The 144,179-nt window shown below is 38.1% G+C and overlaps 1 protein-coding gene and 1 non-coding gene across 3 annotated transcripts; one reads left to right on the top strand and one right to left on the bottom strand.

Annotated features, from left to right (window-relative positions):
- The first annotated feature begins 7,117 nt into the window (after positions 1-7,117).
- Positions 7,118-70,220, top strand: LOC120098584 (cytochrome P450 2C7-like). Of its 2 annotated transcripts, XM_087609388.1 has the most exons (9): positions 7,118-7,482; positions 23,308-23,470; positions 23,636-23,785; positions 32,584-32,744; positions 34,563-34,739; positions 47,936-48,077; positions 65,408-65,595; positions 68,639-68,780; positions 69,798-70,220. In XM_087609388.1, the coding sequence occupies exons 1-9, from the start codon at positions 7,246-7,248 to the stop codon at positions 69,977-69,979; spliced, it is 1,542 nt and encodes a 513-aa protein (XP_087465514.1). In that variant the 5' UTR covers positions 7,118-7,245; the 3' UTR covers positions 69,980-70,220. The 2 variants fall into 2 exon arrangements, with proteins under 2 accessions (XP_087465514.1, XP_087465516.1); XM_087609390.1 differs by lacking the exons at positions 65,408-65,595; positions 68,639-68,780; positions 69,798-70,220 and adding an exon at positions 52,193-52,616 and having other exon boundaries at positions 7,155-7,482.
- Positions 70,221-85,337: 15,117 nt separating this feature from the next.
- On the bottom strand, positions 85,338-85,444 carry LOC120100152 (U6 spliceosomal RNA). Its single transcript, XR_015656586.1, has one exon. It is a non-coding gene; the product is annotated as a U6 spliceosomal RNA (small nuclear RNA).
- Between the last annotated feature and the right edge of the window lie 58,735 nt (positions 85,445-144,179).

Raw genomic sequence — 144,179 nt, forward strand, 5'->3', positions numbered from 1 at the left:
CTCCTCTCATTGGTGCTCAACAAGGTCATCCTCTGATACATATGCAGCTGAAGCCATGGGTCTGTTGGTGTGTAGATTTTGAGTTGTAGTTGAATCCCTTGGAGCTGTTGTTGGTTGGTATTATTGTTCTTATAGTGTTGCAAGCCCTGTCAGCTTCTTCTACTTTTTTTTTTAATCTCTTAAGTTTTTTTTTAATTGAAATGAGAAGACCATGTTATTTGTCCTATCTTACATATTACTCTGATAATCTTTTAGTTTTGACTTTCATTACCATGAATCAAGAGGGCAGGGACAGTGTAAACAATCAGAAGACACAGAGCGTACACCAGCCCAGGAATGCTCATGTATGCCTTTCCAGTCCACTCATCTGCTGTGGGCGATAGGTTTCCCCATTCTATTTTTTTATTATTTTTTTCATTATCTTTATTAACTTGAGTATTTCTTATTTACATTTCGATTGTTATTCCCCTTTCCGTTTTCCAGGTCAACGTCCCCCTAACCCCTCCGCCTCCCCTTTTATATGGGCTTCCCCTCCCCATCCTTCCCCCATTACCACCCTCCCCCCAACAATCATGTTCACTGGGGGTTCAGTCTTGGCAGGATTACCACATGAGCGTGAATGATATTTTCTTTCTTTTTTTTCCCAATTTTTTTCTTTTTTTCTTTTTTCTTTTTTATTTACTTGAGTATTTCTTATTTACATTTTGAATGTTATTCCCTTTCCCGGTTTCCCAGCAAACATCCCCCAAATCCCTCCCCCTCCCCTTTTTTATGGGTGTTCCCTTCCCCACCCTCCCCCCATTTCCGCCCTTCCCCCAACAATCACTTTCACTAGGGGTTCAGTCTTAGCAGGACCAAGGGCATCCCCTTAAACTGGTGATCTTACTAGGATATTCATTGCTACCTATGAGGTCAGAGTCCAGGGTCAGTCCATGTATAGTCTTTAGGTAGTGGCTTAGTCCCTTGCAGCTCTGGTTGCTTGGCATTGTTGTTCATAAGGGGTCTGGAGCCCCTTCAAGCTCTTCCAGTTCTTTCTCTGATTCCTTCAATGGGGGTCCTACTCTCAGTTCAGTGGTTTGCTGCTGGCAATCGTCTCTGAATTTGCTGTATTCTGGCTGTGTCTCACAGGAGAGATCTACATCCGGCTCCTGTCGGCCTGCACTTCTTTGCTTCATCCATCTTGTCTAATTGGGTGGCTGTATGTGTATGGGCCACATGTGGGGCAGGCTCTGAATGGGTGTTCCTTCTGTCTCTGTTTTAATCTTTGCTTCTCTATTCCCTGCCAAGGGTATTCTTGTTCCTCCTTTTAAAGAAGGAGTGAAGCATTCACATTTTGATCATCTGTCCTGAGTTTCATGTGTTCTATGCATCTAGGGTAATTCAAGCATTTGGGCTAATAGCCACTTATCACTGAGTGCATACCATGTGTGTTTTTCTGTGATTGGGTTACCTCACTCAGGATGATATTTTACAGTTCCAACCATTTGCCTATGAATTTCATAAAATCATTGTTTTTGATAGCTGAGTAATATTCCATTGTGCAGACGTACCACATTTTCTGTATCCATTCCTCTGTTGAAGGGCATCTGGGTTCTTTCCAGTTTCTGGCTATTATAAATAAGGCTGCTATGAACATAGTGGACCACATGTCTTTTTTATATGTTGGGGCACCTTGTGGGTATATGTCCAAGAGAGGTATAGCTGGATCCTCAGGTAGTTTAATGTCCAATTTTCTGAGGAACCTCCAGACTGATTTCCAGAATGGTTGTACCAGTCTGCAATCCCACCAACAATGGAGGAGTGTTCCTCTTTTTCCACATCCTCGCCAGCATTTGTTGTCACCTGAGTTTTTGATCTTAGCCATTCTCACTGGTGTGAGGTGAAATCTCAGGGTTGTTTTGATTTGCATTTCCCTTATGACTCAAGATGTTGAACATTTCTTTAGATGTTTCTCAGCCATTCGGCATTCCTCAGCTGTGAATTCTTTGTTTAGTTCTGAACCCTATTTTTTAATAGGGTTATTTGACTCCCTGCGGTCTAACTTCTTGAGTTCTTTGTATATTTTGGGTATAAGGCCTCTATCTGTTGTAGGATTGGTAAAGATCTTTTCCCAATCTGTTGGTTGCCGTTTTGTCCTAACCACAGTGTCCTTTGCCTTACAGAAGCTTTGCAGTTTTATGAGATCCCATTCATCAATTCTTGATCTTAGAGCATACGCCATTGGTGTTTTGTTCAGGAAATTTTTTCCAGTGCCCATGTGTTCGAGATGCTGCCCTAGTTTTTCTTCTATTAGTTTGAGTGTATCTGGTTTGATGTGGAGGTCCTTGATCCACTTGAACTTAAGCTTTGTACAGGGTGATAAGCATGGATCGATCTGGATTCTTCTACATGTTGACCTCCAGTTGAACCAGCACCATTTTCTGAAAATGCCATCTTTTTTCCATTTGATGGTTTTGGCAACTTTGTCTAAAATCAAGTGACCATAGGTGTGTGGGTTCATTTCTGGGTCTTCAATTCTATTCCACTTGTCTGTCTGTCTTTGTACCAATACCATGCAGTTTTTTATCACTATTGCTCTGTAATACTGCTTGAGTTCAAGGATACTGATTCCCCCACAAATCCTTTTATTGTTGAAGATAGTTTTAGCTATTCTGGGTTGTTTATTTTTCCAGATGAATTTGCAAATTGTTCTGTCTAACTCTCTGAAGAATTGGATTGGTATTGGAATGTTATTGGATTGGATTTGATAGGGATTGCATTGAATCTGTAGATCGCTTTATAAGACTTGCTTTGGCTGTGGTGTCTGTTCACAACTGTGAAACCTTAACTAAGGCATTGTTGTTAATATCATTATTGTTAATTATCATTTTTATCATCATCATCATCACCACCACCATCATCATCATCATTATTATTCATTCACTTCTGTAATTTTGCACTTCATCCACTCTTGCAGATTTCTTCCCCCATCATCTCTCCCCTGTCATTCTGAGAGTGTATCTTCAACCTATTTCCCCCTTCCTCACATATCAAATTTCTACAGGATTAGGAACATCCTCTCGAACTAAGGCAAGACAAGGCAATTCTCTGCTACATTTGTGGAAGGGGGGGCTTAAACTTTTCAGGACATGCTTTTAGGTTGGTGGCATAGACTTTGGGAGCCCCCAGGTGTCCAAGTTAGGTGACAGTGTTGGTCTTCCTATGGGGTCACTATACCCTTCAGTTCCTTTAATCCTTCCCCTACTCTTTAGTAAGAAGTTCTCTGACCTCAGTCCAATGCTTGGCTGTGAGTAACTGCATCTGTTTCAGTCAGTTCCTGGAAAAGCCTTTCAAAGGACAAACATGCTCAGCTCCTGTCTACAAGCATAATATAACACTGGTAACAGTGTCAACATTTGGTGTCCTGCCTATGGGATGGAGTCTTTTATTCATGAACAATTAAGTCCTAAAATCAATCTGGAAAACTCTTGCCTCAGTTATTTGTTGAACATGATCAAGAGACCTGTTGACTATTTTGAAGTGACATTTAACTGTAATCCAAATACCACCTGCCTGGGTCATCACAAGGTACATTGTGACATCAATTACCCAATATTTTGATTTCCAAATTCCAGTTCTCAAAAGTGCATGGCCCTGTGCTCACTCTGTACTTTTGGATGAAGTCCAATGTGGTGTTGCATGTAGATGAAGCAGTAAACGAAGACTTGATTGATCATGGGGAGTAATTTGCTGTAAGAAGAAGCATCCCACTAGCTGAAAAATTAATAAAGGCCTTGGTAAGTAAGTGTGCATGTTCATATGTTGGCTGTGTAGCAATCATAGTGAGAAACAAGATAGAAAGAAAAGCCAGACTTGATCCTATGGCTTATCCACTGCCTCTCTATGGTTATGTCTTCTCAGATGCCCTTTCTCTTTCTGGGATCACATTGTTGTTTCTGTTATTATTTGTTAGGAAAGTTTTTAGCCATGTAAGCAAGGGAAAGAGGCAAGACCTTCACACTCATGACCCTTCAGAATTTAAGAATGGGGAAAGGGAACATTGAGGACCATGTTCAAGAGTAAGCACAGTCCTCAGACACAAAACCTGCCTTCAGAGAGCTGGTATGACAGGAACACTCTGCCTCCTAAACCAACAGCCCAGAGGTAGGACCTTACTTTCTCTCAACTGACTCCCATAAAGAGACCCACCATTAGTGGAAGGATTCAGAAGCCACCAGGTAGCCTGGAACAGGACACTTCTAGTCTCCATCTATGCCCAGAGCTGGGGCTGTTCCACATCTCTCTGAACCAAAAGCTGCCAGCAGAGAGCAGGTCTCCCAGGAGCACTCTTATTTCAAAGATCACAGGCTCATGGGCTCATAGGCTCACAGGGTCACAGGCTTACAGTCCCACAGACCCAAATTAGAGACACGCTCCACTCAGAGACTGTAAGACCAACTAACATCGGAAACAACTAGATTGTGAGAGGCAAGAGCAAGAACCTAAGCACAAGAAACCAAGACTACTTGGCATAATCAGAACCCAGGTCTCCCAACACAGTAAATACTGGATATCCCAACATACCTGAAAAGTAAGATTTGGCTTTAAAATCACATCTCATGATGCTGTTAGAGGACTTTAAAGAAGGACATAAACAACTACCTTAAAGAATTACAGGAAAACCCAACCAAAAGGGTGAAGGAATTGAACAAAGCCATCTAGGATCTAAAAATAGGAATAGAAACAATAAAGAATTTACAAAGCAGGATAACACTGGATATAGAAAACATAGGAAAGAGATCATGAGTCATAGCTGCATTCATCACCAATAGGATACAAGAGATTGAAGAGAGAATCTCAGGGACAAAAGATACCATAGAAAACATTGACATAATAGTCAAAGAAAATTCAAAAGCAAAAATCTCCTAACCCAAAACTTTCAGGAAATCCAGGCCATGGGGACCCACATGAAGACCAAGATGCACATATGTTGCATATGTACAGGTGTACAGGTATGTTCAGTCCATACTTGCTCTTGGTTGGTAGTTCAATCTCTGGGAATCTCCAGGGGTCCAAGTTAGTTGATTCTGTTGGAGTGCCTATCTTCTTGTGGTCTCTCAATCCTTCCCCAACTCTTTCACTAGACTCTCTGTGCTTTATTTAATGTTTGGATTTGTGTATCTGTATCTGTTTCCATTGGCGTCTGGGTAGAGCCTCTCAGATGACTGTTATGCTAGGCTCTGGTCTCCAAGCATAATCTATTATGTCTAGTATCCTTAATAGTGTCCAGGATTGGATTTTGCTCATGGGATGGATCTCGATTTGGTTGGCTCTTCCTCCATCTTTGCTCCTTCTTTGTCTCTGCACATCTTGTAGGCAGACTACACTTTAGGTAGAAAGTTTTGTGGGTGAGTTGGTGTCTTTATTTATCCACTTTGAGTCCTGCCTGGCTCCAGGCCATGGTCACTTCAGATGCCACATCCCGCACTGCTAGAAGTCTCAGGTAGAGTCACTCCCATAGATTCCCTGGGGCCTCCCCTTTGAGATATTTATTAACAAAGAGTGTAGTCTATGACATGGAAGGACATTTTAGAAGAGAAATATTATTAGGATTCCTAATGTGGAGGAAACAACTGGCAAAAAAAGTGTTTCTAATTTCCAAGTCATTACATAAGGACTTGATATTAATAATAGGTATTATGAATTCTATTCAATTTTGTAATCAATATGCACTAATATTTTTTTCAAAATGACATAGAAATGCTTCAAAATATGTGTTGATGGGTGAAGATACATGCCAATAAATGAAATGATATGAAGAAAAGCGTCAAGAAAAAGTTTACACAAAATCTTTAATCTTAGATAGAGTTGCAATGATTGCTGATACGCCATGCATCACTAACAGCTCCTTCCTCAAAAATCAAGCAAAATATAGTCTACTTGAGCTCAGAGCCTCATCTCTCTCTAAGTATTCTGTAATTCTTATATTTGATAAAGGAAAAGTTGATCCAAAGGCCCAAAATGTCTTATAAGTAAGTGAAATTGTACCAGAATCAATATCTCTCCAGGCATAAAAAGATATCTGATTGTATGCATACATATAATCTATTTTTTGGGGGGGGATTTTAGAGTTATATAATATGATAACAACAAACTTCTTCTTTCTCTGCTGTAAATGATGAGAATAACCCTGACATTGGGCCACTGAAGTTCTGAACATTATAAAATAAATAAAGCTTTTTGACTCTAAGGTTAAAGAATATAATTATTAACTAGAGTCATGTTTATTTTTTGTGATAGTGGTTATCATCAATATATTTACATAATGAATAGTCAAGTAATTATGGACATAATAGTTCAGAATTGAGCTGTTGTTTATGTAGAAATGTCCTCCTTAGCCTCAGACATTTGAACACTAGGTACCCTGTTGGTACTGCTGTTTGGGAAGACTTAGCTGGTATCAGTTATTGTTATTTTCTCTGTACAGAATCATGCTTAACCAGTTTCATATGTGCAGTAGTGGAAAATGGAGAATCATGAAACTTTTCTTCAAGAATCTATAATAAAGTCAGGGTAATAAGCATGCTCGTTAGATATTCACAGTGGATTTTAAATTCTTCCAACTATGATCTGTGAGATACTGACAGTTCTTTTTGTTTCACCACCCTTAGAAAAAGAATAATGGTCTTTTATAATTGAGTAAAGATGTGTGACTGACATGTATGTTTTCTGTTCTTTGTTTTGTATTGGACAAGAGTAAAATAAGGAGCTATAAAGCATATGTTATTGAACAAAATCTGTTGGAATGTTTAGTATAGAAAATAAACATTTTAAGTATGCATGATCTTTGTGGTATGTAAATATATTTCTGGTTATTAGGGCAATGTAGCAGAAGAGCTGTCAGTTAGAGACCTGCCTATGTTATATAGTATGATTTTGTTAAAAATAAACATATTTCATTGAGTATATAAATATCATAAGTAATATATGACTTAAGTCATATATGGAGGAGTTTTCTTGAATCTTAAAATTAATATATTAATTCTGAAGAATTACCACACATTAGAAAATATTTGTTTACTTTTATTATCAGTAATTGGGCACCAATCCTTAGTATTAGCCAGAAATTCAAATGGGCACTGTATAAAGGTCAAAGTAAATGATATCTTATATTTATCTCTATCAAAGGGACAAAGATCACTTGATAGAGAGCAAGTGGGATTAAAGATTCCCTAATGGACTAATCAATGATGCTCAAAGAGGTGCATGTTGTTTCAGCATGTTATAAAATCTCTGTGCTGCCTGATCACAACTGCATCAGTAAGGAGGGTCTCCATGGATCTGGTCACTTTCCTGGTACTTACTCTCTCCTCTCTCATTCTCCTTTCACTCTGGAGACAGAGCTCTAGGAGAAGGAAGCTCCCTCCTGGCCCCACTCCTCTCCCAATTATTGGTAATTTCCTCCAGATAGATGTCAAGAACATCAGCCAATCCTTAACCAAGGTAAGTATTGTCTGTGATCCTGTAATAACTTGATAAGGAAGATAAATTAGAACTTCTTTTAAATGAAAATATAGTACTGAAGACAGTAATGTTATAAACAATCATAAAGTCATACCTCTCACCAAGTATTGTGTAGCTTATGCCTTTTATAACTGGCACTTGTCAGGAATTGAATAATGAGCAAGGTTTCATGTTGAAGAAAGTTAGGTCATGGCATTAATTTATTAATTATTTTAGTAACTCAAATCCTGACTGTAGCTTCTTCTTAGCTCTTCCTAATATTTGGTTGTGAGTTTCCATCTATTTCCAACTGCTGATTGTTGAAGCCTATCAGATGACAGTTATGCTAGTCTCATGTCTGTAAGTATAGCAGAATATCATTAATAGGGTCAAGGATAGGCTTTTTCTTAAGGAATGTCTCTCAAGTTGGGCCAGGCATTGTTTGGTAATTTCTTCAAATTTTGCTCCAGCTTTATCCATACACAACTTGTAGACATGAAAAATTGTGACTTGAAGGTTTTGTGGCTGGGATGGTGTCCCTGCCTGTCCACTAAAGTTTTGCCTGGTCTTAGCAGATGGCTATTTTAGCGTCTATATCCCCTACTGAAACAGTTATGGCTACAGTCACCCTCATAGATTACTGGAGTTTCTATTTTACTAGGTTCCTAGCTTGTTCAAGAAGGATTTTCTTTTCTTTTCTTTCCCTTCCTTCCTTCCTTCCTTCCTCCTTCATTCCTTCCTTCCTCCCTCCCTCCCTCCCTCCCCCTCTCTCTCTCTTTCTCTCTTTCTTTCTTTCTTTCTTTCTTTCTTTCTTTCTTTCTTTCTTTCTTTCTTTCTTTCTTCCTTTCTGTCTGTCTTTCAATACACACCACAGGGGATCAATGAGTTTGAGGCCCTTTCCATGTTCTCTCAGATAAATCATCTAAACTGACCCACGAGCCCAAGGCAAGAGAAGCAGTCATTAGAAGTCTGCCAACCAAAGATTAAAACAGGGGCAGAAGGAACACCCATTCAGAGCCCGCCCCACATGTGGCCCATACATATAGAGCCACCCAATTATACAAGATGGATGAAGCAAAGAAGTACAGGCCGACAGGAACCGGATGTAGACCTCTCCTGAGAGCAACAGCCAGAATACAGCAAATACATAGGTGAATGCCAGCAGCAAACCACTGAACTGAGAACGGTACCCCCATTGAAGGAATCAGAGAAAGGACTGGAAGAGCTTGAAGGGGCTCGCAACCTTACATGAACAACAATGCCAACCAACCAGAGCTTCCAGGGACTAAGCCACTACCCAAAGACTATACATGGACTGACCCTGGGCTCCAACCTCATAGGTAGCAATGAATAGCCTAGTAAGAGCACCAGTGGAAGGGGAAGCCCTTGGTCCTGCCAGACTGAACCCCCAGTGAACGTGATTGTTGGAAGGAGGGCAGTAATGGGGGGAGAATATGGAGGGGAACACCCATATAGAAAGGGACGGGGAGGAGTTAGGGGGATGGTGGCCCAGAACCGGGAAATGGAATAACAATAAAATGTAAATAAAAAATACCCAAATTAATAAAGATGGAAAATAAAAGAATACTTAAAAAAATATAAATGTTACCCCCTTTCCAGGTTTACTGTCCGTCAGCCCCCTAACCCCTCCTCCCTTTCTGTAAGAGTGTTCCCCTTCCCATCCATCTCCCCCTAACCTCTGTAAACAATCCCCTGAAGTGGGATTCCAACCTTGGCAGGACCAAGGGCTTGCCCTTCCATTGGTACCCCAACAAGGCTATTCACAGCTACATGTGTAGTTGGAGCCCAAGGTCAGTCCATGTATTGACTTTGGGTGGTGGTTTAATTCCTGGAAGTGCTGGTTGGCTGTCATTGTTATTCTTTTGGGGTCGCAAGCCCCTTCAGCTCTTTCAATTCTTTCTCTAATTCCTCCAACAGGGGTCCCATTCTCAGTTCAGTGGTTTGCAGCTAGCATTCGCCCCTGTATTTGACATGTTCCGTTGTGTCTCTTGGGAGAGATCTATATCTGGTTCCTGTCATCATTCACTTCTTTGCTTCATGCATCTTATCTGTTTTGCTGGATATATGTGTGTATATATATATATATATATATATATATATATATATATATATATATGTATGTATATGGGCCCCATGTGGTACCGGCTCTGAATGGCCATTCCTTCAGTCTCTGCTCTAAATTTTGCCTCCATATCCCCTCCTATGGATATTTTTTATTTTCCCTTTTAAGAAGGAATGAAGCATCCACATTTTGTTCATCTTTCCTGAGTTTCATGTGATTCATGCATTGCATCTTGGGTAATTCGAGCATTTGGGCTAATATACACTTATCAATGAGTGAATACCATGTGTGTTTTTTGTGATTGGGATACTTCACTCAAAATGATATTTTCTAGTTCCTTTCATTTGCCTATGAATTTCATGAAGTCATTGTTTCCATAGCTCAGTAGTACTCTATAGTGAAGATGTAATACATTTTCTGTATCCATTCCTTGATTGAAGGGCATCTGGGTTCTCTCCAGCTTCTGGCTATTATAAATAAGGCTGCTATGAACATAGTGGAGCATGTGCCTTTGTTGTATGACAGAGCATCTTTTCTTTTGAATATATGCCCAGGAGAGGTATAGCTGGGTCCTCAGGTAGTGCAATGTCCAATTTTCTAAGGATCCTCCAGACTGATTTCCAGAGAGGTTGTACTAGTTAGAAATCCCACCAACAATGGAGAAGTGTTCCTCTTTCTCCACATCCTCATCAGCATCTGCTGGTGGCTGAGTTTTAGATTTTACCTTTCTGACTGATTTGAGGTGGAATCTCAGGGTTGTTTTGATTTGCATTTCCCTGATGACTAAGGATGTTTAACATTTCTTTAGGAGCTTAGCAGCCATTTCATATTCTTTAACTGTGAATTCTTTGTTTAGCGCTGTACCCCATTTCTTTTTTTTTTTATTAACTTGAGTATTTCTTGTATACATTTCGAGTGTTATTCCCTTTCCCGGTTTCCGGGCAAACATCCCCCTCCCCCCTCCCCTTCCTTATGGGTGTTCCCCTCCCAACACTCCCCCCATTGCCGCCCTCCCCCCATAGACTAGTTCACTGGGGGTTCAGTCTTAGCAGGACCCAGGGCTTCCCCTTCCACTGGTGCTCTTACTAGGATATTCATTGCTACCTATGGGGTCAGAGTCCAGGGTCAGTCCATGTATAGTCTTTAGGTAGTGGCTTAGTCCCTGGAATATCTGGTTGCTTGGCATTGTTGTACTTTTGGGGTCTCGAGCCCCTTCAAGCTCTTCCAGTTCTTTCTCTCATTCCTTCAATAGGGGACCTATTCTCAGTTCAGTGGTTTGCTGCTGGCATTCGCCTCTGTATGTGCTGTATTCTGGCTGTGTCTCTCAGGAGAGATCTACATCCGGCTCCTGTCAGTCTGCACTTCTTTGCTTCATCCATCTTGTCTAATTGGGTGGCTGTATATGTATGGGCCACATGTGGGGCAGGCTCTGAATGGGTGTTCCTTCAGTCTCTGTTTTAATCTTTGCCTCTCCCTTCCCTGCCAAGGGTATTCTTATTCCTCATTTAAAGAAGGAGTGAAGCATTCACATTTTGATCATCCGTCTTGAGTTTCGTTTGTTCTAGGGATCTAGGGCAATTCAAGCATTTGGGCTAATAGCCACTTATCAATGAGTGCATACCATGTATGTCTTTCTGTGATTGGGTTAGCTCACTCAGGATGATATTTTCCAGTTCCAACCATTTGCCTACGAATTTCATAAACTCGTTGTTTTTGATAGCTGAGTAATATTCCATTGTGTAGATGTACCACATTTTCTGTATCCATTCCTCTGTTGAAGGGCATCTGGGTTCTTTCCATTTTCTGGCTATTATAAATAAGGCTGCGATGAACATACTGGAGCACGTGTCTCTTTTATATGTTGAGGCATCTTTTGGGTATATGCCCAAGAGAGGTATAGCTGGATCCTCAGGCAGTTCAATGTCCAATTTTTTGAGGAACCTCCAGACTGATTTCCAGAATGGTTTTACCAGTCTGCAATCCCACCAACAATGGAGGAGTGTTCTTCTTTCTCCACATCCTCGCCAGCATCTGCTGTCACCTGAGTTTTTGATCTTAGCAATTCTCACTGGTGTGAGGTGAAATCTCAGGGTTGTTTTGATTTGCATTTCCCTTATGACTAAAGATGTTGAACATTTCTTTAGGTGTTTCTCAGCCATTCGGCATTCCTCAGCTGTGAATTCTTTGTTTAGCTCTGAACCCCATTTTTTAATAGGGTTATTTGTTTCCCTGCGGTCTAACTTCTTGAGTTCTTTGTATATTTTGGATATAAGGCCTCTATCTGTTGTAGGATTGGTAAAGATCTTTTCCCAATCTGTTGGTTGCCGTTTTGTCCTAACCACAGTGTCCTTTGCCTTACAGAAGCTTTGCAGTTTTATGAGTTCCCATTTGTCGATTCTTGATCTTAGAGCATAAGCCATTGGTGTTTTGTTCAGGAAATTTTTTCCAGTGCCCATGTGTTCCAGATGCTTCCCTAGCTTTTCTTCTATTAGTTTGAGTGTGTCTGGTTTGATGTGGAAGTCCTTGATCCACTTAGACTTAAGCTTTGTACAGGGTGATAAGCATGGATCGATCTGCATTCTTCTACATGTTGACCTCCAGTAAAACCAGCACCATTTGCTGAAAATGCTATCTTTTTTCCATTGGATGGTTTTGGCTCCTTTGTCAAAAATCAAGTGACCATAGGTGTGTGGGTTCATTTCTGTGTCTTCAATTCTATTCCATTGGTCTATCTGTCTGTCTCTGTACCAATACCATGCAGTTTTTATCAATATTGCTCTGTAATACTGCTTGAGTTCAGGGATAGTGATTCCCCCTGAAGTCCTTTTATTGTTGAGGATAGCTTTAGCTATCCTGGGTTTTTTGTTATTCCAGATGAATTTGCAAATTGTTCTGTCTAACTCTTTGAAGAATTGGATTGGTATTTTGATGGGGATTGCATTGAATCTGTAGATTGCTTTTGGTAAAATGGCCATTTTTACTATATTAATCCTGCCAATCCATGAGCATGGGAGAACTTTCCATCTTCTGAGGTCTTCTTCAATTTCTTTCCTCAGTGTCTTGAAGTTCTTATTGTACAGATCTTTTACTTGCTTGGTTAAAGTCACACCGAGGTACTTTATATTATTTGGGTCTATTATGAAGGGTGTCGTTTCCCTAATTTCTTTCTCGGCTTGTTTCTCTTTCGTATAGAGGAAGGCAACTGATTTATTTGAGTTAATTTTATACCCAGCCACTTTGCTGAAGTTGTTTATCAGCTTTAGTAGTTCTCTGGTGGAACTTTTGGGATCACTTAAATATACTATCATGCCATCTGCAAATAGTGATATTTTGACCTCTTCTTTTCCGATCTGTATCCCCTTGATCTCCTTTTGTTGTCTGATTGCTCTGGCTAGAACTTCAAGAACTATATTGAATAAGTAGGGAGAGAGTGGGCAGCCTTGTCAAGTCCCTGATTTTAGTGGCATTGCTTCAAGTTTCTCTCCATTTAGTTTAATGTTAGCAACTGGTTTGCTGTATATGGCTTTTACTATGTTCAGGTATGGGCCTTGAATTCCTATTCTTTCCAGGACTTTTATCATGAAGGGCTGTTTAATTTTGTCAAATGCTTTCTCAGCATCTAATGAAATGATCATGTTTTTCTGTTCTTTCAGTTTGTTTATATAATGGATCAACTTGATGGTTTTCCGTATATTAAACCATCCCTGCATGCCTGGGATGAAGCCTACTTGATCATGGTGGATGATTGTTTTGATGTGCTCTTGAATTCGGTTTGCCAGAATTTTATTGAGTATTTTTGCGTCGATATTCATAAGGGAAATTGGTCTGAAGTTCTCTTTCTTTGTTGTGTCTTTGTGTGGTTTAGGTATAAGAGTAATTGTGGCTTCGTAGAAGGAATTCAGTAGGGCTCCATCTGTTTCAATTTTGTGGAATAGTTTGGATAATATTGGTATGAGGTCTTCTATGAAGGTTTGATAGAATTCTGCACTAAACCCGTCTGGACCTGGGCTCTTTTTGGTTGGGAGACCTTTAATGACTGCTTCTATTTCCTTAGGAGTTATGGGGTTGTTTAACTGGTTTATCTGTTCCTGATTTAACTTCGATACTTGGTATCTGTCTAGGAAATTGTCCATTTCCTGAAGATTTTCAAATTTTGTTGAATATAGGTTTTTATAGTAAGATCTGATGATTTTTTGAATTTCCTCTGAATCTGTAGTTATGTCTCCCTTTTCATTTCTGATTTTGTTAATTTGGACGCACTCTCTGTGTCCTCTCGTTAGTCTGGCTAAGGGTTTATCTATCTTGTTGATTTTCTCAAAGAACCAACTTTTGGTTCTGTTGATTCTTTCTATGGTCCTTTTTGTTTCTACTTGGTTGATTTCAGCTCTGAGTTTGATTATTTCCTGCCTTCTACTCCTCCTGGGTGTATTTGCTTCTTTTTGTTCTAGAGCTTTTAGGTGTGCTGTCAAGCTGCTGACATATGCTCTTTCCTGTTTCTTTCTGCAGGCACTCAGCGCTATGAGTTTTCCTCTTAGCACAGCTTTCATTGTGTCCCATAAGTTTGAGTATGTTGTATCTTCCTTTTCATTAAATTCTAAAAAGTTTTTAATATCTTTCTTTATTTCTTCCTTGACCATGTTATCATTGAGTAGAGCGTTGTTCAATTTCCACGTATATGTGGGCATTCTTCCCTTATTGTTATTGAAGACCAGTTTTAGGCCGTGGTGGCCGATAGCACGCATGGGATTATTTCTATCTTTCTGTACCTGTTGAGGCCCGTTTTTTGACCAATTATATGGTCAATTTTGGAGAAAGTACCATGAGGAGCTGAGAAGAAGGTATATCCTTTTGCTTTAGGATAGAATGTTCTATAAATATCCGTTAAGTCCATTTGGCTCATGACTTCTCTTAGTCTGTCGACATCACTGTTTAATTTCTGTTTCCATGATCTGTCCATTGATGAGAGTGGGGTGTTGAAATCTCCCATTTTTATTGTGTGAGGTGCAATGTGTGTTTTGAGCTTTAGTAAGGTTTCTTTTACGTATGTAGGTGCCCTTGTATTTGGGGCATAGATATTTAGGATTGAGAGTTCATCTTGGTGGATTTTTCCTTTGATGAATATGAAGTGTCCTTCCTTATCTTTTTTGATCACTTTTAGTTGGAAATTGATTTTATTTGATATTAGAATGGCTACTCCAGCTTGCTTCTTCTGACCATTTGCTTGGAAAGTTGTTTTCCAGTCTTTCACTCTGAGGTAGTGTCTGTCTTTGTCTCTGAGGTGTGTTTCCTGTAGGCAGCAGAATGCAGGGTCCTCGTTGCGTATCCAGTTTGTTAATCTATGTCTTTTTATTGGGGAGTTGAGGCCATTGATATTGAGAGATATTAAGGAATAGTGATTATTGTTTCCCTTTATATTCATATTTGGATGTGAGGTTATGTTTGTGTGCTTTCATTCTCTTTGTTTTGTTGCCAAGACGATTAGTTTCTTGCTTCTTCTAGGATATAGCTTGCCTCCTTATGTTGGGCTTTACCATTTATTATCCTATGTAGTGCTGGATTTGTGGAAAGATATTGTGTAAATTTGGTTTTGTCATGGAATATCTTGGTTTCTCCATCAATGTTAATTGAGAGTTTTGCTGGATACAGTAACCTGGGCTGGCATTTGTGTTATTTTAGGGTCTGTATGACATCAGTCCAGGATCTTCTGGCCTTCATAGTTTCTGGCGAGGAGTCTGGTGTGATTCTGATAGGTCTCCCTTTATATGTTACTTGACCTTTTTCCCTTACTGCTTTTAATATTCTTTCTTTATTTTGTGCGTTTGGTGTTTTGACAATTATGTGACGGGAGGTGTTTCTTTTCTGGTCCAATCTATTTGGAGTTCTGTAGGCTTCTTGTATGTCTATGGGTATCTCTTTTTTTAGGTTAGGGAAGTTTTCTTCTATGATTTTGTTGAAGATATTTACTGGTCCTTTGAGCTGGGAGTCTTCACTCTCTTCTATACCTATTATCCTTAGGTTTGATCTTCTCATTGAGTCCGGGATTTCCTGTATGTTTTGGACCAGTAGCTTTTTCCGCTTTACATTATCTTTGACAGTTGAGTCAATGATTTCTATGGAATCTTCTGCTCCTGAGATTCTCTCTTCCATCTCTTGTATTCTGTTGGTGAAGCTTGTATCTACAGCTCCTTGTCTCTTCTTTTGGTTTTCTATATCCAGGGTTGTTTCCATGTGTTCTTTCTTGATTGCTTCTATTTCCATTTTTAATTCCTTCAACTGTTTGATTGTGTTTTCCTGGAATTCTTTCAGGGATTTTTGTGTCTCCTCTCTATGGGCTTCTACTTGTTTATTTATGTTTTCCTGGAATTCTTTCAGGGATTTTTGCGATTCTTTCTGGCATTTTTGCGATTCCTCTCTGTAGGCTTCTACTTGTTCTCTAAGGGAGTTCTTCATGTCTTTCTTGAAGTCCTCCAGCATCATGATCAAATATGATTTTGAACCTAGGTCTTGCTTTTCTGGTGTGTTTGGATATTCCGTGTTTGCTTTGGTGGGAGAATTGGGCTCCGATGATGCCATGTAGTCTTGGTTTCTGTTGCTTGTGTTCCTGCGCTTGCCTCTTGCCATCAGATTATCTCTAGTGTTACTTTGTTCTGCTATTTCTGACAGTGGCTAGACTGTCCTATAAGCCTGTGTGTCAGGAGTGCTGTAGACCTGTTTTCCTCTCTTTCAGTCAGTTATGGGGACAGAGTTTTCTGCTTTCGGGCGTGTAGTTTTTCCTCTTTACAGGTCTTCAGCTGTTCCTGTGGGCCTGTGTCTTGAGTTCACCAGGCAGCTTTCTTGCAGCAGAAAATTTGGTCTTACCTGTGGTCCTGAGGCTCAAGTTCGCTCGTGGGGTGCTGCCCAGGGGCTCTCTGCAGCGGCAACAACCAGGAAGACCTGTGCCGCCCCTTCCGGGAGCTTCAGTGCACCAGGGTTCCAGATGGTCTTTGGCTTTTTCCTCTGGCGTCCGAGATGTGTGTGCAGGGAGCAGTCTCTTCTGGTTTCCCAGGCTTGTCTGCCTCTCTGAAGGTTTAGCTCTCCCTCCCACGGGATTTGGGTGCAGAGAACTGTTTATCCAGTCTGTTTCTTTCAGGTTCTGGTGGTGTCTCAGGCAGGGGTCCTGCCGCTCCTGGGCCCTCCCCCACGGGAGCCCAGAGGCCTTATACAGTTTCCTCTTGGGACAGGGATGTGGGCAGGGGTGAGCAGTGTTGGTGGTCTCTTCTGCTCTGCAGCCTCAGGAGTGCCCACCTGACCAGGCGGTTGGGTCTCTCTCTCACGGGGTCTGGGAGCAGAGAGCTGCTGCGGGCCGGGATCCGCGGGTGTGGGACTTCCGGTAAACACAGAACTTGCCTGGTCCTAGAGAAATTCTGCTTCCGTGTGTCCCAAGCTCATTGGCAGCTTTCTTGCAGCAGAAAATTTGGTCTTACCTATGGTCCCGAGGCTCAAGTTCGCTCGTGGGGTGCTGCCCAGGGGCTCTCTGCAGCGGCAGCAACCAGGAAGCCCTGTGCCGCCCCTTCCGGGAGCTTCAGTGCACCAGGGTTCCAGATGGTCTTTGGCTTTTTCCTCTGGCGTCCGAGATGTGTGTGCAGGGAGCAGTCTCTTCTGGTTTCCCAGGCTTGTCTGCCTCTCTGAAGGTTTGTACCCCATTTCTTAATGGTGTTATTTGGCTCTCTGGATTCTAACATCTTGAGTTTTTGTATATTTTGGATATTAGCCTTCCATCGGATGTACAAGTGTTAAAGATATTTTCCAAATCTGTTGGTTACCGTTTGTTCTAATGACAGTGTTCTTTGCCTTACGGAAGCTTTGCAGTTTTTTGAGTTTCCATTTGTCAATTCTTGATATTAGATTATAAGCCATTGGTGCTCTGTTCAGGAAAGTTTCCCCAGTGCCCATGTGTTCAAGACTCTTCCCTACTTTTTCTATTACTTTGAATGTATCTGGTCAGATGGGGAGAGAGTACTCTCCTCTTGTTTCTCAGAGTATATAGCTCCCCCCACTGCAAGTGATTTGGGTATAGGGAACGGTTTGACTGGTTCAGTTCAGATCTGGGCACAGATCTGGATCTTGGGGCTCCTGCAGCTGACTGCTGCTATATATATTTTTTTAACTTTTTGAAACTTAATTTTTATTTTAAATCTTTTTTTTATTAACTTGAGTATTTCTTATATACAATTCGAGTGTTATTCCCTTTCCCGGTTTCCGGGCAAACATCCCCCTCCCCCCTCCCCTTTCTTATTGGTGTTCCCCTCCCCATCCTCCCCCCATTGCCGCCCTCCCCTCAACAACCTAGTTCACTGGGGGTTCAGTCTTAGCAGGACCCAGGGCTTCCCCTTCCACTGGTGCTCTTACTAGGATATTCCTTGCTACCTATGAGGTCAGAGTACAGGGTCAGTCCATGTATAGTCTTTAGGTAGTGGCTTAGTCCCTGGAATATCTGGTTGCTTGGCAAGGTTGTTCATAAGGGGTCTCAAGCCCCATTCAAGCTCTTCCAGTTCTTTCTCTGATTGCTTCAACGGGGGTCCTATTCTCAGTTCAGTGGTTTGCTGCTGGCATTCGCCTTTGTGATTGCTGTATTCTGGCTGTGTCTCTCAGGAGCGATATACATCTGGCTCCTATCGGCCTGCACTTCTTTGCTTCATCCATCTTGTCTAATTGGATGGCTGTATATGTATGGGCCACATGTGGGGCAGGCTCTAAATGGGTGTTCCTTCTGTGTCTGTTTTAATCTTTGCCTCTCTATTCCCTGCCAAGGGTATTCTTGTTCCTCCTTTTAAAGAAGGAGTGAAGCATTCACATTTTGATCATCTGTCCTGAGTTTCATTTGTTCTAGGCATCTAGGGTAATTCAAGCATTTGGGCTAATAGTCGCTTATCAATGAGTGCATACCATGTGTGTTTTTCTGTGATTGGGTTACCTCACTCAGGATGATATTTTCCAGTTCCAAACATTTGCCTACGAATTTCATAAAGTCATTGTTTTTGATAGCTGAGTAATATTCCATTGTGTAGATGTACCACATTTTCTGTATCCATTCCTTTGTTGAAGGGCATCTGGGTTCTTTCCAGCTTCTGGCTATTATAAATAAGGTTGTGATGAACATAGTGGAGCACGTGTCTTTTTTATATGTTGGGGCATCTTTTGGGTATATGCCAAAGAGAGGTATAGCTGGATCCTCAGGCAGTTCAATGTCCAATTTTCTGAGAAACCTCCAGTCTGATCTCCAGAATGGTCGTAACAGTCTGCAATCCCACCAACAATGGAGGAGTGTTCCTCTTTCTCCACATCCTCGCCAGCATCTGCTGTCACCTGAGTTTTTGAACTTAGCCATTCTCACTGGTGTGAGGTGAAATCTCAGGGTTGTTTTGATTTGCATTTCCCTTATGACTAAAGATGTTGAACATTTCTTTAGATGTTTCTCAGCCATTGGGCATTCCTCAGCTGTGAATTCTTTGTTTAGCTCTGGACCCCATTTTTTAATAGGGTTATTTGTCTCCCTGCGGTCTAACTTCTTGAGTTCTTCTTATATTTTGGATATAAGCCCTCTATCTGTTGTAGGATTGGTAAAGATCTTTTCCCAATCTGTTGGTTGCCGTTTTGTCCTAACCACAGTGTCCTTTGCCTTACAGAAGCTTTGCAGTTTTATGAGATCCCATTTGTCGATTCTTGATCTTAGAGCATAAGCCATTGGTGTTTTGTTCAGGAAATTTTTTCCAGTGCCCATGTGTTCGAGATGCTGCCCTAGTTTTTCTTCTATTAGTTTGATTGTATCTGGTTTGATTTGGAGGTCCTTGATCCACTTGGACTTAAGCTTTGTACAGGGTGATAAGCATGGATCAATCTGCATTCTTCTACATGTTGACCTCTAGTTAAACCAGCACCATTTGCTGAAAATGCTATCTATTTTCCATTGGATGGTTTTGGCTCCTTTGTCAAAAATCAAGTGCCCATAGGTGTGTGGGTTCATTTCTGGGTCTTCCATTCTGTTCCATTGGTCTATCTTTCTGTCTCTGTACCAATACCATGCAGTTTTTATCACTATTGCTCTGTAATACTGCTTGAGTTCAGGGATAGTGATTCCCCCTGAAGTCCTTTTATTGTTGAGGAGAGTTTTAGCTATCCTGGGGTTTTTGCTATTCCAGATGAATTTGCAAATTGTTCTGTCTAACTCTTTGAAGAATTGGATTGGTATTTTGGTGGGGATTGCATTGAATCTGTAGATCGCTTTTGGTAAAATGGCCATTTTTACTATATTAATCCTGCCAATCCATGAGCATGGGACATCTTTCCATCTTCTGAGGCCTCTTCAATTTCTTTCTTCAGAGTCTTGAAGTTCTTATTGTACAGATCTTTTATTTGCTTGGTTAAAGTCACACCGAGGTACTTTATATTATTTGGGTCTATTATGAAGGGTGTCGTTTCCCTAATATCTTTCTTGGCTTGTTTCTCTTTTGTGTAGAGGAAGGCTACTGATTTATTTGAGTTAATTTTATACCCAGCCACTTTGCTGAAGTTGTTTATCAGCTTTAGTAGTTCTCTGGTGGAACTTTTGGGATCACTTAAATATACTATTATATCATCTGCAAATAGTGATATTTTGACTTCTACTTTTCTGATCTGTATCCCCTTGACCTCCTTTTGTTGTCTGATTTCTCTTCAGATCATATAAATCTTTTGCCGTGCTCCTATATTTCTATGCTCAGAGTCACTACGCAGTTTCCTCTTGTGACTGTGATGTAGGCAAATGTGGGCAGAAGTTGCAGTCTGTACTGCCCTGCAGTCTCAGGATTGCCTGCACTTCTGAGTGTTCTGTTCTCTCTCCCATGGGTTTGTGAGCAGGGAGCTGTGGGCTGGGATCAGATATGTTCTGGCCACAGTCAGAAACCAGAAGTGCCCATTCCCAGAGTACTTCTATCTTTGTGTGTCCTGAGTCCACCAGGCAGGTCACTTGGAGCAAAACAGTTGGCCTTACCTCTGCTCTCAGGCATATAGTTGCTTCTGACAGCTGGCTTTCAGCTCTTGGTGAGGGCAGCAACTGGAAGGGTCCTGCCTCTATTGCTCCTAGTTCCCTGTTCCCAGGGCAGAGATGGCACTAGGTATTTTCCTCTTTAGACCAGAAGGTGGGTAGAGAGTAGTCTCCTCTCGTTTCTCAGGAGTGTCCACACTTCTGAGGGTCTAATTCTCCACCCCCACGGGATTTGGATGCTGGGAGCTGTTTGACCTGTTCAGTTCAGATCTGGGCACAGATCTCCACCTTGCTCCTGCAGATGACTGCTCCTATATTCCTGTGTCCAGAGGCACTATGTGGTTTCCTTTTGGGCCAGGGATGAGGACAAGGCTAGGCAGAAGTGGCAGTCTGTTCTGCCCTGCAGTCTCAGGATTGCCCGCACCTCTTGGTGTTCAGCTCTCTCTCCCATGGGATTTGGGAGCATGGAGCTGTGGGCCAGGATCAGAAAAGTTACAGCCACAGTAAGAAACTGCATTTTTATTGATAAAATAACCAATGATTATGAATTGCTGTTATTCTCATGATAATGGTGTGTGTGTGTGTGTGTGTGTGTGTGTGTGTGTGCATACACCTTCTTTTGATTTTATTTGTAAGGAATTATTTATTTCTTGTGTTTTCATGGGTATAGTCAATATCCTTGAGTTAAAGTTTTCCTTCCAGTATCTTCTATAGGGCTAGATTGTTGAAAGATATTCTTTTAAATTTGGTTTTGTCATGGAATATCCTACTTTCTCCATCTATGGTGAATTTGAATTTTGCAGTGTATAGTAGTTTAGGTTGGTTTTGATGGTTTCACAGATTCTACAAGACATTTGTCTGGGATCATTTCATTTTTAGAGTCTCTATTAAGAATTCAGTATAATTCTGTTAGGTCTCCCTTTGCATGTTACTTGGTATTTCTTCCTTGGATCTTTAAATATTCTTTGTTTGTTCTTTAGGTTTTATGTTTTCATTAATATACAGTGGAAATATTTTCTTTTCTGGCTCAATCTAGTTGGAATTTTGTAAGCTTTGCATATGTTCATAGTCAGTTTTTTCTTTAGCTTGGGGGAAATTTTCTTCTATGATTTGATTGAAAATACTTTCTGGGCATGTAGCTGGCAATCTTCTTTTACTACTATCATTCTTTGGTTTGGTCTTTCATACTGTCCCAGATTTTATTAATGTTTTGTGTCAGAAACTTTTTATATTTATCATATTCTTTACAGATGAATTGATTTATTCTATCATACCTTTTTATGCTTGTGATTATTTCTTTGATATCTTTTAATTTGTAGCTTCTGTTCTTTTACCTAATTGTTTTATCTCCAGGATTTTTATATTTGTGTATTTTTTGTTTGTGTTTGTTGCTGTTTGGTATTTATTTGTTTGCTTACTTATTTACTTATTTATTGCTTTATTTCCATTTTGAGAACTTAAACAGTTTTATTCATTTCCTCGTAAAGTCCTCTATCATCTTTATTGGATTTAAGGTCATTTTTTCATGTTTTAACTATGTTAGCATATATGCGGCTTGCTAGAGTAGAATATCTAGGCTCTGGTGGTGCCATTTTGCCCAAGTTTTTCTTGATTTTGTTCTTAAGCTGCCTTTTACCAAAGTGACTGTCCCAGTTACTGGCAGGCCTCCAGGAATGCAGGCAGAGTTTTGAGCTGCACAATGGAACACAAGAGACCATGTGCAGCTTAGGACCCTTTGGTATGATTTAGAGGGTATTGGTTTGCAGGGACCTTGGAGGTGAGCATTTTTACCTGGTTTCCCCCACTGCATGCAGTCTCAGAGAATGGAGATACAGGGACAAAATGGAACACAGGGGGTAACGTTCAGGTTGCTTTTGCTTGGTGGCCCATGGAGGCAAGCAGTCTGGGGCTGGTTCTTACCAAATTATCCTTGAGCATGTAGGTCTCCAGAAAAGTTGGAAGAGCTCAGGGGACAGGGCATAGATCGTTGGTGATGGGCATATGAGAAATGGAAGGCACACTTTGTGAGGGAGGGGTCCAAATGCTTATCCCTGGTGCTTTCAGGCCTCCAGGAATGCAACTGAGCTATAAGTTGTAAATGGCGCTCCAGCTCAAAACATTTTTTAAATAAAAAATAAAAATCCACTCAAACTAGAAAATTTATGAATATTTGTTTTCTTTTTAAAAAACAGCTTTTCCGATTAGTTTTGTTTGGGAGTCAATAGTGAGTAACATTTTATTCAATAAGTCAGGTATACTTTTAGACATATATCTTTATTGAGGTTATCTACTTGACACTGGACTCTAGAGAACTAATACCTAATTTATCTAAATACCAATGGACATGGAGTAACACAAGAAATGCAAAAATATCATTCTGCATATTTACAGATATTCATATCCATTTTTGGTTCATGCATGCCTAAATCTGGTGTTAAGAATACTGCCATATAAGGGACCAGTTTTTCAGGAAATACTGTATACCTGTGGTGTTCACACCTGCTTCTGCAGTGTTCATTCTCTGTGTTTGTGGTAGCAGTAAGCCAAATCTGGACTCATCAATAGAATCATTGGTGTTGTCTTAAAAATTTACACTTCAAACATTAATTGGGCCTAATTTTGCTGATTTATGTCTGCATCATTAAAATGCAAAGACAATGTTAGTGTGAATGAGGTTTACACTATGTAGATTAAGATAACATATGTTTGCTAGTATTTGCATTTTCTTTCCTATTTCCAGTTTTCAAAAACCTATGGCCCTGTGTTCACTCTGTATTTGGGCTCACAGCCCACTGTCATATTGCATGGATATGAAGCAATAAAGGAAGCTCTGATTGATAACGGGGAGAAGTTTTCTGGTAGAGGAAGCTATCCAATGATTGAAAATGTTACTAAAGGTTTTGGTAAGTAAGTGTACATATTTATGTGTGTGTTGTACCATGTTTATATTAAGATATAAGTTTGAACGAAAGAGGTGGACTTCCTTCTTAAGCACAGTAGGACACCTCTATGGCTTCCATTTTCATCTGTTCCTAGCATCTATTTCCAGTATCTTCTCATTTCTTTAGGCATTGTTTTTAGCAATGGAAACAGATGGAAAGAGATGAGACGATTCACAATCATGACCTTTCGGAATTTGGGAATAGGAAAAAGGAACATTGAGGACCGTGTTCAAGAGGAAGCACAGTGCCTAGTGGAAGAACTGAGGAAAACAAAAGGTAAATACAAATTTATACATTTACATCTTAGTTAGGGTATGCATGGCTAAGTTATGTTGATAATGTTCTATCTAAAACAATTTCATTGTTTTTAATCAGAAATAACAATATATGCTTCATGTAATTTTATGCTGAGTTGTGGAACTATGTAGTCTTATTAGAATAGATGTGGTTTCCCCATTTTGTATCATTTCATCAAAGAATAAATGCTACTGATAAAGGTGGCAGAAGATATTTGCTTACATTTTCTTGAACTACAGATAAATTACACTGTATTAACTACAGATTCATTCCAACATCAAACTAAATGGAGGGAAACTTGAAGAAATCCCACTAAAATTAGGGACTATCCAAGGTTGCCCACTCACTCTACATTTTCAATATAGTAGTTGGAGTCCTAGCAAGAACAATTAGACAATTAAAAGAGGTTAAAGGGATACAAATTGGAAAAGAAGATGTCAAAGTATCATTATGTGCAGATGATATGATAATACAAATTAAGTGACCCCAAAACTTCCATGAGAGGAATGCTAAACTGATAAACAATTTCAGCAAAGGAGTTACGTATAAAATTAACTCAAACAAATCAGTAATCTTCCTCTACTCAAAGGATAAACAAGCTGAGAAAGAAATTAAGGAAAAGACACCCTTTACAATATTCACAAATAATATAAAATACCTTGGTGTGACTCTAATCAAGGAAGTGAAACATCTGTATAACAAGAGCTTCAAGTCTCTAAAGAAAAAAGTTGAAGTTCTCAGAAAATGAAAACATATCTCATGCCCATGGATTGGCAGGGTTAATATAATGAAAATGGCCATTTTTCTGAAAGCAATCTACAGATTCCATTCAATCTCCAGCAAAATTCAAAGTCAATTCTTCATCCACCAAACCCAGTCACTACTGCTGATACCAAGAAGTGCTTGCTGACAGGAGTCTGATAGAGGTCTCCTGAGAGGCTCTGCTATATCCTTACTAATACAGATGATGATGCTTGCAGCTAACCACTGGACTGAGCACAGGGATTCCAATGGAGGAGTTAGAGTAAACACTGAAGAAGTTGAAGTGGTTTGCAACCTGATAGGAAGAACAACAATATCAACTAACACTAACTAGACCTCTCAGAGCTTCAGGGACTAAACCACCAACCAAAGTGTTGGGAGACATTTAATGACTGCTTCGATTTCTTAGGGGTTACAGAACTATTTGGATTGTTTATCTGACCCTGATTAAACTTTGGTACCTGGTATCTGTCTATAGAATTGTCCATTTCATCCAGATTTTCCAGTTTTGTTGAGTATAGTCTTTGGTAGTAGGACCTGGTAATTTTTTGAATTTCCTCAGTTTCTGTTATGTCTCCCTTTCCATTTCTGATTTTGTTAATTTGTATACACTGTCTGTTCCCTCTGGTTAGCCTGGCTAAGTATTTATCTATCTTGTTGATTTTCTCAAAGAACTAACTTGTGGTTTTGTTGATTCTTTGTATAATTATTTTTGTTTCAACATGGTTGATTTCAGCACTGAGTTTGATATTTTCTACATTCAACTTCTCCTGGGTGTATTTGCTTATTTTTTCTAGAGTTTTCAGGTATGCTATCAGGCTTGTTGGATACATTATATATGATTTTACAACCAAACAGCTCTGCCAAGGGTCATGCAGGAGAAATGACAAATGGCTTTAGAATTTATGTAATTCAGTCCATGGGTTACCATAGCACTATGGGAGGGCCTTTTTGTGTCACAGCCCTGAGACCTATGTGTCCCGTGGACATTATGCTGTTATGGAGTTCTGCTCTGTTTGTTGCACTCTTAGTTTAAGAGTTATATGAAAACTTTAAGCAGGCTTCCATTCCCTCACTGGGAAGTCTTGGTGGCATTCACAATATTAGTGCCTGATTTATTTTTGGCATTACTACTGGAACACTACCTTAGAGAAGAACTTAGAGATTTAGATTGTGAACAATGACTACCACCCTTAGAAAACTTTGGGAAAAATAAGTCAGTTAAGCTTGGTTGAGATAATTTTTATTACTGTTTCCTATGTAAAAAATCTTAGGGAACAGTGTGAAGTTCAGAAAGGTACACTTTTAGTTAAGCTAGGGACCTTTTATGGTCAGGGAACAAGAACAGTGTCATTATTCTCTGATGTCATTACATCTCATTGAGGATGGACTGGTGATAACTGATTTCATATATCATATTTTGCATTCAGCTTTCCGATATGATTTATTAACTATTGTTGATGAGTAGATGTACATTTTGAGGATTTAAGACAGCTATGACTGTGAGTAAGAGAGCTGAACACCCAAAGTGCAGACCATCCTGAGACCTCAAAGCAGACTGCCACTTCTACCCACTTTTGCCAATATTGCTTTTTCAAGAGGAAACTTGATAGTGCCTCTGGACACAGGAATATAGGAACAATCAGCTGCATATACCTGCCATTCTGGTCTTTGCCCAGAACTGAACTGAACTGGACAAACAGTTCCCTGAACCCAATCCCTCAGGGGAGAGAGTTGGACCTACAGAAGTGCAGACACTTCTGAGAAATCAGAGGAGACTACTCTCTGCCCACATACCCCACCCAAGAGGGAATCACGTAGTGCCAGCTGTGCCTGCTGGATGCAGGGAACTAGGAGCAGTCAGGCACAGGACCCTTCTGATTCTTGCCTTCGTCGAGAACTGAAAGACAGTAACCAGGAGCACCTACACACCTGAGAGCAGAGGTAAGACCTATTTTTCTGCTCCAAGTGACCTGCCTGGTAGACTCGAGACACACAGAGGCAGAATTCCAAATCCAAACAACCCTGAGATTCCACCTCACACCAGTCAGTCTAAGATGAAAAACTCAGGTGATAGCAGACGCTGGCAAGAATGTGGAGAAAGAGGAATACTCCTCCATTTTTGGTGGGACTGCAATCTGGTTCAACCACTCTTGAAATTAGTCTGGAGGTTTCTCAGAAAATTGGACATGGCACTTCCTGAGGAGCCAGCTATACTTCTGCTGGGCATGTACCCAAAAGATGCTCCAACATACAACAAAGACACATGCTCCACTATGTTTACAGCAGCCTTATTTCTAACAGAAGCTGGAAAGAACCCAGATGCCCTTCAAAGGAATGTATTAAGAAATTGTGGTACATCTACACAATGGACTATTACTCAGTAATCAAAATCAATGACTTCATGAAGTTCATAGGCAGATGGAATGAACTAGAAAATATCATCCTGAGTGAGGTACCCCAATCACAGAAAAACACGTATGGTATGCACTCAGTGATAAGTGGATATTAGCCAAAAATCTCGAATTACCCACGATGCAATCCACAGACCACAGGAAGCTCAAGAAGAAGGATGACCAAAATGCAGATGCTATCACTCCTTCTTAAGAGGGGTAGCAAAAATGTCCATAGGAGGGGATATGAAGGCAAAGTTCACAGCAGTGACTGAAAAATGGCCATTCAGTGCCTGCCCCATATGTGACCCATATGTATACAGCCGCCAAAGCTAGATAAGATTGATGACGTTATGAAGAGCATGTTGAAAGTGATTGCATATACATCTCTCCTGAGATACACAACCAGAGTATTTCAATTACAGAGGTGAAGGCTAGCAACAAACCACTGAACTGAGAATGGTGCCCCCTTTGGGGGAATTAGACTAAGGGTTGAAAGAGCTGAAGGGTCTTCAAACCCATAAGTACAGCAATGCCAACCAACCAGCAATTCCAGGGATTAAACGACCATCCATATACTGATCCAGGGCTCTGACTGAATAAGTAGCAAAGAATAGCTTTGTTGTGGCACCAGTGGAAGGGGAAGCCCTTGGTCCTGCCAAGGGTAGACTCCCGGTTCAGGGGAATGTTGGGGGGGTTATAAGGGGTGGTTGATTGGGGAAACATCCTTATGGTGGAGAGAGAATGGGAGGGTGATTATGGACAGGAAACCGGGAAAGGGAATAACATTTGAAATGTAAATGAAGAAACATGTCTAATAAAAAAGATAGATATGACTGATTTTTATATAAAAGTTTAGATTTGTGATTATGATTTTACAGGATTACTTTTAAAGATAAATAGTATTGTAATACTTCTTTCTTTATAACAGCAAATTGCTGCCTTCCAGTAAGAGAAAAAACCATGAGAAACTCTCTTGCTTGCTTACATTTTGTTAAACTATAGATGTTGCTTGTTTATGAATGCATATGATTTTTTAAGATTAATTTGATCTTTACATGTGCTATGTAATATTATATTTCCTAAAGTTAGGAGAAAACATACTGTTTCTTCATAATCATTCACCAGAAGAAAACTAACATGTAATCACATTATAATTATATACTGCTTGAAAGATTTTGCTGGGATATATGAGCTGTAGAAGAAAGAATAAACTAAGATAGGGTGTGGCTAGAACATTGTTTCTCTCATACATCAACTATGTGTATGTGAATGGTTTGGCATGGACATTGCCTCTCACAGCCATCAGCTGTAAGTGTGTGTGTGTAGAGTTTGTGCAAATGGGACTTGGAACATTGTTCCTTCCATCCACCAGTTGTGTGTATGTATGTATGTATGTATGTATGTATGTATGTATGTATGTATGTGTGTGTGTCTATGTATGTATGTATATATGTATGTATGTAATACTTGGACTTTGCATGCTGGAGCTTTTTTCTAACCATTCAATAGGTGAATATTTATTTGTCTGTCTGATCATCTGTATGCGTGTGTGTATGTTTGTATGTATATACGCAAGCATATTTGTGTGTATGAAGTTGGACTCTGCTTTTTGATTTGTCCATTCTATCTGTGAGTGTGTGTGTGTGTGTGTGTGTGTGTGTGTGTGTGTGTATGAACTTTCTCTTTCATCCTCTTTCTCTCTGACCCCAAGGAGTTAAAAGAGTTCATAGGGTTTTTTTTTTGTTTGGCTGTTTTTTTTGGGGGGGGAGGACTGGCAATATAGAGTGCCAGACCCAGCCAATTAAGCTCCCTTCCTTCAGCAAATATGTCTGCTGAGCAACTTCTCTAATCTGCCTTTAGCAGCAGCCCCTGTAGGTATCTCGATCAACCCTTGTCAGTGACTTTAAGCACTGACCTCCAATGGTTCAGTTTACCCACCATGTGGATGACAAAGCCAGTCACTAGCAATTAACAACTTATGAAACCAATAAGTGGGCTTATCATTACAGAGGTTAATTTTCCTCACCCCATCAGTCATATATAGCTCTCTGTCTAAGGGTAGCGTCTGAGCTTTTTATCTTCCCACATTAACACTCCTAATGATTCAGTCATTTTTCTAATTATTTTTGCAGCCATTTCCAGGACAAGTTTTCACAATAGATTTCATGCTATTCTTGTTCTTACAATGTTTCTGCCTCCTCTTCTGCATGTTCCCTGATCTACAAATGCAGAAGTTGAGACTTAGATGTGTTGGTTGAAGTTGATATCCCTACAATCTGTTGATATCTGCATTGTATCCAATTGTGCCTTTCTGTGATGGTCCCACATATGCTCTAAGAAGAGATATCTTTTATAAGGTGTGGCAGCTATACTTTTAGAGGAATTTGACACTTCCTCTTCCAGAAGCTAATAATTGCAAATAATTCCTTCACTATGTACAGCACATCATGCCCAGCTACCGTTTTAGGATGTGTTATGACTTTGGCTTGCACAGGTCTTGCTCATCCTATTATATTTGCTGTGACTTCATATGTGCAGCTGTCCTGCTGTGCCCAGAAGACATTTTTTCCTTGTGGTTATCCACCACCTTTCTGTTCCCTATTTCTCAATGTTCCCTGAATCTTTCAAGGAAGGAGGATAATACATAAGTTATATTTAGGACTGAACATTTTGAAGTCTCTTATTCTTTGCTCTGTGTTCTCTTGTTGTCTCTGTGTTGGTCATCATCTACTATAAACAGAAGCTTCTCTGACAGTGGTTAAGAAATGTCATGTATGTGTGGCATTCTTCTAGAGTACAATTGACATATTATAGACAGCCATACTTTTAAAGAAAGTCAAATAATTCTGTCTTAAGAACCAAGAAGTGCCAGTAATTCTTGACTATTGGTGGAACTTTGGAGCCTTCTCCCCTCTCCATCCTTTATGATCTAGTCGTATTCATTCCAGAGATTCAGGGACATTTTAATTAATAAAAATCAAGAAATATAATCAATTTAATTATTTCTTCTTTTATATACTCAGAATTCTGACGTATGTTCTAATAAAATACATATGACATCCCAGATCTTTTTTTTTTTTAAAGATTTATTTATTATATTTATATTACACTGTAGCTGTTCAGACACACCAGAAGAGGGCATCAGATCTTATTACAGATGGTTATAAGCCACCATGTGGTTGCTGGGATTTGAACTCAGGACCTTCGGAAGAGCAGTCAGTGCTCTTAACCACTGAGCCATCTCTCCAGCCCGACATCCCAGATCTTTAAAAATGCACAGAGAAGCTGTGGAAATATTTTCAAACTAAATCATTTTTTAAATTAAATGTCAACTATTTCAACTAACTCTGCTGCCTGCCATTTCTACACAAGTTAACTCTTTGTGAGTGTTTGTCTGAAAAAAGATTTTTCTTTTCCTACTACAGTGGATGGTACTACTCAACAAGTTTCTGAAGGAAAAATTTGATTAGCCATTTGATTTCTAATGATTTTTAAGTTAGTCTTCCAAATAAAGAGAAAGGAAAGAACGAAAAATCAAATTTAACCTGTGGGTAGCATGTATACACTCTTGAAAATTCCCAAATGTTTATCTTCCACTCCTTTTTGGTAAATTAAAACATTACTTGACAATATAGAATATAATTATGTTTTAAAAGTCCAGTATACTAACAGCAATTGTAAGGATTTTATTTTATTTAAATGTTCATTAATTTATTCAGAAAAGTGGTAATTTAATGATCCCTATGTGAAGTCTTCAGACTTAAATTAAGGATCACCTGGAAAATAAAGACTACTGATCATTTGATCAAAAAAATTCTCTATAGAAAGGACATCAGAAGAAACTTCCCTGAGAGACGGCTTATCACCTAGGAGAGTATGTTTCTCCAGAGGAGCAGCAATGGGTTCCCAGCAACTATATAAGGTAGCTCCATGACATATGACATGCTCTCCAGATCTCCCTAAGTATAAACACACACACACACACACACACACACACAACACAACACACACACAGACACACACACACAACACAACACAATGCTTCTGTGATGTATTCACAGAACTAAAAAAAGAATTTTCTTATGAATTTTGAACCTGTAAGATTATTGACATCAATGTGATGCATAATTTTAAGCATTATATTTACACAGAAATTTGATGATGATGATTTTTGAAAATGTTTACAAAAGTATAAATCTCGTTTTCCCCCAGACATTTTGTGTAGAGTGTGATTGAACATGCTTGTTATTTAGTTCTCTTGTAAAAAAGATCAATACTAATAGTATATATAGTGAGGGTTTCATAAAGACCCTTATTGTAGTGTACCATGTGCTTTGAACATGCTCACATACCATCACCTTTCTGGAAATTCTATTTCAGTTTTTCCTATTCCTTCCTTCTCCAGAATTGTTACTTAAATATTTGTGTTTATTTTTAGTTTCTTTATATAAATGCTTACCTACAAATATAGGAGTGCACCACTAGCATGCTTGGTGGTCACAGAAGTAAGGAAAGTGTGTCTGGTGATCCCCCTAACTATGCAGTTTTGAAACCAATTCTCCATTCTTTCCAATGTCTTTCTGAGGGTTCTCGGGTATCTATATGCGATCCTTTCTGTTTATCTCTCAGAATCATGTCTACAGCTGAGATAAAGACCTAGTACTGACACTTCTCTTTTCCATAACTTGGGTACCATTAGCTAAAAATGTCTACCTATGGACTGTCTTATCTTCTAGCACCTTGTGTTGTTGAGTTCCTTTGTGAAATTTCTTAATCTTTGCCCTAAGCACCCTGAAACTTTGGCCTATGGTACAAAATTGTGAATGCAAGACATGGCACTCAGCAAAATATATTGCTTTCAGGTGACAAAATGAATATAGAAGTCTCTATCAATTCTTTCATGTTTTTTCCCCTCCTAGAATATGTACGGTAAAATTTTATATTTAATTTAGTCATATCAACAAATCCACAGAGAACTGGCTGTTCTTGGAGTTGCACCATCTTCTTGTATAGCAAGGAGCAGTTCTCATCATGGTTTTTCCTCTCATACGGAAACCACCTGTAGTGTGGTCCTCTCCTCCTTTTTTGGATCAATAGTTGCTTTTTTGATTTATTGATTGTGGATACACAACTTCCAGGTATACACTTTTCTATTTCCTTCTGAGTATCAAATAGCCTATAGGCAGTGAAGTAAGATAAAATTCTGCTCTGAATCTCTGAATACATGAAAATTTTATTATAACGTTTTTGTTTCCTTTCAGTACAGAAGAGAGTTAAAACTGTTGAATTGGTATAATAGATGTTCCTTAAGAGTTTTAAACCTGTAAGATCATATACCTCAATATGATGCAAAATTGTAAGCACTATATCAGCACAGAAATTTGATGATATTGGAAAATATTTACAAACCTATAAATTTTGCTTCTCCCCAGAAAAATCACCTCAGGTTTAAGATCAAAGAGATATGTGAATTTTATATATAATAAATTCTTAGCTACTAGGAAAATTGTAGGCAAGATATGATTTAAAACTCCTAAAGAATATTTACCTTTTAACAGAAACAACGTGTCTTATTTGTCTATTTTAATGGTATTTTTCTAATTTTTTCTAAATCTTCAGGCTCACCCTGTGACCCCTCCTTGATCCTGAACTGTGCTCCATGCAATGTCATCTGCTCCATTACTTTCCAGAGTCATTTTGATTATAAAGATAAGGAAATGCTTACGTTCATGGAAAAAGTGAATGAGAATCTCAAGATTATGAGCTCCCCATGGATGCAGGTGATGTCAATATTTTTTTACCTTGTGAGAACACAAATGATACTTTACTGGCACAGATCTAATTCAATATTTCCCAAAAAGTGATGTGATAAGACACCTTGGTTCTGACCAATGTATTATGTAAAGAATATTCATTGATCTTCCCATGAATGGACAGAGAACTGTTGGTATAAAGCACAACATTTAATACACTTAAAGTGTGCCCAATAAATCACAGGACATTATTCAATGCAACATTCTTGTTGTCTTTAAACTACTAAGCAATGCTCATCATATTTCTGGACAGAAATACCTTAGTTTAGAATCAATATTCTCGTAAGGAGAAAGAATATCAGTGGCAATGAAATCTGCCTTGAAAGCATGTTTATTTTCAATGCTTTGATTTTTGAGCCACAATCCTAGTGATGAGGTGACAGGTAGAAATAGAATATGAATAGTTCAATGCTGTGTAGACCACAAATGTCCTTACATGGTTGTCATAGCTCGAATTAGCATCTCCTGAATTCTGCATAATAACTTTGTGGTCATAGAGAATCTTGTAAGTGGTATGATGTACATTTGCATTCAAGGCTCTTAGGAACCCCAACCACTTCTGAATATTCACTCTTTGCTGAGACTGGTTTTAGGAAGTTAAATATACCTTTTGTTCTGTAAATCAAGTCACTTAACACTTCCCTTCTGCTACCATCTGAATACTATAAATGGCAATAATTAACATATCATATTTCAAACTCAATAATGTGGAAACTTATGATCTTTGATCAATTGGTCAGGAATTTTTCACCCAATTCTTTCTATACTCAGAGGGCATTACATTATTCCGTGCCTGAAATGAAATACATTTCTTTATGTTAGACAACATTTTTATTCATGTCTGCATTCATAAACCCATGCTGGACATTGTATATATTTTAGATATGTGCATTTCTTCAAATCTATCCATTGAAAAGGATTCTTTGGCAAATGTATAATGAATATCATTTTGTATCTGTGTAGTAAATTAGCACAGAGGGTGCTTTTCTTTATCTTAGCTAGTTCCCCAACAATGACACAGATAGATCAAGACAGTTTCCAAGTTAAAACATAATATCTAGCATTAAAATTATATTCTAATTCTCTAATCAAATATGTCTGTCTACCAGCAAAATCCCCAACCATTTGAATTTTTGGATTGGTTTGACTATCTGGAATCCAAATGTATATTGCTTTTTATGTCTGTCTAGATCCCTTCCTCATGCTGAATCCTCTCTTCCTTTCTCTTCCTTATCCCCTGGCTGGTAAAAGTCCTGCCCTATACTTTCTATTGCCTAGTTATTTCCAGCTTTTATGGACAAGTCAGAGAATAAATGATGAACCTTGTTTACACAAACCTCATACAAGAGTTGCTTAACATAAGCAGTATAATGCTGTCTCAGATTGAAACAAGAGAGTAGGATAGGGTCATCAGCATTTGAGTGATAGAAGGATACATTTTACAGAGTACACAATATATTATGCCTATAGTCAGGGACTGAATAGATGCATCAGTGCTTAAGGTTGTGTGTTACCTTCCAAAGGATCTGAGTCCAATCTTCAGTACTCATGCCAGGTGGTTCACAACCACTAGTTTCAGAGGCTCTAATACATCTGGCCTTCAAAGGCACCCATCCATATATCATACACTTGCATGTGTATGTATAGACACACACAGATACACAAGCACAAACAATGACACACAGGTACACAAATACATACACATATTCACACACATACACGCACACATAAATAAAATTAAAGCAACACATATTAACAAAATAAATTATTGGTCTGGTTTTATAGGTCTGCAATAGTTTTCCTTCACTCGTTGACTATTTTCCTGGAACTCATCACAAAATAGCAAAAAATATTAATTATATGAAAAGCTATTTGTTGAAGAAAATAGAAGAACACCAGGAATCATTGGATGTTACAAACCCTCGTGATTTTGTTGATTATTACCTGATTAAACAAAAACAGGTAAAATGTTAATATAAGATTATTTTATTTTTCAAACATTTTCTGGTTTGTTGAACATTGAAACGTTTGTCAGAGATGTTTGACGTCAGTATACTTTGAAAAAGATTTCTGTATATGTTATATGTTAGAATGTAGCATGCAGATACTTGTGATATTAAGGGAATTTGTTAATCAGAGCACATTAACTCCACTGTAGTTGTGGAGAAAACAAGCCAAAGGGCAGATAAGATTAGAAAAATGTAAAAAAAAGTGTGGATGCTACAGTCCTACTCAGTAGGGGAAGAGAATAATCTCTGGGAAGTAGAGGGAGACAGGTATCTGGGAGGGAGAGAGGAGGGTGAGGGGAAAGTGAGGGCAGTTCAGATAAGGGAGGAGATTGGGAAGAAGTACAAAGAATCAAAATTTGAAGGTAAATGTGTAGAAATGGGGGAGGGGGAACTGGGGAGTAGCCACTTGAAAGTCCCAGATGCCAGGGACACAAGAGGTTTCCAGGACCCTACAGGTAGGACATTAGGCAAAATACCCAACAAAGGGGAGATAGAACCTATAGAGACCATATCCAGTGGATAAGTATGGCCCCAGGTTGAGGGATGGGACCACCCACCCACCTCAAAAATATTAATCCAGAATTCCTCCTGTCAAAAGGAAATGAAGGGACAAAGGGTGGAGCAGAAACTGAAGGAAAGGCCATCCAGAGACTGCCCTACCTAGGGATCCATCCCATCGGCTGACACCAAACCCAGACACTATTGCTGATGCCAAGAAGTGTTTCCTGAGAGAAGCCTGTTATAGCTGTCCCCTGAGAGGCTCTACAAGAACCAGACAAATACAGATGCAGATGTATACAGTCAAATATTAGACTACACATAGGGACCCAAATGGAGAAGTTAGGGCAAGGACTATAGGAGCTGAAGGGGTTTGCAACCTTATAAGAACAACAAGAATATCAACCAAACAACCCCACTAAGAGTTCCCAAGGACTAAAACACCAACCAAAGAGTATACAGGGGGTACCTATGACTCCAGATATGTAGCAGAAGATTGATTGATTTATCTGGCATCACTGGGAGGGTAACCTCTTGGCCCTCTAGAGTCCTGATGATTCTTGGTGATGGAATGCTAGGGTGCTGAGGCAGGAGTAGGTGGGCAGGTGGAGGAGGACCCTTATGGAAGAAGGGAGGTGGGAGGAGTGGATATGTGGCTTATGGAGGGGAAACAGAGAAGGGGGATAACATTTGCAATGTAGATAGGTAGAATAACAATAAAATGAAAAAAATTCTAATCAAGTAAAAAGCAACCAACTGTCATGGAAGTATGCATATTGGCACCATAAATGCACATATTGTGTGGCTAGATTTCCTGCATGTCTAGCGGATTAAACTTTATCTAGCTATATTGTTTATTTTATAATGATAGGTATAGAAGCTAATTTCTGAACGACTGAATGGTATATGAAAAGGCATGTTGTGGGAAGAGTTAGTGTATCAAAGAGCAAGACTTTGAGTATAACCTCAAGTTAATATTCACCAGAAGTGATTGAAGAGTGGTATCTGTTGCTTATCCTGGTAGCATGGACTGTGTTCGCACCATACAGTTTGTGCAAAAGACATTTCTCAACTGAATTTTCTTCAGACTCTGTATAAATGTGTTGACAATAGATTTTTGGGGTTGTTTGTGCACATCGATTCTGCTCCACTGATCTTAACTTTCTTTTGCTAGTCCACCACCATGATTTCTTCACTCCTGTAATTGTATAGCAGTACTTACTATCCAAGTGTTTAATGTCTTTGATTTTGCTGTAATTTGATTTCTCTTGAATGACTATTTTGTCACATCTGTGTCCTTTAAATTTGTATTCTTGTAAGATTATAATTCAGAAAGTCAGATCAGGATGTTTAATTGGTACCTCAGGGCAATAACCCTGTTTCTTTTATTTTATGGTGGTATTTTATGTGCCTACAAAACACTGCAAGTGCCAGTTTCTGCTGTTTGGAGAGCATCTTATCACTATGTAACCACTTATGAAAACCCCTGATGTCCTGTGATGTCTTGTAGATTTTATTTTATTTCTTATTTTGTTATTTTGCGTTTAGGTTCTTCTAAGTGTCTCTTGGCAGTAACTTCTGTGGCACAGTTCAGATTCCCCTGGGACAACTCTCAGCAGCAGTCTTCTCTTCTACTCTCTGATCCTACTCTTTTGTCTCTTGGTCTATTCTCCTGTTTAGTCTGCAATCTTCTATTTTTTATTTTTATTTTACTGGGTTTTTAATTTACATTTCAAATGTTATTCCTTTTCCTGGTTTCAGAGATATAAGCCCCCAATAGTATTCCCCTGCCCTTCTTCTATGAGAGTGCTCCCCTCCCCATCCACTCCCTCCCTTCATGCAAGCCCCCACCACCCCATGATATTTCCCTACACCGGGGGTCAAGGGCTTGGCAGGATCAAGGGCTTCTCCTTCCACTGGTGCCCAACAAGGGCATTCTCTGCTAAATATGCAGCTGGAGCCATGGGTCAATCCGAATATGTTCTTTGGGTAGTGGTTTAGTCCCTGGAAATTCTAGTTGGTTAGCAGTGTTGTTCTTCTGGGGTTGCAAGTCCCTTCACCTCTTTCAATCCTTTCTCTAATTCTTCCAACGGGGGACCTATTCTCAGTTCAAAGGTTTACTGCTAGAATTTGCCTCTGTATTTGCCATGCACTTACTGTATCTCTCTGGAGACATCTATATCCAGTTCCTGTCAGCATGCACTTCTTAGCTTCATCAATCTTTTCTAGTTTTGGTGGCTGTATATATATGGGCCACCAAACTTTGATTCCATATCCCCTCCTATGAATATTTTTGTTCCTCCTTTTAAGGAGTGAAATATCCCTACTTTGGTAACCGTTCTTCTTGAGCTTCATATGGCCTGTGGATTGTATCTTGGATAATTTGAGCTTTTGGGCTAATATCCACTTACATAATGTGCATTTTTTTTGGTTGCGTTACCTCACTCAGGATGATATTTTCAAGTTTAATCCATTGGCGGGTGAATTACTTGAAGTCATTGTTTTTGATAGCTGAACAGTACTCCATTGTGTAGATGTACCACGTTTTCTGTATCTATTCTTCTGTTTAACAGCATCTGGGTTCTTTCCAGCTTCTGGCTATTATAAATAAGGCTGCTATGAACATAATGGAACATGTGTTTGTGAATTGGTTTGGAATTTTGATGAGAATTGCATTGAATCTGTAGATTGCTTTTGTCAAAAGGGCCATTTTTACTATACTAATTCTGCAAATCCATGAGCATGGGAGGTCCTTCCATCTTCTGAGATCTTCTTCAATTTCTTTCTTCAGAGACTTGAAGATCTTCTCATACAGATCTTTCATTTCCTCGGTTGGAGTCCCTCTGAGGTATTATGGTATTTGGGACTATTGTGAAGGGTGTCAATTCCCTAATTTCTTTCTCAGCCTGTTTATTCTTTGAGTAGAAGAAGGGTCCTGATTTGTTTGATTTAATGTTATACCTACCCACTTTGTTTTTCAGGATTAGTAGTTCTCTGGTGGAACTTTTGAGGTAGCTTAAGTATACTACCATATCATCTGCAAATAGTGATATTTTGACTTCTTTCTTTCCTATTTTTCATCCCTTTGACCCCATTTCGTTGATGTTCCTTGAATTCCTGAACTTCCCAGGTCTTTTATCATGAAGGGGTGTTGAATTTTGACAAATGCTTTCTCAGCATCTAATGAGATGATCATGTGATTTTTATCTTTGAGTTTGTTTATGTGGGGGATTACGTTGATGCATTTCCATATATTGAACTATCCCTGCATCCCTTAGATGAAGCCTACTAGATTGTGATGAATGATAGTTTTGATGTTTTCTTGGATTCGTTTTGCAAGAATTTTATTGAGTATTTTTGTGTCAATATTCATAAGGAAAATTGTCTGAAGTTCTCTTTCTTTGTTGGGTCTTTGTGTGATTTAGGCATAAATATAACTGTGCCTTCATAGAAAGAATTTGATAGTGTTCAGTCTGTTTCTATTTTCTGTAATAGTTTTGACAGTATTGGTATTAGGTCTTCTACGAGGTCTAATAGATGTGTGCACTGAACCCATCTGGTTCTGGTCCCTTTTTGGTTGGGAGACTTTTGATAATTGCTTTTATTTCTTTAGGAGTTATGGGGGTTATTTAGGTAGTTTATCTGTTCCTAATTTAACTTTGGTAGCTGGTATCTGTCTAGAAAATTGTCCATTTCAGTCAAATTTTCCAGTTTTGTTGAATATAGGCTTTTGTAGTAGGATCTGATGGTTTTTTGGATTTCCTCCAATTCTGTTGTTTTTGTCTCCCTTTACATTTCTGATTTTGTTAATTTTGATATGCTATCTTTGCCTTCTGGTTAGTCTGGCTAAGGGTTTATCTATCTTGTTGATTTTCTCAAAGAATCAGCTCCTGGTTTTCTTGATTCTTTGTATAGTCCTTGTTTTCTGTTTGATTTCAGCCCTGAATTTGAGTATTTCCTGTCTTCCTGGGTGTATTTGCTTCTTTTTGTCGTAGAATTTTTGGTGTGCTTTCATTGTGTCTCATAAGTTTGGGTATGTTGTGCCTTCATTTTTATTAAATTCTAAGAAGTCTTTAATTTCTTTCTTTATCTCTTCCTTGACCATGTTATCATTGACTGGAGAGTTGTTCAACTGCCACGTACATGTGGGCTTTCTCTTGTCTTGTTGTTATTGAAGACCAGCCTTAGTCCATGGTGATCTCATAGGATGCATGGGATTATTTCTACCTTCTTGTATTTGTTAAAGACTGTTTTGTGGCCAATTATATGGTCAATTTTGGAGAAGGTACCATGATATGCTGAGAAAGTGGTATATCCGTTTTTTTTTTTTTTTTTTAGGATGAAATGTTCTATAAATATCTGTTAATTCCATTTGGTTAATAACTTCTGTTAGTTTCTCTGTGTCACTGTTTAATTCTGTTTCCATGATTCCTCCATTGATGAGAGTGGTGTGTTGAAATCTTCTAGTATTATTGTGTGAAGCATAATGTGTGATTTCTTTTATGGATGTAGGTAATCTTGAATTTGGAGCATAAATATATAGGATTGAGAGTTCATCTTGGTGGATTTTTCCATTGAGGAATCTGAAGTGTCCTTCCTTAACTTTTTTGATATCTCTTGTTTGAAAGTTGATTTTATTTGATATTAGAATGGCTATTCCAGCCTATTTCTTCAAACAATTTTTATTGGAATTTTACCTCTTACTCTGAGGTATTGTCTGTCTTTGACTCTGAGATGTATTTCTTTTATGTAGCAAAATGCTGTGTCTTGTCTGTTAGTCTATATCTTTTTGTTGGGGAATTGAGTCCATTGATGTTACAAGATATTAAGGAATAGTGATTGTTGCTTCCTGTTATTTTGTTGTTAGAGGAAAAATTATTTTTGTGTGTCTCTCTTATTTCAGTTTCATTGCAAGATTAATTTCTTATATTTTCTAGGGTGCAGTTTTCCTCCTTGTATTGGGGTTTTATGTCTATTATCTTTTTGTAGGGCTGGATGTATAGAAAGATATTGTGTAAATCTATTTTTGTCATGGAATGCTTTTGTTTTTCCACCTACATTAATTGAGAGTTTTGCTGGATATATTAGCCTAGCATGGCATCTTTGTTTTCTTATGGTCTGTATGACATCTGCCTAGGATTTTCTTGCTTTCATAGCCTCTGGCGAGAAGTCTGAAATAATTCTTATAGGTTTGCCTCTATATGTTACTTGACCTTTTTCCCCTACTCCTTTTAATATTATTTCTTTGCTTTGTGCATTTTGTGTTTAAATATTATGTGATGGGAGAAATTTCTCTTTTGTTTCAATCTATTTGGAGTTCTGTAGGCTTCTGGTATTTTTATTGGCATCTCATTCTTTAGGTTAGGGATGTTTTCTTCTATAATTTTGATGAAGATATTTACTGTCCCTTTAATTTGGGAGTCTTCACTCTCTTCTATACCTATTATTCTTAGGTTTGATGCTTTCATTGTGTCCTGGATTTCCTGGATGTTTTGGGATAGGAACATTTTGCATTTTACATTATCTTTGATTTTCTTGCCAATGTTTTCTATAGTATTTTCTGCCCCTGAGATTCTCTCCTTTCTCTCTTGTATTCTATTGGTGATGCTTGCACCTATGACTCCTGATCTCTTCCCTAGATTTTCTATCTCCAGTGATGTCTCCCTTTGTGCTTTTTTATTGTTCTTATTTCCATTTTTTTAACCCTGGATGGTTTGTTCAATTCCTTCACCCGTTTGGTTGTGCTTTCCTGAAATTCTTTAAGGTATTTTTGTGTTTCCTCTTTAATTCCTTCTACTTATTATTCGTCTTGCCCTGCATTTCTTTAAGGGCATTCTTTATGTCCTTCTTAAAGTTCTTTATTATCATCATAAAATTTAGTTTTAAATCTAAGTCTTGCTTTTCTGGTATGGTTGGATATCCACAACTTGCTTTGTTTGGAGTACTGTGCTCTGAAGATGCCTGGTAGTCTTAGATTCTGTTGCTTAATCTCCTTTGCTTGCCTCTCACCATCATTTTGTCCCTGGTGTTAGCTTGACTTGCTGTCTCTGACAGTGGCTTGACCTCCCTGTTGGCCTGTGTGTCAGCACTCCTGTAGACCTGTTTTCTTTCATCCTGATCTGGGAACATAGAGCTCTGCTCTCCATTGTATAAGTGCTCCTCATGACTGGCTTTCTACTCTCCATGCAGGCAGAATCCAAAAAGGTCCTGCCTCTGACTGCTCCCAGGTTCCTGTGCCCAGTGGGCACAGATGGCACTAGGCAATTTCCTCTTGGGTCAGAAATGTGGGCAGAAAGTAGTTGTTTCCTCTGATTTCTCAGGAGTGTCCACACTTCTGAGGACCCTGCTCTCTTACCTAGGGAATTTGGGTGCAGTGAACTGTGTGAACTGTTAAGTTCAGTTCCTGGCACAGGCAGAAACCTCTGTTCCTGCTGCTGACTGTGCCTATATTCTTGTATCTAGAAGTACCATGCAGTTTCCTCTGAGTCCAGGTATGTGAACAGAAGTGTGCAGAAGTGGAGGTCTGTTCTGAGGTCTCAGGATTATCTGTGCTTCTGGGGTTTCAGTTGTGGCATCGGTTCAGTTCAGTTCTGGGAACAGTCAGAAACTAGAAGTGCACTGTTCCAGAGTACCTCTGCCTTTGTGTGTCCTGAGTTTACCAGGCAGGTTGCTTGGAGCAAAAAGATGGTCTTACCTCTACTCTTCGGTGTTTAGGCAATCTTGGGAACAGGCAGAAACCTGAAGGGTCCTGCCCCTGACTGCTTCTAGGTCCCTTTGCCCGGAGGTCACTGATGGCACTAGGTGATTTCCTCTTGGGTCAGGAATGTGGGCAGAAAGTGGTTGTCTCCTCTGAGTTCTCAGGAGTGTCTACACTCTGAGGGCCCACTTTCGCCCCCACAGGATTTGGGTTCAGGGATCTGTGGGACATGTTCAGTTTTCTAGTGTCCAATATTACTAGTCAACTTTCAGCCTCTGTTATGCTTTTGTAACCTCTCCCATTCCCAGAATTCCAAGAGGCAACTGACACTAAAGGTCATAGTATGAAGCAGTTCTAGAGAATAATAATTCGAAAAGAGTTAGTTGACTAGCCATATGTCATCCATTAAAGGGATAACTTTGCAAAATAAAGCACCTTCTATTTCCTGTCATTTGTTTTAGCTACTGATTATGCAGTTTTGACGCTGCTTTTCCATTTTTCCCAATGTCCTTTCCAGGGTTCTTAGGTGTTTGATGTGGTCTTTCTGTTGACCTTTCAGTATCCTATCCACAACTGAGATAAAAACCTAGCAGTGATGCTTTTCTTTTCTGTAACATGGATTCTGCTTCCTGAACCTTTTATATGTAGAGACTATCTGATATTCTATAATCTTCTATTCTGGAGTTCCTTGCTGCAGTGTTTTAGTCTGTGCCCACACCTTTGTGAACTTTTGGGTTGTCTCAACTTGGTAATTCAAGATGTAGTATTCAGAAGAGTCTTTTTAAAGTCCAGTTCACAGTCCTATTGTTGCTCAGCATTGTGGATGGCTCTGTACTGCAGGAGATCAAAACCCTGCTCATAGGTCTTTCAGAAATATATGGTAAATGTTTCTCATTCAGGCTTTTCCTACTTGCAGAAGAAAGCAGTGACTTGATAGGCTCTGTTCTTTCCTCTTTTGGGATCAGTGGTCAAGGTTTCCAGAATATCTCCCATGCTTAACTCTGAGATTTATTAGTTTTTTAGTATTCATAGTTTCTTTTTGAAAAAATATAAACAAGTCCATGTCCTTAAGACAAAACATTCTCTGATGTTAACACATTCTTATAGTCCACAGGATGATTTAATTCCAGTTTTTTCTATAACCCCATGTATTTCAGCTGCTGTCCTTTTTTGTATGGCGTATAAACTTTAATTTTCTTGTTCTGCGAGATGAAACATGTCCACCTGCCAGTTTTCATTTGTTTTGGTACTCTTAAAGTTGATTCCAGCAGGAAGTGGAGTTGGGTTATACAAAGGGCCAGTAGAACATTTTATTGTAATTACCTCAGTTTGTTTCCAGGAGATAGAAAAGTTTTTCTTTAAACATTTACTGTTAACTTGAGATTAAATGTGATATTTTGGGGTTACCAATATATTTCCTACTAACAATTGATCAGCGTTTTCATTTCTTTTGTCAAAGTATTTTGCAAGCTTGTATATATGAGATAGAAGATGGTTAATATGATGTATAGTTTCCATTTATGATTGCTTATTGCATTTGCTTAAATAACAAGGATAATTCTGAATTATCTATTAAAATTCATCTGTTTCTATATTTAAAATAACTCGACATATTTAGAATTAGTAATTATATTCAGAGTTTCAGGAAAATCTAATAATTCAATGATAATTACATAACACTCTGATTTTTGAAGGGAATTATATGGGCCTTCTATCAGTTTCTGACTTATAACTAGGCATTCCCAAATTTTTACATCAGAATAGATTATAGGTGGTTAAAGAATTGATGTTCCTTTTCCAAAACACAGAATTCAATTAGTGCTTTTTATAAGCTAAAGATGCTTGCTTTTAAGATATTGTTGTTAATTTCCCCCAAATAGTTTCTATAAGCTCTTTGACAATTTTTAGTGATTACACAAAACATAGAATATTTTTACTTTGTGTACCAAGAAAATCTTTTCTAAAATACTTTCTTATATAATTGAAAACTCAGTCCTTGTTGTGTTCTGTTTGGATAAACTGCAAAGTATATGGTTGTTTTGGATGTTATTTTTCTGTAGTTTCCCAAGGAGTATGTTCCATTTCACCCTTAATTTTAGGGACTGTATTTGGTATCGAGAGAATATTAATATGAGTTCCCCAGCGCTGTACTGAAAGTCATCACTATAAGTCCAGGACTTTGTCAGTCATATAAGGTTTTAACTTTCCTATTTAACCTTCTAGTCCCACACGTGTAAGGTATCACAAGTTTGTTTTATGTGAGGTGACTTTCCAATACCTAGATATTTTTTTGAAGTGGCCATTATGAAACCAAAGGTTTGTGTGAAATAATAGTTACATTGGCTTCTGTATGCAATACATCTTCTATTTCAATATCATTCACTTGTGACTTTATTATTGGACTCTGGTGATTAATAACTGCAAGAATTCATGTTTTCCTGTAATTCCAAACTCTTCTGATCTTTCAACTGGAACAGCTTTATCATTAACATAGAAAAATAATAACAGCTGAGCAATGTCATCATATATGTTAATTGCATATTTTCTTTATTTTTTTTAAACTCCAGAATTTATCCCCCTCCCAGTCCATCCTCAGATTGTTTCACATACCAAATGTCCTCCCCTCCACTCCACAAGGATGTCTTCATTCCCCCACCCCAACATCCTGCTCCTCCCTGGGGCCTCCAATCCTTGAGCGTTAGGTGCATCTTTCCTGACTGAATATGGTCCTGGCAGTCCTCCACTTTACATGTGTTGGGGGCCTCATATCAACTGGTGTATGCTGCCTGGTTGGTGGGCTAGTGTCTGAGAGATCTTGGGGTGTCTAGGATAGTACACTTTCGAACCAATAGCATTTGTATTCTTTTTTTTTTCTGTTCATCCTTGGGCATTTTCTATGGTTTTAGTGGTGTAATAACTTTTCCACATTCTTAATTCCAATTATTGAATTTTAGGTTCTCTACCAACACCTTGATTCTGATTAGATATGATTATGTTTGCCACTGGGATCAATCTTTGTAAAAAGAAAACAAAAAACAGTGAAATCTTATCCTAAGCCTTATATAAATTTTGTAAAAAAGTTAGAAATGTTTTTTATCTGGATTCTCAAATTTGTTCCAAGTTCTTAAAACTTCTAAATAACATAGTTCTGTGATTGCATCTTCAAATTATACCTGTTCTTGTATATTAGCATAATAACCTTCAGTAATATACTGATCCCTCACTACATTATTAATTTCCTTAGTTCTATTGAGTTGTGCCACATTTTTGGCTTCATCTCTTAACCATGACAACCACTGCAATTCAGGGCCAGCATCTAGTACAGCTGTTACCAATCCCATCAGTCTTGGGGTATTCTATTTTGAGTAGCCCAATTATTTAGAGTTTGTTTCACATGGTATGAGTCCACACCATTAGACATCATTGCCTCTTTTGATTTATCTATCTATCTATCTATCTATCTATCTATCTATCTATCTATCTACCTCTATCCATTTATTTTAATAATCCATATTTTATTCCTCTCCCAATCTACCCCATAGAATTCCACATCCCATATCTCCTACCCACCCACCCTTCACTCCCCCTTGCTATGTTTCCACAAGGATGTCCCTACTTCACCCACCCCACCAGACCTTTAAACATCCTGGGGCCTCCAGTCTCTTGAGGGTTTGCCTGCAAAAACTCAGGATTTCCTCATTCTTTTTTTTTTCTTTTTTTCAGAGCTGGGGACCGAACCCAGGGCCTTGCGTTTACTAAGGATTTCCTCATTCTTAATAGCTGAGTAGTACTTCATTGTGTAAATGAACCACATTTTCTGTATTCATTGTTCTGTCATGAGACATCTGGATTGTTGCCAGTTTCTGGCTATCACAAATAAGGCCACTAAAACAGAGTGGAACATGTGTCCCTATGTCATAGTGGTGCATATTTGGGGTATATTCCAAAGTGGGGTATTTCTGAGTCTTTAGGTCTATTTCCAATTTTTTGAGGAAACACCAAATTGATTTCCAGAGTTGTACCAGTTTGCAATTCCACTAGCAATGGAAGAGTGTTCCTCTTTTTCCACATCCTTGCCAACATGTGTTGTCACCTGAGGTTTTGATCTTAGCCATTCTGACTGGTGTGAGGTGGAATCTCAGGGTTGTTTTGATTTGCATTTCTCTGACCATTAAGGACTTTGAACATTTCTTTAGGTGCTTCTCAGTCATTCGAGATTCCTCTATTTTATATTATCCATTGATGACAGTTGGGTGTTGAAATCACTTACTATTATCATGTGAGGTGCTATGTGTGCTTTGAGCTTAGGTAAGGTTTCTTTTATGAATGTAGGTGCCCTTCCATTTGGAACATAGATATTTAGGATTGAGAGTTCATCTTGGTGGATTTTTTCTTTGATGAATATGAAGTTTCCTTCTTATCTTCTTGAATGACTTTTGGCTGAAAGTCAATTTTATTTGATATTAGAATGAAACTCCTGCTTGTTTCTTTGGGCCATTTGATTGAAAAGGTGTTTTCTAGCCATTTACTCTGAGGTAGTGTCTGTCTTTGTCTCTGAGATGTGTTTCTTGCATGCAGCAACATCCTGGGTCCTACTTACTTGTCCAGTCTGTTAGTCTATGTCTTTTTATTAGGGAATTGAGTCCGTTGATGTTGAGAGATATTAAGGAATAGGGATTGTCACTTCCTGTTATTTTCATTGTTAGAGGTGGAATTATGTTTGTTTATTTTTCTTTTGGTTTCATTGCAAGTAAATTATATACTTGCTTTCTATACAGTGTAATTTCTCTCCTTGTGTTGGAGTTTTCCATACATTATCCTTTGTAGACCTGGATTTGTAGAAAGATATTGCACAAATTTGGTTTTGTCATGGAATATCTTAATTTCTGCATTTATGTTACTTGAGAGTTTTGCTGGATACAGTAACTTGGGCTGGCATTTGTGTTCTCTTAGGGTCTGTGTTATATCTGTCCAGAATCTTCTGGATTTCATAGTCTCTGGTGAAAAGTCTGGTATAATTTTTGTAGTTCCGCCTTTATATGTCACTTTGACAATTTTTACTGCTTTTAATATTCTCTCTTTGTTTTGTGCATTTGGTGTTTTAACTATTATGTGATTAGAAGAAATTCTCTTCTGGTCTAATCTATTTGGAGTTGTGTAGGCTTCTTGTATATTTATGGGCATATCTTTCTTTAGGTTAGGAAAATTTTCCTCTATTATTTTGTTGAATATATTTACTGGCCCTTTGAGTTGGGAGTCTTCACTTTCTTCTATACCTACTATCCTTAGGTTTGCTCTTTGCATTGTGTCCTGGATTTCCTGTATGTTTTGGCCTAGGACCTTTTTGTGTTTTACATTATCTTTGACAGTTGTGTCGATATTTTCTATGGTACTTTCTGCCCCTGAAATTCTCTCTTCTATCTCTTGTATTCTGTTGGTGATGCTTGTATCTATGACTCCTTGTATCTTCCTTAGGTATTATAAATACAGAGTTGCCTCCCTTTGTGCTTTCTTTATTGTTTCTATTTCCATTTTCAATTTGTTTACCTGTTTATTTGTGTTTTCCTGTAACTCTCTATCTATTTATACATATATATATATATATATATCATAATCGAAAGGATATGTTTATTTCTCCTCTACTCTATATTCTAGGGTCTTTGTTACCATCACCATAAAACTTTAAAAACTATATAAGGTTTAGTATAAAGTAACCTTGTAAATGAATAAATATATCATGTGAAAAATTATACCCAAAATCTATTCAACTCGGTGAATTTCTATACAGTTGGAATAGCCATTGAACTATGTACTTTCTCTTGAATTTTAAAACTTCAATATCAACTATTCAACTGTACAAATTGTACAAACATTCAAATGTACAACTGTAGATTCACTGTAATAAGTTGTGTTGGTAAGTAATTTACTAGATTTCCGCATCAAATTATTTATAGGCAAACAACATCGAACAATCAGAATATTCACATGAAAATCTGACATGCAGTATCATGGATCTCATTGGTGCAGGGACAGCGACAATGAGCACAACATTGAGATATGCTCTCCTGCTTCTGATGAAGTACCCACATGTCACAGGTATGTCACAGGTAAGGGCACAGGTGGTGAACAAAAGTGGTTCCGTAAGATACTGGAAAGATGATACCAGGATTCAGCATGTTGTTTTAGTTAGAGCTGTCTCAGTTCTTCACTTTTTGCGCTACTGACTATGATGAATAGCATGACTGAGATGAATGGATTCTGGCTGTAGGAAAAGCAATCAACTGCTGGTCGGTATCTGGGTTCCCTGGGTAGAATATATTGCCTGACGGAAACATATCTTTCTTTTTTATTTTATTTTATTATTTTTACACTTTGGATTTTATTCCCCTCCCAGTACAATCTCTAACTATTCCATATCACAGACTTCATCCCCATACCCCTCATCCCTAATCTCTAGGAGAATGTCTGCCCCTGACACCTCACCCCATCAGACCTCTAAACTCTTTGGAGCCTCCAGTCTCTTTAGAGTTAAGTACATCTTCCCTGACTGAAGCCAGAGTATTCTTCTGTATGTATGTTGAGGGGCTCATATCAGCTGCTGTATCTGCCTAGTTGGTGATCCAGTGTCTGAGAGATCTTGAGGTTCTAGGTTAAATTGAGACTGTTGTTCCTCCTACAGGATTTCCCTCCCCCTCAGATACCTCCAGATTTCTCTAATTCAAGCAAAGGGGTCAGCAGTGTCTATTTCTCAGTTGGGTGCAAATATCTACATTTGACTCATTCAGCTGCTTGGCCTTTCGGAGGGCAGCCACAATGGTCCAATTTTTTGTCAGAGTTCTATACTTTAGTAATGGTATCAGGTCTTGGGGCCTCCACTTGAGATGGGTCCCACTTTGGGACTGTCATTGGCCCTTCTTTTCCTCAGGTTTTTCTCCATTTCCATCCTTACAGTTCTATCAGACAGGAAGACTAATGGTTTGGGTTTTTGACTGTGAGATAGCAACCTCATCCCTCACTTGATGCCCTGCCTTTCTGCTGGAGGTGGGCTCTACAAGTTCCCTCTCCACACTGTAGGGCATTTCATCTAGTTCTCCCAATTTGAGTCCTGAGAGTTTCTCACCTCCCAGGTCTCTGATACATTCTATAGGGTACACCCAACCTCCAACATCCCGAGGTTGCCTGTTTCCATTCTTTCTGCTGGCCCTAAGGGCTTCAATTCCCCACCCAATACCAGATCATGTTACCTTCTCCAGCCATCCCATTCCCTTTGTCTCCCAGTACCCTCCTACCCTTCCCCCTTATGGTTGCTTTCTTCAACCTATCAAGTAGTACAGAGGTGTTGTTACTTGGGACTTTTAGTTTGTTGACCTTTATGACTTCTGGGGACTGTATCATGGGTAGTTGGTACTTTTTTGGCTAATATCCACTTATTAGTAAGTACATAACATTCATGTCCTTTTGTAACTAGAAGATACATATTCTTTCATTCTTAAAATTCTTTAAATTTTCTTTAAAAACTCTGTAAGTCAGCTAAAATCTTATGGTCTCATGTCCTTATTTTGATGAATTTAATTTTAGCATAGAAAAAAGAGAACTTACTTCACTGAAGCATAACCTGAAAGTCAAGAACTTATTATGATTGAGATAATGTACCCACTGACAAGAAATCAAAATATTTAGATTATCTAGTGACGTGTTTCTATTCATGCAGAATATTTAGATAATCACACCACACTGTTAGTCCACTTACTTAACCTTCTGTTGAACAATGGTGTTTTTCACCTCTACCAATGATGTTTTCTTTTACAGTGTACTTTAAATCAGATCGAGTGCTTCACCATAAATGAAACACACCTTCACTTCTTTGCCTAACATTTCCTACTTTAAAAAGTACAAATTTAATATTTTTAATGTATGAGAAGATAACAATAAGGCTTCTCAAATTTACTAAAACAAAATATGATGTTTAAGAAAAAAAGAACAAGATTATATTGAAATTTAAATGTTATAAGGACACACATGCATTAATCAAAACATGTTAAGGATGTATATCTACAAACCAGAAAAGACTAGTACTGTTCAACAGTCATAAAAGTTTAAATAGAAAACAAGGTTATACAGACCATGCTCATCTTGCTAAAAATGCCTTCCTACTCGAATCATCAGAGGACTTACCTTCCAGATTCACTGAATTCTTAAATAAGGGTATAGGGTTGTCTAAGAGGTCTTTTTCCTGAGACATCAGTTGTTAACAGGGAATGAGCAATGAATAGGTATGAAAGGGGAGACAGGCAATATTTGATTCCTGAATTCTCCTTCTATCTGTGCCTCTTCCCTGATTTGTTCCATGAATGTAAGCTTTAGGCTCAATCCTCTAGACACAGAGTGTTAATACTGTTCCATATTTTACTATCCTAGTAGAAAAGACTTTCCAAGTATTCATCAGAATGGATTAAAAACATCCACCAAAGACACAGGTTCATAGTTTCATGAGTCTTCTCTTTATGTGGACTCATGAATAGAAGGGTGAAACCCTTCAGGGAGATCCCTGAGTCAAATGTAAACTATTCTCTTAGAGACTACATCAGAATTTTCAAGAGAAATGGATTTCTGGTAAGTTTATAAATTAAAATCCAAATGAGACCTCTGTTTGCTTCCCCCATTTTTCAGGTCTACTTGAATCTGTGAGATTGTTTTTTATTCTATGATCTACAGCAAAGTCACAGGAATTCATGGAGTCCAGGAGTCTGAATAACTAATCAAAGAGAATGAGGGTTTCAATGAGGTTCCTGGGTCCCAGGTTTGCTAAGTCCCAAAGTCAGTATTTATATTATTGGTGCTGCAGGTGTGAATGAAAAAGGAGATGAAAGGAAACATTCTGTAGCCTAAAGCTCCCATTACTCGAGTATAATTACCAGCATCTTAAAAAAAATCTATCTCAATATTAAGTATAATTCTTTATCAAGGAATGCAAATTTACAAATAAAAATGTATCCAATTATCAAAATGTGCTAATGAAAGGTAATCACAATTTATTTTCATGACAATGAAAAGTCTTTATTATCATGAATAATATTTTGTGATTAAAATTAATCTAACAATGAATATTGGTTTAACAAAGAATTATAATTTAATCTGCTTTTTTTTCTGTTAATTGAAAATTATTTTTTCTCACCTACTATATCATAATTATGGTTTCTCCTCCTTCTTCTCAACCCTATTTTTCCTCACCTTCCACAACCTGCAGATCTACTTCCTTTCTGCCTCTAATTAGAATACAATCAGGCAGCTAAGAGCCAGGACAGTTTCACAGCCCTCACACACAAACTTGCCCTCAGACAACTGGTCCATCAGTAGCACTATCCCTTCTAAATCCTTAGCCGACAGGTGAGACTCTACTACCTTCCGCATTGTCTATCCAAGGAGAGATCCAACAGAATGCACAGTGCTGAGGAGCCACAGTGCAGTCTGGGAATGGACCCTTCTAGTCTCCATCTGTGCCAGAGCTGGGTTTTTCCCCACAGCATTATGGACAATAAAACTGTACACAGAGAGCTGGTCTGCAAGGAGCACTCTCCCTACTAAACCCACAGCCCACAGGAGATATCACACTTTCTCCCCACTGACTATCTAAGGAAACATATACTGGGAGCACATGGGCACAGGAGATGTAGCACAGCCTAGGACAGGACCCTTCCAGTCTCCATCTAAGCCCAGAGCAGGGGTTGCCCCATAGCTCTCTGACCCAAAACATGCCCACAGACAGCTGGTCTTTCAGGAACTCTCTCACTCCAAAGATCACAGGCTCAAAGGCTCACAGATCCACAGGACAGAGAAGCTCCAGTCAAGGACCGCAAGACCAACTAACATAAGAGATAACCAGATAGCGAGAGGCAAGCACAGGAATCTTAGCAACAGAAATTTCTAAAGCTCAAAACATTTATTACACTGCACACGATAATAGTAGGAGACTTCAACATACCACTTTCATCAATGGACAGATCATGGAAACAGAAAATAAATGTAGACACAGTGAAAATAACAGAAACTTGGAACCAAATGGATCTATAGAACATTTCATCCTAAAACAAAAGAATATACATTCTTCTCAATACTTCATCATACCTTCTCTGAAATTGACTATATATTTGGTCACAAAACAGGCCTTAATAGATACAAGGATATTGACATAATCCCATGCATTCTATCAGGTCACCATGGACTGAGGCTGGTCTTTAATAACAACAAAAACATGAGAAAGCCCACATACACGTGGAAGCTGAATATTGCTCTTCTCAATGACAACATGGTCAAGGAAGAAATAAAGAAATTAAAGTTTTTTTAGAATGTAATGAAAATGAAGACACAACATACCCAAACTTATGGGAAACAGTGAAAGCTGTTCTAAGAGGAAAACACATAGCTCTGAGTGCCTGCAAAAAGAAACAGGAGAGAGCATACATCAGCAGCTGGACAACATACCTAAAAGCTCTAGAATAAAAAGAAGCAAATACATCCAAGAAGAGTACAAGGCAAGAAATAATCAAAACCATACAAAGAAAGAGAACTTCAGACCAATTTCCCTCATATATCGATACAAAAATACTCAATAAAATTTTCACAAACTGAATCCAAGAATACATCAAACTGATCATTCACCATGATCATGTAGAAGTCATCCCAGGGATGCAATGATGATTTAGTAGATGGAAATCCATCAACATAATCCACTAGTAAAGAAACTTAAAGGAAAGCTGACATGATATCCACAGATGCTGAGAAAGCTTTTGAAAATACTCAATACACAGGAAAACACACTTGGTATGCACTCATTGATAAGTGGATATTAGCCAAAAGGCCCGAATTACCCATGATGCAATCTACAGACCACAGAAAGTTCAAGAAGAAGGATGATCAAAGTGCAGATATTCACACTCCTTCTTAAAAGGGGAAAAATATTCATAGGAGAGGATATGGAATTATAGTTTAGAGCAGTGACTCAAGGAATGGCCAATCAGAGTCTGACACACATGTGGCCCTTATATATACAGCCACCGAAACTAGATAAGATTGATGAAGCTAAAAAATGCATGCTGAAAGGGACTGTATATAGTTCTCTCCTGAGAGACATATCCAGAGCATGTCCAATACAGAGGTCAATGCTAGCTGCAGACCACCGAACTGAGAATAGGACCCCCTTGGTGGGGGGATTAGAGGAAGTATTAAAACAGTTGAAGGAGTTTGCAACCCCATAAAAACAACAATGCCAACCAGCTAGAGGTTACGTGAACTAAACCACTACCAAAAGACTACACATGGACTGACCCAGGGCTCCAACTGTATATGTAGCAGAGGATAGCCTTGTTGGGGCCCAGTGGAAGGGAAAGCCCTTGTGCAGGGGAATACCCATATGGGGGAGAGGTAGAGGAGGGAATGGGGGCTTATGGACAGTAAACCCGGAAAGGGACTAACATTTGAAATGTAAGTAAAGAAATATATAATAAAAAATTCAAAAAAAGAAAAGTAAAGAAATATATAATAAAAAATTTTAAAAAAAGGAAAAATAGTAGCTTATTTGAATTTCCGGGTTTGGATTATATAGTGATACTTTTATTTTTTTATTTTCTTTCCATTTTTGATGTATTTATTCTTTGACCATCTCACACATACATATAATGAATTCCCATTGTTCTCTCCTCCATTATCCTTTGTCACATCACCACTCACCCCACTGAAAACCCTTCTACCCAGAACGCTCCCCAAAAAGCCACTACTTTAATGTCTTCTTTGTCTATTCAACCCACACATTTCTTTCTCTTTTTTTTAAACATTTTTTTGATATTCCTTTATGTACATTTCAAATGTTATTCCCTTTCCTGGTTTCCAGTCCATAAGCCACCTATCCCCTACCCTCCCCTTCTTCTATCAGTGTGCTCCCTTCCATATCCAGCCCCCCCCCCTTTTCCTCCCTCTAGATATCCCCTTACACTGGGGGTCCAACCTTGGCAAGATCAAGGGATTCTCTTTCCACTGGTGGCCAAAAAGGCCAAGCTCTGCTACATATGCAGCTGGAGCCATAGGTCAGTCCATGTAGTCTTTGGGAGTGGTTTAGTCCCTGGAAACTCGTGTTGGTTTGCATTGTTGTTCTTTTTTTTTTTATTAACTTGAGTATTTCTTATTTACATTTCGAGTGTTATTCCCTTTCCCGGTTTCTAGGCCAACATCCCCCAACCCCTCCCCTTCCCCTTCTTTATGGGTGTTCTCCTCCCCATCCTCCCCACATTGCAGCCCTCCCCCCAACAATCACGTTCACTGGGGGGTTCAGTTTTAGCAGGACCCAGGGCTTCCCCTTCCACTGGTGATCTTAGTAGGATATTCATTGCTACCTAGGAGGTCAGAGTCCAGTGTCAGTACATGTATAGTCTTTAGGTAGTGGCTTAGTCCCTGGAAGCTCTAGTTACTTGGCATTGTTGTTCATATGGGGTCTCGAGCCCCTTCAAGCTCTTCCAGTTCTTTCTCTGTTTCCTTCAATGCGGGTCCTGTTTTCAGTTCAGTGGTTTGCTGCTAGCATTCGCCTCTGTATTTGCTGTATTCTGGCTGGGTCTCTCAGGAGAGATCTACATCCAGCTGCTGTCTGCCTGCACTTCTTTGCTTCATCCATCTTGTCTAATTGGTTGGCTCTATATGTATGGGCCACATTTGGGGCAGGCTCTGAATGGGTGTTCCTTCTGTGTCTGTTTTAATCTTTGCCTCTCTATTCCCTGCCAAGGGTATTCTTGTTCCTCTTTTAAAGAAGGAGTGAAGCATTCACATTTTGATCATCCGTCTTGAGTTTTATGTGTTCTAGGCATCTAGGGTAATTCAAGCATTTGGGCTAATAGCCACTTATCAATGAATACATACCATGTGTGTTTTTCTGTGATTGGGTTACCTCACTCAGGATGATATTTTCCAGTTCCAACCATTTGCCTACGAATTTCATAAACTCGTTGTTTTTGATAGCTGAGTAATATTCCATTGTGTAGATGTACCACATTTTCTGTATCCATTCCTCTGCTGAAGGGCATCTGGGTTCTTTCCAGCTTCTGACTATTATAAATAAGGCTGCTATGAACATAGTGGAGCATGTTTCTTTGTTATATGTTGGGGCATCTTTTGGGTATATGCCCAGGAGAGGCATAGCTGGGTCCTCAGGTAGTTCAATGTCCAATTTTCTGAGGAACCTCCAGACTGGTTTCCAGAATGGTTGTACCGGTCTGCAATCCTACCAACAATGGGGGAGTGTTCCTCTTTCTGCACATCCTCGCCAGGATTTGCTGTCACCTGAGTTTTTGTGCTTAGCCATTCTCACTGGTGTGAGGGGAAATCTCAGTGTTGTTTTGATTTGCATTTTCCTTATGACTAAAGATGTTGAACATATCTTTACGTTTTTCTCAGCCATTCAGCATTCCTCAGCTGTGAATTCTTGTTTAGCTCTGAACCCCATTTTTTAATAAGGGTATTTTTCTCCCTGCGTTCTAACTTCTTGAGTTCTTTGTATATTTTGGATATAAGACCTCTATCTCTTGTAGGATTGCTAAAGATTTTTACGCAATCTGTAGGTTGCTGTTTTGTTCTAACCACAGTGTCCTTTGCCTTACAGAAGCTTTACAGTTTCATGAGATCCCATTTGTCGATTCTTTATCTTAGAGCATAAGCCATTGGTGTTTTGTTCAGGAATTTTTTTTCCAGTGCCCATGTGTTTGAGATGCTGCCCTAGTTTTTCTTCTATTAGTTTGAGTGTATCTGGTTTGATGTGGATGTCCTTCATCCACTTGGACTCAGGCTTTGTACAGGGTGAAAAGCATGGATCGATCTGCATTCTTCTACATGTTGACCTCCAGTTGAACCAGCACCATTTGCTGAAAATGCTATCGTTTTACCATTTGATGGTTTTGGCTCCTTTGTCAAAAATCAAGTGACCATAGGTGTGTGGGATCATTTCTGGGTCTTCAATTCTGTTCCATTGGTCTATCTGTCTGTCTCCGTACCAATACCATGCAGTTTTTTATCACTATTTCTCTGTAATACTGCTTGAGTTCAGCGATAGTGATTCCCCCTGAAGTCTTTTATTGTTGAGGATAGTTTTAGCTATCCTGGGTTTTTTTGTTATTCCAGATGAATTTGCAAATTTTTCTGTCTAACTCTTGGAAGAAATGGATTGGTATTTTGATGGGGATTGCATTGAATCTGTAGATCGCTTTTGGTAAAATGGCCATTTTTACTAAATTAATCCTGCCAATCCATGAGCATGGGAGATCTTTCCATCTTCTGAGTCTTCCTCAATTTCTTTCTTCAGAGTCTTGAAGTTCTTATTGTACAGATCTTTTACTTGCTTGGTTAATGTCACACCAAGGTACTTTATATTATTTGGGTATATTATGAAGGGTGTCATTTCCCTAATTTCTTTCTCGGCTTGTTTCTCTTTTGTGTAGAAGAAAGCTACTGATTTATTTGGGTTAATTTTATACCCAGCCACTTTGCTGAAGTTGTTTATCAGCTTTAGTAGTTCTCTGGTAGAACTTTTGGGATCACTTAAATATACTATCATATCATCTGCAAATAGTGATATTTTGACCTCTTCTTTTCCGATCTGTATCCCCTTGATCTACTTTTGTTGTCTGATTGCTCTGGCTAGAACTTCAAGAACTATATTGATTAAGTAGGGAGAGAATGGGCAGCCTTGTCTAGTCCCTGATTTTAGTGGGATTGCTTCAAGTTTCTCTCCATTTAGTTTAACGTTAGCAACTGGTTTGCTGAATATGGCTTTTACTGTTTAGGTATGGGCCTTTAATTCCTATTCTTTCCAGGACTTTTATCATGAAGGGGTGTTGAATTTTGTCAAATGCTTTCTCAGCATCTAATGAAATGATCATGTGGTTTTGTTCTTTCAGTTTGTTTATATAATGGATCACGTTGATGGTTTTCCCTATATTAAACCATCCCTGCATGCCTAGGATGAAGCCTACTTGATCATGGTGGATGATTGTTTTAATGTTCTCTTGGATTCAGTTTCCAGAATTTTTTTTTATTTATAATACATTTTATTTATTTATTTTTTTATTAACTTGAGTATTTCTTATATACATTTCGAGTGTTATTCCCTTTCCCGGTTTCCGGGCAAACATCCCCCTCCCCCCTCCCCTTCCTTATGGGTGTTCCCCTCCCAACCCTCCCCCCATTGCCGCCCTCCCCCCATAGACTAGTTCACTGGGGATTCACTCTTAGCAGGACCCAGGGTTTCCCCTTCCACTGGTGCTCTTACTAGGATATTCATTGCTACCTATGGAGTCAGAGTCCAGGGTCAGTCCATGTATAGTCTTTAGGTAGTGGCTTAGTCCCTGGAAGCTCTGGTTGCTTGGCATTGTTGTACTTTTGGGGTCTCGAGCCCCTTCAAGCTCTTCCAGTTCTTTCTCTGATTCCTTCAATAGGGGACCTATTCTCAGTTCAGTGGTTTGCTGCTGGCATTCGCCTCTATATTTGCTGTATTCTGGCTGTGTCTCTCAGGAGCGATCTACATCCGGCTCCTGTCGGTCTGCACTTCTTTGCTTCATCCATCTTGTCTAATTGGGTGGCTGTATATGTATGGGCCACATGTGGGGCAGGCTCTGAATGGGTGTTCCTTCAGTCTCTGTTTTAATCTTTGCCTCTCCCTTCCCTGCCAAGGGTATTCTTTTTCCTCATTTAAAGAAGGAGTGAAGCATTCACATTTTGATCATCCGTCTTGAGTTTCGTTTGTTCTAGGGATCTAGGGTAATTCAAGCATTTGGGCTAATAGCCATTTATCAATGAGTGCATACCATGTATGTCTTTCTGTGATTGGGTTAGCTCACTCAGGATGATATTTTCCAGTTCCAACCATTTGCCTACGAATTTCATAAACTCGTTGTTTTTGATAGCTGAGTAATATTCCATTGTGTAGATGTACCACATTTTCTGTATCCATTCCTCTGTTGAAGGGCATCTGGGTTCTTTCCATTTTCTGGCTATTATAAATAAGGCTGCGATGAACATAGTGGAGCACGTGTCTCTTTTATATGTTGAGGCATCTTTTGGGTATATGCCCAAGAGAGGTATAGCTGGATCCTCAGGCAGTTCAATGTCCAATTTTCTGAGGAACCTCCAGACTGATTTCCAGAATGGTTTTACCAGTCTGCAATCCCACCAACAATGGAGGAGTGTTCCTCTTTCTCCACATCCTCGCCAGCATCTGCTGTCACCTGAGTTTTTGATCTTAGGCAATCGCACTGGTGTGAGGTGAAATCTCAGGGTTGTTTTGATTTGCATTTCCCTTATGACTAAAGATGTTGAACATTTCTTTAGGTGTTTCTCAGCCATTCGGCATTCCTCAGCTGTGAATTCTTTGTTTAGCTCTGAACCCCATTTTTTAATAGGGTTATTTGATTCCCTGCGGTCTAACTTCTTGAGTTCTTTGTATATTTTGGATATAAGGCCTCTATCTGTTGTAGGATTGGTAAAGATCTTTTCCCAATCTGTTGGTTGCCGTTTTGTCCTAACCACAGTGTCCTTTGCCTTACAGAAGCTTTGCAGTTTTATGAGATCCCATTTGTTGATTCTTGATCTTAGAGCATAAGCCATTGGTGTTTTGTTCAGGAAATTTTTTCCAGTGCCCATGTGTTCCAGATGCTTCCCTAGTTTTTCTTCTATTAGTTTGAGTGTGTCTGGTTTGATGTGGAGGTCCTTGATCCACTTGGACTTAAGCTTTGTACAGGGTGATAAGCATGGATCGATCTGCATTCTTCTACATGTTGCCCTCCAGTTGAACCAGCACCATTTTCTGAAAATGCTATCTTTTTTCCATTGGATGGTTTTGGCTCCTTTGTCAAAAATCAAGTGACCATAGGTGTGTGGGTTCATTTCTGGGTCTTCAATTCTATTCCATTGGTCTATCTGTCTGTCTCTGTACCAATACCATGCAGTTTTTATCACTATTGCTCTGTAATACTGCTTGAGTTCAGGGATAGTGATTCCCCCTGAAGTCCTTTTATTGTTGAGGATAGCTTTAGCTATCCTGGGTTTTTTGTTATTCCAGATGAATTTGCAAATTGTTCTGTCTAACTCTTTGAAGAATTGGATTGGTATTTTGATGGGGATTGCATTGAATCTGTAGATTGCTTTTGGTAAAATGGCCATTTTTACTATATTAATCCTGCCAATCCATGAGCATGGGAGATCTTTCCATCTTCTGAGGTCTTCTTCAATTTCTTTCCTCAGTGTCTTGAAGTTCTTATTGTACAGATCTTTTACTTGCTTGGTTAAAGTCACACCGAGGTACTTTATATTATTTGGGTCTATTATGAAGGGTGTCGTTTCCCTAATTTCTTTCTCGGCTTGTTTCTCTTTTGTATAGAGGAAGGCAACTGATTTATTTGAGTTAATTTTATACCCAGCCACTTTGCTGAAGTTGTTTATCAGCTTTAGTAGTTCTCTGGTGGAACTTTTGGGATCACTTAAATATACTATCATGTCATCTGCAAATAGTGATATTTTGACCTCTTCTTTTCCGATCTGTATCCCTTTGATCTCCTTTTGTTGTCTGATTGCTCTGGCTAGAACTTCAAGAACTATATTGAATAAGTAGGGAGAGAGTGGGCAGCCTTGTCTAGTCCCTGATTTTAGTGGGATTGCTTCAAGTTTCTCTCCATTTAGTTTAATGTTAGCAACTGGTTTGCTGTATATGGCTTTTACTATGTTTAGGTATGGGCCTTGAATTCCTATTCTTTCCAGGACTTTTATCATGAAGGGGTGGTGAATTTTGTCAAATGCTTTCTCAGCATCTAATGAAATGATCATGTGGTTCTGTTCTTTCAGTTTCTTTATATAATGGATCACGTTGATGGTTTTCCGTATATTAAACCATCCCTGCATGCCTGGGATGAAGCCTACTTGATCATGGTGGATGATTGTTTTGATGTTCTCTTGGATTCAGTTTCCAGAATTTTATTGAGTATTTTTATGTCGATATCATAAGGGAATTTTGTCTGAAGTTCTCTTTCTTTGTTGAGTCTTTGTGTGGTTTAGGTATAAGAGTAATTGTGGCTTCATAGAAGGAATTCGGTAGTGCTCCATGTGTTTCAATTTTGTGGAATAGTTTGGATAATATTGGTATGAGGTCTTCTATGAAGGTCTGATAGAATTCTGCATGAAACCCGTCTGGACCTGGACTCTTTTTGATTGGGAGACCTTTAATGACTGCTTCTATTTCCTTAGGAGTTATGGAGTTGTTTAACTGGTTTATCTGTTCCTGATTTAACTTCAGTACCTGGAATCTGTCTAGGAAATTGTCCATTTCCCCCAGATTTTCAAGTTTTGTTGAATATAGGCTTTTATAGTAAGATCTGATGATTTTTTGAATTTCCTCTGAATCTGTAGTTATGTATCCCTTTTCTTTTCTGATTTTGTTAATTTGGACACACTCTCTGTGTCCTCTCGTTAGTCTGGCTAAGGGTTTATCTATCTCGTTGATTTTCTCAAAGAACCAACTTTTGGTTCTGTTGATTCTTTCTATGGTCCTTTTTGTTTCCACTTGGTTGATTTTGGCTCTGTGTTTGATTATTTCCTGCCTTCTATTCCTCCTGGGTGTATTTGTTTCTTTTTGTTCTAGAGCTTTAGGTGTGCTGTCAAGCTGATGACATATGTTCTTTCCTGTTTCTTTCTGCAGGCACTCAGCGCTATGAGTTTTCCTCTTAGCACAGCTTTCATTGTGTCCCATAAGTTTGGGTATGTTGTACCTTCATATTCATTAAATTCTTATGGGGCTGCAAGCCACTTCAGTTTTTTCAATCCTTTCTCTAATTTCTCCAACGGGGGTTCTGTTTTCAGTTCAGTAGTTTGCTGCTAGCATTTGACATGCCCTTGATGTGTCTCTCAGGAGAAATCTATATCTGGTTCCCGTCAACATGCACTTCTTAGCTTCATCAATCTCATCTAGTTTTGGTGGCTGTATATATATGGGCCACATGTGGGGCAGGCTCTGAATGTCCATTCCTTCAGTCTCTGCTCTAAACTTTGATTCTGTACCCCCTACTATGAATATTTTTGTTCCCCTTTTTAAGAAGGAGTGAACGAACTATCTTCATTTTGGTCATCCCTCTTCTTGAGCTTCATGTGGTCCCTGGACTGCATCTTTAGTAATTCGAGCTTCTTGGCGAATATCCACTTATCAATAACTGCATACCATTTGTTTTTTCTGTGATTGAGTAACTTCATTCATGATGATATTTTCTAGTTCGTTCTATTTTCCTATGAATTTCATGAAGTCATTTTTTTTTACAGCTGAGTAGTAGGCCATTGTGTAGATGTACCATATTTTTTGAAACCAGTCCTCCAGTGAAAGGCATCTGGGTTCTTTCCAGCTTCTGGCTATTATAAATAAGGCTGCCATGAACATAGTGGAGCATACATCTTTGTTGTATGCTGGATCATCATTTGGGTATATGCCCAAGAGAAGTATAGGTGGGTCCTCAGGTAATGCAATGTCTAATTTTCTGAGGGCCTTCCAGTCTGATATCCAAAGTGTTCTTCCTCACTTTTTCTTCTATAAATTTCAGTGTATCTTGTTTGACATGGAGTTCCTTGATCCACTCAAACTTAAGTTTTGTAATCCCACCAACAATGGAGGAGTGTTCCTCTTTCTCCACATCCTCGCCAGAATCTGCTGTCACCTGAGTTTTTATCATAGCCATTCTGACTGGTATGAGGTGGAATCTTAGGTTGTTTTGATTTGCATTTCCCTGATGATTAAGGATGTTTTGCATTTCTTTAGGTACTTCTCAGGCACTTGCTATTCCTCAGGAGAGAATGTTTTGTTTAGCTCTGTGCCCCATTTTTCCTGGGGTTATTTGGCTGTCAGGATTCTATCTTCTTGAATTCTTTGTATATTTTAGATATTAGCCCTCTACTGAATATAGGATTGGTAAAGGTAATTTCCCAATTTGTTGTTTGCTGTTTTGTCCTTATGACAGTGTGTTTTTCCTTACAGAAGCTTTGCAGTATTATGAGGTCGCATTGTCAATTCTTCACCGTAGAGCATGGTGGTTTTTTTTCCAGGAAATTTTCCCCAGTGCCCATGTATTCAAAACTCTTCCTCACTTTTTCTTCTATAAATTTCAGTGTATCTTGTTTGACATGGAGGTCCTTGATCCACTTGAACTTAAGTTTTGTAAGGGCCATAAGAATGGATTGATTTGCATTCTTCTACATGCTGACCTCCAGTTCAGCCAGCACCATTTGCTGAAAAAAATCTTTTCTTCAATTCTATTCCGCAGATCTACCTGCCTGTTTCTATACTAATACCATACAGGTTTTATCACTATTGCTCTGTAATACTGCTTGCAGTCAGAGGTGGTGATTCTCCCAGAAGTTCTTTTATTGTTGAGCATAGTTTTCACTATCCTGGGTTTTTGTTATTCCAAATGAATTTGCAAATTGCTATTTCTATCTCTGTGAAGAATTGGGTTTGAATTTTGATGGGGATTGCATTGACTCTTTTGGTAAAATGGCTATTTTTACTCTATTAATTCTGCAAATCCATGAGCATGGGAGATCTTTCCATCTTCTGAGATATTCAATTTCTTTCTTCACAGACTTGAAGTTCTTGTCATACAAATCTTTCCCTTACTTGCTTAAAGTCACACCGAGGTATTTTATATTATTTGCAACTCTTGTGAACTTTGTCATTTCCTTAATTTCTTTCTCAGCCTGTTTATCCTTTGAGTAGAAGAAGGCTACTGATTTTTTTGAGTTAAATTTATACCCAACCACTTTGCTGAAGTCGTTTTTCAGGCTTAGTAGTTCTCTGTTGGAACTTTTGAGTTCTCTTAAGTTTACTATCATATCATCTGCAAATAGTTATATTTTTACTTCTTCCTTTCCAATATGTATCCCTTTGACCTCCTTTCATTGTCTGATTGCTCTGGCTAGGACTTCGAATGTTGAATAAGTAGGGAGAGTGTGCAGTCTTGTCTCGTTCCTGGTTTTAATGGGATTGTTTCATGTTTCTCTCCATTTTGTCTGATGTTATGTACTGGTTTGCTTTATACTGGTTTTACTATATTTAGGTATGGGCCTTGAAAATCTGGTCTTTACAGGACTTGCATCATGAAGGGGTGTTGAATTTTGTCAAATGTTTCATAGCATCTAATGAAAAGATCATGTGGTTTTTATCTTTGAGTTTCCTTATAGAGTGGATTAAGTTGGTGCATTTCTGTACATCATATCATCCCTGCATCCCTAGGATGAAGCCTACTTGATCCTGATGGATGATCATTTTGATGTGTTCTTGGATTCGGTTTGAAGAATTTTCTTGAGTATTCTTGTCTCAACATTCATAACAGAAATTGGTCTGTAGTTCTTTTTCTTTGTTGGGTGATTTTGTGGTTTAGGTATAAACATAATTGTGGCTTCATAGAAGGAATTTTGTAGTGCTCTGTTTTTCTATTTTAGGGAGTAGTTTGGATAGTATTGGTATGAATGGAGGAATGTTCCTATTTCTCTACCAGCATCCGCCCTGAGTTTTTTTTAATGGATAATTTTTATTTGCATTTCAAATGTTATCCCCTTCCCCAGTTTCCTGGCCAGAAACCCCCTATTCCATCCTTTTCTCCCTTCTTCTATGAAGATGTTCTCCCACCCATCAACCAACCCCTTCCCATCTCCCCATTCTGATATTCCCCTACACTGGAGGGTCGAGCCTTGGCAGGACCAAGGGCTTTTCCTCCCAGTGGTGCCCAACAAGGCCATCCTCTGCTAATTATGCAGCTGGAATCATGCATCTGTCCATGTGTACTCTTTGGATGGTTGTTTAATCCCTGGGAACTCTGGTTGGTTGGCATTGTTGTTCTTATGGGGCTGCAAACCTCTTCAGCTCCTTCAATCCTTTCTCCAACTCCCCCAACTGGGACCCCTTTCTCAGTTCAATAGTTGTCTGTAAGCATCCTCCTCTGCATTTGTTAGGTTATGGCAGAGCCTTTCAGAAGACAGCTATATCAGGCTACCACCAGCATGCACTTCTTGAAATCAGCAATATTGTCTGGGTTTTGTAGCTGTATGTATATGGGCTGGATTCCTGTTGGGCACTTTCTAAATGGTCTTTCCTTCAGTCTTTGCTCCAAACTTTGTCTCCATATTTACTCCTGTGAATATTTTTGTTCCCCATTTTAGGAATGACTGAAGCATCTGCATTTTTTGAATGTTTAAGGTTAGGAGCTTTTTACCCTTTGTATTTTCCTTGACTGTGTGTTGATATCTTCTATGGTATCTTCTGTACCTGAAATTATCTCCTCTATCTCTTGTATCCTGCTGGTGATGCTTGCATCTGTAACTCCCACCCTTTCCTATGTTTTCCATCTCCAGGGCTGTCTCCCTTTGTGTTGTCTTTAATGTTTCTATTTACATTTTCAGATCCTGGATGGTTGTGTTCAATTCTGTCACTTGTTTGATTGGCTTTTCCTCTATTTCTTTAAGGGTTTTTTTTTTGTGTTCTCTCTTCATGGGTTTCTACTTGTTTATCTGTATTTCTTTTAATGGAGTTATTTATGTCCTTCAAGGCCTCTATCATCTCTATGCGATGAGAATTTAGATCTGAATCTTGCTTAATAGATGTATTGTGGTATCCAGGGCTTTCTGTAATGGGAGAAATGGGTTTTCATGCTGTGAGCAATATTGGTTTCTGTTGCTTATGTTCTTAAGCTTGCCTCTTGCCATCTACTTATCTCTGGTGTTAACTGGCCTATCTGTCCCTGGCCTGTTCTTCCAGTGAGCCTCTGAGCTTGTGATTCTGTGAGACTGAATGAGTCAGAATCCCTGGGGTTTGAGCTTACTGGGGTGTGGTCCACGTGGATTGGGATCCAGAGCAGAGGCTATACTCCAGGTACAGGTGTAAACCTCAAGGAATGCAGGTCTCTCACTGGGCAGGATATCTGCAATGCAGGGTCCATGGATCTGGTTCCACCAGGTATTGGGCTGGGGTTTGGGAGTCTCATCTGTGATTGTGGATGTGTCAGAATACCTGGTGATTGAAGTTGCAGGTTGTGTGTGGGTTGAGTTTGTTTGGATCCAGAGCAGAGCCTCTGATACTAGCACAGGGGCAAAAGGGAAATAGCACAGGTCTGGAATGAATTTTGGGTTTAAAACCTAACACTAATAACTTTAACCAAGGACTAAAATATGTTGACTAATTATACTGCTTTATTTGATATTTTAATTACTTATACTTTCTTTGTTCTCATGACTCCAAAATAATGAGTATATGCTGTTTTGTCTAAATATTTCTTTTGGCATACTTATATTGAACTCTGTATGTCCTGAAATTATGACAAACCTGTCACTTTCCCCACATTTTCCTGCTTTTTACTATGACCAACCAGCTAAAGTCCAGGAAGAGATTGACCGTGTGATTGGCAGACATCGCAGCCCCTGCATGCAGGATAGAAAACACATGCCCTACACAGATGCCATGATTCATGAGGTACAGAGATTCATTAACTTTGTCCCGACCAACCTGCCCCATGCAGTGACCTGTGACATTAAATTCAGGAACTACCTCATCCCGAAGGTAAGCTCCTTTCTTTGTTGAGCCTCCAAGTTCTTGATGCTTCTAGTTTCATAGTGTGGTACCAGTCCTCTGATATATCTGTGCCTGCCTTCATGATCCAAAGGGCAGCTCTACTGCAGCCACAGATATATTTTGTATTGACACCGCCACATTTGCTTAGCCTTCCACATACTGTTTTGCAAAGATTAGGTATTTCTCTGTGAATGTTTCACTATTTTGTCAATTTTCCAAAAGTCTTTTCTGAAATTTTTATGACTGTGAGAAATAAATCTCCAAGTTTGAAAACAAAATGAAATGCTGAATACTTTAATTTATCAATGCCATTCATTTATGTATTGGGGATGTTAATTTTCTCTATGCCTTGTTTCTTTGTCATAGAGCAGCCCATTCATATCTACTTAGAGTTTTCATGAATGGTAAATATACTTCTGTTATCATTTCTCTAAGTGCCTCTGACATTCTTTCTATCTGCTTAATTATTTATTCACTCTGTTGAATTTAAATTTATCCCAATGTAAATGTTTACTTATATTTATATGCATGTAAATGTATGTGGAATTTAAAGTGTTATGTGAGCTAATTCTTTTGTATGTACTTTTTGTATCCTGCGTTATTAGTTTCTCTTCGTTGTGACAAATTGATGTGCAGACCTGGTTCCCTTAGGCATGACTTGTATCATTTCTCATTAGGCTGAAAAATCATAATTTTAACATCTCCATATCAAATTTGATGTTTTAGAAATACACAGTCATGTTGATCAGATGAACATTTTTTAAGTCTGTTCTGTTTAAAGATATAAAGGACACTTTATTTTGGAACAAATTATGTATGAGTATGACCAAGAATACTTATCTATACTTTGGAATGATATTTCTATCCAAAGTCTCTACATTATTTCCAAAATTTTTCGCAGCAACATTTTAATGATTCTATGCCTTGTTTACTTTTCTTTTAAACTATTGACTGTATATTGTAGAAACATGGATGTACATTGGATATTTTCTGCTTTACGTTGCCTATGGCTTCTATCATAAGAAATCTCTGTTCTTATTTTTGCTTCCTTAAACTTGTTAGAATTTTGATACTAAAACTGAGATGGCTGCTTAAAACTAAGTTGAAAAATGTTCCCTGATGTGGTTCTGTTTTTATATATTTAATTTTTTGTAGTTACTTAATGTTAATTTCAAGACACTGAAAAAATTCTGATTGAGGATATGGTATTACAGATGAAAAATGCCAAAGTTTTATAATGATAACTCCATTCAGAAAGAGTTCAATGCTATCTCTTGGGCAATTTCATATTTTTAGGGAGTTGAGCCAAAATGATACAGGTAGAGTTCCCACTACTCACATCATGTGGTGCTGATGGAACTAACTTTGCCAGGTGGTAATGGGCCTTGCTGTGTAATGCCAGGCTTGGTATAAGTGTTAGGATACCAGTTTGCTCTCTTTAGCCAAATGATATTTTTGAGATATTGTTTTCACTTATTATAGTTGAGATCTATTGCTAATTTTCAAAACTTGTTTATGTTGTATGACCTTAGACCCATCTAAATGGTAAATAGAATGAAAAACAAGATAGGAATGACTTGTGTCATGATAGATTTCTTGAATTTAATGCCTAGCTTGAGGCTAGTGCTGCATCAGTTAAATTTCCCACCCTTTATACTGCTGTTGGCTCATGACATGATTGGTCTCTGTACTCCAGTGGAGTAGAATATTCCATTATTTTCTTTTTCAAATTTACCTGGTTTAGAAATAAGCATCGCTTCACAGCTGAAAAATGAGGTAATTGATTTGTTTGATAAAACTCAAGCCACTGCTCTTAGTAGAACTAATAGAATAAAGAAGAACCATTCATCTTTGCCATAATAAGCATAGTAGATTTCAGGCTTTCTTGACCATTAGGATTATGCTTCTTCTTCAGAAGCTCTGTCATGAGTAGCAGAGAAGTAATCACAGGCAGTGTGTAAACAAATGACTATGAATATAATATGTTCCATGCTTACTGAGACTTGGACTTAATTTTCACACAACTTAACAATGTATTCTTTCGGGATTTTAAATATTAAATATATTTATTTAAGCTGAATTCAAACACATGTGACAGGCTTGTGAGACCTGTGAACAGAACATTCTTAGAACATTTGCAATGATATGAGGTTACTTTGTGCTTTAGTTAAAGAGAATTTTTCAGTACAAGTTCCCAAAATTTCTGTGAATCTTCAGAAGTTTTATGATTTAGCTTCCATCAGGTTATGGCTATTAAGACTTACACTGTGTCTTATTTTGTTTTATTTTATTTTCTTCTTCTCCAACTCCTTCTATTTCTTCCCTTACTTTTCCCACATATCCCTCATCCTGCTTTACAATCACACACACACACACACACACACACACACACACACACACAAACACACACATATATATGTATATCTGAGAATTTGCATCTGCACATTACTAAAGATCTATAAATTATATATATATATATATATATATATATATATATATATATATATATATATATGATAGCACACCTCTACTCTGGCACATATCCCCGCATTTACATTTATATGATATAAATATATAGACAGATGGATGAATAAATAGAGTACATGAAGGGGAAATGTAGTATTTGTCTTTCTATACACTTCCTAATGTGCTTAATGAATTTGGAACTCTCAACATATTATTCCTTTTGGACTCTGATTCATGTGATGTGTATGGAGTCAGATGTGATGAGCTAGAACAGTGAGTGCTACGAGAAGCAAGAGTCCAATCTACAGGAAAGGGAGAAGAAACTCAGAAATTTTCATTCAAGAACTCATGTGAAATGTTACTGGAAGGCACTTTGGCCACATCAGTATGACTGGCCTCAGATAAATTTCCACCCCCTCCTCCAATACTTTGTGCATTAAAATGTCACTGCCATTCTTTGTATTCAACTCCTTCTATATAGCAAAAGATGTGAATTATGTTATTTTCCTGGTAACTTTAGCCCTATGATTTCTTTGTAACTTGATGCTTCTGTGTATTGTTCTAGGGAACAAAAGTGTTAACATCACTGACATCAGTGCTGCATGACAGCAAGGAGTTCCCCAACCCAGAGATGTTTGACCCTGGCCACTTTCTAGATGAGAATGGAAACTTTAAGAAAAGTGACTACTTTTTGCCTTTCTCAGCAGGTAATAGAAACTCATTTTTATGGTTTCAGTGACATGAAGATCTGTGGAGACTTACACAGTGGCTCCCAATTCCTGAGAGACTTGCAATTTATACACAATTGAAAGCATACTTATCCATGTCTCAGTGTCATCCTAGAAGGCAAACTTCATTTACAATTTACTATCTCACTACAGAATTGAGGGAATCATAATTTAAATTCATATTTCTTGTGTCACTCACCTCCATGCTCAGTTAGCCAATATCAAGTATCAAAAATATAGAAACCCACAAGGGAGCCTCAAGTACACTCAGTATTCGCATGAATGACTACTACTTTTTAAACGTCTGCTGGAGAGGATAATGAAAAAGTCTCCAAGATCTCTGGGTTTTTGAGAAGATAGCAAATTTCTTGCTCAAACCTTAAATTTTACAACTGCAAAACATATCACCATCTTAATAATTGACTTCTTAGTTGTTTCAGAATATGGGTAATGGAGAATTATAAGGAGAAACTGCATATCAATGAGGAAGCATTAGATCAGAACCTTTCTATGTGAGTCGAATAACAGAAACTTCAAGATTATTATGAGATGATGGAGACTTTGTATTTATGCCATGATTTTCCACAGTGAAACCTTGGGAAATCACTGGGAACCTTGTTTTCCTCCATTCAAGCTGAGAGTTATGGATTTTGAGTCTAAACTTATTTTGTAGGGTCTGACTTCTGATATGCAGTTTCTTTCCTTGGGTTTGATTTTTGATAGTAAACATAGAATACTTCTTAAATATCCCAGACAGTTTGATTATAAATGTGAACTGTTACACTTTGCTAAAAAGTATTTGCAATTCTCTATATTATATTAGTTGAAAAACAAATTTGTTCTATCTTTGACTGTTTATCTAGTCCTTTCCCCTAGCCACCCAGCTAACTACCAATACAATGACTCACCATTCATTCATAATCTTATGGGTCAGATACAAGAATCGTGTATTGCACATTTAGGGATATTTAGTAATCTACTTTGACTTTTTTCTAGGAAAACGAGCTTGTGTTGGAGAGGGCCTGGCCCGCATGCAGTTGTTTCTATTCTTGACAACCATTTTACAGAACTTTAACCTGAAATCTCTGGTTCACCCAAAGGACATTGATACGATGCCAGTTCTGAATGGTTTTGCCTCTCTGCCACCCACTTACCAGCTCTGCTTCATTCCTTCCTGAATAGATCAGGCATTTTGGCTTCTACTGTGTTGCCTTCTGCAATCCCCTTCAGGTTTTTATCCAGTCCCTTCCCTCTATCATCCATCCTGACTCTTGTCTTAAGATCCAGAAAGCACATGCAGTTTCTGGAGTTATAGCACAAATCCACTTGTATTATCTCTTTCATATAACAATTTATGATCCCTTGTGTCATTGTGTATCCATTCCTGAGTTAAAATAAAGCTTCACTATAAAATAATAATTATCATAATTCCTAGTTATTTTTTATTTTGCATATTTTCAATAATATTTATACTTTATTTGTGTACCTGCTCTAAGACTTGCTTAAAATTTATGTAATAAATTGGCAACTTAACACATCCTTCAGGTCTACATCAAAAGAAGCATAGAGAATGCAAGAGAAACTGTTAGGGAATATATATTGTTTTCTAAACTGCTTTCAGCTGTATACAATCTCTAGCACACACACACACACACACACACACACACACACACACACACACACGTGTGTATATATTGACACAGGGACAGTCAGATAGATCAGCGGACTAGAATTGAAGACCCAGAAATGAACCCACATACCTATGGTCACATGATCTTTGACAAAGGAGCTAAAACCATCCAATGGAAAAAAGATAGCTTTTTCAACAAATGGTGCTGTTTCAACTGGAGATCAGCATGTAGAAGCATGCAAATAGATCTATTCTTAACACCCTGTACAAATCTTAAGTCAAAGTAGATCAAGGACCTCCACATCAAACCAGATACTCTCAAACTAATAGAAGAAAAAGTGGGGAGGAGTCTCAATCATGTGGGTACTGTGGAACATTTCCTCAACAAAACACAAATGGCTTAAGATTCAAAGATCCAGAATTGACAAATGGGACCTCATAAAACTGCAAAGCTTCTGTATGTCTAAGGGCACTGTCATTAAGACAAAACAGCAACCAACAGATTGGAAAATACCTTTACCAATACTGCATTTGATATAGGGCTAAAATCCAAAATATCCAAAGAATTCCAAAAGGTTATTTGACTCCAGAGAGCCAAATAACACTATCAGAAACTGGGGTATAGATCTAAACGAAGAATCTTCAGCTGATGAATATCGAATGAAAAGTACCTAAAGAAATGCTCAACATGCTTAGCCATCTGGGAAATGCAAATCAAAACAACCCTGACATTTCACCTCACATGAGTCAGAATGGCTAGGATAAAAACCTCAGGTGACAGCAGAAAGGGGAAAACTCCTCCATTTTTGGTGGGATTGTAAACTGGTACAACTCTGGAAATCACTCTGTATGTTCCTCAGAAATTGAGACACTCCACTACCTGAGGACCCAGCTATACCTCTCCTGAGCATATACCCAAAAGATACTCCAGCATACAATAAAGACACATGCTCCACACTGTTCATAGCAGTCTTATTTCTAATAGCCAAAAGCTGGAAAGAATCCAGATGCCCTTCAACAGAGGAGTGGATACAGAAAATGTGGTAAAGTACATCTACACAATAAAGACTCAGAATGCTCATAAAATTTACAAAATCCAAACACATTCACCTTCAAAGGTATATAAGCAGGAAAAGTTGCTAGAGGTTATGTCTAATTAACTCAGCTTTATGAAGTTGTTCCAAATGTCTATGAGTAAGACCTTAGCTATGGGCTTTTAAGACGTTCTAATAAATTCATTGATTCACTAAGAAAAAAAACAAGAAGAATTAGATGGAACTTCTCAACAGAGACACTAAAATTCAGAAGAACCTGGTTAAAGGTCATGCAAACTCTAAAAGAACACAAATACCAGCCAGGTTACTATACCCAGCATAACTCTCAAACAATATAGGTTAAGAAACAAAAATATTCCTGGACAAAACCAAATTCAAACAGTACCTATCTGCAAATCAAGCCATACAGAGTACTCTAGAAGGAAAACTCCAACATAAAGAGGGTACTCACAACAAAGTCAAAATGAGAGAAACACATGCACATAATGCCATCTACAAAAAATAAATAAAAAAAATGACAGAAGCTAACCACCATCTGCCTTATCATCTCTCGATGTTAATGGACTCATCTCACCTATAAAGAGATACGGGCTGGCAGACTGGATATGTAAACAGAGTCCAGAGTTTTTCTGCATATACAAGGCACCTAAATAACAAAGACAAACATTACCTCAGAGTAAAAGGCTGGAAAAAATATCTTCCAAGAAACTGGTCCCAAGAAACAAGCAGTACTTGCCATTCTAGTATTCAATAAAATAGACTTTCAACCAAAAGCTATCAAGAGGAATAAGAAAGGACACTTCATATTCATGAAAGAAAAAATTCACCACAAGGAAGTCCCAATTCAGAACACTATTCCCCAAATACAAGGCCAACAACATTCATAAAAGAAACTTTACTAAAGCTCAAAACGCACATTGATCTTCACACAACAATAGTAGAAGAGTTCAACAGTCACTCTCACTAAATAAAGGTCATGTCATTGAAACAGACTAAGCAGAGACACAGTGAAATTAATAGAGGTTTTGAACCAAATAGATTTAACAGATATCTACAGAACATTTCACTCTAAAACTCTTCTAACGACTGCCTGTATTCATGTGTTATATACTTGTTTATGTGCTATTTAATTGTTTATCTGATCTTGTTTTTACTTCAGTATATTTTATATATATATATATATATATATCAGTAAATGATATATATTTTTAAATTATATATATATGTATACACATATAATTAATAAAGAAAAGTATGCATTTATAGTTTTTTTATTTTATGGAGAACATGTCTTTAAAGTATGAGTTGATGATTCATTGAATTTCCTTGCTGTCTGATGTTATGTCTCCCATTTCATTTCTGATTTTGTTAATTTGGACATTCATTTTCTCCTTTTTAGGTAGTTTGGATCAGGGTTTTTCTATGTTGATGATTTTCTCAAAGAACCTACTTTGTTTTATTACTTCTTTGTATTGCTCTCTTGTTTTCATTTTATTAATTTCAGCCTTTATTCTCCTATTGCTATTATTCTTTTTTAGTCAACTAGAGTTGGTCTTTTCATAGTACTGCAGATTTCTTGGATGTTTTGTTTCAGAAAGCTTTTTTACATATAACCTTTTCTTTGACTGATGTATACATTTCTTCTATTATTTTGCAATTGGCTGAGGTTGGTATCTGTAACTTCTGTTTACATACCTAGATTTTCCATTTTCAGAATTTTCTTTTTGTGTTTTATTCATTGCTTCTTTTTCCATTTTTCATCAACTGTCTGTTCATTTGTTTGTTTTTATTTTTCTTCTTGTTTGAGGAATTTATTTATTCTCTCCAATTTTTTGTTTGTCTTTTCTTCAATTTCTTTAAGGAATCCACTCACTTCATTAGTGTCTTCTGTCTTGTTCATAATGTTGATACTGATGTCTTTTCCTTTTGCTTTTAACTGTGTTAGAGTATTCCAAGCTTCCTGCAGTAGCCTAGCTGTGCTGTAATAGTGAAATAATGCTTTGGCTATTGATTTTGTTCTTATCTTGACATCTAAGCACCTGGGTTTGGTGAGATTATACATCTAGGTGCTGATTTTCAGGTTTTTCTTTGCTACATGTCTGTTTTGTTCCTTGCTTTATGTTTCTACTCTGGCCTTCTGGCCTGTATGATCAGGTTAAGTAAGAGGTCTCCACTGAGTTTGGAGGCTAGATAACTGGTGGCCAGCATAATCTTTTGTCAAACTGGGGGTCACTGTCAATTTAGGAACTGGTCTTCTAGTAGGCTGTAATAAAATGCTTAAATGGAAGATAATAAAACTTGTGGCTATGGTTGGTGGTCATGATCTACGTGTAGCAACTAAAGAAACACAGTTCTGAAAACACATGAGATTTGAGGTAGTGGTTCTAGGCTCTCTTCAATTAATAATCGAAGTGAATTCATATTCATTTTAAATTTCTAATGGGTCCTCGTGATCTTCAGAACTTTTACAAGATTGGATTTTGTAGCAATATATTAATTTAAATAACATATTTAAAATTTAAAAAACAAAAAGTTATTTTTGACATATGGAATTATTTGAAAATTAAATGCTAGTTTCAAATTTTTGGAATATTGCTGTTCTCATTTATGTGCACATTGCCTATCACTGTTTTTCTACTATAGTTGCATATTTCAAAAGCATCAGCAAATGCTTGTGAAGTAAAGTGTAAAGTGTTTTTCACAAAGTCATCTGTAAGCAAATTATTACTCTTGTCTTTATCTATTGTCTGAAGTGATATTAGTTGCCCCATCTGTTAAAGAAGTTATTATTTTCATGGTTAGTAAGAGTGTAAAGTCAGTTATAAAAATCATGATATTTCTTTACCAAGTAATTCCAAGAATGAAAAGAATATGATTCAGTTCATAAGACCCAAAGTGTACAAGCATATTATGCATTACAGGTTAGATGGAGGGTTATGAATATATCAAATGTGATAATTGATATAAAGCTTGACTATACTGAACTCATGCTGAGGGGATCTGTGTCATAAGACATCTCTCATTCTTCAGTCTCTTTAGCATTTATTTATCTGTAATGATTTAACTTAAATGTTGCCACATTATACATAAACCCAATATTTAGAAACAAAAAAATATGTCAGAAAGTTCATTTGGCTACAACTTAATAAAAAAACACTTTCCAAATCATATAAATTCTTTTAATTTGACAGAGAAATGTTACAGTTATATTGTTCAAAAATGACATGAACATGCCTATGTATTAGACATACCTATTCTCTCGTATTTACCTCATAATATTTATGCCAATCCTGTCAATTGTCTGGATGAATTATGAATTGATAGTATAATCGACATTTTGAGTTTCTGAAGATCTTTCCATTATTTGGGTACACACATATTCCAAGTGTTCTGATATATTTCTATAAACATCTTATTTTCATGAATTTACAAATTAGCAGCAGTTCAAATTACTGATTAATGAAATTCATCATTTGGGTCAATAATAAGTTAAATGATAATGAAGTACAAACATATGAAAATAAATTTACAGATAAAATGTTCACCAGAAGTCACCTTTAATTTTGCATATAGTTTTAGAAGAAACATCTGTAACTAGCAAAATATATGAGATTAGGTAAAGTAAGATCATGTAATGATTAAATCATTTTGAAACAGTAGCTTTAAAAGTAATAAGAAAAGAATATTCATTATTCAAGAAAACTCAAAACTATTTACGAGTTATAGCATTAAAAGGAAATTATTGTGACTTATTATGACTGAAATACACCAAACATAAGTCAAAGTATGATATAGCCTTTTTCATAACTTGAAGAATTATGCATATAAACTACTTTGAATTATTTGTAGTTTTTTTCAGTATTAAAAACTCCCAAACATCTTTTTTGTGTTCAACACAAATTGGAAAATATACCTGAAATTATAAACAACTAATTTTCATACAAAAATCTTTGGAAAAGAAAGACAAAACAAATGTGGAAATGCCCATGTCCTTGCTTTCTTAGAACTGCTTTCCCAATTGTGAACCTGCATAAGTAATAGGAAGCACAGTGTTATGGAGAGTACTTGAATCAAACTGAAACTGGGAAGATCAAGAGCACAGAAGTGTAGCAGAGAGAACGAAGCTTACTTTGGGTATGAAGTAGTTTCTGAATTTAGTATCACAGGTCACTTCATACACTATATTGTTTGGGACAATGTTACTCTATCTCTGTACCTCATGCACCATGGCATTTGTGTAGGGCATGTGATTCCTGTCCTGCATACAGGGGCTGGGGTTTCTCCCAATCACCTGGTCAATCTCTTCTTGGAATCTAACTGGATCTTAGCAATGAAAAATATTGTAAAATGAGAAATACAGCCTGTATTTCCCATTAATGCATAACTACCTAGGCCACGAAGAAAGTGACCCAATAGCATTTGAACTTACATTTCACACTGAGGAGTAAACTTAGATACATAGAATTATTTTAATACAGATTTATACTATTATTCTATCACATAAATAATATGATTCATTATTATATGCCAATTGTTTTTATTCATGGTATCAAATAATATGATATGTAATTCAATATTGGTAATAATAAAACAGAATACAATTAATTTGACATTTATAGACAATATTAAAACATATCAGAAATAAGTTATAAAGTGCTGAATGCAGTACTGATTTTAAAATTATATATGTGAAGATCTTGTTGGTGTCATTTTATGTTCTTTTTTTAACTATTTGTGTGAAGGTTCATCACCAACAACTATGGAGAAATATATTTGTATTTTAAACAATAACTGTTTTTATGTACTCAATCATATACAATATTTTATTAAAATATTGGTATCAAATGAGAACATATCCATTATATCTATAGTTTATTTATAAATACACATCTACAAGTAGATAATGAACTTACATACCATATACATGTAAATGTACACACATGCATCATTCTTAGATTACCATATTTAGTAATATAGACAAATTGGGGAAAGAGTTAGTTGTAGACATATAAATATAATACCCAGAAGCTGGAAGAACGCAGATGCCCTTCAACAGAGGAATGGATACAGAAAATGTGGTACATCTACACAATGGAGTATAATCAGCTTTCAAAAAATGAGTACATGAAATTCATAGGCAGATGGAATGAACTAGAAAATATCACCCTGAGTGAGGTTACTCAATCACATAAAAACACACTTGGTATGCACTTATGGATAAGTGGATATTTCCCAAAAACTCAAATTACCCAAGATAAAATCCACAGGAAGCTCAAGAAGAATGAACAAAATGCAGATGCTCCCACTCCTTCTTAAAAGAGGAAAAACATGCATAGGAGGGTATATGGAAGCAAAGTTTAGAGCAGCGACTCAAGGAATGGCCATTTGGGGCCTGACCCACATGTGGCCCATATATATACAGCCACCAAAACTAGAAAAGTTTGATGAAGCTAGAAAATGCATGCTGAAAGAGACTGGATATAGATCTCTCCTGAGAGACACATCCAGAGCATCTCCAATATAGAGGTCAATGCTAGCAGCAAACCACTGTACTGAGAATAGGACCACCTTGGGGGGAATTAGTGGAAGTATTGAAAGACATGAAGGAGCTTGCAACCCCATTAAAACAACAATACCAACCAACTGGAGCTTCCAGGGACTAATCCACTCCTGAAAGTCTATATATGGACTGATGCAGGACTCCAACTGCATATGTAGCAGAGAATAGCCTTTTCGGGGCACAAGAGGAAGGGGAAGGAAGCCATTGGATCTGCCAAGTTTGGACCCCTAGTATAGAGGAACATGGGGGGGCAATAAGGGGCTTGTATAGGGGGAATACCCTTATGGTGGAAGGGGAAGTGAAAGAATGTCGGCTTATGGACAGGAAACTGGGAAAAGGAATAATGTTTGAAATATAAGTAAAGAAATATATCTAATAAAAAGTAATAAAAGTAAAAAATGCACCCCATGGAACTGGAAATTTTCTTTAAGCAAAAGGATATGGTCCATATTGCAAATAATCAACTTACAGATTGTGAAAAACATTTCATTAACTCCATATTCCAATAGATGGCTTAAATCCAAAGTGTATAAAGAACTCATGAAATTTAACACCAAAAACGCAAACAACCCAATCCAAAAATGTGGTATAGAACTAAATAGAGAATTCTCAACAGAGGAACTGTAAACGGTTGAGAAGAACTGAAAGAAATGTTCAAGTCACTAGTGATCAGTGATATATAAATCAAAATGACACCTTACACCAAGCAGAACGGTTATGGTCACAATTTCAAGTGACAGCACATGCTGGCAAGGATATGTTTAAAGAGGGCCTCTTCTCCATTGGACGTGGAACTGCAAATTATTACAACCATTCTGGAAATAAATCTGGAGTTTCCACAGAAAATCGGATATAGATTTACCTGAAGAACTTGCTATACCACCATTGGGTAATGCCTAAAGATGCCCTACTATATCACAAAGGCACTTGTTCCACTATGTTTTTATCAGCTTTATTTTTGATCGGGAGAATGTTGAAACAATCCAGAGGTCCCACAAAGGAAGAATGGATACAGAAAAAATGGTTCGGGTACGCAATATAATATTACTCATCTATTAAGAATGAGGGCATCCTGAGGTTTTTAGGCAAATGGATGGAAATAGAAAATGTCATCCTGAGTGAGGTAACTGAGACCCAAAAGTACATTCATTCTATATCCTCATTAACAAGTGATTATTAGCCAAAAATTTAAAGACTACCCAGGACAATCATCAGAACTAAAGAAGGTTAACAAGCTGAAGGGCCCAAGTGAGAATACCTCAGTTCCACTGGTGAGAGAAAAGACAGCAATTGGGGGTTGGGGGCAGAAAGAGGGAGGAACCTAGTTTGGAGAGGGCACAGAATGTGTTAAAGGTGAACATGATGAGGTATTGGTGTGGGAAGCAAGACTGAAGCCCTCAGAGCCAGCAGAAAGAGTGAAAACAAGCAACATCAGGAGGTAGGATGTGGCATATCCTTTATGATGTTCCAGAGACCAGGTAGATGAGAGATTCTCAAGATTCAAAGAGAGGGAAATGTTCTACAGTTCAGAGAGGGAGAATTCAGAGTCTACCTCCGGTAGAGCGACAGGATAACATGTGAAGTGATAATGTTGCCATCCCACAGCCAAAATTCTGACCCAGATTTGTTACTGTCTGAAAGAACTGCAGGAACAAAAATGGATAAGAGCCTGAGGGAAGGGAAGCAGAATGACTGGCTCAAATTGGGATCTAGCTCAAGGGAAGGCTCCAAGGCCTGACATTATTACTGATGACACGCTGTGCTTACAAAAAGGAGTCTACCATGGCTGCCCTCTGAGAGGCCAAACAAAGAGCTGAAAAAGTCAGATACAGATACTTAAACCCAATCAGTGTACAGAAGCCAGGGGCCCCTTTGGTTGTATTAGGGAAAAGCTGGAAGAAGCTCTGGAGAAGGGTGACCCCATAGAAAAATCACCAGTCTTATCTAACCTGAACACCTGAGATCTCTCAAGACAATGAGCCACCAATCAGGTAGCATACACGAGATAATCTGGGGCCCCTGACACATATAAAGTGGCCTCAGTGAGGGAAGATGCACATAATCCTTGAGAGACTTGAGAACACAGGGAGTGGGGAAGTCTATTGTGTTGGGGTTTGTGGTTGGGGATATCTTGTTCGAGACAAGGGACAAGGTATAGATTGAAGATCAGTCAGTGGGCAGACAGGGAGGGGCATAAAGAATAGATGGTAAAAATGGAGTAAAAACAACAACAACAACAACAACAACAACAACAACAACAACAGTAATGGGTAAAAATCAACATACATAAAAAAGGCCAATCTCTGTGAGTCCTCACTGGCCTCCTTACAGTAATTGACAACATATCTTTAAATTCATATGGAAGTTTAAGGATGTAGAATGATCAACAGTCTTGAAAATATGTGGCAAATTCCAGGGACATACAGTCTGGGCTTTTAAAACAGGGTTTGAATGTTTCATTAATAGGGATCTGGGACACTGCACCACTAGTAAAGGATATAAACAAAGACAAAGGGAACAGAACTGACTCCTAACAACTAACCTCAATGTCATTAAATGTTTTATAAATTAGAATGTCACATTGTGGAAAAACAGTTTTTCCTAAATTACACAATGCCAATAGTTAATCTTGACAGTTTATTTAATAAACACCTATCTTTAATTCAACTAAGGCAAATTCATCAAAATTATTCTCAGAACTTTCATTCACCTACTCATTCTAATGGTACAACACAATTATCTGTTAAAAAACCTCTATAGGGCTTATTGGTACAAATATGTCCATATCTTTTTAAATACACATGAAATACAAGTGATGCACACACTGGGTAATGGTGGTGAAAATTTTCATATTAATACAGAACTATTTATGATTTGTAAGAATGTTGAATATTGCTTCATTTTATCTGCCATTTATCTTACGCTATTCTGCTTCATTATTTTAAATTTTCCTGCAGAATCACCATCCCTCATCTCAAGCTATATTACAGGTAATTGTGATAAAAACTGTATCATATTGGAACATAGACAGGAAGGTTGAAAATGGAATGGAACTGAAGACCCAGAAATGAACCCCCACAGGTAAGGTCCCTTGAACGTTGACAAAGGAGGTAAAAACATACAGTGGGAAAAAGATAGCATTTTTAACACATGGTGCTTGTTCAACTGGAAGTCAGCATGTAGAAGAATGCAAGTTGATCCATTCTTTTTCCCCTATCCAAATCTCAAGTTCAAGAGGATTAGGACCTCCTCATAAAACCCAATATACTCAAAGTAATAGAATAAAAATTGGGAAAGAGTCTCAAACACATATGCACTGTGGAAAATTTCCTAAACAGAACACTAATGGCTTATGCTATAAGATCAAGAATTGACAAATGGGACCTCATAAAACTGCAAAGCATATGTAAGGCAAAGGACACTCTCATTAGGACAAAACAACGACCAACACACTTGGAAAAGATCTTTACCAATCCTACCTCAAATAAAGGACTAATATCCAATATATACAGAGAACTCATTAAGTTCAACTTCAGAGAATCAATTAATACTATTAAAAATGGAGTACAGAGATACAAAAATTCTCCTCTGAGGAATATAGAGTGGCTGAGAAGTACCTAAAGAAACGCTCTGAATCTGTAGGTTGCTTTTGGCAAAATGACCGTCGTTACTATATTAATCCTGCCAATCCATGAGCATGGAAGGTCTTTCAATCTTCTGAGATCTTCCTCAATTTCTTTATACAGAGACTTGAAGTTCTTGTCATACAGATCGTTCACTTGCTTGGTTAAAGTCACACCAATATATTTTATATTATCTGGGGCTATTGTGAAGGATGTCATTTCATTAATTTCTTTCTCAGCCTGTTTATCCTTTGAGTAGAGGAAGGCTACTGATTTGTTTGAGTTACTTTTATACCCCGACACTTTAGTGAAGTTGTTTATCAGGTTAAGTAGTTCTCTGGTGGAAGGTTTGGGGTAACTCAAGTACACTATCAAATCATCTGCAAATAGTGATATTTTGACTTCTTCATTTCCAATCTGTATCCCTTTGATCTCCTTGTTGTCTGATTGCTCTGTCTAGAACTTCAAGAACTATATTGAATAAGTAGGGAGAGAGTGGGCAGCTTTGTCTAGTCCCTGATTTTAGTGGGATTACTTCAAGTTTCTCTCCATTTAGTTTAATATTAGCTACTGGTTTGCTGTATATTGCTTCTACTATGTTTAAATATGGGCCTTGAATTACTGATCTTTCCAGGACTTTTATCATGAAGGGGTGTTGAATTTTGTCAAATGCTTTCTTCAGCATCTATTAAAATGATCATGTGGTTCTTATCTTTAAGTTTATTTATATAGTGGATTACATTGATGGACTTTCGTATATTAAACAATCCCTGCATCCATGGGATGAAGCCTACTTGATCATGATGGATGATTGTTTTGATGTGTTCTTGGATTTGGTTTACAAGAATTTCATTTTTTGTGTCAATATTCATAAGGAAAATTGGTCTGAAGTTCCCTTTCTTTGTTGAGTCTGAGTGTGGTTTCTGCATAAGAGTAATTGTGGCTTCATAGAAGGAATTTGGTAGTGCTCTGTCTGTTTCTATTTTGTGGAATAGTTTGGACAGTATTGATATGAGGTTCTATGAAGGCCTGAAAGAATTCTGCACTGGACCAATCTGGACATGGGCACTTTTTGGTTGGGAGAGTTTTAATAACTGCTTCTATTTCTTTAGGAGTTATGGGGTTGTTTAGATGATTTATTTGTTCTTGATATAACTTAGGTACCTTGTATCTGTCTAGAAAATTGTCCATTTCCTCCAGATTTTCCAGTGTTCTTGAATATAGGCTTTTGTATTAGGATCTGATTTTTTTTAATTTCTTCAGATTCTGCTGTTATGTCTCCCTTTTCATTTCTGATTTTTTTAATTTGGGTACACTCTCTGTGCCACCTCGCTAGTCTGGCTAAGGATATATCTATCTTGTAGATTTTCTGAAAGAGGCAGTTCCTGGCTTTGTTTATTCTTTGTATAGTCCTTTTCTTTTCAACTTGGTTGATTTCAACTCTGAATTTGATTTCCTTCCTTCTACTCCTCTTGGGTTTATTTAGTTCTTTTTTCTAGAGCTTTAAGGTATGCTGTCAAGCTGGTGACATATGCTCTCTCCTGTTTCTTTTTACAGGAACTAAGGGCTATGAGTTTTCCTCTTAGTACTTCTTATATTGTGTCCCATAAGCTTGGGAATGTTGTGTCTTCATTTTCATTAAATTCTAAGAAGTCTTTAATTTCTTTCTTTTTTCTTCTTTGACTAAGTTGTTATTCAGTAGAACATTGTTCATTTTCCATGTATGTGTGGGCTTTCTCTCATTATTGTTGTTATTGAAGACCAGTCTTCATGCTTGGTGATCTGATAGGATGCATTGGATTATTTCTATCTTACTGTATCTGTGGAGGCCTGTTTTGTGACCGATTATATGGTCAATTTTAGAGAAGGTTCCATGAGGTGCTGAGAAGTATGTGTATCCTTTTATTTTAGGATGGAATGTTTTATAAATATCTGTTAAATCCATTTGTTTCACAAATTCTGTTAGTTTCTCTATGTCTCTGTTTTCATGATCTGTTCAGTGATGAGTGGGGTGTTGAAAACTCATAGTATTATCACGTGATGTGCAATGTATGCTTTCAGCTTTAATAAAGTTTCTTTTATGATTGTAGGTGCCCTTGCATTTGGAGCATAGATATTTAGGATTGTGAATTCATCTTGGTGGATATTTCCTTTGATGAATATAAAGTGTCCTTCCTTATATTTTTAATGACTTTTTGTTGAAAGTTAATTTTATTTCATATTAGAATGGCAACTCCAGCTTGTTTCTTTGGACCACATGCTTGAAAAGTAGTTTTCCACCCATTTTCTCTGAGGTAGTGTCTGTCTTTTTTTCTGAGGTGTGTTTCCTGCATGCAGTAAAATGCTGGGTCCTCTTTACGTATCCATTCTGTTAGTCTATGTCTTTTTATTGGGGAATTTATTCCATTGATGTTGAGAGATAGTAAGTTATAGTGATTGTCACTTCTTGTTATTTTCATTGTTAGAGGAGGAATTATGTTTGTCTCTCTTTTTGTTTCATTGCAAGGAAATTATATTCTTGCTTTCTGTACAGTGTAGTTTCTCTCCTTTTCCTGGAGTTTTCCATCCATTATCCTTTGCAGGTCGGTATTTGTAGAAAGATATTGCATAAATTTGTTTTTGTCATGGAATATCTTGGTTTCTCCATCTATGTTAATTGAAAGTTTTGCTGGATACAATAACTTGGGCTGGCACTTGTGTTCTCATAGGGTCTGTATGACATGTGTACAGTATCTTTTTGCATTCATAGTCTCTGGTGAGAATCTGGTGTAATTGTTATAGCTCTACCTTTTTCTGTCACTTTAACTTTTTCCCTTACTGCTTTCAATATTCTTTTTTGTTGTTTTGTGCATTTGTGTGTTTGGTGTGACAGGAGGAATTTCTCTTCTGGCTCAATCTATTTAGAGTTCTGTAAGCTTCTTGTACGTTTACGGGCATCTCTTTCTTTAAATTAGGGAAGTTTTCTTCTATAATTTTGTTGAATATATTTACTGGCCCTTCATGTTGGGAGTTTTCCCTCTCTTCTATACATATTATCCTTAGGTTTGATCTTCTCATTGTGTCCTGGATTTCCTCTATGTTTTGGGCTAGGATCTTTTTGCGTTTTACATTATCTTTGACAATTGTGTCAATGTTTTCTATAGTATCTTCTGCTCCTGAGATTCTCTCTTCTATCTTTTGTATTCTGTTGGTGATGCTTGTATCTATGGATCCTTGCCTCTTCATTTGGTTTTCTATATCCAGGGTTGTCTCCCTTTGTGCTTTCTTTATTGTTTCTATTTCCCTTTTTCAATTCCTTCACCTGTTTCGTTGTGTTTTCCTGTAATTCTTTCAGGGATTTTTGTGTTTCTTCTCTAAGGGCTTCTACTTGTTTACTTGTATTTTTTGCATTTCTCTAAGGAAGTTCTTTATTTCTTCCTTAAAGTCCTCCTTCATCATTATCAAAAATGTGATTTTAAATCTAAATCTTGCTTTTCTTGTGTGTTTGGATATACAGTATTTTCATTGGTGAGAGATCTGGACTCTGATGATGCCAAGTCGTCTTGGTTTCTGTTGCTTGGGTTCCTGTGCTTGCCTCTAGCCATTGGGTTGTCTCTGGTGTTTGCTTGTCTTGCTGTTTCTGAGAGTTACTTGACCCTTCTGTAGGCCTTTGTGTCAGCACTCCTGTAGAACTGTTTTCCTGTTTTCTTTCATCCTTTCCTGAGAATAGGTGCTCTGATTTCAGGTGTTTTGGCACTTCTGGAGACTGTCTTCCAGCTCTAGACATGGGCAGGAATCAAAGGGTCCTGCCCCTGATTGCTCATGTAGTTCCTTGCTCCCAGAGGGCACAGTTGGCACTATGTGATTCTCTCTCATGTCTGGACTATGGGCAGAGGATAGTTTTCTCTGACTTCTCAGGTGTATCCACACTTATGCGGGTCCAGCTCTCTCCCCCATGTGGTTTGGGTGCAGGGCGATGTGTGGCAGTTCAGTTTGGTCCTGGAGGCAGACCAGAACTGCAGCTACCACTGACCATCTGTTCCTATGTCCCCATGTCCAGAGACACTGTGCAGTTTCCCCTTGGAACAGGGATGTGGGCCGAGGTATCCCTTTCTTCTTTTAATATTCTTTCTTTGTTTGCGCATTTGTTATTTTAACTATTATGTGACGGGAGGCATTTCTCTTCTGGTCCAATCTATTGAGATTTCTATAGGCTTCTTGTATGTTTTCACGCATCTCTTTCTTTAGGTTAAGGAAGTTTTCTTCTATAATTTTGTCGAATATAATTACTGGCCCTTTAAGTTGGGAATCTTCACTGTCTTTCATACCTATTATCCTCATGTTTGACCTTCTCATAACATCCTGAATTTCCTGGATGTTTTGGGGTAAGAGTATTTTGCATTTTACATTATCTCTGACAATTGTATAAATGTTTTCTATAGTATCTTCTGCCCCTGAGATTCTCTCTTCTATTTCTTGTATTCTGTTGGTGATGCTTATATCTATGACTTGTCTCTTCCTCAGGTTTTCTTTTTCCAGAGTTGTCTCACTATGTGCTTTCTTTATTCTTTCTATTTCCTTTTTTAAATTCTGGACAGTTTTGTTCAATTTGTTCACCTGTTTAGTTGTGTTTTCCTGCAATTCTTTTAGGAATTTTTTTGTGTTTCCTCTTTATGGGCTTCTACTTGTTAAAATATGGAATGCTTCACGAATTTGCATGTCATCCTTGCACAGGGGTCATGCCAATCTTCTCTGTATCATTCCAATTTTAGTATATGTGCTGCCAAAGCAAGCAAAAAAACATCTTTTTAAAAAAATACTGCTTTACAGTATTTCGTAAATCATATTACATAAATTCTGTGGATTTTCTTAAAATTCTCATTTCAGTATTTCTTCTGATTTTCTCTACTTTCTTTGTCTAAGCCAAAGCTATTTCTACTGAGCATTAAAGCTGAGACTTGTAGATTCTGTCCTTTGGTAGGCAGACAGAGAATATAGGTAGTTGAGCCAGGTTTTGAGTTCTTACCTTGCCCTTTTTTCCTCCAGATAGACATTTGGTTCTATTGCATTCACCAGCCTTTACTGACAGTGTACTCTGATTCAATATCAACCTTATTCAGTCCTATCCAAACAGACATGAATTTAGTTAATAATTAGATCATCATATTTGACGTAGAGATCAGAAAAGTTTGAACTTAATGATGCTTTGAAACCAGTTAATGATTCAATCATCATTTTCTGACATGGAAATCGAAAGGGTATGACCTTAATTATTTTTAGACATCTGGCAATCCAAAGTCATCTTGCCCTGTTGTCTTTGCAAGGTAAGCAGAATTTGTTACCTGGCTCATGTTGACGTAAAATCTAAAAGAAACAAATTCCATTTATTAGACAAAAGCTAGACTAAAATTTAAAGTTGGTTAAATCTTAAATTGGTGAGATTCTAAGGGCCTCAATGCCCAGAGTACTAGCTGAGAAGGACAGAGTCTATGGAATAGTTAGAGACATATGTCCTAACCTGTTGCATTTCCTACCAGAATCATTGTGGGTGACTGTTAAAATCTTGAGCTACACAGCACCCTCAGATGTATCAGTATATTAGCAGTATGACCTTGGTCTTACTCTTTGCTGAGCTGGTCTCAGAACTTGTGTGAACTATGAATTTAGGATGTGGTCCAACTTACAGTATTCATTTCCATAGGTCCATATTATTGCTCCCTCAATATCAGGAAGGTCCATGAGAGTAATTGTCTTTATAGAAGAGAGGAGAATATGGGATGTGGGTAACAAGTTGTAACATAAAAGATTATTTTTGAAGGGTACCCACCAAGGAAGATTGCTCAGACATATGTGTAAGCCAATAGTCTATTAGCCAGCTGGTATTACTAGTGTTCTGGATACCAGTGTAGCCCTATGCCTTTCTCATATTGTGTGTTAAGCACACACACAAAGAGACATTTTTATGTTGGCATACTTCAATTAACAATGGTTAGCCAGAAGCAGAATTGCAGAAGCAAAAATAAGCAAAGTAAATACATGTAGAGATTTTTCTCAGAACTATATTTTGATGACTAAGTTCTTTTAGGGGTTTTCGGGTTTTTGTTTGTTTGGTTATTTTTTTTGTTTTTGTTTTTGTTTTTGGGAGATGTGTTGTTGATTTGTTTGTTTGTTCTCATTTTGACAAGTAGTATTGTCTATGTGCTGAGTTTTATGGTCTCAGCGGTACAGCCATCATGAAGTCAATTGTGCTAATATCTGAGGGCCCATTACAATTATAACTGGTCCCATCACAGTTACTGTGTCTGTGCAAGACCTGAGATAGGGAAGGCACCCAAGGATCAATGGAGGTGTCCTTAGTTGTGACTCACAGGTTCAGGGATATTAAGCCTGGAGCATCTGCCTCCTGTTGCCGGGCAGAAACCTAGGTTGAGAGATAGGGGGACCAATAAACTCACAAAATTTTTGATTCAAAACTTATCCTGTCTACAAAAAATGTATGGATTGTGAATGGAGCAGAGACTGAGAAAACAGCCAATCAATAACAGCCAAACTTTAGCACTATTGCATGGATGGTCACCAAATCCTGATACTATTACTGATACTTTGTTATGCTTGCAGACAGGAGTCTAACATGGCTGTCCTCTGATAGGATATATCCACCAACTGACTCAGACAGAAACAGACACCCACATCCAAACAGTGGATGGAGCTTGGGAACTCTTATGGAAGAAGAAGAGACAGGATTGTAGCTCTTAATGAGATTAGAACTCCAAAGAAAGTCAAACAGAATCAACTAATCTGGACCCTTGAGGTTCTCAGAGATGGACCCACCAACCAAAGAATATATGCAGGCTGGACCTAGGCCTCCTCCCTCATATGTAGCAGATGTGCAGTTTGGTCTTCATGTGAGTCCTGAACAACTAGAAAGGAACCTATCCCAAAAACTGTTGCCAGCAGTTGGGATAAGGACTTACAGCTGGGCTGCCTTGTCAGGCCTCAATGGGAAAGGAAGCACCTATCCTCTCTGAGACTTGAAAAGGCAGGTTGAGGAGCAATCCAGGGATCTCCTACCCACTCAGAAAAGAGGGTAATGGAGAAGGATTGTGGAAAGGAGTGACCAGGAGCAGGAAAGTGAGTTGGATGTAAAGTGAATATGTAAAAAATTAAAAACTAAAATAAAACATTCTATTATGGAAACTAGTTTCCCACAATGTGCCTCACAGTGCTCCCCTTTTTCCCACATATCCTTACTTACAAATGCTTACTGCAATGAGGCATTGGTCTAGTTGAAACCCTATGGCTTCTGCTACACCATCAATAGGGGATTAGCACAGGAACTCTTCTCAGATATCCTGTTTTTGTCATTTTAAATAGAGATCCTATATCTTTCTCTCTACAGGGGTTGCTTTTTCATTCACTTCAGCAGTTCATACATAAGGTAGATATTTGGGTGGGCCAATTAAAAGCCCAGTTTTTGGGACTAGGTGGTAGGTAAGTTGGTCATTCCATCAGATCTCCTGCACCACACCACCAGGGCAAGATCTTCAGCATCATCTCAGCTAGCTCACCCAATGCTGTAGTCAACAAGGGACATGGCCAGCTCTCACACTTTCATAATGTAAAAGTTGGCTCATCCATGTCATTGCCATCAGGGCTATCTCTACTGTGCTGCCTATGTAAGATGCAGGGCCTCTCTACTGGTGCTGCAGCTAAGGTTGGGTGAACTAGCTCTTCCATGATCATACATCCATTTCCTTCAACTGTAGCAGGTGGAGAGGGCATTTCTCCAGTGCCCACTCCATTTCCTCATGTTAGGAAAATGGCAGGGCCAGCTTTCCCAATCTCACACATTGAGGGCTGACACAAGCAATCAGAACCAGCTCTACTGTACTTGTTGGATGAGGTACAAAACCTGCTCTTAGAGTGCTGCAGCTGGAGAGCTGTGGAGCCAGCTCTTCCACAAGGCACAGGCAAAGAATGAAGCCATCTCTGCACAGCCCTCAGACATCAACATGGACCCAAATGGCAGAAGAGACCAGGGACATCCTGTGCTTACAACAGACTCCTACTGTCTTGGAGCCATGAACCCAGACATGGCCTTTGGTGGCAGCATAGACCAGGACTTCACAATGGCCTTAGGCAGCATTGCTGTCTATTCATATCAGGATGCTCCTCACTACTCTCAAGTGTCCAGTTACAACTCTCTTCCTTGTGCACACATCCTTCTACTTCTCTTTTTCTTCTATCTCTCCACCAATTACTTGCTCAACTTAGTGATACCCATGGTATCTGGGTGTCTAAGAATGTCTCATCAGTTCTCTGCCACACCCATGCCACATATCGCCAGGCTAGGGATCCTCTAAGGTTTGCTTTGACAAACTCAGCCTCATGGGACTGGGCATGGTAATCTTGGGGGTGTTCTGACTGCCCAGGCCCAGTGACACTGGGCTTGGGATTGTCTCTGGCTTGTTCTGCCCACCTGGGCCACATTACATCAGATGCATAAGAAGAAGCCACATTTTCAACAAGTTAATAAAAAAGTCAACCCTTGCTCTTTTTTTTCTTGTATTGCCATACAGCCTGAGTTTCCAAGATGCCCCTCTGCTCTATCACTGTAATCCAGTTCATGCTAAAAACACACCACCTGTGTTATTGGATTATCACCCTCTAGTGGTGATGTAAAAATACTCCATGGCAAAGCCCCATCTTGTGGCAAACCTAAACACAAGATACAGTGTGCTTGTGTGCTGAGATAATAGTGTCAAACATATAAAGTAAGAACTGATTAAAACTATGATGAAGTATATGAACTCTTCATAGTAATCATGCCTGATATGTAAAAAATTAAATTCCTTTGGTCTCCTAGCTTCAAGAATCCCCAAGGTAAAGGCTCTATATAACTGGAGGCCCTAGTCTGCCCTCTGCCGTTTTCATATCACCTAACCCTGGTACGTAAAAGGTCCTTAGAAACTCAGTCCCTGGCCCAAATGTCTGTCCTCTGCTTAGTTCATGGAACTGACAGGTCAAGGGTTCTTGGGCTTTCACAGGCCCACATTTGTACACATCCAGCTAACTCCAGTTACCCAAGTTTCAGCACAAAATTAGAACCAACATTAAAAAAATCAAGGCAATGTACTGAGCCAGAAATTTTAAAATGGTATTCATTCGACATAATCTATCACAAATCCTCCTAGCCAAAGGGGAAGACCATGACTTACACAAAGAGGGTGCTCCCACACCTACCCACCGAATCCCTCCTCCTTACCTGCCCTGACATTCTCCTCCACTGGGGCATGGAACCTTAACAAGGCCAAGATCCTCTCCTATTGACACTCAACAAGTCAGTTATTTGCTACATATGCGACTGAAACCATAGGTCCATCCCTGTTGATTCTTTGGATCGTGGTTTAGTCCCTAGAACCTTTGAGGAGGGGTGTGTATACTATTGTTTTTCTTATGGGGTTTCAAAACCCTTCATATCCTTTAGCCATTACTCTAAAGCCTCCACTGGGGATCCCATTTTCAGCTTAATTGTTGGCTGTGAGCATCTACCTCTGTATTTGTCAGGCACAGGAAGAGACTCTGAGGAGACAGTTATATCAGGTTCCTGTCAGCATGCACTGCTCTTTTATTTGTTCTGCTATCCCATCTCCCTCTTTGGGGCAGGCTTTGTGTCCAAGGTCTATCGTCTGGGCACAGATGAAAACTGGAAAGCTAATTTTCTCTTTCTTCTTTTTTGATGGGATTTTTCTCTTAGTACTTCATCTATTCATGCTGAAGTATACCTCAGAATACCTTTCCTTAAAAATTTAAGTCAGATATATTTATTTATTTATTCACTTATATTTATTTATTCACATTTATTTATTTATTTAGTGTGTGTATGTGTGTCTTTGTGTGTGTGTGTGTGTGTGTGTGTGTGTGTGTGTGTGTGGGTGTGTTTCTGGGGTGCTTATATGCAACAGTTGACATATAGAAGTCAGAAGACAATTTGTGGAATTTGGTTCTCCCCTTCTACCACATGGGGCCTGGGGTTTGTTCTCAGGCTTACCCTCTGAACCATCACATTAGACCTTTCTGTCCTTTTAAAGCTGAAATCATATTCAATTGTCTCTATGCAATACCATTAATTATCCATTCATCTGTCAGTAGAAGGATGACTTGAAAGAGTAGAGATATGTATGAAGTCATCATACATGGAGGAAACAGTGTTGGATGGAGGCTCTCTCAGATAAAGAACGTGGCAATGTAGTAAGCAAGTCCTAGGTTCATACTGACTGCTTTCAGGGATCCAGGTTCATCAGATGACCTGGAGTTATAATGAACTGCTATTGTTAGGAACATGTCCTTGGTTTGGTGAGCATTGTAGTGTCATGGAAGACTATTGATCAATGAAATGAATAGAAAAACGGTGGTATGTTAATTAACTGAGTTTTATTCCTCTTCAGAAACAGACAAATGAAACATGGATGGAGGGTTTCCTGGAAAAAGAGATATTTGGGAATATTTCTATTTGTTTGGAGACCAATAGGAAACAAAGAGTATTCCAACTTCCAGGCTTGGCTTTTTAAGTGATAAAAAACTATTTACACCTTTCTGATGATATGACAGAATGATTTCCAGAGTGGTTGTACCAGCTCACAATCCCACCAATAAGGAAGGAATCTTCATCTTTCTCCACATCGTCATTATGATTATCTGGCATCTGAGTTTTGATCTTACCCATTCTGACTGGTGTGAAGTAGAATCTCAGGGTCACTTTGATTTGCATTTTCCAGAGGACTAAGATGCTTCACAAATTTACAAGTTTCTCTACCTATTCAATATAGGACTTGAGGTCCTAGCCAGAGCAGTTAAACAACAAAAGGAGGTCAAAGGTACACAAATTGGAAATGAAAAAGTCAAAATATCCCCCTTTGCATATGATATAATAGTATACATAAGTGACCCAAAAATTCCACCAGAGAAGTTCTACAGCTGATAACACAGCTAAGTGGCTGGATACAAAATTAACTAAAACAAAAAAATAATGAGTAGCCTTCCTTTACTCAAAGGATAAACAGACCGAAAAAGAAATGAGAGAAATAAACCCCTTCATAATGGCCACAGATAATATAAAATACCTTGGTGTGACTCTAACCAAGCAAGTGAAAGATCTGTATGACAAGAACTTCAAGTCTCTCAAGAAAGAAATTGAAGATGATCTCAGAAGATGAAAAAATCTCCCATGCTCATGGATTGCCAGGATTAGCATACTAAAAATGGCCTTCTGGCCAAAAGCAGTCTAAAGATTCAATGCAATCCCCTTCAAAATTCTTCATAGAGTTAGAAAGAGCAATTTACAAATTGATGAGGAATAAGAAATAGCTGAGGGTAGTGAAAACTATCTTCAACAATAACAGAACTTCAGGAGAAATCACCATCCCTGACTTCAAGCTGTATTACAGAGTAATCATGACAAAAACTCCATGGTGTTGGTATAGATTTAGGCAGGTAGATCAATGGAATAGAATTGAATGACGAGAAATAAACATACAAACATATGATTGTTTGATTTTTGACAAAGGAACTAAAACCTTCTTGTGGAAAAAAGCATTTTCAACAAATGGTGCTAGTTAAACTGGAAGACAGCATGTAGAAGATTGCAAACTGACACAATCTTATCTCTTTATATAAAGCTCAAATACAAGTGAATCAAGGACCTCCACATAACACCAGATACACTGAAACTTACAGAAGACAAAGTGGGGAAGAGCCTTTAACACATAGGCTCAGAGGAAGATTTCCTGAACAAAACACCAATGGCTTATGCTCTAACATAAAAAAAATAACAAATGGAACCTCATAAAATAGAAAAGCTTCTTATGTAAGGCAAAAGACACTGTCAATAGGACAAAATGTCAACCAAAAATGGAGAAAAATCTTTACTATTCCTACCTTGGAAAGAGAGCTAGTATCTAATATATTCAAAAAACTCAAGAAGTTAGACTCCAGAGAATAAAAGCATCCCATTAAAAATGGGCTACAGAGCTGAGACACCGCCGGAACCTGAAGGAAACAGGCCGGATAAACAGTTCTCTGCACCCAAATCCTGTGGGAGGGAGAGCTAAACCTTCAGAGAGGCAGACAAGCCTGGGAAACCAGAAGAGACTGCTCTCTGCGCACACATCTCGGACGCCAGAGGAAAAAGCCAAAGACCATCTGGAACCCTGGTGCACTGAAGCTCCCGGAAGGGGCGGCACAGGTCTTCCTGGTTGCTGCCGCTGCAGAGAGCCCGTGGGCAGCACCCCACGAGCGAACTTGAGCCTCGGGACCACAGGTAAGACCAAATTTTCTGCTGCAAGAAAGCTGCCTGGTGAACACAAGACACAGGACCACAGGAGCAGCTGAAGACCTGTAGAGAGGAAAAACTACACGCCCGAAAGCAGAACACTCTGTCCCCATAACTGACTGAAAGAGAGGAAAACAGGTCTACAGCACTCCTGACACACAGGCTTATAGGACAGTCTAGCCACTGTCAGAAATAGCAGAACAAAGTAACACTAGAGATAATCTGATGGCGAGAGGCAAGCGCAGGAACCAAAGCAACAGAAACCAAGACTACATGGCACCATCGGAGCCCAATTCTCCCATCAAAACAAACATGGAATATCCAAACACACCAGAAAAGCAAGATCTAGTTTCAAAATCATTTTTGATCATGATGCTGGAGGACTTCAAGAAAGACGTGAAGAACTCCCTTAGAGAACAAGTAGAAGCCTACAGAGAGGAATCGCAAAAATGCCTGAAAGAATTCCAGGAAAACATAAATAAACAAGTAGAAGGCCATAGAGAGGAGACACAAAAATCCCTGAAAGAATTCCAGGAAAACACAATCAAACAGTTGAAGGAATTAAAAATGGAAATAGAAGCAATCAAGAAAGAACACATGGAAACAACCCTGGATATAGAAAACCAAAAGAAGATCCAAGGAGCTGTAGATACAAGCTTCAACAACAGAATACAAGAGATGGAAGAGAGAATCTCAGGAGCAGAAGATTCCATAGAAATCATTGACTCAACTGTCAAAGATAATGTAAAGCGGAAAAAGCTACTGGTCCAAAACATACAGGAAATCCAGCACTCAATGAGAAGATCAAACCTAAGGATAATAGGTATAGAAGAGAGTGAAGACTCCCAGCTCAAAGGACCAGTAAATATCTTCAACAAAATCATAGAAGAAAACTCCCCTAACCTAAAAAAAGAGATGCCCATAGACATACAAGAAGCCTACAGAACTCCAAATAGATTGGACCAGAAAAGAAACACCTCCTGTCACATAATTGTCAAAACACCAAACGCACAAAATAAAGAAAGAATATTAAAAGCAGTAAGGGAAAAAGGTCAAGTAACATATAAAGGCAGACCTATCAGAATCACACCAGACTTCTCGCCAGAAACTATGAAGGCCAGAAGATCCTGGACTGATGTCATACAGACCCTAAGAGAACACAAATGCCAGCCCAGGTTACTGTATCCAGCAAAACTCTTAATTAACATTGATGGAGAAACCAAGATATTCCATGACAAAACCAAATTTATACAATATCTTTCTACAAATCCAGCACTATGAAGGATAATAAATGGTAAAGCCCAACATAAGGAGGCAAGCTATACCCTAGAAGAAGCAAGAAACTAATCGTGTTGGCAACAAAACAAAGAGAATGAAAGCACACAAACATAACCTCAGTTCCAAATATGAATATAACGGGAAGCAATAATCACTATTCCTTAATATCTCTCAATATCAATGGCCTCAACTCCCCAATAAAAAGACATAGATTAACAAACTGGATACGCAACGAGGACCCTGCATTCTGCTGCCTACAGGAAACACACCTCAGAGACAAAGACAACACTACCTCAGAGTGAAAGGCTGGAAAACAACTTTCCAAGCAAATGGTCAGAAGAAGCAAGCTGGAGTAGCCATTCTAATATCAAATAAAATCAATTTTCAACTAAAAGTCATCAAAAAAGATAAGGAAGGACACTTCATATTCATCAAAGGAAAAATCCACCAGAATGAAGTCTCAATCCTAAATATCTATGCCCCAAATACAAGGGCACCTACATATGTAAAAGAAACCTTACTAAAGCTCAAAACACACATTGCACCTCACACAATATTAGTGGGAGATTTCAACACCCCACTCTCATCAATGGACAGATCATGGAAACAGAAATTAAACAGAGATGTAGACAGACTAAGAGAAGTCATGAGCCAAATGGACTTAACGGATATTTATAGAACATTCTATCCTAAACCAAAAGGATATACCTTCTTCTCAGCTCCTCATGGTACTTTCTCCAAAATTGACCATATAATTGGTCAAAAACGGGCCTCAACAGGTACAGAAAGATAGAAATAATCCCATGCGTGCTATCGGACCACCACGGCCTAAAACTGGTCTTCAATAACAATAAGGGAAGAATGCCCACATATACGTGGAAATTGAACAATGCTCTACTCAATGATAACCTGGTCAAGGAAGAAATAAAGAAAGAAATTAAAAACTTTTTAGAATTTAATGAAAATGAAAGTACAACATACCAAAACTTATGGGACACGATGAAAGCTGTGCTAAGAGGAAAACTCATAGCGCTGAGTGCCTGCAGAAAAAAACAGGAAAGAGCATATGTCAGCAGCTTGACAGCACACCTAAAAGCTCTAGAACAAAAAGAAGCAAATACACCCAGGAGGAGTAGAAGGCAGGAAATAATCAAACTCAGAGCTGAAATCAACCAAGTAGAAACAAAAAGGACCATAGAAAGAATCAACAGAACCAAAAGTTGGTTCTTTGAGAAAATCAACAAGATAGATAAACCCTTAGCCAGACTAACGAGAGGACACAGAGAGTGCGTCCAAATTAACAAAATCAGAAATGAAAAGGGAGACATAACTACAGATTCAGAGGAAATTCAAAAAATCATCAGATCTTACTATAAAAACCTATATTCAACAAAACTTGAAAATCTTCAGGAAATGGACAATTTCCTAGACAGATACCAGGTATCGAAGTTAAATCAGGAACAGATAAACCAGTTAAACAACCCCATAACTCCTAAGGAAATAGAAGCAGTCATTAAAGGTCTCCCAACCAAAAAGAGCCCAGGTCCAGACGGGTTTAGTGCAGAATTCTATCAAACCTTCATAGAAGACCTCATACCAATATTATCCAAACTATTCCACAAAATTGAAACAGATGGAGCCCTACCGAATTCCTTCTATGAAGCCACAATTACTCTTATACCTAAACCACACAAAGACACAACAAAGAAAGAGAACTTCAGACCAATTTCCCTTATGAATATCGACGCAAAAATACTCAATAAAATTCTGGCAAACCGAATTCAAGAGCACATCAAAACAATCATCCACCATGATCAAGTAGGCTTCATCCCAGGCATGCAGGGATGGTTTAATATACGGAAAACCATCAATGTGATCCATCATATAAACAAACTGAAAGAACAGAACCATATGATCATTTCATTAGATGCTGAGAAAGCATTTGACAAAATTCAACACCCCTTCATGATAAAAGTCCTGGAAAGAATAGGAATTCAAGGCCCATACCTAAACATAGTAAAAGCCATATACAGCAAACCAGTTGCTAACATTAAACTAAATGGAGAGAAACTTGAAGCAATCCCACTAAAATCAGGGACTAGACAAGGCTGCCCACTCTCTCCCTACTTATTCGATATAGTTCTTGAAGTTCTAGCCAGAGCAATCAGACAACAAAAGGAGATCAAGGGGATACAGATCGGAAAAGAAGAGGTCAAAATATCACTATTTGCAGACGACATGATAGTATATTTAAGTGATCCCAAAAGTTCCACCAGAGAACTACTAAAGCTGATAAACAACTTCAGCAAAGTGGCTGGGTATAAAATTAACTCAAATAAATCAGTTGCCTTCCTCTATACAAAAGAGAAACAAGCCGAGAAAGAAATTAGGGAAACGATACCCTTCATAATAGAGCCAAATAATATAAAGTACCTCGGTGTGACTTTAACCAAGCAAGTAAAAGATCTGTACAATAAGAACTTCAAGACACTGAGGAAAGAAATTGAAGAAGACCTCAGAAGGTGGAAAGATCTCCCATGCTCATGGATTGGCAGGATTAATATAGTAAAAATGGCCATTTTACCAAAAGCAATCTACAGATTCAATGCAATCCCCATCAAAATACCAATCCAATTCTTCAAAGAGTTAGACAGAACAATTTGCAAATTCATCTGGAATAACAAAAGACCCGGGATAGCTAAAGCTATCCTCAACAATAAAAGGACTTCAGGGGGAATCACTATCCCTGAACTCAAGCAGTATTACAGAGCAATAGTGATAAAAACTGCATGGTATTGGTACAGAGACAGAAAGATAGACCAATGGAATAGAATTGAAGACCCAGAAATGAACCCACACACCTATGGTCACTTGATTTTTGACAAAGGAACCAAAACCATCCAATGGAAAAAAGATAGCATTTTCAGAAAATGGTGCTGGTTCAACTGGAGGGCAACAGGTAGAAGAATGCAGATCGATCCATCCTTATCACCCTGTACAAAGCTTAAGTCCATGTGGATCAAGGACCTCCACATCAAACCATATACCCTCAAACTAATAGAAGAAAAACTAGGGAAGCATCTGGAACACATGGGCACTGGAAAAAATTTCCTGAACAAAACACCAATGGCTTATGCTCTAAGATCAAGAATCGACAAATGGGATCTCATAAAACTGCAAAACTTCTGTAAGGCAAAGGACACTGTGGTTAGGACAAAACGGCAACCAACAGATTGGGAAAAGATCTTTACCAATCCTACAACAGATAGAGGCCTTATATCCAAAATATACAAAGAACTCAAGAAGTTAGACCGCAGGGAAACAAATAACCCTATTAAAAAATGGGGTTCAGAGCTAAACAAAGAATTCACAGCTGTGGAATGCTGAATGGCTGAGAAACACCTAAAGAAATGTTCAAAATCTTTAGTCATAAGGGAAATGCAAATCAAAACAACCCTGAGATTTCACCTCACACCAGTGAGAATGGCTAAGATCAAAAACTCAGGTGACAGCAGATGCTGGCGAGGATGTGGAGAAAGAGGAACACTCCTCCATTGTTGGTGTGATTGCAGACTGGTAAAACCATTCTGGAAATCATTCTGGAGGTTCCTCAGAAAATTGGACATTGAAGTGCCTGAGGATCCAGCTATACCTCTCTTGGGCATATACCCAAAAGATGCCTCAACATATAAAAGAGACACGTGCTCCACTATGTTCATCGTAGCCTTATTTATAATAGCCAGAAGCTGGAAAGAACCCAGATCCCCTTCAACAGAGGAATGGATACAGAAAATGTGGTACATCTACACAATGGAATATTACTAAGCTATCAAAAACAACGAGTTTATGAAATTCGTAGGCAAATGGTTGGAACTGGAAAATATCATCCTGAGTGAGCTAACCCAATCACAGAAAGACATACATGGTATGCACTCATTGATAAGTGGCTATTAGCCCAAATGCTTGAATTACCCGAGATCCCTAGAACAAACGAAACTCAAGACGGATGATCAAAATGTGAATGCTTCACTCCTTCTTTAAATGAGGAAAAAGAGTACCCTTGGCAGGGAAGGGAGAGGCAAAGATTAAAACAGAGACTGAAGGAACACCCATTCAGAGCCTGCCCCACATATGGCCCATACATATACAGCCACCCAATTAGACAAGATGGATGAAGCAAAGAAGTGCAGACCGACAGGAGCCCGATGTTGATCGCTCCTGAGAGACACAGCCAGAATACAGCAAATACAGAGGCGAATGCCAGCAGCAAACCACTGAACTGAGAATAGGTCCCCCGTTGAAGGAATCAGAGAAAGAACTGGAAGAGCTTGAAGGGGCTCGAGACCCCAAAAGTACAAGAATGTCAAGCAACCAGAGCTTCCAGGGACTAAGCCACTACCTAAAGACTATACATGGACTGACCCTGGACTCTGACCCCATAGGTAGCAATGAATATCCTAGTAAGAGCACCAGTGGAAGGGGAAGCCCTGAGTCCTGCTAAGACTGAACCCCCAGTGAACTAGACTATGGGGGGAGGGCGGCAATGAGGGGAGGTTTGGGAGGGGAACACCCATAAGGAAGGGGAGGAGGTAGGGGGATGTTTGTCCGGAAACCGGGAAAGGGAATAACACTTGAAATGTATATAAGAAATACTCAAGTTAATAAAAAAATGGGCTACAGAGCTAAACAAAGAATTATAAATGAGGAATAACAAATGGCTAAGAGCCACCTAAAGAAATGTACAACATCCTTAGTCATCAGGGAAATGCAAATCCAAACAACCCTGAGATTCCTCTTCATACCATTCAGAATGGCTAATATCAAAAACTCAGATGGTACTCAGACCACTCTGGAAATCAGTCTGGTTATTCCTCAAAAAATTGGACACCATATTACCTGAGAATCCCACTATACCACTATTGGGCATACACTCAAGTAATCTCTAATATACAACAAGTAAACATGCTCTACTATGCTCATTGCAGCTTTATTTATAAAAGCCAAAAGCTGGAAAGAACCCAAATGTCCTCAACAGAGGAATGGATACAGAATATATAATACATCAACACAGTGGATTAATACTCAGCTATTATAAACAATGATTTCATGAAATTCATAGGCAAATGGATGAAACTAGTAAATATCATCCTGAGTGAGGTAACCCAATCACAAAAGAATACACATAGTATTCACTCAGTGATAAGTAGAAAGCTTAGAAAACTTCAGAAAAAAATGCACAGATCATATAAACCTCAAGAATAAAGAAGACCAAAATGTAGATACTTCAGACAATCTTAGAAGGGAGAACAAAATGCTCACAGTAGGATAGAGACAAAGTGTGGATTAGGCACTGAAGAAAAGTCATCTAGAGATTGCCCCATCTGGGGATCTATTGCATATGCAGCCAGCAAAACCAGTCACTAATGCAGATGCCAACAAGTGCTTGCTGAAAATAGACTAATGTGGATATCTCTTGAGAGAGTCTTCTAGAGCCTTACTGATACAGATGATTATGCTTGCAACTAAACATCAGACTCATAAAGGGGACCCCAATTGAGGAGTTAGATAAAGGATTGAAGGAGCTGAGGTGTTTACAATCCCATAGGAAGAACAACAATGTCAACCCACTAGACTCCCAAAGCTCCCATGGACTCAATCACCAACCAAAGTGTACAAAAGGATGGACCCATGGCTCCAGCTGCTTATATAGCAGAGGATGACATTGTCTGGAATCAGTAGGGTGAGAAGTCCTTGATCCAGTGTACGCACATTTCACTACTGTAGAAAAATCCCAGGTTGTTGATGTGGGAGTGGGTAGGTAGAAATGGGAGCATATTCAGTGAAGCAGAAGGAGAGTGAGTGGAACACACAAACAGAGAAAGTAGGATAACATTTGAAATGTAAATACATAGAATATTCAATAAAAATAAATAAAAAAGTAAGCAAAACATAATTTACCGAGGAATTGCGAATGGGGAAGAAACACCTTAAGAAATGTTCAAATTCTTGGGCACTGGAACTGCAGGTCCCCAGCACTCCACATACTGCCCGGACCTGAAGGGACCAGATCAACAGTTCACTGTACACAAATCCCATGGGAGGGAGAGCTAAACCTTCAGAAAGGCAGACACACCTGGGAAGCTAGAAGAGACTACACTCTGCCCACATTTCTGACTCCAGAGGAAACCACCTAGTGCCATCTGGGATACCTGTGCATGGGGGCTCCCGGAAAAGGCAGCACAGGCCCTCCTGGTTGCTGCCCTCACTGAGAGCTCAAAAGCAACACCTCACAAGCAAACTTGAGTTGTAGGACCACAGGTAAGAACAACTTTAATGCTCCAAGCAACCTGCCTGGTGAACTCAGGACATAGGCCCACAGGAACAGCTGAAGACAAGTAGACAGGAAAAACTACACGCCCGAGAGCAGAACACTCTGTTGCCATAACTGGCTGAAAGAAAACAGGAAAACAGCACTCCTGACACCCTGGCCTATAGGACAGTCTAGCCACTGTCAGAAATAGCAGAACAAAGTAACACCAGAGATGGCGAGAGGCAAACACAGGAACTCAAGCAATAGAAACCAAGACTACGTGGCATCATCGGAGCACAATTCTCCCACCAAACCAAACACTGAATATCCAAACACACCAGAAAAGTAAGATCTAGATTTAAAATCATATTTGATCATGATGCTGGAGGACTTCAAGAAAGACATGAAGAACTCCCTTTGTGAAATGTAGGAAAACATAAATAAAAAGTAGAAGCCAATAGAGAGGAATCACAGAAATCCCTGAAAGAATTCCAGGAAAACACAAACAAACAGGTGAAGGAATTAAAAAGGGAAACAGAAGCAATGAAGAAAGAACGCAGGGAAACAACCCTGGATATAGAAAACCAAAGGAAGAGACAAGGAACCGTAGATACAAGCATCACCAACATAATACAAAAGATAGAAGAGAGAATCTCAGGAAAAGAAGATTCCATAGAAATCATCGACACATCTGTCAAAGATAATGTAAAATAGAAAAAGCTACTGGTCCAAAACATACAAGAAATCAAGGAGAAGATGAAACCTAAGGATAACAGGTATAGAAGAGAATGAAGACTCCCAGCTCCAAGGACCAGTAAATATCTTCAAAAAAATCATAGAAGAAAACTTCCCTAACCTAAGGAACGAGATGCCCATAACATAGAAGAAGCCTACACAACTCCAAATAGATTGGACCAGAAAAGAAACTCCTCCTGTCACATAATATTCAAAACACCAAATGCACAAAATAAAGAATGAATATTAAAAGCAGTAAGGGAAAAAGGTAAAGTAACATATAGAGGCAGACCTATCAGAATCACACCAGACTTCTTGCCAGAGACAATGAAAGCCAGAAGATCCTGGACAGATGTCATACAGGCCCGAAGAGAACTCAAATGCCAGCACAGGTTACTGTATCCTGCAAAACTCTCCATTAACATAGATGGAGAAACCAACACATTCCATGACAAAACCAAATTTAACAATATATTTCTACAAATCCAGCGCTACAAAGGATAATAAATGGTAAAGCCCAACTTAAGGAGGTAAGCTACACCCTAGAAAAAGGAAGAAACTAATCATCTCCGCAACAAAACAAAGAGAAGAAAAGCACACATACATACCTCACATCCAGATAGGAATATAACAGGAAGCAATAATCACTATTCCTTAATATCTCTCAACATCAATGGTCTCAACTCACCAACAAAAAGACATAGATTAACAAACTGGATAGGCAATGAGGAGCCTGCATTCTGCTGCCTACAGGAAACACACCTCAGAGACAAAGACAGACACTACCTCAGATTGAAAGGCTGGAAAACAACTTTTCAAGCAAATGGTTGGAAGAAGGAAGCTGGAGTAGCCATTCTAATATAATAAAGTCGATTTTCAAGTAAACATCATCAAAAAAGATAAGAAAGGACACTTCATATTCAGCAAAAGAAAAATCCACCAAGATGAACTCTCAATGCTAAATGTCTATGCTTCAAATACAAGGGAACCTACATACATAAAAGAAACCTTACTAAACTTCAGAACACACATTGCACCTCAAACAATAATAGTAGGAGATTTCAACACCCCACTCTTATCAATGGACAGGTCATGGAAACAGAAATTAAACAGAGACATAGATAGACTAAGAGAAGTCATGAGCCAAATGCCCTTAACAGATATTTATAGAACATTAGATCCTACAGCAAAAGCATATACATTCTTCTCAGCACATCATGGTACTTTCTCCAAAACTGACCATATAATTGGCCATAAAACAGGCCTCAACAGATACAGAAAGATAGAAATAATCCCATGCGTCCTATCTGACCACCACAGGCTAAAGCTGGTCTTCAATAAAAATAAGTGAAGAAAGCCCACATATACACGGAAGTTGAACAATGCTCTACTCAATGATAACCTGGTCTAGGAAGAAATAAAGACAAAAATTAAAGACTTCTTAGAATTTAATGAAAATGAAGGTACAATGTACCCAAACTTATGGAACACAATGAAAGCTGTGCTAAGAGGAAAACTCATAGCTCTGAGTGCCTGCAGAAAGAAACAGGAGAGAGCATATGTCAGCAGCTTGACAGCACACCTGAAAGCTCTAGAACAAAAAGAAGCAAATACACACAGGAGTAGAAGGCAGGAAATAATCAAACTCAGAGCTGAAATCAACCAAGTAGAAACAAAAAAGACCAGAGAAAGAATCAACAGAACCAAAAGTTGATTTTGAGAAAATCAGCAAGATAGATAAACCCTTAGCCAGACTAACGAGAGGACACAGAGAGTGTGTCCAAATTAAGAATATCAGAAATAAAAAGGGATACATAACTACAGAATCAGAGGAAAATCAAAAAAACATCAGAACCGACTACAAAAGCGTATACTCAACAAAACTTGAAAATCTGCAGGAAATGGACAATTACCTAGACAGATACCAGGTACCGAAGTTAAATCAGGAACAGATAAACCAGTTAAACAACCACATAATTCCTAACGAAATAGAAGTAGTCATTAAAGGTATCTCAACCAAAAAGAGCCCAGGTCTAGATGGGTTTAGTGCAGAATTCTATAAGACCTTCATAGAAGATCTTATATCAATACTATCCAAACTATTCCACAAAATTGAAACAGACGGAGCACTACCGAATTCCTTTTATGAAGACACAATTACACTTATACATAAGCCACACAAAAACCCAACAAAGAAAGAGAAGTTCAGTCCAATTACCCTTATAAATATCGACACAAAAATACTCAATAAAATTCTGGCAAACCGATTCCAAGAGCACATCAAAACAGTCATCCAGCATGATCAAGTAGGCTTCATCCGAAGCACGCAGGGATGGTTTAATATACAGAAAACCATCAACGTGATCCATTATATAAACAAACTGAAAGAACAAAACTACGTGATCATTTCATTAGGTGCCAAGAAATCCTTTGAAAACACTCAACACCCCTTCATGATAAAAGTCCTGGAAAGAATAGGAATTCAAGGCCCATACCTGAATATAGTAAAAGCCATATACAGCAAACCAGTTGCTAACATTAAACTAAATGGAGAGAAACTTGAAGCAATCCCAGTAAAATCAGGGACTAGACAAGGCTGCCCACTATCTCCCTACTTATTCAATATAGTTCTTGAAGTTCTAGCCAGAGCACTCAGACAACAAAAGGAGATCAAGTGGATACAGATTGGAAAAGAAGTTAAAATATCATTATTTGCAGATGATATGATAGTATATTTAAGTGATCCCAAAAGTTCCACCAGAGAACTACTACAGCTGATAAACAACTTCAGCAAAATGGCAGGCTATAAAATTAATGCAAATAAATCAGTAGCCTTGTTCTACACAAAAGCGAAACAAGCTGAGAAAGAAATTAGGGAAACAACACCCTTCATAATATACCCAAATAATATAAAGTACCTCTGTGTGACATTAACCAAGCAAGTAAAAGATCTGTACAATAAGAACTTCAAGACTCTGAAGAAAAAAACTGAAGGAGACCTCAGAAGATGGAAAGATCTCCCATGCTCATGGATTGGCAGGATTAATATAGTAAAAATGGCCATTTTACCAAAAGCAATCTACAGATTCAATGCAATCCCCATTAAAATACCAATCCAATTCTTCAAAGAGTTAGACAGAGCAATTTGCAAATTCATCTGGAATAACAAAAAATCCAGGAAGCTAAAACTATTCTCAACAATAAAAGGACTTCTGGGGGAATCACTATCCCTGAACTCAAGCAGTATTACAGAGCAATAGTGATAAATACTGCATGGTATTGGTACAGAGACATACAGATAGACCAGGGGAATAGAATTGAAGACCCAGAAATTCACCCACACACCTATGGTCACTTGATTTTTGACAAAGGAGCCAAAATCTTCAAATGGAAAAAAGAGCATTTTCAGCAAATGGTGCTGGTTCAACTGGAGGTCAACAGGTAGAAGAATGTAGATTGATCCATGCTTATCACCCTGTACAAAGCTTAAGTCTAAGTGGATCAAGGACCTCCACATCAAGCCAGATACACTCAAACTAATAGAAGAAAAAGTGGGGAAATATCTCAAACACATGGGCACTTGATAAAATTTTTTGTATAAAAAACCAATGGCTTATGCTTTAAGATCAAGAAATGACAAATGGGATCTCATAAAACTGCAAAGTTTCTGTAAGACAAAGGACACTGTGTTAAGGACCAAACGGCAACCAACAGATTGGGAAAAGATCTTTAGCAATTGTTCAACTGATGGAGGGCTTATATCCAAAATATAGAAAGAACTCAAGAAGTCAGACCGCAGGGAGACAAATAGCCCTATTAAAAATGGGGTTCAGAGCTAAACAAAGAATTCACAGCAAAGGAATGCCGAATGGCTGAGAAACACCAAAAGAAATGTTCAACATCTTTAGTCATAAGGGAAATGCAAATCAAAACAAACCTGAGATTTCACCTCACACTAGTGAGAATGGCTAAGATCAAAAACTCAGGTGACAGCAAATGCTGGTGAGGATGTGGAGAAAGAGGAACACTCCTTCATTGTTGGTGGGATTGCAGACTGGTACAACCATTCTGGAAATCAGACTGGAGGTTCCTCAGAAAATTGGACATTGAACTACCTGAGAACCCAGCTATACCTGTCTTGGCCATATACCCAAAAGATGGCCGAACATATAACAAAGACACATGCTCCACTATGCTCATAGCAGCCTTATTTATAATAGCCAGAAGCTGGAAAGAACCCAGATGCCCTTTAACAGATGAATGGACACAGAAAATGTCTTACATCTACACAATGGAATATTTCTCAGCTATCAAAACCATGACTTATGAAATTCATAGGCAAATGGTCGGAACTGGAAAATATCATCCTGAGTGAGGTAACCCAATCACAGAAAAAACACACATGGTATGCCCTTATTGATAAGTGGCTATTAGCCCAAATGCTTGAATTGACGTAGATGCACAGAACACATGAAACTCAAGATGGATGATCAAAATGTGAATGCTTCACTCCTTCTTTAAAAGGGGAAGAAGAATACCCTTATCAGGGAATAGGGATTCAAAGATTAAAACAGAGGCAGAAGGAACAGCCATTCAGAGCCTGCCCCACATGTGGCCCATATATATACAGCCACCCAATTAGACAAGACGGATGAAGCAAATGAGTGCAGCCAGACAGGAACTGGATGTAGATCTCTCCTGAGAGACACACCCAGAATACAGCAAATATATAGCAAATGCCAGCAGGAAACCACTGAACTGAGAACGGGACCCCCGTTGAAGGAATCACAGAAAGAACTGGAAGAGATCTAAGGGGCTCGAGACCCCATACGAACAACAATGCCAACCAACCAGAACTTCCAGGGACTAAGACACTACCCAAAGACTATACATGAACTGACCCTGGGCTCCAACCTCATAGGTAGCAATGAATAGCTTAGTAAGAGCACCAGTGGAAGGGGAAGCCCTTGGTCCTGCTAAGACTGAACCCCCAGTGAACGTGATTGTCGGTGGGAGTGCGGTAATGGGTGAGGGGAACACCCATGTAGAAGGGGAGTGGGAGGATTTAGGGGGATGTTGTCCCAGAAACCAGGAAAGGGAATAACAATCGAAATGTTATTAAGAAATACTCAAGTTAATAAAGAAAAAAAAAAGAAATGTTCAAATTCCCTAGTCATCGGAGAAATTCAAGTTAATATGACCCTGAGGTTCCACCTTACACCAATCAGAAGGGATGGTGACGACACCTGCAGATCAGGATTTGGAGAAAGAGAGAGGTACATTTTTTTTCATTTTGGTAGTATTGCAAGCTTGTAAAAGCACTTTGTGAAACAATCTGGTGGTTCCACAGAAAATTAGAAATAGTTTCTCCTGGAGACACAGCTATATCCCAGTACTGGGTATATAGCCAACTGATGTTCCAACATATAACAATTATACATGCTTCACTTTGTTCAAAGAAGCCAAAAGCTTGAATCAACCCAGATGTCTCTTCACAGAAGAATTGATACAGAAAGTGGGGTACAATTCCATAAAATATATCAATAGAGTACATCTATTAAAAATACCACCTTGAGTGTGATAGCCCAGACCTCAAAGGACATACATAGTTTGTAGTCACTGATAAGCGCACATTAGTCCCAAAACTCAAATTTTTCATCATACAACTCCAAGACCATATAAAGCTTAATAAAATCAAAGGCCACAGTTTAGATACTTCAAACCCATTTAAAATTGGGAATAAAATAATCACAGAAGGCAGAGCTGGCTGGAAGAGGGAAGAGGAATAAAAAATGGGGATGGGTTGGGGACAGGACCAGTTATGGGAAGAGACAGGAGAGAAGTTCAGAGTGCCAGGAGAAGAAATAGAAATATGTTGGGGTGGGAACATGGAGCTTGGGGAAGATTAAAAAGTCCAAGATGCTAGAGTTGCAAGAGACTCCTAGGACCCATTGGGGATGATATTAACCAAAATACCAACAACAGAGAAATAGATGTTGAAGAGACTACTTCCATTAGATAGACGTGATACCCAGCTGAGGAATGTGGCCACCACCTATCTCAAATTTTTCAACCCAGAATTGTTCCTGTATGAAAGGAATGCATGGATAGAAATGGAGCAGAAACTGCAGGAAAGACCATTCAGAGACTGCTTCACCATAGCAATCATTCCATCTATAGACACCAAACCCCAATACTACTGAGGGTGCAAAATGTGCTTACAGACAGGAACCAGGTATGGCTGTCCTCTGAGAGGCTCTGCCATCACCCTACTAAAACAAAAGCAGTTGCTCATAGCCAATCATGGTACCTTGCCTTGGGTCCAGAATGGAAGAGTCTCAGTGAGGGAAGAAGGAGATGAATGGAATTGCAAAGTCATTAGAAAAGGAACAGTATCGAATACCTGGACCTCTCAGAGCTCTAAAGGACTAAACCATTAATCAAACTGTATACATGAGCTGGTCCATTGCTCCCACTACATTTGTACCTAAGGACTGCCTCATCTGGCATCAGTGGGAGAGGAGGCACTTGGACTTGTGGAAACTTGATCCCCCAGAGAAGGGGCATGTCAGAGGGGTGAGATAAGAGTGAGTGGATGGGTTGGGGAACACACTCATGAAGACAAAGTACAGGGGAATGACATGAAGAATTTGTGAATAAAAGACTAGAAGTGGTGATAACATTTAAAATGTTATTAATTAATGAAATTATTAATAAAAATGATTCAATATATCTGGTTTTATGTTGAGGTGCTTGATCCATTTGGACTTTGTGCAAGGTGATATATATGGATCTATATTCATCCTCCTACATACAGGTCTATAGTTAGATCAGCACCATTTATTGAATATGTCTTAAAGCCATAATTGCATCATTTATGGTTAGAGAAAAAAAAACCATGAAGCTGCATCACAAAGGATTACAAAGGGAGTTGAGTATCTTTTTCTGGTTGGTATCAATAGAGAATGCTAGTGCTTTTGATAGTGTTGGTCATACAATATTAGAGGGACTGAAGACACTCTGGAGATTATGATGATATCAAGATGACTATTAGAAAAGAAACTATATTTTGTTTATAATCCTGCATCAACATTTAAATCTATAATCTTATTAACAATTCTGTAGCACATGATCTTTGCAACTTTGTCACCTGTATTCCTCTTGTTCTCTGCTTTATGTTGTGAAGGTTACAAATGTGTCTTGTTTTGTCTTCACAACTTAGTATCTTGTCATTTATATTATCAAACCTTTCAAATTATATAGATTATATTCCTAATTGTTGTTCACATAAAGTGGAGCATGTTTGCACTGACTGTGAATCTATCTAATCTTGCTAGGACTGATTCATCACTTCATTTATAAAATTTGAACTTTGTTCAGAGTGTGCAGCTAGCTATTGTTAGTAGATAAAAACTTTGAGATTATGTTTAAAGCGAACTCTTTATACAAACTTGGTGCAGCTAGCATAATGTCTCCAACTTCTTATTTGTACTAAATCAAATTGTGCTTCCTAACAAATAAAGGGAAGTCTAGCTATGGATGCCTTAAAAATATAAAGGATGAGTGGACAAAGAAACTCATTGTAACCCACTGATAACCCACAAGGAGATATAAAGCATTAGAGTCAAGTGCCTTTCAATATTCTTACTATGTTTAGTGTGTAAGCTTTCTTTGAATAAATGCATCTCCTTATGCCTAGATAAGATGAAACCTCAATCTTTCCTTATATGTGTTTTAATAGAAAGAAACAACAAAATATTAGCATCTCTTCATATTTTTGTAGACTTATTATGCATTGTACACACACACACACACACACACACACACACACACACAAGAACATTAAACATGACCTTGGGCATGCTGTTTGACAAACAGAAAAAATGAGTGTGGAAAATGAAGTTTAGATCATACACACCCCAGTCTCTAAAATGCTATAATAGGTTTTGGCTCTGATGATTCTAGATTCTGTGCTGTCAACAATATAGATTTGTCCAGTCTTTTCTATTCAATTATAGTTGATTATTCAAGGACAATATTTATCAGGAAATAGTATCAATCCATTCTTAGGAAAATGGCAATCAGCAGATGAACTATACACAAGAACATCTGGCAACCATGGTGACTGATCTGTTATTTTGGTGGAAGAGAGACATTAAACTCAACGATGAGATTTGTGTTTCTGTTTTTGATGAAGTACCCATACACCACAGGTAAGGACATCAGTGTTGAAGCACAGCATACATGGAGGTTGCTGGGAAGATGCAGCTTATAGCCTGCAGGTTGTTAATCAAAATATCAATATTTATCTTTCTGTTCCATTGTCTTTAATGAGAATGATGACTGAATTAACTGAGGAGACATTAGATTTTGAAAAAGGCATCAAGGGTAGTCCTTTGCCAGAGTTCTCTGTACCTTGAGCATACATTCGTTCATGATTGCATAGTGTTGTCTTCCCCTAAATCAGGCCTTCAGAGCAGATGAATTCTTGCAGTTACTTTAATCACTGTGATAAATTTAATTCTGGTTTAGATAAAAGAATACTCAGCTCATTAAAGCATAAAATAAAGTCGAGTTTTTAATGTGTTTTTGTGGGAATTTTTTTTTCTGTGAAGGATTTTAAATTGTTTGGTTCATCATAATTGTATTGCACTAAAGGTCAAGGTTATGATGTCAAATTTATAAAAGACAGAGTTTTGTCATTTCTAATAAAAATTCTCATGAGTAATATTTTTCCAAATATGTGACAAAGTTTCATTTTACAAATATAATTATTGCAAAATTTTATTTTTAAACAGAAACAGGTGTTCAACATTAAACATACATTTTACCCTGTGTCAATATCTGCTGAAATCACAATAGCAGAAATTTTGAAACAGAATTAGTTCATTTAGGCTAGCAAATGAAGAAAACAATAAACAGCAGAATCCTTCATAATATAACTATAATAATGTAGTAGTGGTAGTGAAGAGTGAGTGGGGAAAGGTCGTGGAAGATGATAGGGTAACATATGCTTGAAGAAATGTTATATAATAGGAAAAGCATACTGTGCCTCACCGGTCTTCCTAAGAATCCCTCTTTATAAAAATATTTTATTAGATATATTTCCTTACTAAAATTTCAAATGTTATTCCCCTTCCCGGTTTCATGTCCATAAACTCACATCCTTTCTCCTCCCCCCCCATACAGGTATTCCCCCATACATCCCCTTACTGCCCCCCATATTTCCCTGTACTGGGGGGGACTAACCATGGCAGGACCAAGGGCTTCCCCTCTGACTGGTGCCCCAACAAGGCTAATCTCTGCTACATATGCAGTTGGAGCCCTGGATCAGTTCATGTATAGACTTTCAGGAATGTTTCAGTCCCTGGGAGATCTGGCTGGTTGGCATTTTTGTTTTTATGGGGTTTCAAGCTCTTTCAGCTCCTTCAATACTTCCTCTAATTCCCCACAACGAATTCTCAATGTAGTGGTTCTCAGTTCTCAGTTCAGTGGTTTGCTGCGGGCATTGACTTCTGTGTTGGACATACTCTGGATGTGTCTCTCATGAGAGATCTATATCTGGTCACTTTCAGCATCCATTTTTTAGCTTCATCAATCTTATCTACTTTAGTGGCTGCACATATATGGGCCACATGTGGGGCAGGCACTGAATGGCCGTTCCTTGAGTCACTGCTCATATCCCCTCATATCCCCTCATATGGATATTTTTCCCCTTTTAAGAAAGAGTGGGAACTTCTGCATTTTGGTCTTCCTTCTTCTTGAGTTTCCAGGGATGTGTACTTCAAGCTTTTTGGCTAGTATCCACTTATCAAGGAGTGCATACCAAGTGTGTTTTTCTGTGACTGAGTTACCTCACTGAGGACGATATTTTCTAGTTACTTCGATTTGCCTATGAATTTCATGAAGTCATTGTTTTGATAGCTGAGTAGTACTCCATTGTGTAGATTTACCATATTTTTTAATCCATTCCTTTGTTGAAGGGCATCTAGGCTCTTTCCAGTTTCTGGCTATTATAAATAAGGCTTCTATGAACATAGTGGAGCATATGTCTTTGTTATATGTTGGGGCATCTTTTGGGTATATGCCCAAGAGAGGTATAGCTGGGTTCTCAGGTAGTTCAATGTCCAATTTTCTGAGGAGCCTCTAGACAGACTGATTTCCAGAGTGGTTGTACCAGTTTGCAGTCTCACAACAATGGAGGAGTGTTCCTCTTTCTCCACATATTCTCCAGCATCTGATGTTACAGGAGTTTTTATCTTAGCCATTCAGACTGGTTTGAGGTGGAATCTCAGGGTTGTTTGGATTTGCATTTCCCTGATGACTAAGGGTCTTGAACATTTCTTTAGGTTCTTTTTGGCCATTTGATAATCCTCAGCTGAGAATGTTTTTTTAGCTCTGTACCCCATTTTTAATAGGGTTATTTGGCTCTCTGGAGTCTAACTTCTTGAGTTCTTTGTGTATTTTGGATATTAGTCCTCTGTTAGAGGTGGGATTGGAAAAGATTTTTCCCAATCTGTTGGTTGCTGTTTTGCGCTAATGACAGTGTCTTTTGCTTTATAAAAGCTTTGAAGTTTTATGAGGTCCCATTTGTTGATTCTTGATCTTAGAGCATGAGCCGTTGGTGTTTTGTTCATGAAATTTTCCCCAATGTCCATGTGTCTGAGAATCTTCCCCACTTTTTCTTCTATTAGTTTGAATGTGTCTGGTTTTCCTTTTATCTTACAAATTTACATAGAACCAGGTTGGAACTGGTGTATGCTCTGCTCACTGATCCTGTAATTACTTTATCCTTCAGATGAGAGTTTCTAAAACAAAAAACAGAATTATTTTAATTTTCATGATATACAAGCCCCAAATTTTTTAACTCTATGTTTTTTCATACTTAATTATTTTCAAAATGGAAATTTAGGAAGACCCAGAAAAGACAAAAGGAGAAGAGAAAAGAGACAAATAATTAACAGTAATAAGAAGCAAAATAAACAATGGATATAGAGCCAAAAGTAAGATGGAGACCTGGCTTCTATCTTGTGCTTGGTTACACGGGATCCATCTCTACCACATGGCTTAAACAAAAGACTGACAAAAAACAATGTTGATCAACATATGAACAAGTATATTATATATCATTGATATTAATTTAAAATTGTATAACAACCTTTTAAAAATTGCTAAGAATCTCCTTCTCAATATATGTGTAACCAAGCCACATCACTGTTGGTCATACACAAGTGAATTAGTTTATATATATATATATATATATATATATATATATATATATATATATATATATATATATATATATAATATAATCAGATGCTACTCAACAGATAAAAGGATATATAAATGATATTGTGCTTAATATAATGTACATCAATAGAAAAAGATGAATTCTTTTACAGGCAACAACATGAATGTTAGAGATAGCTCCTTTTTTTAATGGGTATTTCCTTATTTACATTTCAAATGTTAAATCCATCCAATGAAAAAAAGATAGCATTTTAAACAAATGGTGCTGGTTCAACTGGAGGCCAGCATGTAGAAAAATGCAAATCGACTCATTCTTATTGCCCTCTACAAAGCTTTAATGCAAGTGATCAAGTACCTCCACATCAAACCAGATATACTCAAACTAATAGAAGAAAAAGTGGGAAAGAGTCTTGATCACATGGACACTGGGCGAAATTTCCTGAACAAAATACCAATAGAATTACTTTAAAAAATAACCACAAATCCATATGTAAAAGAGCACTGAAGTCTTGACAGGGAAAGGATTATGTAGAAGGTGAAAGTAGAGTATGGGCAATGTTGAATAGAGAGTCTCAGAGCCCTTTACTCCACTCTTTCATGAATAGCAAGACCATTTTTTCCCCATTGGGAGACTTTTAATGGCTGCTCCTATTTTTTTAGGTGTTATGGAACTGTGTAGATGATTTATCTGATCCTGATTTAAGTTTTGTACCTGGTATAGGCTTTTATAGTAGGGTCTGATGGTCTTCTGATGGTTTTGGGCATTTTTTATTTTTTGTTCAGTTTTGTTTTGTTTTTATTAGGTACCCTTGATTTTTGTTGTTATATCTCTCATTCATTTTTGATTTTGTTAATTTGGATATTAGCCCCAAAATTGCAATACTTAAGAATAAATTCACAGATCATATGAAGCTCTAGAAGAAGGAAGACCAAAATGTAGATGCTTCAGTCCTTCTTAGTAGGAAGAACAAAATAATAACCAGAAGAAAGACAGGGACAAAGAGTGGATTAGGGACAGAAGAGAAGGTCATCCATAGACTGTACCACCTGGGGATCCATCCCATATGCAGCCAGCAAACTCATTCACTATTGCTGATGCCAAGAAATGCTTGCTGACAGGAGCCAGATGGGGTTCTTTTTAGAGGCTCTGTCAGAGCCCTACTGATACAGATGAGGATGCTTGACCATTGGAATTAACAAGCGAACATCAATGTCAGAATTAGAGAAAAGATTGAAGGAGTTGAAGGGGTTTGCCACCCCACAGAAGAACAACAATATCATCTAACAAGATCTCACCAGAGTTTCCAGAAACTAAACCAAAATCCAATATGTACACATGGAAGAACCCAACACTCCAGCCACATATGTAGCAGAGGATGGCATTTTCCAGTATCAATAGAAGGAAATTTCCTTGGTCCTGTGAAGGCTTATTTCCCCAGTGTAGGGGAATTCCAAGGTGTTGAAGTAGGATTGGGTAGGTGGGAGTGGGAGCATCCTCCTTTAAGTAGGGGGAGGCAGTAAGAGGCCTGGGAAATGCGGGAAATGTAAATACATAAAATATAAATAAATAACAATAAAAATAATACAAAAATGAATATAAAATGCTTGGTATAACACCCAGACTGTAATGCAGTAAAAACAGCTCTGTATTTTGCATAGACATTTTTCCAAATAGCCTTCAAATATAACAATATAAATACCAGGATGTATACAATGGAATGAGACCACAAAAATATTCAGGTTCTCTGACAATCTCGTTTAAAATATAGACACTACACCAAAATTCTCAAGAGCAGGTGGTCATTGCATTATACATGAAAAAGGCAAGATTGTAAAGATCAATCTTCAATTTTAAATGTTGTTCCCAAATTTGCTTCTTTTATGAATCCCTGTAGGAGGTTTTCCACCCAATTGTCTAGAGTAAATTTCTGGCAAGCAATTAAATCTAGATACCTGTATAATTTATAACAGAAGCTGATATTTTCAAGGAGTTTTCTGGACACTAGAATTAGAAATCCCCATATTTGATACTTACCTGGGGTTACTGCAGGAATAAATAGAGAATGAGGAAAAGCACAGAATTAGTGTGTCTTCTGATGTCTTCATTAAATGCACATTTATTTTAGTCTCTGAACCATACACTTGAATAGGGGGAATTCTAAATCATGTAAAGGAAAATTACTAAAGTGAACAGCATGCATTAATTCAATTAATTAAATAAATAAATTAAAAGTATATCAATAATGTAAACTAACTCATATCAGAGATAGGAGTCATATTTATATATCTGCAACTCATTACACAACTTGTCTATATTATTAAATATGGTAAATATGGTGTGTACATTTACGTGTAAATGTTATGTATGTATGGTCATTATTTACTTTTGGATACATATTTGTAAATAAAATATGGGCATAACTGTTATGCTCTACTACCAATATGTCAAATATATTATAAACAATCAAGTACATAAATAGGATTGTTTAGAATACAATAATATTTTAAATAATTGTTAGTGATGGACCCTCACACTTGTAATTAAAAATAAGACAGGTAGAATAAAATTGCACAAAGACTTTCACATACATTATTTTAAGATCAATACTATATTCTCTAATTTAATAATTGATTTCTGATATATTTTATTGATGTGTATAATGTCAAATTATTTGAACTCTGTTTTATGGTTATCAATATTTAATTATAACTCATATTATTTGATAAAATGGATAAAAACAAATAGCATATAGTAATGAATCATATTAGCTAAGTGATAGGACAATGCTATAAATTTATATTAGAATCATTCTATGTATCTAAGTTTACTCCTCAGTATGAAATGTATGTTCAAAACTTTATTGGCTACTTTCTTCATGATATAGGTATACATGCATTAATGGGAGATACAGGCTACATTTTTCCTAGTCCAAAATTTGCCATTTCTTATATCCAGATAAATGAAGAGATTGGCCAAGTGATCTGGAGACACCACAGCCCCAGTATGTTAGACTGGAGCCATATGATCTACACAAATGCCATGGTTCATGAGGTTCAGAGATATATTGATCTTGCCCCAAATGGGGTGGTGTGTGAAGTGAACTGTGACACTAAATACCCAAGAGACTACTTCATACCCAAATTAAGATTCTTTCTCTCTGCTATACTTCTGTGCTCTTGATGTTTTCACCAACAACGATAGGAAAATGAACTTCAGGAATTGGCAATACAATAGAAGAAATATATACATCAGTCAAAGAAAGGTAAATATTTTTTAAATATTAAATTTTAAATATTAAAAACCCTGAAATAAAATATTCAGGAACTATGCAGTAGTATGAAGGGACCAAATATAATTAACTAAATAATAATAATAGGAACAAGAGAGGAAATTAATGCAAAGATAACACCCCAAATTATTTTTTACTAAATCATACAGGAAATTTTTCCTAACTTAAAAAAGAAGATGCTTATAAGAATATAAAAAGGAATCAGACATGAAACATTGCACCAGAAATAAAAGTTCATTCTCAACATAATCATTGAAATACTAAACATGCAGAACAAAGAAATAATATTAAGAGGTGCAGGGGGGAAATCAAGTTACTTATAAATATAGATATATTAGAATTGTACCTGACTTCTTAATGGAGATTCTAAAAAGGAAGTGGCTGGGGAGATGTACTGCAGAGCTTAGGCAACAAAGGTATCAGTCAAAACTACTAGATTCAGGAAATATTTCAGTCACCATAAAGAAAACAAGTTATTATATGATAAATTTGAACTCAAACACAATCTAAAAACAAATCCAGTCTTACAGATGATATTAGAAAGAAAACCTGAGGCCAAGAAGGTTAAATATACCTATGGACACACAGAAAACATATAAACTCACATCAACAAAATCAAAATAAAGACTTCTACCACCCATCTCTCTGTCTCTGTCTCTATCTCTGTCTCTATGTCTCTCTCTCTCTCTCTTACACACATACACACACACATACACACACACACACACACACACACACACACACACACATCACCATCACTACCACCACCACCACCACATGAATCAATACAATAACAAGAATTGTTCACTGATATCTCTCAGTATTAGTGGATGCAACCCTCCCGCAAAAGACTGAAACTAACAGAATGAATAAAGAGCAGTATCTATCCTGTAGGGGCAAACAATAAATAAACTTTGTCATCAAAGATGGGCATTGCTTCAGAGTTAATGGTCAGAAAAATGTTTTCCAAGCAAAGGGACCTAAGAAGCAACCTCTTACAGACATTGTAATAGCTATTAATTAGACCTCCAATGAAAATGAGGAAGGACACTTCATATTCAATTAAGGAGTAATGGACCAAGATGGTATTTTACTTCTTAACTTTTATGCCCCTAACACCAGTGCACCTTTTATTGTAACAGAAAATTACTAAAGTTTAAATAACACATCAACACTCACACATTGGTAGTAGGAGAGTTTAATATTAAACTTCTACCAACTAACAGACCATCCAGATGAAAACTAAACAGAAAATTGTGAAGCTAAGAGATATTATCAAATAACAATCATCACAAATATCTACAGAACATTTACCCAAAACACAAAAGAATATTTCTTCTTCTGAGAAACCCATAGAAAATTCTCCAAAATTGAGCATACACTGTTTCCTACAGCAAGTCTTAAAAGATACCAAACAATTTAAATTAATGGAGACCACTACAAATTAAAACTTGGTTTCAACAACAGCACAAACAATAGAAACCTACAAACTCATGAAAACTGAGGAACTCTCTCATGATTGAAAACCGTGTCAAGACAAAAACGAAAGAAAGGAAAAATGAAGGAAAGAAATAAAAATTAAAGTCTTTCTATATATCAGTGAAGATGCATGCACAACATACCTAAATGTATTGGATACAATGAAGTCTAAAAGGAAAATTCATAGCACTAAGTGACTAAAGTTAAAAAAAAAGAGTAATCTCCCACTAATAATTTGACAACACAAGGACAGACTAAAGGACCTGACAGGGTTTGCAAGCCCATAGGAAGAAAAATGTCATCAAATCATCGGACCCCACGAGAGCTCTCAGAAACTAAACTAACAACTAATGAGTAAATGTGGAGAGACCCATGGCTCCAGCCACATATGTAGCAGAGGATGGTATTATCCAACATTAAAAGGAAGAAAAGCCCTTGGTCCTATGAAGGGTCATTTCCCCAATGTAGGGAATGCCAAGGTGTTGAGTTATGAGTGGAAGGGTGGAAGTGGGAGCATCCTCATTGATTCCAGGGGCGGAGGAAGGGAGGATAGAGAGGGGTGAAGTAAGAAAACATTTGAAATGTAAATACATAAATTATCCAAGGAAAATAAGATGGCAAAAAGGTAATAGAGGCTGTCATTAAAATTGTTTTTAGCACAGAATTTTACAAGTCTTTTAAAGAAGAATTAATGCCAATAATACTCAAATTATTCAGAAAAATGAAACAGAAGGAACATCAAAAAGTTCATGTTATAAGGCCACAATCACAATGTTATTAAATCCACAGAAAAATCAACAAAGAATTTTATATGAAAATTTAACATAGATGTAATAGTACTCAAAAAGGTTTTTGCAAAATATTAAAAATCAAATAAAAAATCCTTTATGAATGGCTACATACTAGAGATGTAAACATGGTCCAACATACAAATTACCCACCCTACATATAGAAAGACAAAATCCCATGATCATCCCATTTGAAACTAGAAAAACCTTTGACAAAAAAGAACCCCCTTCCATATTAAAGTCTTGGAGAGATTAGACTTCAAAGGCACATACTTAAAAATAAATGAAATTCATTTCAAGCCTATAGCTATTCTCAAATTAAAGTGGAGGGGTGTCAAAGAAATACCACTAGAATCAGAAAATGGATATAGGCACAACAATAAAAGAAGTGAAAGAAATGAAATTGGTATATATTGAAAAAGAAGAAGTCTGTTTATATTTATATTTATTTGCCATTAATATGATAGTATGCATAAGAAACACCAGATATTTTACAAGGAAACACCTACATCCAATAAATTCCTTCAGAGATGTGATATGAGATTAACTTGATAAAAAAAATCAGCAACCCTCCTTCATACAAATAAAAATGTAGTGAGAAAGAAAAGAGGGAAACAATATTCATCACTATAGCTATTAACAATATTAATCTTTGGGCTAACCCTAACCAAGTGAATAGAAAATCTTCTATAATGAAATTCATGTCTTTGAAGAAAGAAATAGAAGATATCAAAAGAAGAAAAGATCTCTCATGCTTACAGACTGCTAAAATTAACATAGTAAAAACGCCCAATGTACCAAAATATCTACAAATTTAATGCACTCTCCATTAAAATTTCAACTCAATTCTTCTCAGTCCTTAAATGTACAATTATCAACACCTACATATGGAAAAACAAAAAGCCTCCATTAGCTAAAGTAATCCTGAAAAAGAGAAGTTCTAATGGTATCACCATTCCTTACTTCAACCTATAATACAGAGTAATATTATTAGTACTGATGGTAATTATATATAACAGACATGTTAATTATTGGAATAAAATTGAAAAGCCAGACATAAATTTACATACCTATAGCTAACTTACTTTTGATAAAGTAGCCAGAATAATAGAATGGAAAAAAATCCCACTAGAATCAGGAACTAGATTTAGGCACAATAATATAAGTGAAGGAAATCAAGTGGGTGTATTTTGGAAAAGAAATCAGTTTACATTTATTTGAAGCTAATACGATAGCATGCATAAGCAACATTAGATATTCTATGAGGAAACTCCTACATCTAATATAATCCTTCAGAGAAGTGATATGAGATTAACTTGAAAAATCAGTAACCCTCCTTCATACAAATGTAAATTGAACGACAAAGAGAATAGGGAAGCAATATCTATTACTATTGCTATCAACAATATTAAAACGTTGGGCTAACTGTAACCAAGTAAATAAATTTTCTATGATAAACTTCATGCCTTTGAAGAAAGGAATAGAAGCTATAAGAAGTTGAAAAGATCTTCTTCCATCCTTCAGATTGCTAGAATTAACACAGTAAAAATGCCCAGTGTACAAAAAAACATCAATCTACAAATTCAATGTAATCTCCATCAAAATTCTAACTCTATTCTTCTCAGACCTTAAAAGTACAATGATCAACTTCATATAGGAAAAATGCCTCTGATAACTAAATGCCAGGAACCTTGATATTTTAGAGCAAGTTGAGACCTGGAGTCTCAATGGGCACACACCAGAGACTTAGCTTATCCCTACACCCTGCCAGATTCTTGGCATGTAACAGATGCCATATTCCTCACAGAAGGAAATGTGACCTATGGTCACATAGTCCAGAACAGAGTTCTCCATGCTAGTGAGGTACCTAGTGGTCCAGAGGGCTTATCCAATAAACTTTCCTCCCTGCAAAAGTTATTTAATCTCAGGTCCACTCTAAGCAGTTGGTACCAAACAGCATACATGGATTCTACACAATGAACAGTCAATAATCAGTTGACAACCATGGACTGTCTCTTTCATCAAGTTCCTCCTCAGGCAGCCTTGGAGAAGGCATTTGCTTATAGAACCTCAACTTAATTCCCCAGGAGAAGGCTCCTCTGTGTTCCTAGCAATAACTGCCACCAGGCGAAGAATAGGCAACACTGGAACAAGTCAGAGCTCTTCTTTCCTCAGTCCCAAGGATAGACACTGTCCACAGACTGTGGACTCTGACTCTGTTCTCAGCTCCTCTGCAACTCCTAGCTGCACCTGGAAGTCTAAGAGTCAGAGAATCCCCTTGGCCACAGGTTTGTCACATCTCAGACTGCTTTCCACCATTGAGCAGTGTCTTGGTGCTTCCCTACAGCACAGCACATAACCTACCAGTGGTGTGGGACAAGCACAGACAAGCTGCCTATGTTCCACCTATGCAAGAGGCTGTGACTAGCAACAGGGTAGATGTGGACTCACATCACCACACAACCAGACACAGTAAACCTGATAGAAGAAGAAATAGGAAATAGCTCTGTATGCCTTGGCATGAGAGACAATTTCCTAAACAGAATATTGATATTGCAGTTCTTAATACTGACAATTAATAAATGAGATCTCGTGAAAGTAAAAAGATTCTTTAAGGCAAAAGACATGGTCAATATAACACAATGGCAGCCTTCCAAATGGGAAAACGATTTTCACCAACTTCACATCTGACAGCATACTAATACCTAAAGTATATAAGCAAAGACTAGACATTAACAAACCAAAGAATGAAATTATTTAAAAATGTACATATCTAAATGAAGAGTTGTCAGTTGAGGAATCTTAAATGGCTGAGAAACAAAGAGTAAAAAATGTTCATCATCCTTATCCATCATGAAAGTAAAAATCAAAAAGACTATGAGATTCCATTATACCTCTCAGAGTACATAAGATCAATTGCATAAGTGACAGTTCATGTGGGATTAGGAAATCAACCCAGTTATAAGACTTTCAATCTAAAATTTGTCCTTCCTGGAAATGTTCTGAAGTAATGGCAAGTCTCAGAACTTGTGAGAATAACCAATCACTGACTGGTGTAAATTAAGTCTCATGCCAAGTCAGGGGGCATAGGCTGGACACTGTCTCGGTGTAGATGGCCCAAACTGAATGTTGCACATCTCGGGTATCTACAGTAGAGATGAACACAATTTGCAGCAAATAAATCAATTAAATTAGTTGTAATTATATTCTGCTATGTTAGTACCTAGACTAGTTGTCATCAGAGATGATTATTAAGGCAGTGACTAGGGGCAGATACAGAGACCCACAGCCAAAATTAAAGTACAGCTTGGGAAACACCACAAAAGAAGGTGAGATAAGATTGTTGGAAACAGAGGAAATGAAGACACCAGAAGAACATGACACACAGAATCAACTAACTGGGCTGATAGGTACTTACAAAGATAGATACAACCTGAGAATGAGAATGGGTCTGGACTAGGTATTCTGAAAATACATTATGGTTGATTGGATTGGAGTTCTAGTGGGACCTCTAACAGTGGGACTGGGATGTGTCTCACTTTTCCCTGTTCTTCTTAGTAAAATGAATACTTCTTCTTACTAAGTTTCCTGCTTTGATATGAGGGCTTATGCCTTGTCTTAATAGATCTTGTTGTGACATGCTCAGTTTATTTTACTGGTAGAGCATTGTTTGTATTTATTTATTTATATTTCTTTATTTAGTGAAGGTAAAGAGCAGGGCAGTGGCCTTGGGTAAAGAGGAGGATAGTGAGTAGAATGGGAAGAGTAGAAGGAGGGAGGATACTGACAGAATTTATTGTATGAAAGAAGAATAAATACGAGGAAAAAATAGTAAAATGGGTCCTATTGTTTCCTCTAATTACTTTCTTTCCTTTCACAGTCTTCCTTCTATTTGTATATTTGCATCCGTCTTTATATACATAAATTCTGTTTGTGAAAGTAAACTCTTCCATCCATACATATAAGATCTTAATTATGTGTGTGAGAAAAAATAAGAAGAAATTTTCTTAGTAGACGTTTTTTGCCAGCACGAATGATTCCTATTTGCCTCACATAGAAAACAAGTCTTCATTTGAAATCATGACTGATGTGACTTATGAAAAGCATTGACAAACAAGAGTGGCAGGTGATGAAACAAACCTGCAGGGAAAGAGAAAAGAGTCACCAGCATTGTCACCAAATCCCCAATGCTGACTACAAATGTCACTGAAGGCACCTACTCACACCACTGTGGCTAATCTCAGACTCCTCCCTGTTCCTTGCATGTTCTGTGTTCAAATGACCCTTTTATTCTTTGTACTTCCTCTAAGGAGGAGAAGGTGAACAATATTAGTTCCCTTATCTTTTAGCACTCTGTTATATTTGTTCATTGCTTCCTTTATTGTGTGTAGTTTGCAGCAAACAATAGTAATAACATAACTGACATCAGTGCTGCATGACAGCAAGAAATTCCCAAACCCAGAGATGTTAGACTCAGGTCACTTCCTAGATGAGAATGGAAACTTTAAGAAAAGTGAGTACTTCATGCCTTTCTCAGCAGGTAATAGAAACTCATTCCAAGGGCTCCAGTTACATGAGTGAGGTCCTCTGGGAAAGTTTATAGTGACTCCCAACTGTTGGTGGACTTGTAATTTGTGCATGATCAGAACCATTACTTCCAGTGTCCTTGTCATTGATAATAATGACTCTTTCTCCATGACTGAATCAAACATTAAGAATTCAATTTGTTCATTCTTTCCTAGCCATCCTAGTGGTTATACACTTGCAATTTTCCTTAATGTACATTTTGGGGAGGGAAAGACACTATCCTAGAGAATAAGTGCCACTAGCCTTTGATCAACCACCATTAAGATAAAGAATCAACCATAATTTTTTGTGTCTCTCTCCTTCAGGCTCAGCTATACATAAAAATTAAAAAGTTGAAATAAAACAAATAAGAGAAAATGACCAAAAACCTTCAATAGGCATAATATTCATGGAGGGAAGTCAATGAGCAAATGGGCTGATATAGTTGGACTTGTGGTTGGAGAGAATTACATATCACTGAACAAGCAGGCTGCTTGATAAAATCCTCCATAATTTTTCCTCTTTAGTATGTCAAAATCAAAATGGAAACGTGAATCAACATTATAATTGAGAATTTTCTACCTGCCACAAAGAACATAAGTGATAGACAAAAGGAAATAAAAGAATATTTTAAGGTCTCATTTTTTTATTGTTTTAGCTTTGTACGTGTACAGAAGGCTGTACTTTTATATGTTCATTTGTTTATTAACCATCTCTGGAGAATAATAACCCACAAATGGCCTAAGATTAGTAAAACTGTCTTTCCCTCTCTTAGTAGCCTGCAGTTACCAGTAACTTTTCATTAGAATTTAGGATTTGTGAGTACATTCCCAGCAATTACTGGAAATTTGGCTGGTGTTTGACATTCTGACAAAGCTAATAAATGGCTTAATAGATGGCTCAGCAATTAAGAGAACATGCAGCTCTTGCTATAAACCTGAGTTGAATGCCTAGCACCTATCTTGGGTGCTAAGGACCACCTGCATTTCCTCCTCCTGTAGACCTTGAGAAGTCTTCTAAACTCCCTTAAATAGCTAACTTTGACATTCACTCACCAACACATGCAAACACTATACACATTTATTTATATAAATAAGATAATGAAACACAGTTATACAATACTTTCTAGGTCTAGATATTAGAAACTTCTAGGTCCCAATAAGGTCATTGAGACCTTGTAATTGTGACAGGAGACTAGGCTTGGATCATGGGCTTCCCTACTGCTCCATCAATGAGGATATTTTATGAGTATCACATCTCCTTACCTACAGTGTTAGTTTAGGTTCTGGTGATGGATTCATGTTCAGTCATCAATTGAGTTTGATAAAAAACTCATAACTTGACTCTTTCATCCTGTTTGATTTTGTGTCAATACCATCCTGATCCTATTACTATAGCACTGTATTACAATTTAAGGTCAGTGACAGTTACATCACTGTCCATTTTGTAATCATTCAGAATTGTTTGTTCTATCATGGCATTTTGTGTTTATTTTATATTAAACTGAAAATTCTTCATTACGTTGGAATTTCAACAAGGATGGTGCTGAATCTCTATAGTGCTTTTGGTAGACTAACCATTTTTCACTCTGTTAATCCTGCTGATCCATGAGCATTGATGATCTCTTTGCATCTTCTGATTTCTTCTTCAATATTTTAATTTTTTGTCTTCTAAGTCTTTCACTTACTTTTTCAGAGTTACCCTAAGATTTTTTTTGTTGTTGTTAAAAAAGTGGAAGTCGCTGTTGCTCTGACATCTCTCTCAGTACAGTTGTCATTTGTACATAGAAAGCCTGTTTATTTTGTGTTAATTTTGTATAATGATACTTTCCTTAAGAAGTATCAACTGCTGAAGTTACCTAGAAGAGATTTTAGGGTTTTATAGATATAATTTTTTCATCTACAATTAAGAATATTTTGAAATATTTCTTTACTACTTGTATTACCTCAATCTCCTTCACTTGTCACATTACTGTAATGTAGATTCAAGTACTATATTGAATAAGTATGGAGATAATGGAAATCCTTTTCTTGTTTCTGTTAGTAAAAATGCTTTAAGACATTCTGTTTAATTTGATTTCAGGTTTTCTCTAAAATAACTTGTGTTATCTTGAATAAGGTTCCTTCGGCTTATAATCTTTCCATACTTTTCTCATGAAGGAATGCTGTGTTTCAGCAAAATCCTCTTCTAATGAGAAAATCATATTTTTGTCTTTTAATATGCTTAAATTGTGGATCACATTGATTTATATATGTCAAACCATCTGTTCATCTCTAGGATGAAGCCAACTTGATAATCTTTTTGGGTATTCTAGTATTTTATTATGAAGTATTTGTACTGAGAATTGTTACATCTATGATTGTAAGACAATTTGGTTTATAATTCTCTTTTATATTTGGGTCTTTACGTGGTTTAATTATCTGGGTAATTGTGACCTTGTAACATGAATTAGGAAGTTTCTTTTGTATCTATTTTGAAGAATAATTTTGTTATTGTTGCCTTTAATTTTCTTTGAAACTGGTACAATTTCTTGCTGAATCCTTCTGACCACAGACTTTAAATTACTGCTCCTCTTTAACTCTGAGTAATAAATTGGAAGCTTGATTTAACTTTTTGTATATATATCTTATAACTTTCTCTTAGTTTTTACAATTTGATAGGGTTTATAATTTTTTAAATTAATCATTCCATTCATATATATCTCAAATGTTATTCCACTTCACAGTTACCCCGTGACTACTCCCATCCCATATCTCCCCTCTCCTCTTTGCCTATACGAGAGTGGTCTTCGACCCACCCCCCCTCTTTTCCTCCACCACTCCAGCATTCTCCTCTGCTGGGGCATCAAACTCCACAGGACCAAGGGCCTCCCTTCCCATTGTGGTCAGTCAAGGTCATCCTCTGTTACATATGTATCTTGAGCCATGGATCCCTTTCTGTATACACCTTGGCTGGTGGTCTAGTTCCTCAGAGCATTGGTTGGTCTGGCCAGCTGATGTTGTTCTTCCTATGATGTTGCAGTCCCCCTTAGCTCCTCCAGTCCTCATGCCAACTGCTCTACTAGAGTCCCTGGGCTCAGTCTGATGGTTAGCTCCAAGCATCCACATCTGCATTTGTCAGTTGCTATGCAAACCTCCAAAGGAACAGCCACACCAGGTTCCTGTAAGTAGGCTATTCTTTGCAAAGGCAACAGTGTTGTGTGGGTGTCTGTAGACAAGGTGGATCCCCATGTGGGACAGTCCCTGAATGGCCCTTCCTTTAGTTCTCTGCTCCATTTTTGTCCCTGTCTTTCCTTTAGTCAGGAAGGTTTCTGGGATAAAAACTTTGAGATGGATGGATTTCCCCATCCCTCAACTGGGGCCCATGCCTATCTACTGGTGGTGATCTCAACAGGTTCTATCCCACCATCTCTGCACATTTCAGCTATAGTCATCCGTGTTGGTTCCTGGGAGCCTCTCATTTCCTTGGCATCTGGGACACTCCAGTGGCTATCCCCAGTTCCTCATCCCCCCACCACTACTTATTTTAATTCGATTTCCTGATCCTCTGTACCTCTCTTCTGTGCCCTACAGCACCTCATAGCATTCCTTTATAATTCTCTGGATTTCTTCACCCTATTCTCATGTCTAATTTTCAACTCTAATTTTATTCACTACCATTTTATCTATTCATCATTTAGATAGTTTTGTCAATGGTTTATCAATCTTGTTTTCTCAAAGAATCAACACTTTCTTTTATTGATTCTTGTACTGTTTTGCTGTTTTTTTCAATTTGTTGAATTCAGACCTTTATTTGTTTCTTACCACTTACATCTTCTGAATGTTATTTTTTCATTTATGCATAGAGCTTTCATATATAAAATTAAGTTAATATGAGTCCTGCCACTCTCCCACCTCTGTTCATCTCTCCTTCTCTCCTTGTTTTAATAAACAGGTCTATGACTTTGCCTCTTAGGAATGACTTTATTATGTGCCATTGGTTTCAGTTTTCATTATCATTTAATTTTTTACATTTCTTGCTTAACATGTTTTTTTCCCTCGGTATTGCCTACTTAAATTTCTATTAATTTTGTAAACCTGTGGTTTCTGTTGTTTTTAGTATTCATGAAGAAATCCATGGAAATCAGATTTTGTCTTGTTTTTTCTGTATTTATTGAGACATGCTTTGTTTCCACTTAAGTCTTCACTTATGAGAAAGTTCCATGAACTTCTGACAATGAAGTACATGCTTTGGTATTTAGTTGAAATGTTTGTGGATATCTGCTAGGTTCATTTGACTTATGATGTCATTTGTCTTCAACAGTTTTCTTTTGATTTAACTGGATGACCTGTTTCCAACAATACATTTCTTCTTTATTTTTCCCTTTTTAATGGATATTTTATTTATTTACATATCAAAGGTTATCCTGCTTCCCAGTTTCTTTCCAGCACCCTCATCACCTCATTCATCAACCTGCTACTATGAGGGTGCTCTCTCATCCATCCACTCCTACCTCACTGTTCTAGCATTCCCATATGCTGGAGCAATGAGCCTTTACAGAACCAATGGCCTACCCTCCCATTGATTCGAGATAAGGCAATCCTCTTCTACAGATGCAACTGGAGCCATAGGTCCCTTCATGTGTACTCTTTGGTTAGTGGTTTAGTCTTTGGGTGCTCTAGGGTGTCTGGTTTGTTGATATTGTAGTTCTTCCTTATGGGGATGCAAACCCCTTCACTTCCTTCAGTCCTTATCCTAGCTCCTCCATTGGGGTTCCCATGCTCAGTCTGATGTGTGGGTTCAAGGATCCATATCTTTTTTTGTCAGGCTCTGGTAGAACCTCCTGGGAGACAGTTTATCGAGTGCCTGTAATCAAGAACTTCTTGCCATCAGCAATAGTATCTGGGAATGATGTCTGCAAAGGAGTAAATCTCAAGGTGGGGAAGTCTCTGGATGACCTTTCCTTCAGTCTCTTCTCTATTCTTTGTCCATGTATTACTATTAACAAGTCTATATTAACATTTTTGAAATGGGTGGGTGGCCCCAATCCTCAACTGAGGTCAATACCTAACTTCTGGTAGGGTCTCTACAGGTTCTCTCTCCTCTTTCTTGAATATTTCAGCTAATGTTATCCCCATTGGGTCCTTGTTTTCCTGGTTTATGGGAGTTTCTGGTAGCTGCACCCAGTTCCCCAACCCAATGTTATTCAGCACTTTTCAATTTCCAGATCTTCTGTGCATCTCCTGTGGCTCCTCCCACACAATGTCCTACCCCATTTACTATCCCCTACCTCTCTCCCTCCCAAGTACCTCCCTTCCTCTGCCTCCCAGCATTATTTTCTTCTCCATTCTAAGAAGGACTGAAGAAGCATCTAAATGTTGGCCTTCCTTCTTCTTGAGCTTTATATGAGCTGTGAGTTGTATGGTGGGTATTCCAAGCTTTATGCATAGTGTTCACTTATCAGTGACTTTGTCCTATGTGTGTTCTTTTGTGACTTGGTTACTTCACTCAGGCTATTTTCTAGTCCCATCAATTTGCCTAAGAAATTTATGAAGTCAATTTTTTAATAGCTGAGTAGTACTCCATTGTGTAAATGTACCACATATTCTGTATGCATTCTTTTGTTGAGAGACATTGGGATTGTTTCCAGTTTCTGGCTATTATGAATAAGGCTACTATGAACATAGTGAGGCGTGTGTCCTTGATTTATGTTGGATCATCTTTTGTGTATACACCCAGAAGTGGGGTAGCTGGGTCTTCAGGTAGTACTATGTCCAATTTTCTGAGGAACCACCAGACTGATTTCCAGAACAGTTGCATCAACTTGCAATCACAACAGCAATGGAGGAGTGGTCCTCTTTCTCCACATCCTCCCCAACATCTGTGCTCACCTGAGCTTTTAACTTAGCCATTCTGACTGTTATGAGGTGGAACCTCAGGGTCGATTTGACTTGCCTTTCTCTGATGAGTAAGAGTGATGAACATTTCCTTAGGTACTATTCGGCCATTTGAGATTCAGTAGTTGAGAATTTTTTGTTAGCACCATCTACCATTTTTAAATAGGTTTATTTAATTCTCTGGAGTTTAACTTCCTGAGTTCTTTGTATATATTGGATATTAGCCTTCTCTCAGATGTAGAATTGGTAAAGAACTTTTCCAATTTGTAGATTGCCAATTTGTCCTGATGACAGTATCCTTTGGCTTACAGAAAAATTTTCAATTTTATAAAATCTCATTTGTCTATATTTGATCATAGAATCTGGGCCATTGTTGTTCTATTCAGGGAATTTTCCCCTGTGCCAATGTGTTGAAGGCTCTTTACTATTTCCTCTTCTTTTCAGTGTATCTGGATCTATTTGGAAGTCTTTGATACACTTGGACTTGAACATTGACAATGTCAAAAATGGTTCAATTTACATTCTTCTCCATGCCAACAACCACTTAAGGTAGCACCATTTCTTGAATATGCTCTCCTTTTTCCATTGGAGGGCTTTGGCTTCTTTGCCAAAGATAAGGTGACCATAGGTGTATGGCTTTAATTCTGAGTCTCCAATTCTATTACTTTGATCTTCCATGCTTGTCTCATTACCAATACCATTCAGTATTTATCAGTATTGCTCTGTAATACAGCTTGAGGTCATGGATGGTGATTCCCCCAGAAGTTCTCTTATTACTGAGAATACTTTTTGGTATCCTGGGTTTTTCGTTGTTCCAAATAAATTTGAGAATTGTTTTTTCTCTCTCTGTGAAGAATTGACTTAGAATTTGGATAGGGATTGCATTGACTCTGTAGATTGCTTTTGGTAAGATAGGCATTTTTACTATGTTAATTCTGCTGATCCATGAGCATGGGAGAACATTCCATCTTCTGAGGTTTTCTTCTATTGCTTTCTTCAGGAACACATAGTTCTTGACATACAGATCTTTCACTTGTTTTGTTAGAGTCAAACCAAAATACTTTATATTATTTGTTACTATTGTGAAGGCTATTGTCATCCTATTTATTTCAAGCCATTTTGCTGAGATTTTTTTCAGCTACAGGAGTTCCTTGGTAGAATCTTTGTGATCACAGAAGTAAACCATTATATCATTGGCAAATAATGATAACTTTACATCTTCATTTTCAATTTATTTCCCCTTGACCACCTTTTGTTGTCTAATTGCTCTGGCCAGAACTTCAGGTATTACATTGAATACCTAGGGAATGAGTAGGTAGCCTTGTCTAGGCACTGATTTTTTTTTGGGGGGTGGGTAGGTGGGTGGGAGACTTTTAATGACAGGTTCTATTACTTTAGGCATTATGAAACTGTTTAGATGGTTCAACTTTTGTACCTTGCATTTGTCTAGAAAATTGTCCATTTCATAAAGAGTTTCCAGGTTTTTGAGTATAAGCTTTTGTAGTAGGATTTGATGATTTTTTAAAATTTCTTCAGTTTCTGTGGTTTAGTCTCCCTTTGCATTTGTAATTTTGATAATTTTGCTACTGTCTTTGTGGCCTCTGGTTAGTCCGACTAAGGGTTTATCTATCTTGTGGATTTTCTCAAAGAACTAGCTCATGGTTTTGTTGATTCTTCGTATAATTCTTCTACTTGGTTGGTATCAACCTTGGTTGATTATTTCCTGCCATCTACTCCTCATTGATATTTTTGCTTCTTTTTTTTCTAGAGATTTTAGATGTGCTGTTAAGTTGCTAGTGTATGCTCTCTCCAATTTTCTGCAGGCAACCAGAGCTATGAATTTTCCTCTTAGCAGCCCTCATGTAATATAAATTTGGGTATGTTGTATCTTCATTTTCATTAAATTCTAAGAAGTCTTTAACTTTTTTTTATTTTTTACTTGACCAAGTTATCATTGAGTAGAGAGTTGTTCAGCTTCCATGTGTATTTGTTTTCTATTGATGTTTTTCTTTCTTTTGTTTTTTAGAAAGAAAGAAACTACTTTTTCTTTTTTTAAAGAGATTTATTGCATGTGAGTACACTGCAGCTGTCTTCAGACACACCAGAAGAAGGCATCAGATCTCATTACAGATGGTTGTGAGCCACCATGTGGTTGCTGGGATTCGAACTCAGGACCTCTGGAAGGGCAGTCAGTGCTCTTAACCGCTGAGCCATCTCTCCAGCCCAGATGTTTTTCTTTTTTTAATTGAAGATCAGTCTTAATCTGTGGTGACGTGACAGGGTACAAGGGATTTTTCAATCTTCTTGTTTCACTGAGAGCTGTTTAGTGACCAATTATATGTTCAATTTTGGAGAACATTGCATGAGGTATTGAAAAGGAGGTATATTCTTTTATTTTATTGTAAATATATATATATATATATATGTTATATCTATTTGGTTCATTTCTTCTTTTAGTTTTGCTGTGTCTGTTCATTTGTGATAATATGCTGTGGATGTTTCCCACTATTGTTCTGTTAGGTTCAATGTGTGCTTTGAGTCTTAAAGCCATTGTTTTTTAACAAACATGGTTGTTTTTGCATTTGGTGCATAGATGTTCAGAACCGAGCATTCAACTTGGAAGATTTTTCCTTTGAAGAGTATAAAGAATCCTTCCTCATCTTTCTTGATAACTTTAGGTTGAAAGTCAACTTTACTCAGTATTTGAATGGCTACTCTAGCTTGTTTCTTGCAAACATTTACTTGGAATTTGTTTCTAGCCCTTTACTCTGAGTTAGTGTTTGTCACTGAGGTATGTTTCCTCTATGCAGCAAATTCTGGGTCCTGTTTACATATTCATTGCATTAGTGTAAGTCTTTTTATAAGGAACATAATTCCATTGACATTAAGAAATAGAAGTGACCAGTTATTGTGCTTCTTGATGTTTTTACTGTGAGAGGTAGAATTATGTTTGTGTGATTATCTTCTTTTGGGTTTCATTTAAGAAGATTAATTTTTGCTTTTTCTTCTGAATAGTTTCCCTCCTTGTGTTGAAGTTGTCCATTTTTTATCCATTGTAGAATTGGATTTTGGAAAGATAGTCTGTAAATATTTTTTTCATGGAATATCTTGGTTTCTACATCTATGTTATTGGAGAGTTTTGCAGTGTATTGTAAGTAGCCTTGGCTGCCATTTTTGTTCTGTCAGGTATAACATGACATTTGCACAAATCTTCTAGCCTTTATTCTTAGTTCAGACGTGATCGGTCTGCCTTCATATGTTACTTCACCATTTTCCCTTAGCACTTCTAATATTCTTTCTTTGTACTGTGTATCAGTTGTTTTAATTATTATGTAGAGGAATTTCTTTCATGGTTCAATCTATTTGGGGTTGTATAGGCTTCTTTATCTTGATGGGCATCTCTTTCTTTAGGTTCCAGAAGTTTTCTTCTATACTTTTGTTGGAGATAGTTACTGGCCTTTTGAGTTGAGAACCTTCCCTTTCCACTATAACTAGTATTCTGAGGTTTGGTTTTTTTATATTGTTCTGGATTCCCTGGATGTTTGTTCTAGGAGCTTTTTGTGCTTTACATTATCAATGAGGGCTGTGACAAAGTTTTTTATGGTGTCTTCTGCCCCTGAGATTCTCTGTTCTATATCTTGTATTCTGTTGGTGATGCTTGTGTCTGTGACTCCTAATCTGTTTCCTTGGTTTTCTATCTCCAGCGTTTCCCCCTTTGTGATTTCTTTATTGATTCTATTTTCATTTTTAAATCTGGATGATTTTATTCAATTCCTTCACCTGTTTGCTTGTGTTTTCCTGTATTTCTTTAAGCTATTTAGGGATTCTATCTGTCTACCTGTGTTCTCATATATTCTTTAAAGGGAGTATTTATGTCATTTTTAAATCCTCAATCATGAAGCAAGCAACACGCCATGAGCAAACTTGAGCCTCGGGACCACAGGTAAGACCAACTTTTCTGCTGCGAGCGACCTGCCTGGTGAACTCAGGACACACAGAGGCAAAATTCCTCTAGGACCGGACACTTCCAGTATTTAGCAGGAGTCCCAAACCTGCGGATCCCTGCCCGCAGCAGCTGTCTGCTCCCAAACCCCATGGGAGAGAGCCCTCACCGCCTGGTCAGGTGGGCACTCCTGAGACTGCAGAGCGGAAGAGACCACAAACACTGCCCACCCCTGCCCACATCCCTGGCCCAAGAGGAAACTGTATATGGCCTCTGGGTTCCCGTACAGGAGGGCCCAGGAGCAGCAGGTCCACTGCACCTGAGACACCGCCAGAACTTGAAGGGAACGACCAGATAAACAGTTCTCTGTACCCAAATCCCGTGGGAGGGAGAACTAAACCTTCAGAGAGGCAGACGCACCTGGGAAACCAGAAGAGACTGTACTGATTCCAAAGGAAAACACCAAACACCATCTGGAACCCTGGTGCACAGAAGCTCCCGGACAGGGCGGCGCAGATCTTCCTGGTTGCTGCGGCCGCAGAGAGCTCATAAGCAACAACCAATGGGCAAACTTGAGCCTCCGGACCACAAGTAAGACCAACTTTTCTGCTACAAGCGACCTGCCTGGTGAACTCAAGACACAGGCCCACAGGAACAGCTGAAGACCTGTAGATAGGAAAAACTACACGCCCGAAAGCAGAACACTCTGTCCCCATAACTGGCTGAAAGGAAACAGGAAAACAGGTCTACAGCACTCCTGAAACGCAGGATTATAGGACAGTCTAGCCACTGTCAGAAATAGCAGAACAAAGTAACACAAGAGATAATCTGATGGCGAGATGGAAGCGCAGGAACCAAAGCAAAAGAAACGAAGACTACATGGCATCATCGGAGCCCAATTCTCCAACCAATGCAAACATGGAATAGCCAAACACACCAGAAAAACAAGATCTAGTTTCAAAATCATATTTGATCATGATCCAGAAAAACTTAAAGAAAGACGAGAAGAACTCCCTTAGAGAACAAGTAGAAGCCTACAGAGAGGAATCACAAAAATCCCAAAAAGAATTCCAGGAAAACATAAATAAATAAGTAGAAGCACATAGAGAGGAGTCACAAAAATCCCTGAAAGAATTCCAGGAAAACACAATCAAACAGTTGAAGGAATTAAAAAATGGAAATAGAAGCCATCAAGAAAGAACACATGGAAACAACCCTTGATATAGAAAACCAAAAGAAGAGACAAGGAGCTGTAGATACGAGCTTCACCAACAGAATACAAGAGATGGAAGAGAGAATTTCAGGAGCAGAAGATTCCATAGAAATCATGGACTCAACTGTCAAAGATAATGTAAAGTGGAAAAAGCTACTGGTCCAAAACATACAGGAAATCCAGGACTCAATGAGAAGATCAAATCTAAGGATAATAGGTATAGAAGAGAGTGAAGACTCCCAGCTCAAAGAACCAGTAAATATCTTCAACAAAATCATAGAAGAAAACTTCCCTAACATAAGGAAAGAGATATCCATAAGCATAAAAGAAGCCTACAGAACTCCAAATAGATTGGACCAGAAAAGAAACTCCTCCCATCACATAATAGTCAAAACACCAAATGCACAAAATAAAGAATATTAAAAACAGTAAGGGAAAAAGGTCAAGTAACATATAAAGGCAGACCTATCAGAATCACACCAGACTTTTTGCCAGAAACTATGAAAGTCAGAAGATCCTGGACAAATGTCATACAGACCCTAAGAGAACACAAATGCCAGCCCAGGTTACTGTACCTGCAAAACTCTCAATTAACGTAGATGGAGAAACCAAGATATTCCATGACAAAACCAAATTTACACAATATCTTTCTACAAATCCAGCACTACAAAGGATAATAAATGGTAAAGCCCAACATAAGGAGGCAAGCTATACCCTAGAAGAAGCAAGAAACTAATCGTTTTGGCAACAAAACAAAGAGAAGAAAAGCACACAAAGATAACCTCACATCCAAATATGAATAAAACAGGAAGCAATAATCACTACTCCTTAATATCTCTCAATATCAATGGTCTCAACTCCCCAACAAAAGGACATAGATTAACAACCTGGATATGCAACAAGGACCCTGCATTCTGCTGCCTACAGGAAACACACCTCAGAGACAAAGAAAGACACTACCTCAGAGTGAAAGGCTGGTAAACAACTTTCCAAACAAATGGTCGGAAGTAGAAAGATGGAGTAGCCATTCTAATATCAAATAAAATCAATTTTCAACTAAAAGTCACCAAAAAAGATAAGGAAAGACACTGCATATTCCTCAAAGGAAAAATCCACCAAGATGAACTCTCAATCCTAAATATCTATGCCCCAAATACAAGGGCACCTACATCCGTAAAAGAAACCTTACTAAAGCTCAAAACACATATTGCACCTCACACAATAATAGTAGGAGATTTCAACACCCCACTCTCATCAATAGACAGATCATGGAAACAGAAATTAAACAGAGATATAGACAGACTAAGAGAAGTCATGAGCCAAATGGACTTAACAGATATTTATAAAACATTCTATCCTAAAGCAAAAGGATATACCTTCTTCTCAGCTCCTCAAGGTACTTTCTCCAAAATTGACCATATAATTGGTCAAAAAAAGGGCCTCAACAGGTACAGAAAGATAGAAATAATCCCATGCGTACTATCAGACCATCACGGCCTAAGGCTGGTCTTCAATAACAATAAGGGAAGAATGCCCACCTATACGTGGAAATTGAACAATGCTCTACTCAATGATAACCTGGTCAGGAAGAAATAAAGAAAGAAATTAAAGACTTTTTAGAATTTAATGAAAATGAAGGTAAAACATACCCAAACTTATGGGACACAATGAAAGCTGTGCTAAGAGGAAAACTCATAGGTCTGAGTGTCTGCAGAAAGAAACAGGAAAGAGCATATGTCAGCAGCTTGACAACACACCTAAAAGCTCTAGAACAAAAAGAAACAAATAGACCCAGGAGGAGTAGAAGGCAGGAAATAATCAAACTCAGAGCGGAAATCAACCAAGTAGAAACAAAAAGGACCATAGAAAGAATCAACAGAACCAAAAGTTGGTTCTTCGAGAAAATCAACATGATAGAGAAACCCTTAGCCAGACTAATGAGAGGACACAGAGAGTGTGTCTAAATTAACAAAATCAGAAAAGAAAAGGGAGACATAACTACAGATTCAGAGGAAATTCAAAAATTCATCAGATCTTACTATAAAAGCCTATATTCAACAAAACTTGAAAATCTGGAGGGAATGAACAATTTCCTAGACAGATACCAGGTACCGAAGTTAAATCAGGAACAGATAAACCAGTTAAAAAACCCCATAACTCCTAAGGTAATAGAAGCAGTCATTAAAGGTCTCCCAACCAAAAAGAGGCCAGGTCCAGACGGGTTTAGTGCAGAATTCTATCAGAGCTTCATAGAAAACCTCATACCAATATTTTCCAAACTATTCCACAAAATTGAAACACATGGAGCACTACCGAATTCCTTCTATGAAGCCACAATTACTCTTATACCTAAACCACACAAAGACCCAACAAAGAAAGAGAACTTCAGACCAATTTCCCTTATGAATATCGACGCAAAAATACTCAATAAAATTCTGGCAAACCAAATCCAAGAGCACATCAAAACAATCATCCACCATGATCAAGTAGGCTTCATCCCAGGCATGCAGGGATGGTTTAATATACAGAAAACCATCAACGTGATCCATTATATAAACAAAGTGAAAGAACAAAACCACGTGATCATTTCATTAGATGCTGAGAAAGCATTTGACAAAATTCAACACCACTTCATGATAAAAGTCCTGGAAAGAATAGGAATTAGAGGCCCATACCTTAACGTAGTAAAAGCCATATACAGCAAGCCAGTTGCTAACATTAAACTAAATGGAGAGAAACTTGAAGCAATCCCACTAAAATCAGGGACTAGACAAGGCTGCCCACTCTCTCCCTACTTATTCAATATAGTTCTTGAAGTTCTAGCCAGAGCAATCAGTCAACAAAAGGAGGTCAAGGGGATACAGATCGGAAAAGAAGAAGTCAAAATATCAGTATTTGCAGATGATATGATAGTATATTTAAGTGATCCCAAAAGTTCCACCAGAGAACTACCAAAGCTGATAAACAACTTCAGCAAAGTGGCTGGGTATAAAATTAACTCAAATAAATCAGTAGCCTTCCACTACACAAAAGAGAAACAAGCCGAGAAAGAAATTAGGGAAACGACACCCTTCATAATATAACCAAATAATATAAAGTACCTCGGTGTGATTTTAACCAAGCAAGTAAAAGATCTTTACAATAAGAACTTCAAGACTTTGAAGAAAGAAATTGAAGAAGACCTTAGAAAATGGAAAGATCTCCCATGCTCATGGATTGGCAGGATTAATATAGTAAAAATGGCCATTCCACCAAAAGCAATCTACAAATTCAATGCAAGTCCCATCAAAATACCAATCCAGTTCTTCAAAGAGTTAGACAGAACAATTTGCAAATTCATCAGGAATAACAAAAAACCCAGGATAGCTAAAACTATCCTCAACAATCAAAGGACTTCAGGGGGAATCACTATCCCTGAACTCAAGCAGTATTACAGAGCAATAGTCATAAAAACTGCATGGTATTGGTACAGAGACATACAGATAGACCAGTGGAAGAGAATTGAAGACCCAGAAATGAACCCACACACCTATGGGCACTTGATTTTTGACAAAGGAGCCAAAACCATCCAATGGAAAAATGATAGCATTTTCAGCAAATGGTGCTGGTTCCACTGGATGTCAACATGTAGAAGAATGCAGATCAATCCATGCTTATCACCCTGTACCAAGCTTAAGTCCAAGTGGATCAAGGACCTCCACATTAAACCAGATACACTCTAACTAATAGAAGAAAAACTAGGGAAGCATCTGGCACTGGAAAAAAATTTCCTGAACGAAACACCAATGGCTTATGCTCTAAGATCAAGAATCGACAAATGGGATCTCATGAAACTGCAAAACTTCTGTAAGGCAAAGGACACTGTGGTTAGGAGAAAACGACAAGCAACAGATTGGGAAAAGATCTTTACCAATCGTACAACAGATAGAGGCCTTATATCCAAAATATAAGAAGAACTCAAGAAGTTAGACTGCAGGGAGACAAATAACCCTATTAAAAAATGAGGTTCAGAGCTAAACAAAGAATTCACAGCTGAGGAATGCTGAATGGCTGAGAAACACCTAAAGAAATGTTCAACATCTTTAGTCATAAGGGAAATGCAAATCAAAACAACCCTGAGATTTCACCTCACAACAGTGAGAATGGCTAAGATCAAAAACTCAGGTGACAGCAGATGCTGGCGAGGATGCAGAGAAATAGGAACACTCCTCCATTGTTGGTGGGATTGCAGACTGGTACAACCATTCTGGAAATCAGTCTGGAGGTTCCTCAGAATATTGGACATTGAACTGCCTGAGGATCCAGCTATACCTCTCTTGGGTATATAATCAAAAGATGCCCCAACACATAAAAAAGACACGTGCTCCACTATGTTCATCGCAGCCTTATTTATAATAGCCAGAAGCTGGAAAGAACACAGATGCCCTTCAACAGGGAATGGATACAGAAAATATGGTACATCTATACAATGGAATATTCCTCAGCTATCAAAAACAATGACTTTATGAAATTCGTAGGAAATGGTTGGAACTGGAAAATATCATCCTGAGTGAGGTAACCCAATCACAGCAAAACACACATGGTATGCACTCATTGATAAGTGGCTATTAGCCCAAATGCTTGAATTACCCTAGATGCCTAGAACACATGAAACTCAAGACGGATGATCAAAATGTGAATGCTTCACTCCTTCTTTAAAAGGGGAACAAGAATACCCTTGGCAGGGAATAGAGAGGAAAAGATTAAAAGAGTCACAGAAGGAACACCCATTCAGAGCCTGCCCCACATGTGGCCCATACATATACAGCCATCCAATTAGACAAGATGGATGAAACAAAGAAGTACAGGCCGACAGGAGCCGGATGTAGATCTCTCCCTAGAGACACAGCCAGAATACAGCAAACACCGAGGCGTATGCCAGCAGCAAACAACTGAACTGAGAATGGGACCCATGTTGAAGGAATCAGAGAAACAACTGGAAGTGCTTGAAGGATCTTGAGACCCCTTATGAACAACAATGCCAAGCAACCGGAGCTTCCAGGGACTAAGCCACTACCTAAAGACTATACATGGACTGACCCTGGACTCTGACATCATAGGTAGCAATGAATATCCTAGTAAGATCACCAGTTGAAGGGGAAGCCCTTTGTCCTGCTAAGACTGAACCCCTAGTGAACCTGATTGTTGGGAGAAGGGTGGCAATGGGGGGAGGATGGGGAGGGGAGCACCCATAAAGAAGGGGAAGGGGAGGGATTAGGGGGAGGTTTGCCCGGAAACCAGGAAAGGGAATAACACTTGAAATGTAAATAATAAATACTCAAGTTAATAAAAAAAATCCTCAGTCATCATCATGAGATGTAATTTTTAGATCAGAAGCTTCCTTTTCAGGTGTGTTGTTGTATCAAAGGCTTGATATGTTGGGAAAACTGGGATCTGATGATACCAAGTAGCCTTTTTTTCTGTTGCTTCTTTTTTTGAACTTGCCTCTTTCCATCTGGTTATCTCTGGTGTTAGCAGGTCTTGCTGTCTCTGACTGAACTCATTCTTTGTGTGAGCCTGTGAGCCTGTGAGCTTAGATGTGTCAGCAGTACTGGGGAACAAGTTAACTCCAGGTTTGATTGGGGTAGGTATGGCTGTGGCACATGGCCTGCTCCCAGGGGCAGATAGAAACTGGAAGCAAAAATATATTTCTCAACATTATATGTTAGTAGGGAAAATATATCACACCTTTGTGTACCAAAGGATACACATGGAGGGACCCATGGCTCCAGCACATATACCGTAGAGGACTGGAATCAGTCAGAGAAAGTGCAGCTAACTGTCAAGAGATTCGAGGCTCCAGGGAGTGGGCAATTTTGGTTGGGTGGAGACATTCTCCTGGAGATGGTTGGGGGCTATGGAATGTGGAACCATCAGAGGGTAGACTGGGAAGAGGTTAAAATCTAGACTTTTACAAAACAAACAAAAATTTTTAAAAATGTTCAAAGTAATTAGTCATTGGGGAAATGCAAACCAAAACTACTATGAGATTCCACCTTACAATAATCACAATGGCTAACATAAAAAATCAAGTGACAGCTCATGTTTTGAGGATGTGGAAAAAGAGGAATATTCCTCGATTACTGATAGGAATGGAAACTGGAACAACCACTTTGGAAATCAATCTGGCTATTACTAAGAAATTTGGAAATAATTCTAAATGAAGAGCCAACTATGCTATTTCTGAGCATGTACACAAAAGATGCTGTATCATATCATACTACAAGAACACATGTTCCACTATGTTCATAACAGCCTTATTTGTAATAGACAGAAGTTGGGAAGAATTCAGATGTCCTTTACTCAAAGAATGAAAACAGAAAAGATGGTACATTTACATATTTCAATACTATTCAACTATTAAAAACAAGGGCATCATGAATTTGTAGGAAAATAGATGGCACTAAATATATCATCCTGTTCATGGTAACTCAGACCTAAAAGAACGTATATGGTTTGTTCTCACTGACAAGTGGGTATTAGTCAAAAAGTACAGAAACAACACACAGAACTTAAACGTTTAAAAATATTCAAGTGAAGGTGCTTCAATCCCACTTAGAAGGGGTGGGTATTTGGGAAGGAGGAACACTCTCATAGGGAAAAGAGGAGAGGGGAGGGATGGGGACTTATGGATGTGAAAGCAAGAAAGGTGATTACATCTGAAATGTAAATAAAAAATCCAATAAAAGAAGAAAAAGTGTTGAGAATTAAATTATGCACTAATAGTGTTGCTCAGCAGTATTGGCTGCTGAGGAGAATCTTGATTCTTCAGTGCCTAGTTGTAATGTTCGTAATATGTATACTAGGCCAAATTGACTTAAAATAATTTTAATTATACTGTTATATTAGATTCACTCACTCTCACTGTTACGGTGTTAATCATTGGTTTTAGATATAATAATAATTTCTTATGAAACGGAATGTATCTGCCTTTAAGAGTCATTTAATTTCTCTTACAGATTTTAATGAACTTCCTTTAATCTCTCATTTTAGTGTTTTAACTATAATGTCATGATTGCATTTTTCTCATCCTACTTATTTCCAGTTCTATAGATCTCTTCTACCTAGGTTGACATCTCCTACTCTAGATTTAATCTAGATATTATTTTCTATGTATTTGCTCTGGTATTCTTCTATACCCATAATCTCATCGTTGGGTCATACATGTTGTCCAACTGCTCTTTTAATTTGTTTATATTTACTTTTCTAATTTATCATTTGCTTATACAGAGTTATCTATGTCTTCTCTCTATTATGTACCTGGTAAATTTACTTAAAGAATATCATTATTAATTTTTAAATACTTTATTTAAATACATATAGTATTACTCCCCTTCACACTTTTTATCTACCAACATCTCTCATGCCCCTGTATGACTTTTGGTTTTGATGGTCTCATAATTTTAATCATCATTGCTGTTTGTGTGTATGTATGTGCACGTGTGTGCATTCATATGTGTGTTACATATATAAATGCTACCACTTGATTTATTTAGTATTGATTGTATTTTATATTTTGAAACTGCCATTTATTGTGGGGTAACATTAGAGTTTTCAACTCTGAAAAAAACTAAATCTCCACATGTCTTCAATTTTTAATTCCCTAGATCTCTTCATCTAGGGTTGAATTCACATTACATCTTTCTTATGTATATCATTATTCCCCTGATGTTATCATTGCTCAGATCTTTTTTCAGCAAGAATGTTTTTGAGATTTCATGGCAGTAATTTCCTCATATCTAAAAGAAGCAATCTTGGAGCCTATTCCCCTGGTTCTTACAATCTTTCTTTCCCTTCTTCAAAGGGGGGTGATTGTAGCTCCATGGAACTGAGTTTGGTAGTGTTTCTTCTTGTATTACAATTTGTGAAATCATTTGAAGAGTATTGATATTAGCTCTTATTTGAAAGTATGCTAGAATTCTACACTGAAACTATCTGCCTGTTTGCTATCTTGAGTTCAGAGGTTTTAATGACTGCTTCGCTTTTCTTAGTTATGGGACTGTTATATAGGTTACATGATCTTGATTTAATTTTGGTATATGGTATTGCCTTGAAAATCATCCATTTCACTTAGATTTTCAAGTTTGTTAAGTTTAATTTTTGAAGCAATGCCTGCTGATATTGTTTAAAAAATTTAACCTTTGTATGGAACAGACAATGAGCTAGCTTGTTTTCCTAATATGTTTTAGACCCATATAATTTTTAATAACTTGGTGTCTCTGTGTTTGTTGTTCCAGGGAGTGATGGTAATAACATCACTCTCATCAGCGCTGCATGATAACAAGGAGTTCCCCAACCCAAAGAGATTTGACCCTGGCTAATTTCTAGATAGGAATGGAAACTTTAAGAAAACTGACTACTTCATTCTTTTTTCAGCAGGTAATACAAATTCATTTTCATGTATCTGAATTACCATTTCAGTTGTGATAAAGCACGATGACCAAAAGCAATTTGGAGAGGAGAGGTTTTATTTCATCTTCCAACTTGTTATTTAGCAACAGGAGTGTCTGGAAAGAAATTAAAGATAGGCACCTGGAGTCTGGAATTGATGCATCAGTCATGGTGGTGTGCTGTTAACAAGTATCTTTAAACTTGTTTTCTAATGAAACCCTGGGTCAGCAGCCCAGAGGTGGCACTACCTATAATGAGCTGGGTCCTCCGATACGAATCTTCATCAAAAAAATCCACAAGGCTTGCCTACAGGCCAATCTGGTCAAGCATTTTCTTGGTTAAGGATCCTTTTTCCCAAAGCTCTTTACCACTCCTACAACTGATAGAGGACTTATATCCAAAATACACAAAGAACTCTAGAAGTTAGACTGCAGGGAGACAAATAACCCTATTAAAAATGGGGTTCAGAGCTAGACAAAGAATTCACAGCTGAGGAATGCTGATTGGCTGAGAGACACCTAAAGAAATGTTCATCTTTAGTCATAAGAGAAATGCAAATCAAAACAACCCTGAGATTTCACCTCACACCAGTGAGAATGGCTAAGATCAAAAACTCAGGTGACAGCAAATGCTGGCAAGAATGTGGAAATAGAGGAACACTCCTCCATTGTTGGTGGGATTGCAGACTGGTACAACCATTCTGGAAATCAGTCTGGAGGTTCCTCAGAAAATTGGACATTGAACTACCTGAGGACCCAGCTATACCTCTCTTGGGCATAAAGCCAAAAGATTCCCCAACATATAACAAAGACACATGCTCCACTATGTTCATAGCAGCCTTATTTTTAATAGCCAGAAGCTGGAAAGAACCCAGATGCCCTTCAACAGAGGAATGGATACAGAAAATGTGGTACATCTACACAATGGAATGTTACTCAGCTACCAAAAACAGTGATTATGGGCCCGCAGCAGCTCTCTGCTCCCAGACCCGGTGAGAGAGAGACCCAACCGCCTGGTCAGGTGGGCACTCCTGAGGCTGCAGAGCGGAAAAGACCACCAACACTGCTCACCCCTGCCCACATCCCTGGCCCAAGAGGAAACTGTATAAGGCCTCTGGGCTCCCGTGGGGGAGGGCCCAGGAGCGGCAGGACCCCTGCCACAGACACCGCCGGACCCTGAAGGAAACAGACCGGATAAACAGTTCTCTGCACCCAAATCCCGTGGGAGGGAGAGCTAAACCTTCAGAGAGGCAGACAGGCCTGGGAAACCAGAAGAGACTGCTCCCTGCACACACATCTCGGACGCCAGAGGAAAAAGCCAAAGACCATCTGGAACCCTGGTGCACTGAAGCTCCCGGAAGGGGCGGCACAGGTCTTCCTGGTTGCTGCCGCTGCAGAGAGCCCCTGGACAGCACCCCACGAGCAAACCTGAGCCTCGGGACCACAGGTAAGACCAAATTTTCTGCTGCAAGAAAGCTGCCGGGTGAACTCAAGACACAGGCCCACAGGAACAGCTGAAGACCTGTAGAGAGGAAAAACTACACGCGCGAAAGCAGAACACTCTGTCCCCATAACTGACTGAAAGAGAGGAAAACAGGTCTACAGCACTCCTGACACACAGGCTTATAGGACAGTCTAGCCACTGTCAGAAATAGCAGAACAAAGTAACACTAGAGATAATCTGATGGCGAGAGGCAAGCACAGGAACCCAAGCAACAGAAACCAAGACTACATGCCATCATCGGAGCCCAATTCTCCCACCAAAACAAACATGGAATATCCAAACACACCAGAAAAGCAAGATCTAGTTTCAAAATCATATTTGATCATGATGCTGGAGGACTTCAGGAAAGACCTGAACACACTTAGGGAAGCACAGGAAAACATTAATAAACAAGTAAAAGCCTACAGAGAGGAATCGCAAAAATCCCTGAAAGAATTCCAGGAAAACACCATCAAACAGTTGAAGGAATTAAAAATGGAAATAGAAGCAATCAAGAAAGAACACATGGAAACAACCCTGGATATAGAAAACCAAAAGAA

Source organism: Rattus norvegicus, chromosome 1, assembly GCF_021556685.1.
Source record: "Rattus norvegicus strain SHRSP/BbbUtx chromosome 1, alternate assembly SHRSP_T2T, whole genome shotgun sequence".
Lineage (NCBI taxonomy): Eukaryota > Metazoa > Chordata > Mammalia > Rodentia > Muridae > Rattus > Rattus norvegicus.

What these genes read in the sequence shown, in the direction of transcription:
- LOC120098584 (XM_087609388.1), top strand. Translation starts at nt 7,246, where the DNA reads ATGTTGTTTCAGCATGTTATAAAATCTCTGTGCTGCCTGATCACAACT. An exon ending in GGAACTACCTCATCCCGAAG is followed by an intron (nt 65,596 to 68,638) that starts GTAAGCTCCTTT and finishes GTATTGTTCTAG; the next exon opens with GGAACAAAAGTGTTAACATC. An exon ending in CTTTTTGCCTTTCTCAGCAG is followed by an intron (nt 68,781 to 69,797) that starts GTAATAGAAACT and finishes ACTTTTTTCTAG; the next exon opens with GAAAACGAGCTTGTGTTGGA.